Source organism: Mus musculus, chromosome 13, assembly GCF_000001635.26.
Source record: "Mus musculus strain C57BL/6J chromosome 13, GRCm38.p6 C57BL/6J".
NCBI classification, from domain to species: Eukaryota; Metazoa; Chordata; class Mammalia; order Rodentia; family Muridae; genus Mus; species Mus musculus.
In genome coordinates, this window is record NC_000079.6 from 37,473,668 (window position 1) to 37,615,851 (window position 142,184).

General features: G+C 46.2%; 5 long non-coding RNA genes across 5 annotated transcripts; 3 read left to right on the forward strand and 2 right to left on the reverse strand.

The window, feature by feature from the left end:
* Positions 1–3,417: 3,417 nt before the first annotated feature.
* Gm40914 lies at positions 3,418–13,634 on the reverse strand. Its single transcript, XR_001780899.2, has 2 exons — positions 13,456–13,634; positions 3,418–3,721 (listed from the first exon to the last, which is right to left on the reverse strand). It is a non-coding gene; the product is annotated as a predicted gene, 40914 (long non-coding RNA).
* A 2,746-nt stretch (positions 13,635–16,380) lies between these two features.
* Positions 16,381–59,291, reverse strand: Gm30863. Its single transcript, XR_382204.3, has 3 exons — positions 59,194–59,291; positions 58,613–58,673; positions 16,381–17,074 (listed from the first exon to the last, which is right to left on the reverse strand). It is a non-coding gene; the product is annotated as a predicted gene, 30863 (long non-coding RNA).
* Positions 34,975–38,754, forward strand: Gm29590. Its single transcript, XR_003950565.1, has 2 exons — positions 34,975–35,681; positions 36,050–38,754. It is a non-coding gene; the product is annotated as a predicted gene 29590 (long non-coding RNA).
* Positions 59,292–66,468: 7,177 nt separating the features above from the next.
* On the forward strand, positions 66,469–75,796 carry Lncbate6. Its single transcript, XR_382205.2, has 3 exons — positions 66,469–67,741; positions 69,329–69,525; positions 74,114–75,796. It is a non-coding gene; the product is annotated as a brown adipose tissue enriched long noncoding RNA 6 (long non-coding RNA).
* A 31,601-nt stretch (positions 75,797–107,397) lies between these two features.
* Positions 107,398–115,646, forward strand: Gm47754 (predicted gene, 47754). Its single transcript, NR_168924.1, has 2 exons — positions 107,398–107,638; positions 115,487–115,646. It is a non-coding gene; the product is annotated as a predicted gene, 47754 (long non-coding RNA).
* The last annotated feature ends 26,538 nt before the right edge of the window (positions 115,647–142,184 follow it).

Consider the following 142,184-nt stretch of genomic DNA (forward strand, 5'->3'; position numbering starts at 1 on the left):
ATTCTCCTGGAAACAGTGCACCCAACCCAGCAGGACTGCATGGAGTCTTAAGGCTTGCTAAATGCTACTCATGTTCCTCACTCACCTTCCCTACCACACCCGCAGGAGCCCTGCACCAGGCAATCTTCTTCTTCTTCTTCTTCTTCTTCTTCTTCTTCTTCTTCTTCTTCTTCTTCTTCTTCTTCTTCTTCTTCTTCTTCTTCTTCTTCTTTCTTCTTCTTCTTTCTTCTTCTCCTTCTCCTTCCTCCTCCTCTTCCTCCTCTTCCTCCTCTTCCTCCTCTTCCTCCTCTTCCTCCTCCTCCTCCTCTTCCTCCTCTTCCTCCTCTTCCTCTTCCTCCTCTTCCTCCTCCTCCTCCTCCTCCTCCTCCTCCTCCTCCTCCTCCTCCTCCTCCTCTTCTTCTTCTTCTTCTTCTTCTTCTTCTTCTTCTTCTTCTTCTAATAAAGAGACACGTGGAAATTTGCAGCCCCCTTCCCTGCCCCTGGAAGTTAGGTCTATAGAAGCTATCTCCATTCAAATACTACAAGAGCAGTTAGAAACTCAACTTCAGGAGCCACGTATGGTGGCACAGCACTCAAGAGCTACATAGAGACAGAAAGACAGGAGTTTAAGGCCCACCTTGGTTGCATAACAAGTTTGAGGCTGGCCTGGGTTACATGAGTCATTTCTGGATTGTTTTTTTGTTTTGGGGGTTGTTTTGTTTTGTTTTGTTTTGTTGTTTTAGACAGGGTTTCTCTGTGTAGCCCTGTCTGTCCTGGAACTCACTCTGTAGACCAGGCTGGCCTTGAACTCAAAAATCCACCTGCCTCTGCCTCCCAAGTGCTGGGACTAAAGGCGTGTGTCACCACTGCCCGGCAACATGAGTCGTTTCAAAACAAAACAAGCCAAACCATGATACATGTCTGTAATCCTGCACTCGAGCACAGAGATAGATGGATGGATCTCTGTGAGTTCAAGGCCAGCCTGGTCTTCATAACAAATTCCAGGCCAGCCAGGGCTACATGTATAGACCCTGCCTGAGAAAGAGAGAAAGAGAAAGAGAGAAAGAAAGAGAGAGAGACGGAGACAGAGAGACAGAGAGAGACAGAGAGACAGAGAGACAGGACAGAGAGAGATAGAGAACCAAAACAAATCAAATACAGTCTTATCCAGACATGGTGGCTCAAGCTGGGAAACCCAGTATTCAGGAGGCTGAGGCTGGAGGATTACTGCTAGTTCAAGTCCAGCCTAGACTATAGTTGACAGCAATGACAAGAAAAGGTATTCCTTCTCTGCCTGCTTTGCTACTGTCTTGATTCTCCCCAGATCCAAAGTTGATCGGAAGGTCCCAATAGCACAAAGCAAAGGAAGCACTTATCCAAGGGCTTATCCAAGGGCTTATCATCTGATGTGTCATGGTCTTGGACTGCAGCTGTATGGGAGAAGTCTGTATTTCTCACACGAAGCTCTCAGCAGACACTACCTTCCATGTCCTGACTACTTGGAAGTTACAGCATGGGACTCAGATCCACACACAGACACACACACAGACACACAGACACACAGACACACACACACACACCCCACTCCCCCTCTGGATGTCCCATCTGCTATAATGTGAGTAGGTATCTCCCAGAACCATGCACTGAAGGCTGATTTGTCAACTTGTAGACATACTGGGAGGTGGTAGGCTGTTAGGAGGTGGGGTCAGGTGAATGGATTATGGTCATGGGCACACACTCCTGGGGAAGATACTGGTACCCTGTCTCACTTCCTTCGTTTCCTTCATCTTCCCTTCTCAACCTCTCTCTGCCATGGACTCCATCAGCTGAGTCAATTACTCCACCTTGCTCCCTGCCAGGAAATACTACCTCATTATAGACCCAAAGCAATGGGGCAGCATCTGAACTGAAACCTCTGGAAGCGGTTTAGAGCCCCAAAGAACTCTCCTCTACTTAGAAGGATTTATCTCAGGTATTTGTCCCAGTGATTCGAAGCTGGGTTAACACCAACCTACTCTCACCCAGCCACAGGCAAGCACTTCTACTGGCCTCTGTTGGGCAGTTTGTTCCCTCCACTAAAACAGAAGCACTAACACCAATTGCCTCTCTTTAAACACTCACATACACGCACACATACATGCACACATGCACAAACACACACACACACACACACACACACATAGGGGCATGTACCATCCTTGAGCCAAAGCTCATCATCTTCTAAATGACTTAAAGTGTTCAGAACAAAACCCACAGAGTTTGGATTTGTGCAGAAAAGACCCAGAGAGTAGAACAACTTAAAACTCTGCAGCCCAGGCAGACACTCATTCAGCCCACCTCAGCCTCCGGAGCAGCTGTGGTTTCAAGCCTTCGCCATAGACCTGACTGCTGTTTAAGATAACACATTTCCACATCTCTTGCACTCGATTCTCTAATGAATACAACATCCACAACCATCTGCTAAAAAAAGAACTTTGAAGCAATCAGAATCTCCAACCCCCTTGGAAACTACATTGACCATTTTTAAACTGTTTTTCTGTAGATTCCAAGTAAGTTATTTCCACCAGTGGAGAAACCAAGGCTCTGAGGTACCAGACTGAGAATAAAAATTCAAACCGAGAACTCGGGTTCCTCGGGCACACACTATGTGCCGGTCATTCTCCCGTTGCACACGTTTAATCCCAACATTCCAGAGAGCAGGAAGGACAGTTGCCCTGCCTGATCGGCATGGGCTAGTGGCCCTAGGGAGGGCCAGGGAGACCACCAGCTGCTCCTCTGTTCATAATCTCTTTCCTCTGAGGAAGTGCTGGCTGGCTGGCCATCCTGCAGTCGGTTTCCGCCCCAGACCACATTAGGACAGGCTGTCCGAGCAGTAGCTGGAACTCACTGGAACATTTCAAAAAGATCTGTTGAGAATGAAAGCTAGGACTGAACTAAACAAGATCACCTGGTTTGTATGTTATTTTTCTTTCTCCGGAATCTGAAATTATAATTTTTTTTTTTAAAAAAGGATTCAATGTAACCCACAGGGGACTCAGGGGTTGTGGTAAGGGGGATTCCGATTGTATTTTTACGGTCTTGGTGGATTGTTGTGAATGGAGGGTTCCCAGAAGTGAGTTCAGAGGTGTGGAAATGCATTATCTTATCAGTCCAGGTGCTTATCAGCTGGATAACTGAACAGATCAAAGTACTCTATTATTAAGGTACTGAGCTGATTTTCAAACTGAGAAGGGTGCTTGCTGTCTGACTAGGCCCCACCACAAGGAGTACTTGCCCAGCTTGTACAAGGCCCTGGGAATTATCTCTAGCATTATCACACACACACACACACACACACACACACACACACACACACACACACACACAGAGAGAGAGAGAGAGAGAGAGAGAGAGGAGGATGCTACACCCATACACCAAGAAAAACCGAATTTCACAAACTCAGTTTGAAGTGGAAGTTGTTGCTGAAGTCAGAAAGGCAAACACTAGGGTATGAACTGAACGGTCCCACAACTCTGAAGAACAAGGAAAGACAGATGCTGGGAAGCCGAAGGTGGGGTCTCCAAAGGTGAAAATGATTCAGGGGACAGAGATGCTTGTCACCAAGCCTGGTGGCCTGAGTTCCATCCTCTGACTGCAGTAAAGTGGGGCCCCTGGAGTAGGCACACTCATGGAGACAGGAAATAGAATGGTGGCTGCCTGGAGCTGAGATCGGGAGATGGAGTTTGTGGGTACAGAGCCTCTTCTGGAAGTAAGAAGACAAAAAAGGTTAGGTAGCTGGATTGAATCCCCACCCCCACCCCCACCCCCACCCCCAAGCTGGTGGTGTTAACTTAGTGGTAGGGCATTTGCCTAATATGTGTTAGCTGGATCTCAGGCCAGAGGCACTGGGCTGTGGTGAGGGCGTAAGGATAGGTGTGAGGTAGGCTCCTGATGAGAATAACCTCGCGCTGTTTGCAGTGAGCTTTTGCAAACCTTTAGCAAACTCTGTGGATAGGATTCCTGCATTTTTTCTGAACGCATATCACACTTTAAAAGCCTGAGAAAGTGTTATCAACCTAAGGGGAACAAAGGTAGACAAGGCAGTCCACGAGGCTGGAGGATAGACTCATCTATAAGTACAGACAACAGTCAGTTCACTTCTGCCTATACTCGGTGCCCAAAGTTTGAGAGCAGCTCTGATTCTTGTCTCCATGGGCACTTCTGCTCCTGAGCAAGAGCAGCACCCCCTCCCTTCCTCCCTCCCGCAAGCCCTACCCACCGAGAGCAGCGCCCCTCCCTCGCTCCCTCCCGCTAGCCCCACCCACCGAGAGCAGCTCTCCTCCCTCCCTCCTGCAAGCCCCACCCCACCTCCGAGCCAGATTTTCTTTTTTAAGCCTACCCCTTCCAGAGTCCCTTCCCCTCAAGGCTATTCAGCACAATCCAGGCTTTCTTCCTGCAGTTTTGAGTGTGAGGGGTCTCGGGGTGCAGCTTTGTAGGGATTAGGTAAATCACAGGTGCGCCCTCACCTGAACCAGCCCCCAGCTTATTCATTAATCGGGAGTTTACCCGCTGTTATTCCAAGTTCTCTCTCTCCTTGGCAGACTGATGGCCTTGGACTGGTTCCCAGTTTGGGGCCCCTGCAGCCCCCCCCCCTTTCCACTCACTGCCAAAATGCCTCTCTGCAGGTTTCCCCACCTTGTGCCTGGGTTCTGTGGGCGTGGATTCTCAGCCAGATGCCCCACACAGAGTTGGCATCCCTGCTCCTTACCCACTGCCACTGCGACCCACCCTTTCACACACTCTTGGGCTGTGTGTGATCTGAGCTGCTTTCTCTACAAAGAGACCGAGATCTCCTTTCTCACTCCTGACTCTCTTACAAAGCTTCTCCTGCTTTGATCCCAAATTCTTTCTCTCTTGCCTGAGCACAGACTTCAGTGTAGCCAAGAGCTCTCGCTGAAGCCAGTTTACATCTCGGCCCATTCGATCCTTTGAATCCAGCCTTTATTTACAACAATAATAATAATAATTGGGTGTGGGGGGTGTGGCTCTGAGACGGGCACCTGCTGAGCACACATGAGAACTCCGGTTCCATCTCCGCAGGTACTAACAGATAGAAGGGAGAAGAGAAGAAAGGAAAACAAAGTGTACTGACTTCTTTGAGACTGACATACTGAGATCTGCATTGTCTGCACTGTCAGAGACCGTTCCCAACTTCACCCAGGAAAAGAGGCTTAGATCTATAGGATTATTAACTTCCCAACAAGCCTACAGAAACAGAAAGACAGGTACCCACCCAGCCAAAAACAAAAAAACAAAAAAACAAAAAACAACAAACATTTAAAAATGGGGCTTTCAGAATGACTCAACATTCAAGAGCATCCAAGTTCAGTCCCCGAGGACCCAAGTCCAGCTTCCAGCACCCACACCAAGTGGTCATAGTCCGTAACTCCAGCTCCAGGGTATCTGATGCCTCTGCCCTTCAAGGGCTCTCCTACATGCAGGTGCACGTATTGATGGGAAGGCTTACATCTTTTTTATCTTTGCATGTAATTACAAACAATAAATCTTTATAAAATAATTTTTAAAATAAAGTGATGTGTCAGGTTGTGGGTGTGGCTCAGATGGAGAGTATTTCTGAAGCACAAATAAGACCATGGAGTCCACCCCCAGCTCTGCCAAAAGGAAAAAAGGAGGAGGTAGGAAGGGCTGAGACGTGGAGAGTTAGCTTTAGCATGAGTGAATAAGGAAGGCACCGCGTTCTGCTCTTTATAGGCATATTTGCACACTCCCCACAGAACACACAGTTCAAGTGCAAGCTCAATAGAAGAGTGCTCGTCTAGAGTGAGAGACCCTAGATGGCATTCCCGGATACAAAAAAAAACAAGCACCCATCAGTGACTTAGGGGTATGGCTCAGGAACAGAGGGATTGTCAAAGGTGTTGCTCTTGATGCTGTGAACAAAACCTGAGGGAATTATCTTAAGGGAGGAAAAATCTACTGGGTCTCGCAGTTTGAAAGAAACAGTCGCCCTCTGAAAGAAACAGTCTATTGTGGTCAGGAAGCCAACTAAGTGCTTCTTGGTGAAGGGGACGCATAGAGGATGCTCACAACTGGGCATCTTGAAGAGGACTGAGGACAGAGGAGGAACGGACCACAACTTTCTCACCCAACTTTATCAAGCACTACCTCCTAAAGGTTTCAGAGTCTCCCAAAGCCCTGCCACCACCCAGGCACCAAATGTTCTGACACATGAGAACCATTTTGCACCCAGTGAGTGATATCCTGAGGGGTTGTTGTTGTTGTTTTGACTTTTGGATACAGGGTTTCTCTGTGTAGCCCTGACTGTCCTGGAACTTGCTCTGTAGACCAGGCTGGCCTCCAACTGCCTGGCTCTGCCTCTGAGTGCTGGGGCTAAAGGTGTGTGCCACCACTGCCCAGCCAGAGACCCCGAGTTTTATCATCAACATGCAACAATATTATCAATTTCATGCCCACCCTGTAGTGTGGAAATACAAAGAAATGGGGTTTAGAACTGGACACAAGGAAGTCAGCCCGGGCTTCGCAGTAAGACTGTGCTCAACACAAACAAATGGCGGCACGTGAGGTTTGTCATGCTCTCCATTGTGCCCGGCATCCCTGGAGGCACATGCACTCTGCCAAAGCAGAGTGCTCCCATGAGGTGCCATTGTCCCCAGGACACGTAGTGTTTTCATTGTGTTGGCTTCTTCTAGCCATGGTTAGAACAACGAAACAAGAATCATACTATTTCAGAGGTTCAAAGATACCTCCAGGGCTGGAGGGGAGAGAGAACTAGCCTAGGTCCTCCCTGGATTCCATCCCAGTGCTGCAGGCAAAAAAATTATAATTAAATAAAAGAGCGTCTTGGTGTCTTCTGCTTTTACTCATTTGCCTTAAAAGTAGTATACAAGCCCAGGGCCTGCCAGCAACTTTTGATTTTACCCGAAACAAAATGAAAAAAACAGATGCTGTCTCACCCCGCAAAGAAAAAAACCCAGAGAGCAAATGAGTATCACTGGGCGCACACACAGTTTTTGGAGACATACTTGCATCTTCAGGGTTGAAATTCACATTGTGTAAAATACTATGGGAGACAAAGGGGATCCTGGCTGAATAAGATGGAAAACCACTTCCTAGAACAACAATATTCCAGCCATGTTCCAACTGGGGCTTGGGAGCAGGGGGTGATCCTAAACAATCCAAGTCTCCACGTGGAAATAATATTTATTATTTCTCTCCCCTCCACACCCTGGAGTAAGACAACACTAAGAGCTGGCTTTCCTCTTGACTTACCAACCCCTGAAGCTGAGAAACAAGACTCTGTGGGCCTGTTAGGTTTATGCAATTGCACACCGGGCTCTTAGGTGCTTCCAACGCTACTAACAATCTAGAGACAAATGAGCGCCTTTAGGCCACCAGAAACCAGAATTCCAGGTGAGTTCTATAAAGAAAAAGAGGTAGGGAAAAGAGCAGAAGAAAGAAAGAAGGAAAAAAAGGAGAAAGGAAGGAAGAGAGATGGGGGAACAACAAAGGAGGAGGAGGAAGAGGAGGAGGACAAGGAGGAGGACTTTTTGTTTTTAAGTTTAGCTTTTTTTGAGTGTTTTTCGTTTGTTTGTTAGGGTTTTTGTTTTGTTTTGAGAGAGGAGCTTATTGTTTACTCATTATGTAGCTAAGGCAACCTTTGAACTCACAGACATCCACCTGCCTCTGCCTTCCTCCTAGTGCTAGGATTAAAGGCCTGCATCACCATACTGGACCCTTAATGGACTTCTCTCAGACTTGTTCAGCATTATGAGAAAAAGGAGGAGGGGGAGATGATTCTGGGAGATTGAGCAGCCAAAGGATAAAACTGTACTCATTTCTCAACAGCAAGCCTTTGCAACCTAAGCTCCCGAGTAAAAATTTTTTAAAAAGGCAGGCTTCTTTTCCCTTCCCACAAGGGAAAACCAGAAGGGGTGGACCACTAGCCCTCTTGTGAAAAAGATGCTCCATCAGTTCATTCAAATTCCAGCCCAGCAGGTCCACTTCCTGCCTCTCCCATCCTTTGTCCATCCTGCAGAGGAGCGCTGTAGTTTGCTAGCCCCACACAGAACTCCCTAGGGCCATTCCCTCGCTCCTTGGTGACCCTCATCCCTCCGTGGCCACCAACCCTCAACCCCCCCCCCAAAAAAACTAAGAAAGTCCACCCTGCACTCCATCTCAAAATGGCGTTCCCTCCCCCAGCTCCCCCCCCCCCCCAAGAAGCCTCATTCCTCACAACATTCTAAGCTCCAGGGCTGTAAGTTTTGCATCCTCTTTTCTTCCCAGCCAGTCGTAGTGTATATTCACACCATTCTCTCTGGGCCAGATCTCAGCTGATGGGAGCAAAACCCTGTCTGTCTGTCTGCTTTCAGCTTGTTTCCATTCCATCCAGGGCCAAGCTTCCCAACTACCAAAATAGGCAAGTGTCCCAGGTTTTCCTGCCGTACCTCTAACCTTGGTTCCTTGATTAAGTACTTGGTTCCTCTCTACACAGAACTGGACTCTGTCCAACTTGTGTCTCTAGGTCTTCAAGTGTTCACTCAGGAGATGTTTTTTTATCCACAGGTCCCTGTTTACCATTGGAGTTGGTTCTTAAGGATCCTCAGAAAGCATCAGGGGAGGGAACCCTGGTCCACAGCTCTTGCCCCACCCCACCCCGATCCAGGCAGGAAAAGGAAGCCCCTTTGTATGCACAACTTGCTGACAATTGCTGGCTCTTGCCAGAGTGGCTTTCCTCTCTCAACATAGGAAGCTGCTAAGAACTGCAACAGGGCAGAGACAGAGAGAGACAGAGAGAGAGAGAGAGAGAGAGAGAGAGAGAGAGAGAGAGAGAGAGAGACAGAGAGAGAGACAGAGAGAGAGACAGAGAGAGAGACAGAGAGAGAGAGAGACAGAGAGAGAGAGAGAGAGAGAGAGAGAGAGAAAGGAGGAGCTGTCCCTTCCGAAGACAGCAGGGTTGCAGAGGCCGCACAAATGCTACTGTGAGTTATTTCGGGACCAGCAATGAAACACCGAGCCAGTCTTTGCTCTCTGAGCCAGCCACACCAGCGCGGTTCGACTTTTGACATCTTTTCCCTGTGACGAGAAACGGCTGGCTCTTTCAGCAGTTATAGGGGAAAGGGCCTGCTAACCAAAGGGAAGGAAACCCACACCACAGACCCTACAGGAAGGAAGGCCTGCGCCTGGAAACTCACAGGCAGGAGCCATTAGAGGGCAGCAAGTGTCTGGGAACCCAGGCAGCAAGAATCTCTCTCTCTCTCTCTCTCTCTCTCTCTCTCTCTCTCTCTCTCTCTCTCTCTCTCTCTCTCTCTCTCTCTCTCTCCCTCCTCCTTTCAATTACAGGGTGTCTCTAAAGGCAAAGCACCAGGCTCCAGCGTCAGCAGAAATACGAGTTGGAAAGACCCAGACCCAGGCTGTTGGAAGGGAAGGCACCCTCCAATCCCCAAAGCAGGCCCCTCTTGGCAAGGTCGAGCAGTGGCTGTGCAGGTCTCACCCTTACTGCCCCGGAACCCCCCTGGGTCGAGGACCCTGGCAGAACCAGCGCTGCTGTGCAGAGAGAGAGAGGGTGGGGAACTTGGGCACCCAGCCTTTTGTGTCACTTTGCTCCTTGGCCTCCTGCAACTCTAGGACAAAGGAGCGCCTGGGAGCTGCCAGCAGCCTGGGGGCACCACTGGGTTTGACAAGGAAGGACGAAACCTGATCCCTGCCAACGGGACAAGTCCTTGTGCTGTTCTGTGAGGTGACCCAGTTCTGAGACCAGACCGCTAGGCTCTGATCACACTGCATCTCTCACACACCCTGCTCGCACCCCTCGGCCTCCGAGGTAAGACCGTCGCATCCTTCCTTCCACCCGGACAAGTGAGAGCTGCCACTGGGGCGTCCCCTGCGGCAGCAGCTGCACACTCTAAGGTGTTGTGTTTTATTAAAAAATAAATAAATAAATAAATAAGAGCCAAAGATATGTTTGATAGAGCCAGGTATGGTGAGATGGGAGGGGTGCCTCAGCTAGCCCATGCTGAGGCATCCCCTAACCCCTGAGGTACCAGCCATAGGATAGTATGGAATAGAGTTTATTTAGGGCAGGGAAGGGGATTTGGGAAAGGAGTAGAGGGGGCGGGGGAAGAGGGAAGAGAGTTGAGGAAAGGCTGGCCAGGAACATGTGGAAAGAGGGGGAAGGGGGAAGGGGTCAGGAAGAGAAGGCGCAGAGCAAGCAGCCCCTTTTATATAAGTAAGCCAAGCCTACCTGGCTGTTGCCAGGTAACTGTGGGGCAGAGCCTAGAAGGAATACTAACATTCCTCCGTTTTGATTTAATTTTTTACAAAGGAAAAACTAGAAAGAGGTGATGGTAAAGCAGGAATCGGGTCGCCGTAATTTTTAGGGGCTTCCTGCGGACTTTGGGGCAACATGTCTCTGGGAAACCTAAGAAAATGGGTGTATGGATGTTGGTCTTAGGAAAGCTGGCTGTTTCCTTGCTGTCCAGGGTCTGTGGACCCATCTGTGAGTAGGAAGGAGTAGGCCCAGCAGCAGCGGCAGTGTCTGTGAGAGTAGATTAGCACATCTGTAGGTTACTTCACTGGAACGGTCCTGGATGTAGATTTTGAGTAAACACCTGGACTTGAAACACCCAGCTCTCCTAAGACTACACTCAGGGGAAAGGGATGGCTCAGCATAGGCCTGCAGAGACATCCTTGGCGCTCTCTCTCTCTCTCTCTCTCTCTCTCTCTCTCTCTCTCTCTTTCTCTCTCTCTTTGGTTTTTCAAGACAGGGTTTCTCTGTGTAGCCCTGGCTGTCCTGGAACTCACTCTGTAGACCAGGCTGGCCTCGAACTCAGAAATCCACCTGCCTCTGCCTCTGCCTCCCAAGTGCTGGGATTAAAGGCGTGTGCCACCACGCCCGGCTTCTTTCTCTCTCTTTTTTTTTTTTTAAATAGAACACAATGTAAGGGACCCAGGGGCAGCTAGGAGTGGTTTCCTGCCTATCCTGCCAAGGAGCCTCTTTATATTTTACTAAGGCTTCTACCAGGAGAAGGCTTCTGGACTCTAATTAGAGCCCAGTCGGGGTAGGTCACTGGGAGACAGCAATTGAGGGTCTGGTGCAATCTGGTTACTCATTTCTTTCCCCAAGCCCCCAGAGGACAGCCCTGACTCACAGTCACCGGATTGGAAGACCTTCAGATGACATGTTCTAGTTCAAAGGGCCTGGGCAGATTCAAGTGTCAAGTTGAAGGTGACAGGTTACCAAATCCTAGCACTGAGCTTTCGCCTAGCCAACACGCACAGGCTGAAGCAAGATGCCCTGTTCACCTCCTTCCCAACACTCAGTCTCATGTCCACCCTGTTGAGAAGAGCTCCCTTGCCCTGGCCCTGACCTACAGCAGGTGACCTAAGTAAGGCTAGTCTCCCCATCCCGTCCACCATACCCGATGTTTCTTGGTCAGATAATTCTTAGTTATTTTGGAGTCAATGCTACTACCCCCATGGAACCTTAGGCTCTGAGGCCCTGATTCTCTGCCTTTGCTTTTCCATGGTCTGCCCTTGGGACTCTCTCCTCCTTTAGCTTCATGACGTAAATAAGAAGAGGCTATGGGAACCTCTAAACTAGATTCATAGATAGACCCATCACTCACAGTGAGAACACAGTGGCTAGGAACCTATCGGAGTGTGTGGAGGACTTTGCCAGCATTGGGAGGCGTTCTGATTTCCTGTAACAGTAGACCAGGAATTCAGACTAAATTTCCCACTGACAACCATTCAAGACCCTACAAAATATAAAAGAAACCCAGTTCTTCCAACCCGAGAAATACTGAGCCATAACGTTGGCTGCTGACCTTAGAAACAGTCACCAGATTGGAAGATATTCACGGGACAGGCTCTGGTCCAAAGTGACCAAGTGGACTGATCACCACCCTCATTGCCTAGCACACTGCTGCTGTCATTAAAAACTCAATCTGATGCTTGTAGCTTTGGATAAAAACTCCATGGAATGAATACTTACAGGATTTGTTTTATTTGTTTGTTCTGTAAACTAACTCCACCTGGCTAAAAGAAGACACTTCTTCTACATTGCCTGAAACCTCTCTCTGGCCTGTCTCCCACTGTACTACTGCTGTAAAGGCAGACACATCCTGATAGAGGCTATCACTTCAGTTGCAGCCTCCACAGTCCCTATGAACCAACCACAAAAGGGTCTCTGCACTGTTAGGTGTTTGGTCTCACTCACCATGAAGGCTTAATCTTTTTTTTTAAGATATTAATTAATTAATTAATTAATTTATTTATTTATTTATATGAGTACACTGTAGCTGTCATCAGACACACCAGAAGAGGGCATCAGATTCCATTATAGATGGTTTTGAGTCACCATGTGACTGCTGGGAATTGAACCTGTGTCCTGTGTAAGAGCAGTCAGTGCTCTTAACCACTGAGCCATCTCTCCAGCCCGAGGCTTAATCTTTATCATAGTGTTTTGGATTTATTCTTCACTTCCCTGAACTGCCTTCTTCATGTCTAAGATAGTAGTGCTGATAGCAACAAGCTCAGTGCTATTGTAAGGGTTAAGTAAGATGGTGTAGCTAAAACACAAAGTACTGTATCCTTAGCTTGCAGTAAGTGATGAGTGAATATTAGGTATGGTGGCATGCACCTATAATCTCAATGCTGTAAAAGGGGAGACAGGCAGATCCCCCGAGCTTTCTGGTCAACATTCTAAATGAATCAGTGTGCTTCCGGTTCAGTGAGAACCTGTCTCAGAAAATAAGGAAGGCTAGAGAGACGGCTCAGCTGTTAAAGGCAGGAGTTCTCTTGCAGAGGATGGGAGCCCAGCTCTCAGCACCCACGTCAAGAGGGTCACAACTGATGTAACTCCAGCTCCAAGGAGCAAAAGCTCTCTTCTGGCCTCCTCCAACCCTGCACTCAGCATGTATAAAGCCATACTCAGATATACACATAGATGCTTAATTTAAAATATGCATTTAAGAAAAAAAAAGAAGAAGAAAACAAGTAAAGGGAGAACGTGTGTAAACTTAGGGCTACCCTAGACAACATATTGAAATCATATCTCAAACAAATAAACACATGAATATAATAGGGTTTAACAAGAACTAGGGTTCAGAACATGCTATATACAAAAGAAGAAGGAAGACAGTGGCTGAAGAAGACAAAAGACCTTGATCTCTGCCTACACACACCAGCAGACACATGTACACACACATGCACATAAACACATGAAGTACTACCAACATCATCTTCAACTACAGACCAATACCTGAATTTCTTTTGAAAAATTGTACCAATTCATCTTTTTTTTTCCTAACAAGATGTACATCCTGCTCCATCTTTAGATAATTTTGCCTGTTGCCAAGTACACCTTTTCAGTAAAAGTTTAATTTCTCCTCTACAATGCTTGAGAGATTGGCACATCCTCCTGCCTTCCGCACTCACCACACCCATCGCACTTACCACGTCCAGTTCTTCCCACCTGGTTGCTCTGGACAGATGGACGCTCTTGGCTCTGCCTGGGTTGGTATGGGGCATGGCCAGCTCAACTCACTCCAAACCTTGTACTTCTTTAGCATCATTCCATCTCAAATATGTTTTGAGAAAGAGCCAGGACTCTAAATGTGGATGGTTCCTTTCATCCAACCCTTAGTTAACACAAATAAAAAAGATGTTTTTTTTTTTCACACTGCTTGGCTCTCCCCATCCTGTTCTGGACTTGGGGAACGGTCATCCCATTTCCTTGCCTTTCTGGACTTAGGGAACGGACAGCCCATTTCCTTGCCTTTCAGGATGCATTTGGAATCTGCTTCAGGCACCCTAACCATATGGTTGCTTTTCGGCATTCAGTAACTGGACTTGGGAAAGTGTGACCTTTATGACTTCAAGTTGGGGGCATATGATAAAAGTGTTAAAACGGGGCCAAGAAGTAACCTCCTCAGGTTGCTTCCATCCACTGCCCAGGGACTCTGAAGTCTCTTCTACCTCATCTTGGTCTTGGCAGTGAGTGTCCAAGAAGAAGGTAAAGCCTTTGCACAAAAGGAGACAGAGAGATCTGCACTGGACAGGGATTGGGGGTGGGCTGTGATAAGTTGAAGGTAGACCAGAAAGAAAATAATGGGCAAAACAGAGGGAGAGAATCAAGACATAATTGGGTAAGTCCAAAAGTGGGAGGAAGCTGGAGAGATGGCTCAGCAGTTAAGAGCACTGCCAGCTCTTCTAGAGGACCCAGGTTCAATTCCTAGCACATACATGAAGGCTCACAGTCATTTAAAACCAGAGTCCCAGAGGATTGGAGGGCACCAGCTACAGACAGACAAGTGGGCAAAATATTCATAAACATAATATACAATAAATACATTATATATACATATAATATTTTACACATACATATAATATTATATATATGTAGAGAGAGACAGAGACAAAGAGAGAGGAGAAAAATGTTAGAGGAAGCAGATAGGGATTTACAGAGAGTTTTACAGTCTAAGGTAGATGACAAGAAAGAAAAAGTGGTTGGGTATCTGAACAGCCACAGTTCCCCTATGGTTAAGAGGCTTTTAGGATTCATGCATGTCCACCAGAGCAGCTGAGAATGACCTCAGGCAGACAGGATTGACCTTCTCAATCAAGCCATTTTGATTCTCAGCATGTTAATTTACAGAAGGATGTCTTCACATCCTGAAAACCTCCAGGCACAAGGAAGATGCACACCAGACTTTGCTGAGCACACCCACCTTTCAAGGGCAAGATGGATTGAAAATAAGCCTTGCTGTCAAGCCAATACCTTACTGTTCTTTGGAGCTCCAGCTTTGCTGTTTGAAACCTAACAGAAGCCCATAGGCTTCACATCTTAGGATCTTAACACACGAGAAAGGCAGTCCCATGGTAGTGCGTATGGATCCTCCTGAACGCAAAGCTTCACACATTCTGTGAACCAGCTCCTCCGATTTGAATGTATCCCTATGAAGCTCGTGTCTTTGGAGGTCTCTTGGTGGTGAGTCCTTTGGAAGGTAGTTATGGTTTGATGACATCATGAGTGTGAAGTTCCACAGGGGAACTCATAGTTTTATAAGACAGAGAGCAGTGGACATAGTGGAATATACATTTTAATCCATGCACTTGGGGAACAGAGAAGGGAGGATCAGGAATCAAGGGCTAGCCTCAGCTACATAGAAAGTTTCAGGCCAGCCTAGGATCCGTCTCAAGTGAAAGGTGGTTGGGGTGGGGATGGGATAGGGTGCGGCCAGAGCTAGCACATTTGCTGTGTAGCCCCTGTGATGCTTTCTACAGTGTTAGGAGTTATCAAGAAGGCTCCCACGGGGCTGAAGAGATGGCTCAGTGGTTAAGAGCATGGACTGCTCTTCTAGAGGTCCAGAGTTCAATTCTCAGCAACCACATGATGGCTCACAACCATCTGTAATGAGATCTGATGCCCTCTTCTGGTATGTCTGAAGACAGCTACATTGTACTCATATATAAATAAATAAATAAATAAATAAATAAATAAATAAATAAATAAATGGATATTGCAAGTCAGCTTTCAGTATGATGTGCTAAACACACCTCTCCTTCATGTGAATTGCCTGGCCTTTGGCCTTCAGTTGCGGCAACAAGGCACCAAGATACTAGCACTGACATCAGAAGCAGGTCTTAGCCAAGTTCCAAGTTCATTGTCAAGAATGGTAAGAATGGAGCAAGAAGAGGCAGCAGCAGCTTATTTGGTGATGGTATAAAGGCTGGAGGGAGTCGCCTGTGCAACTTTGGGTGTCATTCTAGGTCACTGTCTCTTCCTTTGGAAAACAGAAATGAATTCGACGCTGTCTCAGTTTGTCATACCTCATTACTGAGGGAAGAAGTCAGGGCAGGAAGTCAAACAGAAACTTGAAGTGGAGACAGGAACGAAAGCGGAGGCCATGGTGGAGTGATGCTCACCCGCTTGTCTGCCACACACATGTGTAGCTACTTTTCTTATACCTACCAGTGAGTTATAATCACTGCAGCAGACAGATAGAGTACTTATCATTACTTTTATTACTTTTACTCTCTGTCTCTGTCTCTGTCTCTGTCTCTGTCTCTCTCTCTGTCTCTGTCTCTCTCTCTCTCTCTCTCTGTGTGTGTGTGTGTGTGTATGTGTGTTTGTACCAGACCAGAGTATACCTATTGAGCCACCTTTCTGACATTTATTATTATTATTATTATCATGTGTGTTGTACTGTGTGATTATGCACGTATGTGTCCATGTGTACGTGTGGATGCATGTGCAATGTGCACGCATGTGCATGGAAGCCCGAGGTCGACAGACATCAAGTGCCCTCCTTAATTGTTCTTTTTATTTTTTATATTGTTTACATATCTTTATATTATTTTTTAAGACAGTGTCACTCACTGAGCCCAGAGCACACCAATTGGCTAGAACGGCTAGGTAGAAAGCCCTGGGGATTCCACCTCTGCCATTAGTGCTAATGTAAGGATGAAGTACATTTCTTTTCCACTGGTGCTGGACCTCATGTGTGTCTAGTAAGCATTCTATCAACTCAATTATCTCCCCCGCCTTACACAGTTAAAATGTATTTGTAGTACAAGCCCCAGTCTTACTTCAATTCCCTGCATTCCATTGCAGAGGCATATTACAAGGAAAGAGCAACCTTGTCCCCAATGCCAGTAAATAAATCTTGATTAGTCTAAGGCAATTCTGTTCATTTTATTCTCCTCTCCTAGTAAATTATTTTATGAAAGGATGGATGCATCTACTCTGGGACAAGAGATTATGAGGAAAAGTTGATCGAGGTTGGGATGGGAAACAGTCCACAGCTTCGCAGTTAGAGTTATGGCTACACCTCACCTCCACGTGTGTTTCAGAAGAAGCAGCAGTCCTTGAGTCCAAGGCCTGCTTGGTCTCCAGAGTGCATTCAAGGTCAGCATGGGTAACTTAGTAAGATGTTGCCTCAAAGTTAACGATGGAAGGAGACCAGGATCCTTATGTCACTTATGTTTAAGAGGTCTCCTGGTCACCTGTAAGAAAGCTCCCAAAGTGGAGAGGAAATCCGAAGATCCAGTCTTGGGGGTGATCCAGATAAGCCTGCAAAGGCCAAAAAAAAAAAAAACATCAAGAGAGACCACAGATGTTCCCACCCCCACTGGGGCCCTCCCCCACCCATTCCCTTGCTGTGGGTCTTATGAGGGATTTGTGGATTCAGAGGGGATGGAGGCTCACAGGTGGAACCAAAAAGACTGTCATCCTGGGATCCAACAGAGTAAGCCAGGTAGGGCTCCACACTAAACCAGTCACACACACACACACACACACACACACACACACACACACACACACACTTCACAGCCAGGGTGACATCCAGTTGTCACAGAGCATCTGTGTTGGCTTCAGTCACACAAGCACACTGTGTTACTCTACAATATAACCTTGCATCTGTTTTCAGCTTCACTTTAGTTTGTAAAGTCAACAGCCAGACCTAGTCATTAGAACTAGAAACTCATGTGGCGCCTCAAGAAATATGGAAGAGAGGGAAAAGCCAACCATGCGTGCTAAATGAATAATAATCAAATAATAAGGTTGTCACCACTGTTAAAAACAAACAAACAGACAGACAAACAAAAAACTCAAGAGAGCAGAAAATCTGAGCCAGAATAAATAAATAAATAAATAAATAAATAAATAAATAAATAAATAAATAAATAAGAGAATTCTGCTTGTTAGAGTCAAGGCACTTTTTGGCCCCATAGTAGTAGTAAGTACTACTTCATCTCTCAACTCTAAAAACTAAGGACTGATGTAGGACACAGGTAGAGAATGGGAATAGATTATACATGTTTACCAATGCCCTGGGAACATGGCATGGAGTGGCAGAAGGTGACACCAACCATAGAGGAGAACTGTACAGCCCATCCGAATGTTCTGCCTCTAGCTCGTTAGTCAATAACCTAATCCCATCTTCACTTTCTGTAATGTGACTCACACATTTGTACTACAGCCCTGACCTCCCTCCGTTGTTTAAAATGTCCTCGCGGATGTCTGTAAAGACTGCTATCCCAACATATCCAGGCCCAAGCCTTTTCTCTTCCCCAAAAAATTCTATCCTTCTCCAGGATTTCCTGCCTTAGTTTCTCTACTGCTTACATCAGAACCTCCAGAGGTAGACTAACATCTGACCAACCATGTTCCATGTCCCAGAATGCACCTCGTCCATGCCCCTGTCATCAGAAGCCTGGGCTATGTCGTAGCCCCTGAATGGTCTCCTCGCTTCTATTCTCACCAGCATCCCTGGCATCTCTTCTTTCCACAGCCAACATAATAACCTCTCTAAGCTTAAGAATGATGTCTCCGTGGTCCCTGAGGTGCATCCGAGCCTTCCTGGCTTCTGAGGGCTGGCCCTGCCTTCTCCTTTCTCCTTCCAGCACTTCAACCAAAATGCTGTGCGTGTGAGTTCTGTTCCCAGGGAGCTCTCATCTGCCTCTCCCCACCCCCTACAAAAATGTAAAAGAGTTTGGCTTATCTCTTCAAAAGGCCAGTGTCCCAGCCAACCTTGTAAACTCTTTTGCCCACTTGAAAAATTCTTGAAAAGCAACCTCCATTCCCAGCCAGACTCCCCACTCACATGCTTCCTACCCACCTCCCGCCAGCCCCATCTTTCAGCCTCCTTGGGTCAGCACCACAGCTGGGCCTGCCCCTTCGGAAGCTGACACTCCCTCAAGGTTGGTGGATTTATGGCCCAGGGTTACTGGGTGCGTAAATCTGGGCCTTGGGATTCGAGAACTGTGACATTTTTACAGCCTCCTCCCCCAAGTCTCTGAACATATTTGAAGCAACTGGAGGGAGGAACATCTGTTTTCACTTTTTAAAATTCACTCCACGGCTCCCATCTGACAAAAACTTCAATCTTGCCAGAGTTCTGGTCCCTGGCTGAATGAATGAGCAGCAAGGCTACTGCTCTGCCAGAGGTCCTGACTGTCCTGCCTCATCAGGCTATAAAGAAACCACCAGAATCCAAAGTCTCCACCAACAACCAAACAGAGAATGCTTCTGAGATCAGGTTGGGTGGTCACCGCCCAGTTTGCAGGAAGTTAAGGAGGCACTTTTCTAGAGGAGGCAGGGAGAACCTCCGGGGGTTTCTTTTTCATTAGAAGCTACACCCAGAGGACCGTGTGCAACGAATGCTGGGACTTGTAGTCTCTGGGCATCGCTGAGCCTCATCAGGTAGACTGCACTCATTGCCCATCTGATGATCTTGGATAGAACCTACCATGGCAAGGAGTATCATAACTGAAAGTTGTATCAGGAAAATTATACATGCCATGTCGCTTGACCTTTTACTCAAAGGTATGAATTCACCTAACAAGATCCATTTTGTTAGGCATGACTTAGCTTGTTGTCAACCTGTTTCACATAGATCCCCGCCTCATGATGAGAGACCATCATGAGATAGCCAGGGTTGAGCCAACTGAGAAAACTGTGTCCCTCCTAGAAGGTCCCACTAGTAGCTGGCAGGGAGGACCAGAACAATCAGGAACAGGCCCCTTTGAGAATGTTCCCCTGCAGGGAGCAGACCATTGACCCTCTTACACACCATCATGCACTGTATTTGGCTTTGGCCAGATCCACTGAGAATACCAGTGGCCATTTCTCCCGGAAGCACACTGACTTCAAGATGCCCTTAGAAATAAAGCCAAGCAAAGTCCATACTGAACATGATACCATGGCCCTATGAAGACAGCCAGAGCCCTCAGGTTTCCACACACCTACAATGCACTTGCTCATTAGGATTCTCAAATAGGCTCTAAGCCTCTCCAGCTCAAAAATCCTTCAAGTCCTCACAGCCTGTTCAGTGAGCTCTTGTCTTCCCACTTTCCTCCCACACCCTAAACTCTAGCCAAGGGGTAATTTGCTAAAGTCAATAACCACCTCTCATTGAGCACTTATTAAATCCCATGATATGTGTGAAGTATGTAGAGCCACTATGTCCTTTAGTCCGGTATCTATCTGAGATGGGTAGGTTTATGCCTGGTTTTCAGAAGGTGGAAGGCATGGAAGTCAAGCCATTAACCTGCAGCCAACCAGTCATTCTGCTGGAGGTTATCACATGGACAATAACCACAAAACCTCACAATAACAACAGACATGATCAGCTACCCCACTAACCCTGGACCTTGCCTGACAGCCTTAGTAAAGTGCCCTCACCACCGCTGAATTTTAGGAGCACCCTCTACTATCCCTTTACCAAGGCAAAGCTTCTACAAACATAGCTTGTATGCTTGTAGCCCCCTGATCCACATGGAGACCCACTGTGCTCACAATGCACATGTAGTAATGGCATGACCCCATTCTTCTTCCTGTAGATGGATTCTTTTTAATATTGCCCATCAGATACATTGTAGGTTGTCAAATCCTGTGCAGTCTAGCCCTTGGGTTAAATGACAACCTCAATCTCAATCTCTCTGCCCATCTATCTGTCTCTATCTATTTGTTTGTCTGTTTATCTCTGTTTCTATCTCTCTATCTCTTTTTGTGTCTCTTTCTGTCTCTCTGTGTCTGTCTTTCTGTCTCTGTGTCTGTCTGCCTCTCCATATGTGTCTGCCTCTCTGTGTCTGCCTGCCTGCCTGCCTCTCTGTGTCTGTCTGTCTGTCTGTCTCTCTCTGTCTCTATGTCTCTGTCTCTCTCTGTCTCTCTGTCTCTCTCTCTCTCTCACACACACACACCATCTCTTATTTAAATCCTCGAAGAGTTGCACCGACCCTTTGACCCATTTTCTTTGGGAAGTGTCATCTAATCCCTTTACTTCTTGCATGTGAGCTAAATTTAATGTCCTCCCCTAGTACACACAATGTGGCTGAAAGGAGGTCAGCTGTAAACCATACGGCCACTTTCACTTTGTTCTCACAGATCATCCAACTTTGGTACAGCTAGTCGTGGGAATACTCAAGGAGTTGAGATTGAATGTAACAGGGACTTCTGTTGGTGAATACAAAGAGAGGAAACAGAATCAAGAGACCAGAGTGTAAGAGGTGTACTAGAGATAGTTAGTTAGTTAGTTAGTTAGTTAGTTAAGTTTAGTTGCTTTTTTTTTGAGACAGGGTCTCTACCCAGCCCTGAAACTCACTATGCCCACCAAGCTAGACTTGAACCCTCAAAGGTCTGCCTACCTCTGTTTCTCTAGCACTGGGATTGAAGGCATGTGTCACCATGACTGGCCTTAGAGATTACTCTCAAAAGCAATGCCTCCTCAAACAAAGAGCAAGGGACTTTCACTGGGGATATTTATGTGTATTAACACAGGAAAGACAGACTGGTCTTCACAAAAGAAGTGGGCACATTCCTGAGCATGCTCTATTCAGGTCATGCTTCTTTATAGATTGCTTTAAAACAAGCAAACAAATGAACACACACACACACTTCCAAAAAAATAAGGTCTTGCTTTGTAGCATTAGCTGGCCTAGAACTTTCTATGTAGAACAGGAAGGTCTTGAAATCACAGAGATCCACCTGACTCTGCCTCCCAAGTTCTGGGATCAAAGGTACATACCATCACAGCCTGTCATTTTTTTTCCAAAGATGATGCAAGGCTGTGCATGGAGAATTTAGTTCGATAATCAATACAGATTACTCTAGGTCACCTAAGAAGAATAAATCAGGGTGACTCTGATTCCTTACCTGAAACAAATCCCAACTTTGAAAGTATGCTAACAGCCATTTAAAGGGCACAGCCATTTAAAAGGTACCAGCTTTGCCCTGCCCCTGAAAGTATGTGCCTGGTTGTTGAGAGTATGCCTGGGCCCCTGCACAGAGGAACAGAACATCAGTAATAGTCCCTTACTTGGACTCTGGGAGAGTAAGCCACTTAGAAACAGACTCAGCCCTTGCCAGGCCTTGCAGTGCTGCCGCCTCTGCCAGGATCTTCACGGAAGTCTCCTGGGAGACCCTGCTCCAGCTCCTCTCAGATGAGCAGGCCTGGGAATCCTCCCTCCGAAACACTCTGTTATGTGCTTACGTGTTCCACACCCGTGAGACTACGCTGCCACACCCCTCTCCCCACTCACTCGAGTGGAGACCTTTCAGAGCGTTAAGAGTGACTGTGTTGTTCTCTAGTTCAGAATTCCTCTAAGGCTCTTTACCACCACCTGACCAGCCATGGCACTCATTGAAATGGCACCCAAGGCTCTTCAGAGGATGACCTTTGGCCTCCACTCTCAAGAGATCACTTAGCTCTCTTTCCTCTGGCAAACCAGAACATTTTTTAAGTTCCCCTCCCTCCTCTCTCTCTCTCTCTCTCTCTCTCTCTCTCTCTCTCTCTCTCTCTCTCTCTCTCTCTCTCTCCCTCTCCCTCTCCCTCTCCCTCTCCCTCTCCCTCCCCCCCCCCCTCTGAGATTCAAGTGTCAGATCACATGTCCAGGGCCATTCCAAGAGCAACTCAGATGCAAGTGAGGATTAGAATAAAACTGGAAGGGGAATGAAACAGTCCCTAAATTGCAATCCATCAAACCAACAGAGATGAAGGCTCTATTTAGGTTGAAGGCTGGATGGTCCATGCACACACTCTAGGTATTATGTGTTTTCTAGGAAAACAGACCAGCCAATGAGAGATGCTTACTCTCTCAGTTTCCAACATATTAGGATCCAAGACATCTCATCAGATAGATGATGCCCAGGTGCCATTTGAAAATGATGCAGACTTATAACCATGGGATTCTGGTTCAAAGTCTGTGTGGTGGGGTGTCCCTGTGACAGGTATGGATGTGTGGGTTGGGAAGGAGGCAGTATCATCCATCCATCCACTCATCTATCAATCAATTATCTATCATCTATCTATCTATCTATCTATCTATCTATCTATCTATCTATCTATCTATCATCTACTATCTATCATCTATCATCTATCTATCTATCTATCTATCTATCTATCTATCCATCCATCCATCAATCATCTATCATCTATCTATCTATCTATCTATCTATCTATCTATCTATCTATCATCTATCTATCCATCCATCTATCAATCATCTATCATCTATCTATCTATCTATCTATCATCTATCTATCATCTACTATCTATCATCTATCATCTATCTATCTATCTATCCATCCATCCATCCATCCATCAATCAATCATCTATCATCTATCTATCTATCTATCTATCTATCTATCATCTATCTATCATCTATCTATCCATCCATCCATCAATCATCTATTATCTATCTATCTATCTATCTATCTTAGAACACATTGGGTTTTTATGTGTCAGTTTTCTTTTTAAGCCTGACACACAGCCCTTGCCATTGTTGTGGGATCTAGTGTGATAATCTGACGCACAGCTCAGATTGTAACAACAGCAAGTACACATCTCTCTCCATGAACAGCTCTCATTCCTTGTGATAGGAAGATTTGAAGTCCCCTCTTCTCATTGTTGTCACTGTTGTTGCTTTGACAGACAAACCCAGGCTGGCCTGGAACTTGATGTATATATCAGCCAGAGTCTAACTGACTCATTTTACAGCATCTGCCTCCAAGAGCTGGATTGCAGAGATGGACCATCACACTCAACTCTTTTCTAGTTCCTTAAAAACAAGTAACAAATTGCACATGGAAGTCCGAGTGCCTTGGGACTCACTCCTCCTGTCTGTGTTTTGGGACCTGCTGTCCCTTCTCCCTCCATCCTCCTCCCTTGTAGATGTTAAATACTCTTCTACTTTTTTTTTTAATGGGACACAAGTTTCTGTGTGTGTGTGTGTGTGTGCGTGTGCATGTGTGTGTGTGCGCGCGTGTGATCACTTAAGCGGAAATTAGAGGATAGCTTGTGGGAATCAGCTCTTTCTTCCCACCCTGTGGGTCCCCCAGGGAAGGAACTAAGTTCTTTTGGTTTGGTGGCAAATGTGAATGTGTTAAGCTGTGCTTCACTGTTAATGTGTTAATGGTGTTTCATTATGAATGTAGTTTCTTTATCCATTTATTGATGAAAACTCACATTTTTTGTTTGTTTGTTTGGTTGGTTGGTTGCTTGGTGCCTTCTTGAGACAAGGTCTCACTCTGCATAGTCCAGACAAGCCTGAAACTTACTATGTAGCCCAGATTGGCCTCAAATTCAGGATTCTCTTACCTTAGCCTTCTGAGAACTCAGATCACAGGTGTCCCTACCCTTGCTTATAAAATAAAAATGTCTGTTAATAGCAGTGTCTGAGGAATCCCCTGGAAGGCCATTTTGATTGTTGGTTGCTGCACCAAAGTGAAGGACCTGAGATGTCTATGTTATTACAAAACTACATGCCTGCCCCAACTGACAAGGGCACCAGAGCTGCGTGGCTCCTCTCTTTGGCATCTTCTCTGTGACTTGTTCCCTCTCCTGCCCTTTCTTTCATGTCAAGCAGACAGGTAGAGTACAACTTTATATCTCCTCTTCCTCCAACTTTTTGTAAAGCTGGCCCATCCCAGCAGTTTAGACCTCAGACGTCACCTCAGGGGCTTCCTCTCATTGGTCTCAAAAGGAACCAGTCCCTCCTTCTCCATAAAAGGAACTACAGCAAGGAACGTGAACTGGTGAACTGATCATGACATCTGAGAAGAGTGTAGATGTCTCATTTCTTCATAGGACCATATAATGAAGATGGGAGGGGCTTTCCACTTAAGCTCCTTCTGTGCAATGACTGCTTACAACTTTAGGCCACTAAAGGGAAAAGAATCTCAAATGTCCTCCTTTTACGACAGGCATTTGTTTTGTTCCCAAGTATTAGCCTAAGCACCTTTAAGCAGCACAACATGAGAGATGCAGAGGGCTTAACCACCAGCCGGATTCAAATTCTTCCACAGGTATTTTTCTCCATGAAGCAAGGCAGTGGCTTTTGTGCCCTAGGATGGGAAGATGAATATAATGGTAACAACTCCGGGACAGGGAAGCCTCCTTCTGATATGGCAGAATATGAAAAAAAAAAAAAAAAGTCAGAGGAGACAGTGCTTAGGTGAGCATCCACTTAACAGGTGTGAACCACCAGGCAGAGATTTTCTCACAAAATTCTTCACTTTAGGAAGAACGACTTCAATTTTAATATAGGTTTCTCTTCTTGTTCCATTATGAAGCAGTCACTGACAAAATGCAAGAGTTAAAAACAAGCAAACAAACAAAAAGTTCAGGGAAATAACCAGCTGCCTTCTCTCCTAGGCTGCTCCAGTCTGAGCCAAGAGTAGTGGTACACTGGTAAGCTGGATTTTGAAGGGAGGGAGAGGTGGGGGCAGGGGGAGGGGGAACACCTGCATCCTGCACAGCTTGGTCCTGGAAAGTTTACTGGGACAAGAAGGGAATGAAGAGAGGATAGATACACAGACACATGAATGGAAAGCTGGGATCCTGGCCCCAGAGATGCAGCAGCTTGCAACCTGGAAGCTGAGTGTGGTCATTATGTACATCAAGATGAGGAGGAGTTCGCTAGTCTCCACAGGAGGTCTCTGCAGGAGAGTCCCAGCCTGTGAACCTCTAGGAGAGGGGAGACGCCCTTGAGGCTTTCTGTATACTCTGTCACCATAGGGACCACAGGAAGGCTTTCCCAGTTCCTGCGGGTCGGTCGAGGCTCTGGGGTCCTTGATATGGGTGAGCCAACAATACTCAACTCAGGACCTAGGGTTTCTTCTGCTACTGACAGTAGTGTTTGCCAATTTCGCTGGTGTGAAATTTCACCCTTACTATGGCAGATCAGTAGCAAGATGCAACTTTAGTGGTGGAGCACTTACATAGCATGTGCCAGGCCTCAGGTTCTGTTAGAAATCAGGTGTTTGGAGCTGGAGAGATGGCTCAGTGGTTAAGAACTCTTCCAGAGGTCCTCAGTTCAATTCCCAGTAACCACATGGTGGCTCACAACCATCTGTAATGGGAATCTGATGCCCTCTTCTGGTGTGTCTGAAGACAGTGACAGTATATTTACATACATGAAATAAATACATCTTTTAAAAAAAATCTCTCATAGGTGTTCCCCTCCATTGAAAGAAAGAACGAAAGAAAGAAAGAAAGAAAGAAAGAAAGAAAGAGAGAGAGAGAGAGAGAGAGGGAGGGAGGGAGGGGAGGGAGGGACAGAGGGGGGGAGAGAGAGAGAGAGGAAGAAAGAAAGAAAGAAAGAAAGAAAGAAAGAAAGAAAGAAAGAAGAGAGAGGGGGGGAGGGAGGGACAGAGGGAGGGAAGAGAGAGAGAGGAAGAAAGAAAGAAAGAAAGAAAGAAAGAAAGAAAGAAAGAAAGAAAGGAAGGAAGAAAGAGAGAGAGAGAGAGAGGGAGGGAGGGGAGGGAGGGACAGAGGGGGAGAGAGAGAGAGAGAGAGGAAGAAAGAAAGAAAGAAAGAAAGAAAGAAAGAAAGAAAGAAAGAAAGAAGAGAGGGGGGGGAGGGAGGGACAGAGGGAGGGAAGAGAGAGAGGAAGAAAGAAAGAAAGAAAGAAAGAAAGAAAGAAAGAAAGAAAGAAAGAAAGAAAGAAAGAAAGAAAGAAAGAAAGAAAGGAAGGAAGGAAGGAAGGAAGAAAGAAAGAAAGAAAGAAAGAAAGAAAGAAAGAAAGAAAGAAAGAGAAACTAGGTGTTCCCAAAGTCTGCCCTCAGGGACTCAGAACTAGAAACTATGTCATCACTAAATGCCAATTCTTTAAAAGGTCCCCTCCAGATGGCTCTCTTGCTCTTTTTCTGTCTCCTAGTCTGTCTGTCTGTCTGTCTCTATATCTCATGTCCCCATTTTGAGATGGTCTTTCATACCCCCTACCTCCAAGTCTCATGTGTGAGATCTGTTGTGTGATATGATCCTTTTGGCATGCTTTGGCCGGGGCCGACTAAGGTACTTTTCCTCTAAGACCTAATATGTTCAAACCATAACACCTTAAAAAAAACTCACAAGGAACCCACACAAATCAACTACACACATCACAGCAAAACATGTTGCCACCATGCACATTTAGTGTTAAAATAAGAGCTCCTACCATAGTCTTTCAACTACAGAAAAAAGGAAGATAAATACCAGCAGACTTAAAAAAGAAAGAAAGAAAGAAAGAAATTTGAACTAGTACACCAAGATTGGGGTAACAGTGAGAATTCAGTAATTAATCACCGTGAACAAGCTGGTGTATTATGTAAGGTTGTTAATCTAATCTGCATGGATTGGCTTGCCTTTCAACTTGGTACACTGTGTGGGGGCAGAGTTTGCTGATAGCTGGAGCCTGGTTCCTTAAAGCCAGGTTACCTGTGATCCAGTAATAAAGTGTTTAGTTCCCAAGGGAACTCAGTTACCCTAATGAACACATAACACCTTACCGCCATGCCCCACCCCCCTTCCCCAACTGAGGGTGTTAAGCAAGCTAAGACCCAAGATCTATACCAAAGATATAGATCAAATCCTGGGTTTAGACAAAGCAACAGGGCCATTTCCATTCATCGGACTGATGCAAACAGGTTTCATCTGGAAGGATCTGGAAGGCAAAGGCTTAGAGAGTCTGACCTGGGTCTAGCTTAAAGCTCTGTCACTCACCTGGACCTGTCCCAGGTAAACTGGAAATTTCAAGGCTCAGCCAGGTATGAGACTAGGCAAAAAGAGAAAGATAAGATGTGTGAGCTGGGCCTAACCCCTCACACTTCCACGGGTGATACTGACACCTCCCCCCCCCCCAGCCCTGCCAAATGGACAGAAAATAAGGTGAAAGCTAACAAGAGTCAAAAAAAAAAAAAGACTCAGCAACTGACTCTCAGGACCAGCTGCTCTGTCCTGGTGAGCGTGACACTACTGCACTTTCTGGTCACAAGGGAAAACTGTATGACAGTTAAAATTCTGAGCCTCTAGGCATTGTGTTGGTCAAAACAATGAATCTCTGTTTTCTGGACTGATTGTATAAAGTTTAGGGAGCTTTCACAAGGAGTCGAGGGCACAGAGTCAAAAAGCTGATCTGTGTGTCCCTTTAGAGCACCTCTCCTCAGCACGGAGGCAGCTGGGTCCATGTGACAGGGTCTGGGAGACTCCCTGAGTGCCCATGGGTACATGCAACCTACAGATTACAGAGCAAGGGAGCCAAGAGACAGTAGGGGCCATCGGCCAGAGGCGAAACAGGGATTCGGGTAACAGAAAACCCTGCTGGAGTCAAGCAGAAATCAAGGCAGGCAATCCAAGGATGGGAAAGCCTGGGCGGTAGCCACTCAGAGAGAGGGGCAGGTGAGTTTGGAGCTGGTGATGACCGAGCCCTGGAACATGCTTTAAGTGATAGGAAAAGAGCCTGCGTCCTCTCCCGGTTGAGGAGGGAGTCACTAAAACCACTGTCCTGTTTGTTTCACCAATCCTAAGGATCCCGAAGTCAACTGACAGCAAATCTAAAAAGGGTTTCTCCCTGAATCTCATCTTCTCAAAGGAAAGAATTCAGCCAAGAGCTGGAGACATTTCTCAAAGAAGCGTATCTAGCCAAGGGAGGTACAGAGCAAGGTATACTATACTGGGGAGGAGCACTCCAGAGTGGGGGATAGCAGCTTACTAGATTTTGTGTTCTGCATTTTAAAGACTTTTTGTGAATATTTATAAGGTAAATCCCATAACATATACCTCCCCCCCCCAAAAAAAAATCATGGTGGATCAGATTTCCCCTGAAAGGTATATCTGACCCACGATCCTCTTGAAAAGCTCACAAGGAATTGTGAGTCAAACCAACCACGCAAATGATGTTATAATGAAGCTGGGAGTCTTTTGAGGATGTAGACTCTTAATTAGTGTTAGTATCTGGCAGCATGGAGTGTTCTCTAGGGCCTGAACTTCCGACATGGCAGAAAGAACCTAGCCTTAGCTTCAAGGATGCTTAACCACAAAGGGGCATTCTGACCACCGGAAGACTTGGCTACTGAGATTTATCTGTGCTTTTTCTTGGTGTCGTGTGTCACTCCTTGCTGACAAGGTCTCATAATCCCCAGTACCACTATCTAGTGAGACACAAATATAGGAAAACCACCTCACAAATTACACAGCCACCATTGGGTTTCCCAACCCAGAAATGCTCATTAGAATGGCGGAAACAGAATGGTGAGGGGTAGAGATTTGAGGAGACATTTGAAAAGAACATGGACACCAGAAGGGTGAAGCATAAAGAGAGAGACACTACGGTTGGCCATGGCTTGTTATCTGTAAGACAGACGTAGAGCCTATCAGAGAAACCAGTTTGATTCCATTCCTCTGGTCAGTTTTCTCTTCCCACCATGTGGGTCCCTGGCATCAAACACCCATTCTGTCTCCTTAAGCCATTTCTTTTCCTCTTAAACCGCATTCATCTAATGGGAAAGAGTATAGTATGGCCTTATACATGACTGAGCAGACAATATGCTACATGAAAGCTTGAAACCTAAGTGATCCTTTCTATATATTTGTGTCAGTATTATTCCTACTGCTAAACAGGTTGCCAAGGACTGGACACACACACACACACACACACACACACACACACACACACACACACACAAGTCTGCTCTCTACGTATATTGGTATTATATCTGCGAATTCAGCTGACCTTACGTTGAAAAATATTTTTAAAAAAAATTGTGCATGCACTGAACACGTAGTGACGTTTTATTTGTCATGACTCCTTAAACAATATGACAACTATTCATATTGTGACCGATATTATATGTAACATAGAGATTGTTTAAGTGGAGGAAGAGGAGTGGCGTCTGTGCGAGTACACCATGTTTTAGACATGGTACTTGAGTGCTTATAGATTTTAGTATCCCTGGGACTCATGGAGCCAATCCCCTGTGAATATAGACCGATAACTGTGTTAGCAATAGAGCAAAAAATGAGAGGTGACATTGCTCAATACCCATAAGCTAGGTTAGGGGATGAGTGAACACGTGGGAAGCAGGTAGAAGGGCACTCACTGCTAATGGAGGTAACAGGATTGAGCTGCCACAAAGTGGCAACGTTGGCCAGCTGAGAGCCAAAGACTAGGAGCCATCGGTGGCGTTGCTGGTGAGTCTTGAAGCCAATGACGGAAGGGCGGTGTTGCCACAGTTTGACTGTGTTCCCAGATTCAGGTATTGGAAACCATCCCAGTATGGCCCTGGAAGATGGAGCCTACCTAGTCAGAGGTCTGTAGCTTACTGTTGTCACCATGTGGGAGGGGTAGCTGTCAGGGGAATGAACTTGTTATAGGACAATTCTCTTTTTTTCTAACTTATAGTACTATATAGTACTAGATCTATTATATATCCACACATGGTTTTCTTTTTTTCTTGAGAATTTCATACATGTTTCCAATGTAATATGACCACACCCCCATATCTCTTCTACAAGTCCTCCCAACATTGTTTGTTTTTTTATTTTTGTTTTTGTCTTTTGACAACCCAGTAAGTCCAGTAGTGCACAGGCATGAAGCCATCCACAGGAGCATAGAAAGCCTATGTAGCTAATGGCTACATCCTCAAAAAAAAAAATTCTTCCTCCTTTAGCAGATACTAACTTCTCCTTCGTAAGGGTGGGGCCGGCAGAGTACCTCTTCCCTCCCATCTAACGGCAGAAGTTTGGTTGGTTTGATCTTTGCAGGTAACCCCAGAACAAATGCTACCAGGCTCTGGATAACAGTCTTCTTCAGAATTAAAGGAGTTGGGGCCATGTCCCCCATGTCTCTGACTCCTTCAGGAAGGTCTGCACACCTGGGAGTTATGTCAGTCAGTCGGCCTGTTGAGGGAGAATAGCAATGAAGGACCCAGGTTACAAAATCAGCCCTGCCCTGAACATGCGGAACAGCGGGTCTATTAACATCTGCTGGAGTGGATGAGTGCCAACAAAATAAAAAGGTCTATAGTAGAAAATATGTTCTTCTTAATACACCCAGAGGAAAATGTTGTCTCTGAGGAGGCTGCATTTGTCGCCAGGAACACTGGGGCCACATTGTGTCTAAGCAGCTTCCCACCAGCTGATAAAGACCATGTGTCTGTATGTTTCTCCTTAACAGCTCTCTTCGAGGTCACTGGGCACCAGAAATGGAAACAGAAATGGCAGTTGCTATAACGAAAGCAGGTGGCAGGCTCTGTCCCTGGGGGAGGGGAAGATTTAGGTGGCCTAAGAAGAACAATGCTATGAGCTGCGGGTGCTACTTGGACACATGTGCACGCGCGCGCACACACACACACACACACACACACACGCACACGCACACGCACACGCACATGGATACAGCATTTGAAGCATTCATACTGCTGTCCCGATAACAAATGAGAACTTGTATGATGCTGAATGAAGGTGGTGGCCCTGGGACTGGGGGATGGCTCAGTCTGTAAAGTGATCACTGTACAAGCACCGCGACCTGAGTAAAAGACTTAGCGTGGGAGCACATGCCTCTAACCGCAGTGACAGTGGGAAGACAGGCTTTTATCCCTGAAGCCTGATGGCCAGCCAGCCCAGCTAAATCAGTAAGCTCTGGGTTTAATGAGAGACCATATCTTGTTTGTTTGTTTGTTTGTTTGTTTGTTGAGACAGGGTTTTTCTGTGTATCCCTGGCTGTCCTGGAACTAATTCTGTAGACCAGGCTGGACTCAGAGATCCGCCTGCCTCTGCCTCCCCAGTGCTGGGATAAAGGTGTGTGCTATCACCACCCAGCAAGAAACCCTATCTTTAAAAAATATTCTATATCATATAATATATACCAGATTACATATCTATATCTATATCTATCTATCTATATACACATACATACATATACATGAGGTCTTTTTTTCAATTGTGGAACTTGAACTCAGGACCTTTTATATGCTAATCAAGTATTCTGTACTGTGCTATCTCTCCAGTCCTATATACAGTTTATGTGCACAATATATAAATGTATGTGTATCTCACCCTCCAAGTGAATAAACAATAATTAGTGTATAGTTAGAATATACACAGCACAAGCTGTATGCCAAGTGGAATCTATTATATATAAATGTATATGATATACATATATGTATATAATGTGTCAGTTCATACACTGGTTATTTTCAGGCAAAATGGTCTGATTTAAAGATGATACTATAGGTCAATATCCTGATTTACAACCACTTTGAGCTCCGGCTGACTTTCCCAGGTCTGTGATAAAGCAGCCCTGAAAATCCCCCTCTCTGGCAGCCCCCTCATGCCAGCTTAACCCTAATTGCCTGCAGTAAGTCCAATTAGAGGCAAATCAGATTTCCCCTTCATTTCATCTGATGAGGTACGCTGGCAAGTCTCTGCCACCCTGTCCAGGGTGAGGGGAGATGAAGGCTGCAGAGAGAGAGGAACCAGCCATGTGACCTGGCTGTGTGGGTCACTCTCCGCCTGCTCCTCCTTCTTCCTGCTCTCTCTCTCCTCTAGGATTGAAAAGTCAACTGACTCTTTGTGCTTTTTCTTACTCTGTCTCTCGTTTCAGGGCCTTTCTCTAGTCACACACACACACACACACACACACACACACACACACACACACCGGATGCAGGTCAGTGCCAGCACAGAAGGATGTAGGCTGTTGGCACAGCTAGTATATGACACCAGGACACAGACACCAGGCCTTGGGCTCCACGTGAAAGGCGCCCTGGCCAAAGCCTTCTCTCCCTGCCCCTCAAGGTCACAGTGAGAGATTACGAAAGGATGGAAAAGCACTGCTCAGAAAATGGGCCACAGGGACTTTCCTCCAGCGAGGAAGGAGCTAACAATGTTTGGCCTGGCGCAGGTCAGCTGAACTCTGTAGAGGAAGGAAGCGTGGAGCGAGGGATACCCCCCAAACAAGCTGCCTCAGCTCTGCCCAGCAGAGGTTCTGGGAAAACGGGATAGGGAGGCAGCCGGAAAGCTCTGCTGCTCGGGAGATTCTGGCATTCGAGCATTTGATTTAGAGCGTCTCTCACAAACATTAACTTGTTTCCCCAGAACCAAAAGCTGCTCTGGAACAGTCACGCTTTCTTTCTTTCTTTCTTTCTTTTTTTTCTTGTTATGTAGCCTAGGCTGTCCTCGAACTCTCTCTCCTCCAGTCTCAGTCTCCCAAGTGCTAGGATTACAGGCGTGAGCCACCACGCCCATCTTATTTAGGATCTTGCAAGTGAGACAAACGTTCTAAAACAGGTATTTCCTCAGATGCAAAATCCATAAATAGAACAGGCTGGGGAATCCTCATCTCTCTTCGAAAAATTATTTTAGATCAACAAATAAGAGTCAATCCTCAAGTGTGCTGGCGAAGGCAGGGCTGTTAGGCGCTATGGCAACGCTGAAGGACAGAGTTGGCTTCCAGGAATGCAACAGACACAGCATCTGGGGACAGTGACATGATGACCGTACCTCAGCAACGGAAAGATTATTCCTTCATAAACAACCACCACCACCACGTGGGCACAGCCTCTGAACCATACTCCTGGCTTGAAAACATTTTGGGTCTGAACCTTTTTGCAGATGGTATCAAGTGTTTATAGGAGAACTGGGCCTTGGGAGAATCCCAGAGGTTCAGCTTTTATTCGGGGTTAGCTGATTCCCAATCAGCAAAGAGATTGCCAGTCACAGCATACCCACGGGAGGTGACCAATGTAGAGCTGGGGACTCCAGGTACAGACACTGCCTTCTGCCCACTCTGAACGTTTCTCCTAACCATGGCCTCCTGGTCTCTCTTGGCAGCTGCCAGCCTACAAACCCGTCTTACCAGTTCCTAGGCAGCCAGCCATCTTTTCTGAATGCCTGAATCTCCAGCCCCTTACCTGGGAGTGGCCTTGAGGGAACTGCCTAGTTGGGTGTTGGAGTTCCACCCTACAGTCCTGGCCTGGGAGACCACGTTGCACAAAGAAGCCATAACCTGGCCAGGGCTGCAGAGAAACACCCTCAGGTAACGCAGGCCCTCTGCAAGAAAGCCAGGCCCCTTCCTCCCCAACCTTTCACCTCTCCAGCCTAGGAGCCTCAGGCCTGAAAGCCCAGCTGGAATTTTTTTCTCCAGGTTAGATATCAACCCTCTGTTGCTACAGCCGGCTACCCTGTTGCTTGTCCTTCCCCAGACAGAAAGGGGGAGTGAATGTCACTGACCCTGTGATTCCAGCTTGCTGTTGATAAGCAGGCACCAGCAGAGGTTTTGTTGTTTTGTTTTTTGGGTTTTTTGTTTTGTTTTGTTTTGTTTTTTTCCTGATTCCCTTCACTGTCAGCATGGAATTAGCCAGTGAGAAGGAAGGATGCCACAAGGCCTGTACCCTAATGTCACACTGACCCAAAGCTGGAGTAAGCTGTGGCTCTATAGCCCTACAAGGGGAGAGAGGACTAGGAGGCAGACTCACCAGGCTCATTGCTCATGAATTGAAATTATATACACATTTATTATTATTATTATTATATAAAAATAAATTTATATTTACTTACGTTTATTTTATGTGTGTGAATGTTTTGCCTGCATATCTGTATCCTATGGGTATGCCTGATGCCCAGGGAAACCAGAATAGGGAGTCAAGATTTCCTAGAGCTATACTTACAGACAGTTGTTAGCCACCATGTGGGTGCTGGGAATAAAACCCAGGTCTTCTGGAAGGACTATACGTGCCCTTAACCACTGAGTCATCTCTCCAGCTCCTCAAAGTGTATTTTTAAAACTTACATAAAGATGTAAAACTACAGTTTGCTATATATACTTCAGAATGTTTTCTTTGGGGGAAAAAGTACTTCATCTAAGCACCCAGCAACCCTGTAGCACATGAGTGGGGCTTGTGGCTCAGGGGTGACGGCGGTTCTGGATGCCGAGAGCAGCAGGTTCCGGTCTGGACCTCAGTTTGGAGTAGTGATGCTTCTCCTTACTGTAGCAGGAGAACGGGCTGAGCTGAGGCATCCGGGTTGATGTTTGACAGGCACCAGTTGAAGAGGAGGACTTTCAGTCCTGAGGACTTTCTGACCTGGGCTTCCGAGAAGCCCAGGGGACAAGCGTATAAGTTTGCCACATGAGCCAGCACTCTGGGGACTCTTTCCTCAGCTTACCAGCCCACTCTCATGCTTGGAAATGCCTTTCTTTTCTTCATAAGCCGTCTCGATTCTTGGTTCTAACCGTGCACCCCTGCGCGATTGTAAGACCTTGGATCTGGGAGCCTGAAACCTGCTTCCCTTTGAGCTCAGATCCGTGGCTCCTCCCTCCAGGGCTCACCACTGCCCTGTGCAGCAGCCTTGGAATCCTCCAATAAAGCAGCCTTCTCTCGCCCTGGAGCCAGCTTCCTGCCCAGATCCCTTGTTCTAGGCTGTCCCCCAGCCCCACGTGGCTCCAGTTCCACACCCTAAGCATTTCTATGAATCTGGGCCTTGTTGGATGTTTATTTGTGGGGTGTGAATCCCCAGGGGAAACAAAGCTGGGCGTGCATGCCAATGTCCTTGTCAGTCTTGGATCCTGGGCCTCCAAGGGCTCCGTTGTAGCCTTCAGTGTCCACAAAGCACTGGTGTGAGGTTGAGACAGGTGAAGAGCAGGCAGAGGGACTCAGCCTCGCCTCAGATCCACAGCCTGCCCAGGAGGAAGCCTGAAGCACACTGTGGGTGAGGTCAGATCTTGGCAGAGTATCCGGATGCCTCGCAAAGCCAGCTTCCCCAGCTGGGTCTGGAATGGGGTCCACAGTGCCCCTCCAAATATGGTAGTTTTACTGGTTTTACCCAATCTTGGCAACCTCCAGAGCCCGTGCAGCCAAATCTGTGGCTTTGAATATGAGAATCACCTCAACCAGCATTCTTTCTAAGGCAACGTGTGAAGAGGGTAAGGTACCAGAGAGCCCCGACTAGGGTGTGTTTCACAGTTCCAGGGAGCGCCCCTGTGGCGGGGCGGGGGGGTGGGGGTGGGGTTGGGGGGGGCAGGAGAAGAGGAAGACAGAGTCTTAGGAGAAGCAGCTGGTTAGGCAGTAGACACGCCCCTTCTTCCCTCCCTTAAGAAACAAGCCTGGCATCTGTCTACAAAGCCTGCTGTCCTCAGAGATAACAGGGCTGTGACTGCTGGTGACAGCTGCTCACTCGCCTTTCCAGAGAGGAAACTGACCCTGGGTCTGTAAAACGATGATAGAAACTAACAGGAGACCTTTCCTCCCTGGACCCCTTTCCTGTTTATACACCAATGTTCACACACTCTAGCGCACACACAGCAGCTGCAGAGAGAGGATGAACGAGGCTGAGTCCCGTTAAGAGATAAGCGTTCTGCATACACCGTAGCTGGCTGGTGGACAGGGTGGTGATCCAGAAAACCCACATTTAAACCATCCAGTGATCCCCTTCCTCAGAGCTGACCGTCCCACAAAATGGAAGTCTTTCCAGCTGGAGCGGAAAGTCACTTCATCTTTTCTTCCCTGAGGTGGATACAACGTGTTTCGGGCAGGTGAGAGTGGTTTTGGAGGCGAAGGGACTCCTAGCAGTGAATTTAACTGCAGCACTGACACTCTGACCCCCTCCCTCCCCAGAGGAGCAGCAGCAAGGTCTAGGAAGACGCTAAAGATCCCAAGCAAGATCCTTTCAGAAATTCACCAGTGAGCTTCCCATTGTAGCTGGTTCAGTGAAGGGTTACGTTTCCTCAATGCAGTGTCAGGAAAGACTGTCCACCAAGTTACTACCAACCTTACACAAGAAACAGACTTTCTAGACAACAGGAAAGGAGGAAGGAGGGTAGGAGGAAGGAAGGAAGGAGATAGGAAAGAGTCATTTATTAATAATTGGCTATACAAGGATCAAAAGCAATTTCCCCAGTGATAAGAATGCCAGCTTGCCTTGGAACTTAGCCCCGAAGCCCTCGTTCATCCTTAAGTCATTTGCCTTCCATATTTACCAGTTCTCAAGGACATTGCTTTTTTCTGCTCAACGACCAGTGAGCCTCGTGAGGTATGTTCTCAGCCCTACTGTGGTACCATGCCATGGCCGAGGATGGGCATCCTGGAGCCGTCCGTGTCACCCACCCAGCAATGGCTCCGGAACTTCTGCCTCTTGGCCTGCAGAGGAGGGGTGCTTGAACTTCAGTTAGGCAGCCCCCTCCCCTTGGAGCAGACACAGCACAGAGCACACGAGGAGGCCATGCTGTAACTAATAACAAGTAGCTACGGGTGTCATTGTCCTCGATTCCTGGCATGGAATCCCCAAGCTCATAACTCCAGAACAATAGAGAAGCCTCTTCTGCCCAAACATGTCACCTTTGACCCAGTCCCTGGTACAGAACTTCTGAATCCCTTGGGATGCCCTGGGCTACAGAGCATCTTTTGTCCTAGGGACCTTTTTTTATTGTTTTGTTTTGTTTTTTGTTTTGTTTTGTTTTGTTTTTTGCTTTGTTTGTTTGTTTGTTTGTTTGTTTTTGCTGGTCACCACGTGAGAACATTCAGCTTTACCCCACATCTTCCAGCAAGTGAAGGGGACTGGAGACTGACATCATAGTTGATTGCATCTTCATGGTAGAGCCTCCATAAAACAATTTCCCCTCAATAGTGGGGCTTGGGGTGCTTCCGTGCATGCTGGGAGGGTGTTACGCTTAACGGGGCATGGGACCTTCCCACCCCTTCCCTCGTACCTTGCCTTGTATACTCAGGCTCTTCCTGAGTTGTATCCTTTCGTAATAGGTTGGGTGAGTCAGGAAAGCGTCTCTGTGACCTCTGTGAAGTAAAGGATGGATCCCAAAAGGATTGTGAGAGCCTTGGATTTGCAGCCAAATCAGACAGAGGGGAAATGCAGCCTGGAAATGCACAGTTTCTTCCCAAATCTAAGGAAGTCTGGCAAGACTGAGAGCCCTCTTGTTTCTTTGCATCATTTTATTTTATTTTATTTTATTTTATTTTATTTTTGCTACTGTTGTTTTGGAGATAAGGTCCCAAGTGGTCTAGGCTGACTTTGAACTGGTTATGTGGCCAAGGTTGACTCTGAACTCATGATAGAGGTATAGATATCTTTGACTCCGTTTCCCAAGTGCTTAGAACACAGGTATGCCCCATTCCACTTGGCAAAGCCAAGATTTACACTTGTGGGATCTGATGCTATCACCAGGTAGATGTTGTCAGACCTGAATTGCATTGTGGGACACCCAGCTGGTCACAGAAGATTGATGAATGTGAAGAATCTACATCTGGCCACAAAAGAATCCCGTGTTGGGAAGCCCAGGGAACAGAAACAGGCATGGGGTCTCTTGCCTCTCAAGACACTAGGCTGGTGCTCTCTAGAGACCTGTGCGGGAGCAACATCTGTCCGGAGACCTTGAAGCCGCATTCCATCAAAGATTCTCTAAAACAGTAAGTCCAATACAGGAGCCACCAGCTGGCAATCACTTGACACATGGCCACTGGATGTGCTAAATGTAAAAAGTGCACATGCTTTGAAGGACATGTGGAATGAAACATTCAAAGCAGCTCCGTAATAATTGTTTTTAACATCGATTATGCTAAACTGGTAATATTCTTCTTTTACTAGTTAAATATATTGTTTACATTATTCTTATTGTAAAATACATATGGTGTAAGCTTATCATCTTTTTAAAGGTGTTTTATTTCTAATTATGGGGGTGGCTAGGAAGCATATATTAATTAGTGCAAGTGCCTGTGGAGCCCAGAAAAGGGCCTCGGATCCCCTGGAGTTACAGGTGGCTGTAGAACACCTGACACAGGAACTGGGAACTGAACTCAAAGCCTCTGCAAGAGCACTACCTGCTCTGCCACTGAGCCATCCATCTCTCCAGTCTCCAAGCCTGCCACCTTCAAGAGTACAGAGCCGTATTGTTCCAGACATCCCTACTGGTATGTTACCACCACTACCATCCCGCCACAGAACTTCTCAAACCAAATCTCTGAACCCAAATAAACAACAAGTCTGTCTGCCTGTCTGTCTGTCTGTCTTTCATGCACACAAACGCAGAGAGACTCAGACAGACACACACACATGCACACACACACACACCCCTTTTTTGTCATTATTTTAAATACTGAGACAGGGTCTTTCTCAGCCTAGGCTGACCTCAAACTCACTATGGAGCTGAGAATTACCTTGAACTCCCGGCTCCTCTACACCAAACACACTAGAACGCACCATTCACACGGTACTGGGGATTGAATCCACGGCCTCATTCATACTAAGTGAGCATCTACCAACTGAGCTCTATACCTCCAGCCCAACCTTTCACCCTCCCTTCTTACCCTTGCCAACTGCCTTTCGGCTGTCTGTCTCTGAATCTGAGTACTCTAATATCTAACACAAATGGAATAATAAAATATTTGCCCTCTCCCCTCCCCCTCTGCACCCTGCTTCCCTTCTTGATGATAAACCTTCTTTATATTAGGTCGGTCTCATGACTTGATTTCTCAGAGGGAACGCTTTGGTGTGGGCCTGCCCTGGCACTTCCTTCAGCCACAAAACAAACAGTTGTTACACTGTTAATCATTATTTTGGAATAATGACCCTCAGAGTGTCTTCATATGTTTTTTGTTGTTGTTTAATAGCTAAGTAAATTTAAAAATGAGTGCCCTGACTGTAAATGCAGTTCATTAGGCTAGATTCCCTATCAGAGTGAATGAGGCAACCTTGGCTTTCTGAAATGATCCGAGAATCTGTCTTGGCCAGTCAAGGACAAAAGAAACACAAGGTTTCTGCAGAATCTCTAGCTGACTTTCACTTTTAGGAGCCTCACAAACACTTAAAGAAAAAAAAGCTAAATGAGGGTGGAATGAGTTAACTAGGGAAGGAGGGGAGGGGAGGGGAGGGGAGGGGAGGGAAGAGGGAGAGGAGAGGAAGAGGAGAGGGACAGGAGAGGGAGGGGAGGGAGAGGGAGGAAGAGGAAGGGAGAGGGAGGGGAGGGGGAGGGGAGAGGGAGAGGGAGAGAGGGAGGGGAAAGGGGAGAGGAGGGAGGAGAGGGAGGAGAGGGTGAGAGGAGAGGGAGAGGGGAGGGAGAAAGGAGAGGAGAGGGAGAGAGGAGAGGGGAGGGAAGAGGGGAGGGGAGGGGAGAGGGGAGGGGAGGGGAGAGGGGAGGGGAGGGGAGAGGGGAAAGAGGAGAGGGGAGGAAGGGAGGGGAGGAGAGGAGAGGGGAGGGGAGGGGAGGGGAAGGGAGGGGAGGGGGAGGGGAGAGGGGAGAGGAAGGGAGGGGAGGAGAGGGGAGAGACAATGTATCACTGATCTTTGGGTCTCTGTGATTGTATTCAGAAAGTTTCCTGCAACCAGGAGCCAAGTTCCTGGAGATAACTCTGTGTGTGTGTGTGTGTGTGTGTGTGTGTGTGTGTGTTACAAATTCCCGGGACCTCATATCTTAGGGTGGGCTTTTTCTACCCATTCTTCCTTCCAAAAAACGCAGCAGTCATATTTCAAGTAGCACGGATCTCAGAAATCTCCAGCCTTTGTCTCAGTTTAGCATAATTTATGAAATCAAGCATAGCTGAGGGCTGAGCAGAGCGGCCTAGCTTTCCGACATCAGGCAGGGTGTCTCGGCCTGCAGCAGGTGTGGCAGCCGCTCGGATTATTTGTTTTTCCAGGTCAGGTTGGCATATTTCTAGCCTTGAGCTCCGAGCAAATGTTTAAATTTCATTTTCAGTCATCTGGCGTTCCTTTCCCCAGCATCAAAGGCAGGCCCCTGCATGCTACCCTCCTAGATCCTCTGTCTTCGCCCGGGGCTGATGGGATACAAGAGATGGGAGGAGAAGAGAAAGTAAGGGCTGGGCGGGTGCTTTACAGATCTTCCTAGGAGCCGCTTCTCCGCCACATCATATTCATCCTCCGCACTCACTCTTCTCTGAGGGCTTGCTTTGCCCCAGCACTGAGTATTGGACTTGTTTATGCAGCTCAGCAGTCGCTCTTTGTGGTTGCTATAGCAACCACCAGGGGTCAGTTTATAAAGGGGGAGGAAGTCCGCTTTGGGGGAGGCAGATTTCCAGCTTCTGTGCAAAGCACAGCAGAAAACAAAAGCCCAAATACCCCGGAGGAAACACGCGGGAAAAGCGTTCTACCAGTCCAAGCATCGTGCTGGGCCTGAAGAGTCACGATCCACTGCCGCATTTCTTCCCTGCAGAAAGACCATTCCAGCTAGTGGGAGCAAGAAAGCCTCACCCTTGCATTCCCCAGATTACTCTCTCTTTCCTTCTCCTTCTGCCCTTTGGCTTAATGGCCTAAAAGCATCTGTGAGTGAACTCTCTGGCAACTACGCGTTAACTGAAAACCAGAGGCTACAAATGCTGTTCCGTTCATCTTTTTCGTAGAGACAGAGGCACCAAGTCACTGGAACCACAAATGGTGTCAAGGTCCAACCTTGACCTTAACCAAGTCTCTGTTTAGAACACCCTGGGGAGAAGGTCTCAGGATGCCCACACAGCGGAGAAGTTTTAGCACTAACTTGCTTAGCTGACCAGACTTAGCAGATTAAGAGGACCAACTAAATATGATTTTCAGAGACAAGTGATAAGAGAAAATCTGAGTTGAGTTCATTTCAACAGTTAATTTGGCCAGAAAGAAGGTTCTAGATCCAGGCAGCTCTCTAGTGGGAAGCCAATTCAGAATGTCTTCAACAGTTTGCACAGACTGCGTTCATAGCCAGAGAAAAGGAAGTGACCTACAGAAACAGCTTGCTTAGTTAGAGTCAGCATGGACCCACGCGGTTGAGTTTGGCAGTGCGTAGCCTCTGATTGGCTCCACTGCATTACTTGGTTATCAGAAAACGCTCTTAGGTTACGGCTTGCTTTCATATCAACCTAGATTTCAGTTCACCATATATGGAGACCGTCTTGGGCCAAATTTTAACATTTAAGAATGGAATCAGATTTAGGCCAAACTTATGAATTTAACACCACGAGTTACATATAACACATAAGGAAAATGAATATATCTTTGTATGCATTCTTTATAATATTAGGGAGATACGTATGCCAAGGCTAGTCAACTTTGGACTCTAGTCTTTCTTCTTTATAACCGTAAAATGTCAGGAACACAAGAGATCTTTGTTCCAAGCAAGGAAAACACAGATCACCTTTTGGAGTATTCCAAACTCTTGCATCATCGCATTGGCTGGGAACAAAATGGACGGGCATGATTTGCATATATGCAAATCAGAAACCTGTCGAAGATAGACCGCATCACTAATCTTTCCTCAGATCTTTGCAAACACCACACAAAAGTTGATTAAAAGTGTTTGGCGCTGCATTTTTCTGAGGGACTGCTCCTACTTTTTCATTAATAGTATAAAAAATCATCTTTTCTAAACGACAATGGATTTTACTTTTCTTGACAGGAAAAGCATTTTATGGGCATGTGCTAAGCAATAAAAGGCTTGCTGAGCATCCGACTGGGAAAGTCTGAGTGAAGAACAGGGCCCTGGAGAGCTGGCAGTGTCTGTAGCCGCTCAGTTCCTTTGTGACATCCAAGCATATATGTCCATACAATATAGAAAACGACATTAGCACCTTCTAAACTCAAACTCTTCCCTCTCTCCCTCCTCCCCTCCCTCCCTCCTGACCTCTCTCCCTCCTCCCCTCCCTCCTTCCTTCCCTCTCTCTCTCCTTCCCTCCCTCCCTCTCTTCCTCTCTCCCTCTCTCCCTCTCTCCTTCCTTCCTTCTCTCCCTCCTTCCCTTCCTCCCTTACTTCTTTCCCCTTTTAAAGATTTTTTTTTTATTTTATTGTTGTGTATGTCTATGTGCGTATATGTGCATGTGGGTATGGTCACCTATAGAAGGCCAGAGAGAGCATCTGACTCCCAGAGCTGGACTTGTAAGGAGGCTGTCATCTGTCTGACCCGGGTGCTGGGAACTGAACTCTGGTCCTGTGAAAGAGCAGTAAGAGCTCTCAATCTCAGAGCGTCTCTCCAACTTGCCTTTCCCTATTCTTCGAGTTTACTTTTGGTTTGGTTTGTTTGTTTCTGAGAGAGACGGGATTTCACTATGTAGCACAGGCTGGCCTTGAAACTGACTATGTAGCCCAGGCTAGCCTTAAACTCATGATTTGCTTCTGCCTCGTCAGGCTTGCCTTCTCTCTGTATGCTAAGAAACGCTGCCTGCTTCTTCACCAAGACTGGCTTAGTGAAGATTTAAAAAAATGTTGTAGTAACTCTAAATCATCAGCTGCAGTGCAGTGACCTGCTGTAGCATTATGCGTCACTTTTGACCCTGTATCCACACAATTAAGGCAAATAAATTCAAAAGTGGGTTGGGAGCACATCTCAGGGCAAGAGTGTAAGCTTAGCACATGCACGGCTTGGGCTCAGACCTTGGCACCTAGATAAAACAACAACAAAACAAAACAAAACAAAACAACCCCAATCCCCTCCCCAAAACCAGAAATCAAGAAAGGTACAGGAGAAGCCGCAATAATCTATCCTATAAGCACCCTCACCCCCACCCCCACCCCCAGTTCCGCCCACCCCACCCACAGCGAACTCTTACTGTATAGGTTCTCACAGCCCTAATGCAAGGCCGGTAATTAAAGAAAAACTGTCAAGATAAACATCATGTACAATCCAAACATTCCCACCCGAAACTAGCTCTAAAAGTGTCAATAGATTTCGTTTTTCACCAAGAAAATAAGGAGTGTTGTTTTAGAAGCTGGGGCTGTGGGTTCGAATTTCATCTGCCTGATCCTGTCAAAGCCTGCCGGCCCTGCAGTTTCGCTGTGAACAGAGTTGTGCCTGCTGGGTGCACACTGTGAACTGTTCAGCATTCCTTGCCCCAGCTGAGGGGTGTCGTAAGCGCATCTGTAAACCACACAGAGCTGCTCAGACAAAGGGCAGGGAAGTATGAAATGAGATTATTTGTGCTATTCACTTCTCCAACAAGCAGCTTGATTCAGGGGTTGGAATCAGTTTAGTTTGGTCAAAAGCAGTTTGAAAGGACTTATTTTTTTTTTAAACCCTGCTTTCATTTTTTTTTTAAACGAGCAATTCTTTCCTTCTTCTTTTTTTAATCATTTGTTAATAAACCCTACATCTGAAGCTCAAGCTGTCAGACAGTGTCTATTTAACACCATCCAACAGCTGTTAAATGGGATAATCACCTGTTTATCCCCATGTCGCTAATTCAAATGCTAATTGCACTCCAGACTCTGGGCTTAGTCTCAAGCCAGACCAGGTGTGCAGCTCTGGGAGTGGCAACTACTGGGCCATGGGTCTCCATGGATTCATTTCCAGTGACCAGATAAAACAGGGTAGTGCACGGGCACGCACACGTGCGCAAGCACACGCATGCATGAGCACACCTGCACACGTTGGTCATCCCTGTAAAAAATGTGATATGACCCAAATATCAACTTCCAAGGTAAACAGCCATTGAACGTTGTATTATGCAACTATTATAAGGATGTTAATGAATATGATTAAATAAGTGAAAATACTTGCTTTTGTTGAGTGGGAAAAGCAGTGTGCAAAACTATTACTATTACAAATATGAACAGAAAAAGAAAATGGGCTGAGCCATAGATCCCTGGAGGATGTATTGTTTAGCAAGTGAGAGAAATCCTGGATTTCATCTCCAACAGAGACAGGTGGGGCATGGGGGAGTGCAGATGCGCAGAGTAGTTTTGAAACTAAAAATCAATATTTAAGTTATCAATTTAAAGTCTTGACTAAGGGGAATGGCTTAAGGGTGGGAGCATTTGCTACAAAAAAGCGAGGATCCGAGTTCAAATTCTCAGCACCCGTGTAAAGGTGCCTGTGACTGTGTGGTATGACCTCAGAGTTATGGCAGGCACAGACAGGAGGATTGCTGGAACTTACTGGCTACCAGTCCAGCTCCAGGTTCAGTGAGAGACCCTGCCTGGGAGATAAGAGGGAGGGTGATAGAAAGCTCAGGATGCCAGATAGATTCCTCTGACCTCCACCCACACGTGGGCCCCGAGACCCATGTGCATACACACATATCTCCAAAATATAATAATAATAATTAAAATATGAATAAAAATTTAAAATAATATATTGACTAAAAGCAAGGACAATTCTAAGCTCCAGAGATGTGTTACTAGTTTCTGTTCTCATGAAGCTTGTGTTTCGGAGGAAAGAGAGAAAATCTAGTAACTTATTAAGAAAGGTGTAGTGTTAGGGATGGTCCTAAGAAAAGATGATCTTACAAAGGATTTGCAGGTAGGAGGAACCAGGGACTCTGCTTAAACTCAGATGGAAATTAAGCAATGAGAAGCACCAGAGAAAGCTATAGATGGAAGTGGGCTTGGTATGGCTAAAAAACAGGCAGGAGGGAGCAGGAAGAGAAAGGAGATTAGGAGCTGAGGTTGGAGATAGGGTGGAAGAGCATCAAGGGAGATAGCAGTTAGTGAGGACTCAGTGACATAAGAGGGTTAGGATACAGGAGGAAGGCATATAGGTGGATGGAGGAGCTGGCACAAATGAATCTCACTGGGGATGGGGAGACTGAAACACACACACGCGCACACACACACACACTTACGTAAGTCTTGGGTTTGGGACTGTAATAAACGAATCCATTTGAAGTTCCACTTATTGAGTTGGGAATGCCTGGTGAAGGGAGTTCATGGTGGGAAACTGTCCATTTGATATATCTACCTTCTATCACCGTGGGGACATCAGGTTTGTAGCTCTGGAGTCAGGATGTCAGGGAGGAATCGGGGCTCTAGAATCAGGAGTGATTAGCATATTGAAGATTGTCATAGTTCATTTCACTCCACTGTAACAAAATACCTGAGACTGGGTAATTTAATTATTGCTATGTCTCCAGAGGCTAGGAAGTCCAACAGAAAAAGGACCGGACCTACTAAGAGTCACCTGCTGCACCACCCTAACATAGAGGGCAAAGGGCAAGACTGTAAGAAAGACTGAAGGAGCCAAGCCATCGCTAATGAACCTCCCTTAATATCAATAGTCATCCATTCGTAAGGGCAAAGCCATTGTAAGCTAATGGCCTCTTAAAAGTCCCACATCACAGGCAGGCAAGATGGCTCAGTAGGTAAGGGCCCACATGATGGATAAAGAGAATCCACTCTTGCCAGTTGTCCTCTGATCTCCACACATCTATTTTCATGCATTTTACGTGACTACATGCACGAAAATAAACAGATTTTTTTTAAAGATTTATTTATTTATGTATTTATGTATGTATTTATTTATTTATTTATTATATGTAAGTACACTGTAGCTGTCTTCAGACGCACCAGAAGAGGGCATCAGATCTCATTACGAGTGGTTGTGAGCCACCATGTGGTTGCTGGGATTTGAACTTTGGACCTTCGGAAGAGCAGTCGGGTGCTCTTACCCACTGAGCCATCTCACCAGCCCATAAACAGATTTTTAAAAGTGTTTAAAAAAAAAGTCTACATCTCAATGCATGTGCTGGAGATTAGCTCCCAACACTAAAGTTCTGCAGGATACACTTAAAGTACAGCAATGGCATTCAACCCGTAAGGAAATAATCTAGAGAAACCACACAGAGAGAGGAAAGACATCTCAGGACAGCATTACAGGGCATGCTCAGGAAGAGACATCGGAACAGAAGGAAGGATAAGAGAATACAATGCACGACACCAGGTTTAAGACAGAAGGAACTAAATGCTTTACTAAACCTTACTAAGAGCAACCAGAGGCCACTGTTTAGTAAAAGGAAATCACTACCAATTTTGGCCACCAGGTGGCCAGTACTTACCATGTAAGAGTAGGTCAATGGTGAGGATGTGATGGAGGTAATGAGGGGCTGTGACCACAGAACCCTTGATGAATGTCCCTGGGAAGACAGCAAAGATGTGGGCTGGACTGATTGGTCCAAGTGAAGATTCTTCGGGGAAATGGCTTTTAAAGGTCTTCATTGTTGCAACCCGGATCTTATCCTCTTAAAGGTAGGTATCCAGCCTGTGGTGCTGTCAGGAAGGGGTGGAGCCTAAAGAGAACTCTTTAGGTTATCTGTAGGGCATCCTCAAAGGGGTTGGTGGGACTCCAGTTAATCTGATTTCCTTTCTGTTTCAAAGTAGATGTAGTCAGAGGTCTTCTTCTATCATGCTCTCCCACAATGGTGTGCTGCCTCAACACAGACCCAAATCAACAGCATCAAGCAGTTATGGGCTAAGGCCACAGCAGCTGTGAGCTGAAATTAACCTTTCTTCTCCTTCTTCTTCTTCTTCTTCTTCTTCTTCTTCTTCTTCTTCTTCTTCTTCTTCTTCTTCTTCTTCTTCTTCTTCTTCTTCTTCTTCTTCAATTAGGTATTTTCTTCATTTACACTTCCAGTGCCATCCCAAAAGTCCCCCATAACCCCCCCCACTCCCCTACTCACCCACTCCCACTTCTTAGCCCTGGCGTTCCCCTGTACTGAGGCATATAAAGTTTGCAAAACTAAAAGGCCTCTCTTTCCACTGATGGCCGACTAGGCCATCATCTGATACATATGCAGCTAGAAACACGAGCTCTGGTGGGGGTGGGGGGTACTGGTTAGTTCATATTGTTATTCCACCTATAGGGTTGCAGACCCCTTTAGCTCCTTGGGTACTTTCTCTAGCTCCTCCATTGGGGGCCCTGTGATCCATCCAATAGCTGACTGTGTGCATCCACTTCTGTGTTTGCTAGGCCCCGGCATAGCCTCACAAGAGACAGCTATATCTGGGTCCTTTCAGCAAAATCTTGTTAGTGTATGCAATGGTGTCAGCGTTTGTAGGCTGATTATGGGATGGATCCCCGGGTATGGCAGTGTCTACATGGTCCATCCTTTCGTCTCAGCTCCAAACTTTGTCTCTGTAACTCCTTCCATGGGTGTTTTGTTCCCAGTTCTAAGAAGGGACAAAGTGTCCACTCTTTGGTCTTCGTTCTTCTTGAGTTTCATGTGTTTTCCAGATTGTATCTTGTATCTTGGGTATTCTAAGTTTCTGGGCTAATATCCACTTATCAGTGAGTACATATCATATGAGTTCTTTTGTGATTGGGTTACCTGACTCAGGATGATGCCCTCCAGGCCCATCCATTTGCCTAGGAATTTCATAAATTCATTCTTTTTAATAGCTGAGTAGTACTCCATTGTGTAAATGTACCACATTTTCTGTATCCATTCCTCTGTTGAGGGGCATCTGGGTTCTTTCCAGCTTCTGGCTATTATAAATAAGGATGCTATGAACATAGTGGAGCATGTGTCCTTCTTACCAGTTGGAACATCTTCTGGATATATGCCCAGGAGAGGTATTGCTGGATCCTCCGGTAGTACTATGTCCAATTTCCTGAGGAACCGCCAGACTGATTTCCAGAGTGGTTGTACAAGCTTGCAATCCCACCAACAATGGAGGAGTTCTTTCTCCACATCCTCGCCAGCATCTGTTGTCACCTGAATTTTTGATCTTAGCCATTCTGACTGGTATGAGGTGGAATCTCAGGGTTGTTTTGATTTGCATTTGCCTGATGATTAAGGATGCTGAACATTTTTTTTCAGGTGCTTCTCAGCCATTTGGTATTCATCAGGTGAGAATTCTTTGTTTAGCTCTGAGCCCCACTTTTTAATGGGGTTATTTGATTTTCTGGAGTCCACCGTCTTGAGTTCTTTATATATATTGGATATTAGTCACCCATCTGATTTAGGATAGGTAAAGATCCTTTCCCAATCTGTTGGTGGCCTTTTTGTCTTATTGACAGTGTCTTTTGCCTTACAGAAGCTTTGCATCTCCCATGCTCATGGATTGGCAGGATCAACATTGTAAAAATATCTATCTTGCCAAAAGCAATCTACAGATTCAATGTAATCCCCATCAAAATTCCAACTCAATTCTTCAACAAATTAGAAAGGGCAATCTGCAAATTCATCTGGAATAACAAAAAACCTAGGATAGCAAACACTCTTCTCAAGGATAAAAGAACCTCTGGTGGAATCACCATGCCTGACCTAAAGCTTTACTACAGAGCAATTGTGATAAAAACTGCATGGTACTGGTATAGCGACAGACAAGTAGACCAATGGAATAGAATTGAAGACCCAGAAATGAATTCACACACCTATGGTCACTTGATCTTTGACAAGGGAGCTAAAACCATCCATCCAGTAGAAAAAAGACAGCATTTTCAACAAATGGTGCTGGCACAACTGGTGGTTATCATGTAGAACAATGCGAATTGATCCATTCCTATCTCCTTGTACTAAGGTCAAATCTAAGTGGATCAAGGAACTCCACATAAAACCAGAGACAGTGAAACTTATAGAGGAGAAAGTGGGGAAAAGCCTGGAAGATATGGGCACAGGGGAAAACTTCCTGAATAGAACAGCAATGGCTTGTGCTGTAAGATCGAGAATAGACAAATGGGACCTTTCTTCTTTATAACTTGTTTTGCCTCAGGTATTTATTATCTGCCAAGTACTTTTTAAAATTTTGTTTTAAGATTTTATATATATGTATATATATATACATATATATATACATATATATATACATATATATATATATATGTATACACACACACACACACACACACACACACTGCCTGCATATATGCCTGCATGCCAGAAGAGGGCACCAGATCTCATTATAGATAGTTCTGAGCCATCATGTGGTTACTGGGAATCAAACTCAGGACTTTTGGTAGAACGGCTAATACCCTTAAGCTCTGCAAACACTAGCATCTCACTAGCCCTGCAAACACATTCTAAAACTGTGTCATATTGATTAAGCAGAAAAGAATTTTTACAATCTGGTTAAGGAGAGAGAAAAGAAAGAGATGGCAAAAGGGTGATCTGTAGAAAGTGGGGTCCAGCCTTCCATGAGGGGAAAAATTGTCACCCATAGTAAAAGAAGAGAAGGCCAGAAGCCCCAAGACAGGCATTGGTGGCATGAGACATTTGAAAGGGCATCTTCCAGGATCGCTTTGATTTTCCTGGTATGTCATGTGACAAGCCCACCAGCCGGGAGTTCTCAACCTGGCCACAGCCCCGTGAGAGCAGCCACACAGAACTGTGCATCAATCAGCTTTATCTACAGACAATAACATTTGGATTCCATCTCCTCTTTTGTGTTTGTAAACGTTCTCTTTTAATGTTTTGTTTCAGGCATTTAAAAGTGGAAAATCTGCTCACAGCTCACAGGCCATGTAAAGGCAGGTGCATACCAGCTCACCCCAGAGATCATAGTCTGCCAGGCCCATATTAGAGCAAAATGTGCCAGACATTTCTGTGGCAAACTAAGAAGTGAGAGAGGACCTTGGCCAGAGCCTGCTCCCCCAGACAGCACAAGGTGAGTGGCTGTAGCACAGAGGACCTTCTAAAGCAGGAACCACAATGGTGCTGGACCTTCCCCTTATCGCCTGCCTGCTGGTGTTTGTTTCTCTTCCATACTAGCATTCTCTAACACTTCTATAAACATGATGGGTTAACTCTGACGTTACACAGACAGAGGGGAAACAATTAGTACTGTTGTCTCCAGTTGACCTAGTACTTCATGCTGACCCAGGTGCTGCATACAAGGGCAGCTTTGTGGAGGAACAGAGGACCATCTTCCCCATGAACATCAAGTCCATCGCAGCCAGGACATTGAAATTCCCAGACACTTGTGTACCACTATTTGGGATTAAGCAACATTATGAGCATGTCTTTGTCTTATATATATGATGAGTATGCTGTAGCTGCCTTCAGACACACCAGAAAAGGGAATCGGACCTATTACAGATGGTTGTGAGCCACCATGTGGTTTCAGAAATTGAACTCAAGACCTCTGGAAGAGCAGTCGGTACTCTTAACTACTGAGCCATCCCTCCAGCCCATGAGTGTGTCTTAATGATAGATATGAATTGCCGAAGCAGTAATGTTCTTTGAGGATTCAAATTTACCTTTAGATTTAAAAGTTAAACAAACAAAAAGAACCCGCCATAAAAATAATGATAATAATAATAATAATAATAATAAATCTTTTGGGTCTTTAAATGAAAAAGAGTAAGTTAAAGTGCATAAGGATGGATGGAAACTAAAATCACAGGGAAACTCAGAGACAAAACTAGAGAAATCATGACTTCCTTGAAGAATAAAGAAGTGATACCAAAGATGAATTCAATTATAAAACCAAATGAAATTAACACTGTATCCATCCATGACCAATCTAGAGAATTCTCAAACATTTAAGTCAGATTGATTTTGCTTAAAAAGCACTGTAATTTCTCTAAATATTTTAAAAGATAGATACTATTTTATTATTTTTTTCAGGGCACATTTGCATGTTTTAGCTTTTTTTCTAGTCAATAATTGAAATTGATTCTATTTACCCAAGCGAATAAAACAGATGAAACATTTGAGAGACTAATCATCAGAACGCTACCGTACAGAGTTCTCATTGGCTCGTTGTCAGATGGGCACATCTGGGTTACACTGCTTTCCGGGTTAGATCTGTCTACACTGAGTGTCTGGTTTCTTCCAGTGCCGCCTCTGTGCCTGCCTCTCTCTATGCACAGCTTTGAAAAGGGCTGTGTAGCAAGGAACACTGGGAAGAGTTAATGCCCCTGTTTAAGGCAGCTTAGGGTACACAGGATCCATGATTTAGTAATGACAACCAGGGACAGCATCCTTCCTGGCCATTCTGCTGACTAGATAGGCAAGCTATCTACCCTTCAGAGCCTTCCATCTAAACCCTACAGTCGGGAAAACAGTTCCTAGCACTCAGGACTGCTTAGGTAGTAACAGGTAGCATTGAAGAGTTACCTGGGAGGGTGGGTAAATTTTCCTCACTTAGGAACTCTCTCTAAGTTCCCAACTTAAGTAGGCACATGTCTACAAGGCTCAACAGCCTCCGTACATCACGGTGAAGGGACAAAGCAGGGCGCTTGGCACACAGTCAGCGCTCAGTAAACATAAGGAGGTTGATGAGTTAATTAGCTGGCTAATTAATCAATATAACCAAGGCCCTTCCATAAAAGAACAACATGCTCACAAAGCCGTCCTTCTGTGGAGGTTTTACAGTCTTCCCATTGAGTGAGTCATGTCTCGAGGGCCACGGATTGCACAAGGAAGAGCAAAAACGGAGGAGCAGAACCCGGGAGGTGAGCTGTTGGAGGAGGTTGCTCTCTTCCCAGCTCAGCCCGGTTGCCCTTTCCTCCAGTCGGTGTCCCAGCCTTGCTTTATCGGCTGCCCACTGAAGTCTGTATAAAAGGGAACCTAGCTTTCCACGGGATTCCCACCACCATCCTCCCACCTTTCCCGCTACTCTCCTACCCACACCCCTGCAGCAAGGTGACTCAGATTGGGCAATACATTCACAAGCTTTCCAGAAGCCAGGCGCACTGAAACGGGGCTGCATTCACGACAGTTGTGAGAACAAGGAAAGAGCATCACAAGTTCAAGGCCAGCTTGAGCTAGCTACACCTGGAGCGTCTGTCTAAAGCAAACAAATAAAACTTGTCAATCAATACATCTTCCAAAAGAGTGAACGGAGAGGTACCTACCGATACAACCGGCCAACGTCAATGAACTCGGTAGCCTTTGGTAAGATTTGTGGCACTACTGAGTCAGAGTCAAAATAAATAGGGAAGTGAGTTGAATGAAAAACAGCGCAGATATTTGAGGGAAAGGAACATGGGAGGCTACACAGAGTCAGAAGGGAAGGACAGTTGCTTCAATGTCAAGTTGATCCAGGCCCTGGTATTGGGTCCCAGGCCACAGAGATGCTAGGTATCTACAGGTGCTGAGCATCTACTCGGCTAGTAGAGACATAAGTGTGTATAATACTGGTTGGGCCATCGTGCAGACTGTACTGTGAAGACAACCGTTCCCAGCCACACCATGGGACCTACGTGACTCTTCACATTCCTGTCTGAGCTGCGTCACTATACAAGGGGGAGAGGAAGCGGAAGTCAGGCTGATTCTCCTGACACTCATTGCCGCTCCTTCACACTGTTTCCCTATCAGTCCAGAACCCAAGCCCTGAGACACTCAGACCAATGAGGCTGGAGTTACAGGCTTCCTCCACTTTTACACAGCCACGTGGGTGTGTTCTGCCTGCTCACTACTGAGTTACAGCTTCTCCCTTCTTGACTTCCTGGGGCCAGTCTGGGAGGCTGGCTGTTGGCGGCCATGCCTTCCTCTTGTCATGGTTCTCACCCTGGTTATGAATTCGATTCTCATAAAATGTCTGAGTTATTCATTCTGAGACTGCATAGTACACTAAAACCAAAAAATATGGCAATCTAAAAGTCCAACTTCAAGCGAAAAAAAAAAAAAACTTAAAAATACCTGCTCTTATGAAGCAGTTAGATCTTCACACACTCTACAGAGTCCTTTGTTTGCTGGTGAAAGTATTAAGTAAGGCCGTTACCGGTGTGTGAACCTACCTTTCCAGCAGCTCTGTTCATACTGGCCCAAAGAAGAAGCAACCCAAGGGCCCACAGGGAGACTAAAGAATAAACACTGGCCCATGCTCTTCTGGGCGATCAGTCCTTCTAAAAGAAGAAAGCCTGACTTTCTCATCACAGTGAGAAGTATCTTGAAAACACTACAAAACAAAAACAAAAACAAAAAATAAAACAAAAATAAACCCTAAGCATTTGCTAAAGATTGCTTTATGATTCTGCTTATAAGAAAGAGACCCGATGAGTCACATTCACAGAGACTGAAACAAAATGACTGGGTTGCTGGGAATGGGAGAGTGGAATTGGGGGTTTGAAGTTAATAGGTGCACACTTAGAGTTTTGTGAGATGGAAATTCTGAAGGTAGAGGGACGATGATGGGGCCTTAAGGTGTTGAATGTGGAGAGCACCATCCAGCTGTGTATTTAATAACGGTGGGATTGGTCAATCTTACGTTGTATTTGTTCAAACACAAAAACAGACTCGCTAGGCAGCGGAAGCATCAGGGAGGGCGCTACAAAACCCTGTGCCTACCCACATTTGTCGTTATGACAAGAGGGCTTATTGCTTTAAGTTTATTTTTATAGAATGAGACTCCGATCCTTAGGTCATCTGAGAAGGGCTCGGGACCTCCTGCTCACTTCTCTGAACCCCAGACAAACTAGCTAAGGAAAACCACAGTCAGGCTAGAATAAGAACAGGGTCAGTTCAACATTCCTCTTCCTCCACCTCCTCTTCTCTGCTCAGGACTGACCTGGGAACAAGACCTCTGCCCCAGGGCCTGGGCTGATATCCTTGCCAGGCCTCTGAAAGGAGCTTCCTCCTCCCTGGAGGACTGCTTTGCATGAGGGGCAGTTGGAATGAAAGGAGTTTTTTGTCTGAGCTATGTGCTGCAAAACCCAACTCCTGTGTGTGAAGATTATCATGAATAGAGAGCTTCTACTTAAATACGCTTGCTTCTTGAGATGAAAGGAGGAGTGTTCTCATCCAATAAAAGTGTGCTTAACAGTTTTAACCATTGCCCTTGCTAAGGTTTTTATCACTTCAACTAGGAACCATTCCTACATATACCTGCTTCCTTTGTTACCTAAATGCTCTAGGTTATGGTCTTCTTTTGCTGTCCCTCATCCTGAATAATTAAATAAGTATTCTCAAGTCTCAGGGAACAGAGGATCAGTGTTCCGATAGTAAGGATGAGGGCCTCTTGGGTCTGCAGGTCTCTGGTGATTTAGCTATGCTGTGGTGCTTGGGAGCCTCGGGCTTCTGTAGATACAGTGCCCCTCTCCACCAGACTCCCTAGATGGCTCAGCATTGGGTATGGTGATCAAGTCATGCAAGTGTGAAAAGAAGCCCCAAATGGCACAGCAGGTATCTGGTTGTGGAAATTGCTGCTGTGTATTGGCGCTAAGTTCATTTCCCCTGGGAAGTTGTCTAAGGCATGGGTTCTCTCAGCCAGCTTCTTAAACCTTCCTCCCCCCCATCCCCCCCACTCCCCCCTCCCTACCCCTTCCTTCCCCCCCATCCCCCCCCCCACTCCCCCCTCCCTACCCCTTATCTCTAGGGAAGAACGGGAACCTTGGGCTGTGATTATGATGCAGGGCAGTTTACCTTGGGCCGCTACAATGTTTCCACTAAGCAAACTCAGTGTGGTAACTAGATTTACAGTCAACTTGACACAAGCTGGGGTTATCTGGAAGGCGGAAGCCTCATTTGAGAAAATGCTCTCTATAAGATCCAGCTGTAAGGCATTTTCTTAATTAGTGATGAGGGCCCCACCCATTGTGAGTCGGCTGCGGAGGCTGGTGGTCCTAGGTTCTAAATGAAAGCAGACTGTGGAAGCCGTGATGAGCAAATCAGTAAGCGGCACCCCTCCAGGGCCTCTGCATCAGCTCCTGCCTCCAGGATCCAGTGCTGCTCGAGTTCCTGTCCCGACTTCCTTCAATGAAGGCCAATGATGTAGACGTGTAAGCCAAATAAACGCTTTCCTCCCCAGCTTGCCTCTTGCCATGGTGTTTCATCTCAGCAATAGAAACACTTTCAAGGACACTCAGTAAAAACACTTGTATTATGTGTCCACTCATAGACAGCTGTTCTGACTTCAAGTCTTATCCAAATTGTGTCTTCCTGGTGATGCTGGTATTGGCCACGGCATCCGAGGTGAAGATCCCATTGTCCCCTTGCTCCCGGATCACACTGAGCTACTTGCTCCACTCAGAGATTGCATTCCTTAGACCAAGACTACGAGACTCAGAGAGGCCTTCAGGGAGATTTAGGAGTCAGTTCAAGGTTGCAGACACAGAGGGGGAAAAATGTTGCTGACTGCCGCTGAGGCCTCAGGCACTTATGGGGAGTCCTGGGACTGAGATGCTATCAGAAAGCCCCAAATTGAGGAAAGTGGCAAAACAGTATCCGCAGGTTATTCAGACATTATTAGTCATGAGCCTCGCCCTAGAACTTGACAGCCACTCTGAGTGTGAGATGCAGTGGTGAGCCAGCAATAGCAAATAATCCCAGTAGCCAGAGATGGGAGTGCCCTCTCCCTGAAGAAGGATCTGGGACAAGCACTCTGCTGCCCACGATGCCTGGGCTTTTTCTTTTGCTGTTAGCATCTGCTACCTCCCATTTCACTAAAATATTGAGATATTACTTGCATCTCTTGCTATTGTTTATTGACTGTCCCATCACCCTTATTAGACAGTCAGTTCTATCAGGTCAGGGCTTTTGCTGTTTTGCTGGGGAAACAGCACAAACACCAAGAACCATGCCTGGCACTTAAAATGCATCCTATAAGTCTTTGCTCATGAATAAAAGAATTCACTGTGTCACCAATAAGACACAACAAACAAACTCCATGTCTGAAGAAAGGAGGAGGAGGAGGAAGAAGAAGAGGACGGAGAGGAGGAAGAGGAGGAAGAGGAGGGAGAGGAGAGGGTGACATCATTGTCATAATCTTATGTCCAGTCTATATTCCAATTGTCCTAGTTCCTTCAAATGTCCCAGCATTTCCCTCTCACCCCACCTCTCCACCTCCCATCACCTTCTTTGCTATTGTAGCTTCGAACCAGGGTCTAACGAAGCCAAACAGACTAGATCTGATTGCTGAGCCTCTTTAGATTCCAGTCTTTTAACATAGAACCATCTCTCTACACAGCCCACATTTCTACTCCCGATGTTAGATATTTTTCAAGAGCCCAAGGCAGTTTGGGACACAGGGACACATTTCCCATGTTCTGCTTTTGTCTGGTGGTTTCTTCCCACCACTGTTTAACTTGTCTCTAGTTTAACCCTTGAGGCTTTATCAGACTCAGGTTAAACATTTTACCAAGGACACTTTGCAGGTGACACTGGGCTCTTGGTGTTGTACCGCATTGGTATGGAGTTATGACTTCCCAGAGTGTCATTAGCCATATGGTGGTGGCCAGAGCTTTTCATTTTAAAGGCACTTGTTCTCCGTGTCAGTAATCAGTAACTTTGGAGACATGTTTTGCACATAAGCATCCTGCTCCTCAAAACCCTTCCATCCCACGATCTGTGCTAAACGAGTGATAAATTCCGGTAACGATTATGACTTGGACAGCTCACCAACTCTAAAATGCTCAGAGCTAACTGGGAGAAAGAAAGACAGAGGGAAGAAACAGAGATGGAGGAAAATAATGAAGAAAGAGCCAGAGCTGTGGCTGGCCCTGGAATGGTTGTCAAGGCCCTACCCTTTCCACATCCCATTGCTTCCAGAATCACGAGCCCTTTCAGGAACAATAGCCTGAAACAGTGAGCACGGGCGGTCTCCTGCTCAGGGCCAGCGCCTTCGTAAAAAGTGAATGCATTGCATTACGGTGACCCTAGGAATCTGAACTTGGAGTTCATCTTCACCCTTGACCCGAGGCCAGGAAGACCTAACAGTAACAAATCAGGTGGCGTGCAGCCACGTTCAAAGCCAGTCATTCGGACAGCGAATTTCCATGAGACAAGGTGAAGTCAGTGTTGGTTAAGGGCAGCCTGGCTCGCTCCATGAGGGAAGTTTACAGAATACATCCACCAGCAGGCATTCAACCAGACCACCCGGGTCCAACAGAGACATCATTCAAACAACTGCTTGCCCCACTGTGCAAAAAAATGGTTTGCTTTGAAAGACACACAACCATTCACCTGACCAGTTCAACCTGGGCCCTCTCTGAGCAAGACTTCTTTTTCAGATTTTTAAGAAAGTAGGTTGTTCTTTGTGAAATATTTTGGTGAAATCCATATCAGTACTTATCACCAGATCAAATGTTTAAGTCCCTTGAGGTGATCTCAAAAACACAAGTCTTTTTTTTTTTTTTTTGTATTTAGCTTTACTTTCTGTGGATATGTCTTTGCCAACATGTATGTATAAGTACCAAGTGCGTGCCTGGTGCCCAAGAAAGTCGGACAAGGATATTGGCTCCTTCAGAACTAGAGTTAGAGAAGATTGTGACTTGCCATGTGAGTTCTAGAAACCGAATCTAGGTTCTATGCAAGAGCGGTGAGTACTTTCTGAACCACTGGGCCATCTTTCCAGCTCACCCTCTTTTAAGAAAAAAAATGACACGTCTCTGTAAAGGCACCTGGTCCTGAACACTGTTCGGATTCTGTGCATTCCAATTCAACTCACAAGAAGCAAGAACCCTGGCTCCTACTGCAGTCTAGATCAAGAGCTAGCAAAGGCCCTCTAGCAAAAGGTTGAAAAGTTGATGAGTGTGTGGGTGATTATCTTCTATAATTTCAGAGAGAGCAGGCTTGGAGATTACAGTAGGAGTGAGGTGTGTGTGTGTGTGTGTGTGTGTGTGTGTGTGAAGGTGTCTCCCGGGGACTCCCCAGAAATGGAAGATGATTCCCCCCAGTGGGAACAGACTCCTGGGATGGTGGCCAGCGCTGAGTCACCAGGTCATGATGAAGCTCTGAAGGCAAGCTGCCTGCCCTCTTTTAAGCCATGTTGTCCCTAGAGAGAACTGTGGTTATTTAAGGATGGATCAACTTCGAGTTTATAAAGCAAAGTATTTTAAAGTTATGCACATTTGAATTCCCTCGAGTATCATTTTAATGCATGTGTTAGTTCTAAAGAGGGGGAGGACGAGGACTCACACCATTAAAAAAACAACCCCTCAACTCCTAATTAGCTGGAAGTTTGGAATCTCTGCCCCACACGGCAGATGCTGAGTCGACAAATTCTTCGGATTTTTTTTTTTTTTTTTTAAATAATTGAAGGACCATCCTGTCTTCTTTTCAACAACTCTCCTCCCTACTGCTGCTTGGGCTCTGACTCCTAATACTCCTTCCTTCTCTCTTTTGTGTGGTACCCATTACCAGCAAACAGCTCTGTTTCCCTCCTGCAGAAGTGTGTATGAATTTGTGAGAGACTACCTCCACCACCACCCAACTCAACACAATAAACTGTTCCAAGGGGGAGCAAGCGAGAGCGAGAGCGCTTCATGGAGACATTTACCTCGCTTTGATCTTCTCTATCAGCAGCAGCCGTGGGACACTCCCAGTGCTCGAAGCCTGTGCTGGTTTTAGAAATAAGATCCAGAGGTTAAGAAGGCAGCCAGGAACTTCAGGTGCTCATTGAAGCTGCACTAACCTCTTCTAACAGCACAACCAGAAGTTTTGTCTCTGATAACAAACGGAAACAGACCCTTAGAAAGGCTAGATCTGGAATATTCTCCTTAGGGAAGGAGTAAGAACTGTTTGGGGGTCTCACTCTTGCCCTCTATGAGTCCCGTTTTATCAATGAGTAGGGAAGCCAACGCGTGTCACCCCTTGACTGAGTGTGACCCCTGCCTAACAAAGGTGTGTGCTGTCCTGTCCAGGATGCTGAAACACATCTGCTTAAGTCAAACACCCCCCACCCCCTTCATTCTAGTGAGCTTAAAAGTCTAAGATGCCAAGCACAGCTCTACAAGTGGACAGTCAGCTCCCTATGAAGAGTCTCACAACAGGAAGATCATTTCCTTTCTTTGCCTCTGAACACCACAGGGGCTGCCCCGTGAGCAGTCACAGTGCTTAACCCACCCAACACTGACATACCTGAATGAATGCATCGCCCGCCGAAGACATTGTTAAAAAAAAATAATTAAAAAAAAATCTAGGAAAAGAACAATGGCTAGTGATGCTGTCAGCCCTGATATGATGGTTAGCATTTTGTCTAAGCTCCGCCCCACAGTTGCCTAGCAACAGCCAGGCGTGCCTGGTTTACCTCAGAAGGGTTTGCTTGCCCCCTCTGCTCTCTCTTGCTCTTGCCTTCTTGCTCCCACTCTGTCTTCTCCACCCTTCCCCTTCTCTCCCCATTCCCCAGTCCCTCTCTCTCTCCACATGCTCATGGCCCGCCTCTACTCCTCTACTCTCTCTGCCTTTCTCTGTCTCTACTTCCCTCTTAACTCCCCTCCCCATGCCCTGAATCAACTCTATTATATACTATACCGTCCTGTGGCTGGTCCCTCAGGGTTAAGGGATGTCTCAGCATGGGCTCGCAGAGGTACCCTCTTCCTCGATACCTGACTACACATCCACCCAAAAATATTCCTCCTTTTTTTTTATCTTTTTATAAACACAACAATGGTTTTCTGTTGGTTCTGTCCCTTCGCCATCCTTGTCTCTTGAAATAGTGTGGGCATGTGTGAAGTTACACAGTCCAATTCAGTGAAATATTCCAAGAGAAGAATAGTGTTCCCTGTGTAACCAGTCCAGGAATCAGAAATATCATAGTGGATGATATTGTTCAATAGGAATTATAGGAGGTCAATATTCTGCACTGAAGTCCTATACCAGGCTCCAAAAGACCAGTCTAAGAGCAATGAGGCCTTCTGAGCTGAGGTTTCACTCACCAAACTAAAACCAAGTTGTTATCTGGTCTTTGGGAATCCACAGAGATCGTTATAGGTGGATACTAGAGTCTGCAAGGTACTTGCCGGGACTTCCAGGTTCTTGTGTCAAGAAACTAGGAACTAGACCAGAGACATGTAGTGGAAGTAGACAGATACATTTTATTTAAAAAGAGGACACTTCTAGGACGGGATGTGGGCCAGAGATCGGGGAAAGGTGGTACCATTGCTGGTCTGACTGGGACGTTTGCAGAGGGCACACACTTTTGGTGGATGTTGTGTTACACATCAGCCTTGGTGGAGCAGCATTTCCAGCCCATTGCTGTGTTTGGCTTCTAACAGATGCTAATCGTGATGGCTCTGCCTCAGCTCCACTCTCCAGCCACAAGACCTAGAAGAAACCCTGCAAGCAGCTGGCTTCCATCAGCTCAATGAGCCTTCTCCCTGTCTTTATCCTTACCAAGAAGTAGCAAGCAGTAATCTGACATTAACCAATTAGTTACTGGTCTCTGGTTTCCATCTAACTAGAACTGCTTAGCTGTCTGGTTGACTTTGGGATTCGTTTCTGCTTTGTCAGTCTCCCATAATAGCAATTTTCTCTGATCAACTTGTGACATTTCTTTTATTCTCTATCATTCCATTTGACGCTCTTCTATTCTGTATTACTATTCTGTTTTGTATTACTCTGTTTACTTTACTCTGTGGCATGAAGTGTTACCAGAGTCAATGATCAGAAACAAAGCCAGTTTAGATCTTTACAAGAAAAGATTGTGGTTTTTAATCTTTTGACAATGCAAATAATCCAACTCTATTATAATCATAACCAGCCATCCAAAGGAAATGTAAAAAAGTAGAAAACACATGTATAATCTGGTGGCTTCATAAACACGAGCTACCAAATACTTAGTGTTTTACTAAAATGTTTTGCATTTCCCTGTCTGTTTCTGATTCTAACTTTTCTATTAACCTTCAAGAAATATATTCATACACATATATACTGATATATATACTGTCTTCTTTTGATTATACCCTTGGTACCAAGAAATTCCTAGAGTCTGCAAGATGGCTGAATGAGTGAAGGCTTTTTCCACACAGGCTTGCCAACATTTTATTCCCAGAACTTCCATAAAGGTAGCAGGAGAGAACCAACTCTACATGATTTTCCTCTGACTCTCTCTCTCTCTCTCTCTCTCTCTCTCTCTCTCTCTCTCTCTCTCACACACACACACACACACACACACACACACACACACATACACACCAGCAGCAGCAGCAACAACAACAACGATAAATATATTAATGAAAGAAAGAAATTCCTGAGGGATGGGGCTCAAAGGCATGGTTCTTGCCTATTGTGTGTGACTCCCTCCATTCAGTCCCCAGCACCAGAAAACAAGCAAAGGCAAAAACAAAGGCACCTTCCTGAAGAGGAGTTTACAACTGGCAAGTTTCCAGGAGCATTCAACATAATGATGGATGGAAGTGGAGGTCAGTTTCAAGCTATGGGGTTATGCTACTTGGAATTCACTCCTAGCCCTCACCTAAACACGTGTCTCAACATCTCCATCAGCAAAGTAGAGACTTTGGAAGACACCTAGCTCCCTTTGTATAGTGTCTTATCTAGGGTTTCTATTGCTGTGAAGAGACACTATGACTGTGGCAACTCTTATAAAGGAAAGCATTTAATTGGGGCAACTTATATCCCAGAGGTTTGGTCCATTATCATCATGGTGGGAAACATGACAGCCTGCAGGCAGACATGGTGCAGGAGAGGTAGCTGAGAGTTCTACATCCACATTCCCTGTCACTCCTGAGCCAGCCCAGTCCATCACTAAGGGACTGAAGTGCTTCTCTGCTTCCCTGGAAGGCCTCTGGAGCAGTTTAGACCCAAGTTTTTCTCCCTCCAAAACATTTAGCTATATATATAAAAAAAAAAACATGTTGAAAAATAAACAATTAAATAACAAGTTCGCAAGAGAACATCACCATTCCTGCAAAGATAGTATGAGACTGTCTTCTGCTGGGTATCAGTTTGCCAGGAATGTTGGCACTTTATCCAGACAGAAGAGTTCAAAATGAAGTTACTTCACGGTTTTCTTAGAGTTCAAACTTATATCCGTTGAAGAAAAGGAAGAAGCGGAAGATTGGAGGTGCCTGACTAGGTGAGAAACAGGAGACATTCTTACATCCAGCAGAAACCCACTAGTACAATTGACACTTAAATTCTCGTTCCACAGAGTAACTGTTATTTGTTCAGTTTATTGATATTGTCAAGTAAAATGTTTTAGCTTGTATTTGTAATCTTTACTTTTTTTTCTTGACTGACTGGTTGGTTGGTTGATTGGTTGATTGGTTGGTTGGTTGATTGGTTGATTGGTTGATTGGTTGATTGATTGATTGATTTGGCTTCATGTAGCTGAGGTTGGCCATGAGCTTCTGATCCACTTGCTTCTGTCCTCCGAGTGATGGGAATTCAGGTATAGGGCACTGTGTCCTGCTAACGTGTGGTTCTTTATTTGAATACCTTCACCAAATGACTAGTTGACGTTAAACCAAAGTTGCACTAAGCTGAAGAAAATCCCAACAAAACTGAACCCTCTTGACTCAGTGGCAGAGCCAGCTATGCCTCGTCACCGGCAGGAAGCTGAGCTGACTGTGACTTTACTTGTTCAAACCATGAAGTCCCATCTATCCCCAGGTTTGCTACCTTCCCAGGTGGGGCTCTGTGAGGGACCTGTTTCTTGTTCACATCTTCCTCCAAAGTACAGGTACTCTGTGAGTTTTTCTTTCTCTATAAAACATAGCCACAAAGAGCCTGGAGTGTGGACAGTTTACTTCAAAAGGCAGAGAAGAAACAGTTGATGTAGAAGCCTTTCAAACATCTATTGTATTCTTACCATTCTCCTGTAGGGGCCACCTATAGAAACAGTTTCATTTATATTGTGATCCTAAGCACTAAGTTCTGCCACTAGCCCTTTACTGTGCCTTTCCGACCACCCACAGTGCTTTCCAAGAGCCAATGATTTAAGAATACAAATCATTCACAAAGTCTCAGCTCTTTTCCCAGCAGAAACATTCTGTCCCTTTGGTTCTTCCTTTTGATCCACTTGCTAGTGATAGTAGTGCATACACCCCTCGCTTGAAAAGGGAAATTTTAACCTTGCAGGCCCCCTTGCTTTCTTGGGCAAGGAAAAAAAGAAAGAAAATGCTTTCCCCTAAGGTTATGGTAAAAGAGACTTGATGCTTGGATATATGGGGACTCAGTAGATAGGAACTGACTTCTGGGGGCTGGAGAGATGGCTTAGCGGTTAAGAGCACTGACTGCTCTTCCTAAGGTCCTGAGTTCAAATCCCAGCAACCACATCACCGGTGGGTCACAACCATTTGTAATGAGATCTGACACCCTCTCCTGGTGTATCTGAAGACAGCTACAGTGTACTTAGATATAATAATAAATAAATCTTAAAAGAAAAAAAAAAAGAAATTGATTTTTGCCACATCTCTTTCTCTGATGCAACGATGCCCAGCATGAATAGAGCTGTTCAAATCTATCTCCAAGCCACCCCACTGGAAATACACAATGATAGTTTCTAACTCAACTCCATTTCAGTGTTCAGGCGCTGGAGTAATTTAGTGTGTTACTTTTCCATCACTATGACAAAATGCCTAAGACAAGCAATTTAAAAAGAGGAAAGGTTAATTCTCGATCACAGTTTTGGGAGTTACAATCCTTGGTTCCTTGACCCTGCTGTCTGGAGAGGGGCGGCACATCATGCTAGCAGCACGTGGTAGAAGAAGTCTCTATCTCGTGATGACCAGGAGGCAAGCACTTCCTGGACAGTTGCCTGATTAGGTCAAGTTAAAGGTCAGCTCCCTGCTCATGGCAGCCACTGATCACATTGCATGTGGCGGTTGTACAAATGATTGTGTACTTCCTCAAAGGTCAGTGTTAAAAACCACTCCAACACTGGCTGAAATCGGAAGGGGGACTTTTCTGCAAGACTGGCAACAGGGATGTTGTAGCAGGAACAACAAAGTGGACTCAGTTCCAACCACAGTGAAAACAGCTGGAACCAAGAAGCAGGTGAAGGAAGAGTAGCAGGAAAATTACTAGGTAAATGCAGCAAGGCTGAAGGATTCTTGCCAGAGCAGATGATGCAGATGTGGCTGCAGTGGAGACCAACATCAAGACCTTACAACAACACTGAGAGGAAGCTGGCTGTAGTGTGAGAAGGGAAAAGGGTGTTTACTGCTAGCTGTAGTGAACAGGAAGACGGAGTTGATGTTATCACTGCGGGGGTAAAAAAAAAAAAATCTCTTCTAGCAGATACCAAGGTTGTCTCACAGAAAGCAGGATTGCCCAACGGTTCACAGCGTGGCCTTTGAGTAAACACTGCACATGGACTATCGGAGTCAGAGAGCAAGGGAAATGCTCTGGGGAACATTAACCCAGGTTCCCTAGACAGACACACACAGCTCACAGTAAAGATAAATAAAAACGAGTGAACAGAGACAGGTATACAAAGCACAGATAGTTATGGAGGCGTCTCTGTTTCACTCCCTCAACCTGCTGCAAGTATTTTACCAACCAGTGAGACTACAGAGGAGCACTCCCTCCCTTGCCTCCCTCCTCATACTAACTGTAGAGAGACAGAAAGTTAGGAAGATCTTGGCCTGCACAGTGTCCGTCCCTGGACATTCCCTCCCAGGCACATAACTTCGAGGTACTTAAAAGATGTTGCAAGAGAGTCCTGTGGTCCTACGAGAAGATGCCAAGCAAGATGAGTCTCTCTCAGCACTGCTTCCAGCGGATGGCAACTTCTCTTGTGTGGCCTTCAAAGCAGAGGGGACTGCAGCCTAGCTCAGGAGCATTGAGAGCCTTACTCATCTGTGAAGAGGTGAGCATGACAGACCTGGACTTGGAGTCCAAAGCAAAGAGAAAGGGGCAGTGGGATAGGGACCTATGGCCCGTCATGGCAGCTGCTGTCCCCTCTACCCAGGCCCTCTATTGTGTCCTCTCATAGACATTCAACCATCCAAAAGGGCAAGTGCATGCTGTTATGGAGTGTGAAGTGTCCCTTCACTGACTAGGCGGATGAGGACAAGTGACTGGATCCTAAGGGCTCTGAGCTAATCAGTGGATTAACCAACCCCTTGATGGATTTATAATTTGGAAGCATGGCTTGGAGATGCTACAAAAAGTAAGAGGCTGCTACCAGCCGGAGTATTAGGTCGCCGTGGGTGACTCTGTGGTGTTGTATCTTGACCTGGTCCTTCCTGTACCCATCTCTCAGCTTCTGCCATGAAGAAGCTTTTTCATCCCGCCCTCCCACCTTCACGATGCTCTGTCAAGAGAATGGAGCCAAGCAGCCACAGACTGACGCCTCCGAAGCTGTGAGCATCAGCAAATCTTCCCTCAAGTTCTTTACATGGGGCACTTTGTCACCACCATAAGACTAGCCAATCTACAGGCCAGATGCCAGCTCCTCCGGAATAGTTTCCCATAAGCCCTTTCAGCCCGCGTTAACTGACTGACAGGTGTCCCCATCACCCTCTTTCTCTGGCAGGCCTATTTTACACTATAATATTGTTCTGTTAGCATTGCAGGTTCCTCATTAGGCAGAAATAATATCATAATCCTATGTTCCTTGCACATGATCCAGATGAATTCTCCCTCTATTCCTGCTTCTCACACGAGCTGGTGCACACACACACACACACACACATACACATACACACACACACACACACACACACACACACAAGCACACGCACACGCACACACACACACCACTGCTACTACACCAGTAGAGACTCTTTGCCCCCCTTCCCAATAAAGGATATGCACTTTCCAGGGGGGCTCAAAGGGTCTAATTCTGAAACATAAATAGTGTGTATATGCTGGATCAGTTCAGAATCTATTATATCCAAAGGAAAAATTGTGGATCTATTTCTAAAAGTTTCCTAGTCACTTCTGAAGATAAATTTTGCATTTAAGAAAAAACTCAGAGTAGAGAGCTAGAAAGATGGCTCAGCAGTTAGTTGTGCTTACTGTTCTTGCAGAGGACCTGGGTTCAAGTCCTAGCACCCACATGGCTACTCACAACCATCTGTAACTCCAGTTCCAGGGGATCTGACGCCCTCTTCTGACTTCCACAGGTACCACGTATGCCCATGATACACATGCATACATGCTGGCAAACCATTTTTTGTGCATAAACAAACAAAGCCAAATAAAGTAAATAAAATTAAAAAAGAAAAAACAAGTAGGAATAGGAGATGTAGCCCAGGAAAGTACATGCCTACCACCTTCGGGACCCTAGGCTGAACCCTTAACACTGTAAAAATAATAATAATAATAATAAATTTTAAATATTAAAATGAATCAGAAGCCAGGCATGGTGGTACATGCCTTTAAACTTAGCACTTGGGAGGCAGAGACGGTAAATCTCTCTGAGTTTGAGGCCAGCCTGGTTTACATAGTGAGCTCTAGGCTCCTCAAGGCTACAGAGCAAGATCACATCTCAAAAGACACAAAAAATAAACCACAGTAATCCTTTGCGTTTGCTGTCTTGCTTTATAACTGCATTGTCTGATATGAGCGTATTTGTAACTGCAGGTAACAGAACACTGAAAATTAGAGTCCTTGGAGAAATAGCAGCCACCTAACTCAGTTAGCCAATGAGAGCATGTAACAAGGGTACCAAGTCAACTGGGGCAGGACTGGCCTTCACCTTCAACACCACTCAGTGTTCGTATCTCTCACTGCGCAACGAGTTTTGTTTGGTTTTTCATTTAAGAAAAGCAGACTTGAGGGACCTGGGGAAACAGCTCAGTATGTAAAGTGCTTGCACGATCCCCTGCACCCCCATAAGAGCTAAGTGCAGTGCTGCGCCTGTGATCCCAGGACTGGGGATGAAGAGGCAGCGGGATCATTGGGGCTTGTTCCCAAGGTCTGTCAAAAATGGAGCTCCAGATTCACTGAGAGGCCCTCTCTCTAAAAAGTAAGGAGGATGGAGCTGAAGGTTTTGAGCATCAGCTGCTCATCCAGAGGACCTGGGTCCAAGTCCCAGCATCCAACATGGATGCTCACAACCATCTGTAATTCTAGTTCTTGGAGATCCAATGTCCTCTCCTGGCCTTCAGGGTCATCAGGAATGTATGTGATGCAAAGACACTCGAGCATGCAAAACACCCATATATATAACAATAAGTGTGTGTGTGTGTATGTGTGTGTGTGTGTGTGTGTGTGTGTTTTAATGAGGAAAGTAGTTGAAGAAGATGCTCAGTGTCACTCTCAGCTCCCCAGGCACTAACACATATGCAGAGGGACACACACCTGTGCTTGCACACAGAGAAGTAGATCTGAATATATGAGTGCCCACCGGTGGCCAGCCAGGGATGCTCTCTGCAGCCACACCTCAGTACAATGATCACAGCATGGGACATGGATGCCACTGGGGTCCATTCTGAAGGACAGCTCTGTTTCCTGCCTCTGGCCAGCATCTGTGGTCAGGCAAAGCTACGAGGAAATACAATGAAGGTCAGTTTAACAAAGACCCCAGTGTGGGTGAAATTTAACACCACAGGAGACAGACTGTGGGAGGAGGAAGAGGAGCCCAGAGCCCCAGGCTCTGTGGAAGAAATGGGGAAGGGTCAGAGAGGGAACTGGAAAGAAGCCTGATCCCACTGCAACCTCTACAGCCAGACTGCTGGAGACTTCCGAAAATGAGGCACACCAGGCACAGACAGTGGTAAGTGCTTGCCATTCTAGCTCCTTGGTATCCCGAGACTAGAAGAGGAGGAGGAGGAGGAGGAGGAGGAGGAGGAGGAGGAGGAGGAGGAGGAGGAGGAGGTGTCCAGCGTTCAGAGTTTAGGACCAGCCTACTTTTTTTACACAGTAAAAAAGTCTCTCTAAAAATATGTGTGAACATACACCACACACACACATGAGAGAGAGAGAGAGAGAGAGAGAGAGAGAGAGAGAGAGAGAGAGAAATACAGATACACAGAGACAGACAGACAGACAGAAAGCCAGAGAGAAAGAGAATGACACCCACTGCCCCGGGGGGAGGGACATCTGGCCACAGTAGGTCCTTTTCCAATGAGTGACATTTCCTTGACGTGTCTGAGCTGACAAATGCTCTGCCACAGAACCTGACAATGGAGCAGACTCCTCCTCCGAGGAGCGGATGCCCTCCCTGGCAACTGGTGGTTTTGGCTCTCACAGGTCTGGGGGAAACCACAAGGCTAGTTTCTGTTTAGTTCAGGCTACCGCTAGGTGGAGAGGGTGGCTCTCTTCCTGGCTTTTTCAGCCCCTGGTACATGCTGTCACAGGAGAAGCTTAGAGCCAGGATAGGGGCTATCTATCCCTTGGTCACGAATGTCTTGAAGACTGGAAAGGTTTTAATTTATATTTCCTCTACCCTTACTCCCCCTCCCCGCCCCCCAAGAAGCTTTTCTGGAGCAAATAAGGCCACATCGCATCAGTGTCCTGAGGAAGAGTCATGCAGATTGGGTGTACTCAGACCATAGACCCTCCAGGCATGTGGGAGTCGGGGGTGGGCAGAAGATGGGCAAGCCAGGAGTGTTTGCAGGCTGGGTGGGAGGGCATGTTAAGGGTGATCGGAGCATGAGGTCAGCTGCAGCTGATAGAGGCTGCTGGCAAGAATTGCTCTCCCACTCACCCTCATCGGTTGCCCATGGAGGCTGGGTGGTTTTGATGCACCCAATCAGCTGGTGGATCCATGTTATGGCCCCCTTCTTCTGGCATCACACTCATCTCTCTTTCATACTTCCTTGTACCCTGGCTTCCTCTTATCCCTCCCATACCTATGTGCACCCCCTCCTCCAATCTCCTTCCTTAGCCCCCGTGTCCTTGCGAAATAGGAACACACTGATGGTTGAGTGCACCCTGCAGCTGGCTCAAGGCTCCCCACCCTAATGGAGGACAAGCTACCTGTTGACCCCTATATCCTGATCTAACTTTCTGATACTTTGTTAGCTCGGCGTGAGGGCACCCAGAATAAAGTGAAACGTCACATAGGTCATATGCAGTTTTTCAGAAGCAAGTGGAGAACTGCCTTTCCTTTCTACCAAGTTTGGTTGTCAACCCTGATGCTGCTGTTAGCAGGATTGTGGACGTAATGGCTGCAGCTTGGGCAATCATTTTGACCTACGCAGTATGTGTCCAAGGGTATTTGCATGGCCCCGCCCCCATCACTTCAAGTCACTAATGAGTCTTTGAGAGACTCATTTGACCACAACCATAGTCTTTGGTCAGGAAGAACTTCGATCTAGTTGAAATGAGTCTCACCAAGTTTCACACCGTCTTGTTGCAGAGATTACAGTGCCCTGACATTTTACCCGCTTGGCTAGGCCGGGCCCATTGTGCCGATGTTCCTGCTTCTAGTCGCTTTCAGGCACAGCCCACAGCAGCACATTGCTCTGTGCCTTGCATCATGGGCCTCTCACCGTCTGCCCCGGGGCTTCCCTGTTGTGGAAGATCAAGGCGCCGTGGGACCCACTACCTAAGCAGGTACACTGAGTTCAGGTCAGACTTGTGGGGCCATGGGCAAGTGGACAGAGAAGGAGGCTGGCTGCTTCATGGGTGGCCGAGCACAGCACAGATGCCCCTGCAACTATTTCCTGGTCTGGCCTCCTCTCTCAGGAGAGAGCAGACTAAGTGTGCACGCAGACTCTGCCTATCATAACGTCAATCTGAGGAAGACTTGACCAGGCAGACAAATTTTCCTTCTCCGTGCTACTGTGGCAAGCCCCAGGGCTTTTTCTGGTGGTCTCACATGAAGCAAAGCAATTAGTTTTACTCATGAGAAGCTGAGGCTAGCCCGGTAATCATCCCCTTTTTTTATCCAGCATCCTGGACACTCCTACTAGCTTTCAGAGCTCTGCCGATTCCATAAACTTAAGACAGGGAGACGTATGGAGAACTGAAGGAACCCCATGCTGAAGAAGCCCCCTCCCTCCAAGAGAGCAATATTCGCTGTTAAGTGGAAGCTGCTGCTCTTTAGGGCTCTCTTACCTGAAGTCTTATCCTGCTGCAGATACACATCTCTTGGCTGCGAGTCCCAGAGCCCTCTCTACCCTGTTATTAAAATACTTCTCTTCCCTTTCATTCCAATTTCACTTTTCCTGGCTTGGCTGTATGAGGATCCATACAACATTCCTCCCAGGAAAGTCTAAGGGGCATAATTATCCCTCGACTTGCCACCCCTGCCTCCTGCACTTGCAGCCATGAAGAAAGGAAGAGGATCTGGGGTAGGTTAGATGATGCGCCTGTGGGCAAGCACTAACAAGAGAAAACCTCCAGCCTTGTGGCTTCCACCAAATTGCACCATCATCTCACTCCCTACCCGCCCAGACTGTGCAATTTGGGAGTCATCAGATCTCTTCCTAGGCACTCCATCATGGGATGGGCAGAGCTGAGGATGGTGCCTGCTCATCTTGGTCCCCAAATGAGGATTAAAGTAGAGAAGGGCACTCTCCATACAGGTGTGCAGTTAAAAACAGGTAGTACGCTAGGCTCCGTTTACTCACTGGTACCCTTTTAGAACTTGTAGTTAATTGTGGTCAACTGCAGTCCAAAACATTAAGTGGAAAAGTCCAGGAAAAAAACAAACAACTTGTAAATCCTAAATTGCTTGTCATCCCGAGTAACGTACCATCTTGCTTTACTCATTCCACCTGGAACATAAATCATCCTTTCACCTGCTGCATCCATGAAGTATTTGCTACCCTCCCGGTAGTTACTTAGTACCTATCTTGATCATCTCCTTCACCTGGTACATCCAGGCTCTATTTGCTACCCTCCCGTTAGTCACTTAGTAGCCATCTTGATTATCAGGCTGATGGTTATGATCTCACAGTGCTTGAGTTGTTAACATTATTTTTCTTAGTAACAGCCCGAAAGCACAGGAGTAGTGGCGCAAAGCAGACACAAGGGCATTAAATAGTTTTAACTCTGGTACTGTGTGGCAAAACACTAGGGTAGATAGGGAAACACATAGTGTACCTAGGGTTCAGTCCTATACTAGTCACCTTCTCATTGCTGTGACCAAATACCTGACAAGGATCAATTTAAAGGAAGATACACTTATTCTGGCTCATGGCTGGAGGATATAGCCCATAATTGCAGATGTGACACAGTGGCAAGAGAGCTGGCAGGAGTAGGTGGCTACTTAGTCTCATCTGAGTAGAGCAGGAAGCAGCGATGAGACAGGAAGTGGGGCCAGACAATAACCTCAATGCCTGCCTTGCAAAGGTCCACTCCTTTTATCTGGGTCCTACCACCCAGAGGTTCCATAACCTTTCAAACCAAAACCATGGAGTCATATATTCAAACATGTGAACCTGTAGGGGACACTTCCGCTATAACAAATGCTGTCTAGGGTTTCAAACAACTGCTGGGGGTTTTAGAATGTATATCCTGCAGATGTGAGGTCTACTATAAATCACTGAGTCCTAGGCTGCTTATGGGGATGCTTGTCTATCACAGCATCACCCAGCCCCAACTGACTAATACACACTTGGAGTGAGTAGATCTTGCTCAAAGATTCTAACTCATTTTGATTCGTTTTTAAAGGGGACAAGATATCAAAGCTAACTTTATTAAACCATCAAAAACGTTCACAAATTCCAACATCTCTGAGAGCTTTGGGGGGGGGGTGTACCTGTGCTACTTGAAGCACTCACATCAAGGGTTCTGAAATCCTAGGAGATGAGAGGCAGGGAGTGTACTTTGTTTGGGGGTTCCCAGGTCTGTGTCACATCTTGGTGTTTCCAGGACCCCTGCTATCAAACTTTTCCATATACTCAACTGAGAGGTTAAGCCTCAAAAATTGTTTTGTTTTGTTTTATTTAAAAAGAAGCTTTTTCAACATGGAAGCAATACATAGTTTCATTCTAAAAATGAATGACCCACAAGTACCCACCTATTCTCTCCTTAACTGTCCAAGGGATGCTACCACATGCAATCCCATCAGCCCCTGGGCTAGTCTATCTCTTGGGTGCTGATTTCCAATAAGCATTTTGTTGGAAAAAAAGAGGAGTTAAATAAAGCCATCCCTCCACCTATCTAGATGTAGTGAGTTCCTGGGGAAAGGACACCGGATATGTCCTGGTATGACTTCTTCTCTTTCTTTCTTTCTTTCTTTCTTTCTTTCTTTCTTTCTTTCTTTCTTTCTTTTTAAGATTTATTTATTTAGTATATGTAAATACACTGTAGCTGTCTTTAGACACTTTTTCTTCTCTCTCTAGCCCCACTTGCTTGCTGTAGCTGACTTCAGACACCCCAGAAGAGGTCATCAGATCTCATTACAGATGGTTGTGAGCCACCATGTGGTTGCTAGGAGCAGTCAGCCAATCAGATGGAGCTTATTCCTCAGTTGAGGGTCCCTCTTCCAAATTAACTCCAATTTGTGTCAAACTGACAAAAACTGACCGGCACAGGATTTACCTTAAGGGATGTTAGTCAGCCTTCTGTTGCTAGAACAAATACCGGAGGCAATCAGCTTAGAAAGAGAAAAGGGTCTTTGGCTCACAGTTGTAAGGGGTTTCTGCCTAGAATCTGCCTCCTTGCTCTGAAGAGGCCATTCATCATGGAGGGAGTGTCAGCAGAGTGAAGCCACAAACTCAGGGCCGGAAGTAGGAAGAGGGAAGAAGCCAAGGGATGAAGGCGAGAGGCCCCGAGCCCTCAGGAGGAAGCAGGGAGCTTACAGGGGAAACAACAGGCTCTCTAGCACACTGCCAGGGTCTGTCTTTCATGATGTGAACTGAACCCAACCTGGGAAAGCAAGGTGTTCACACTGGAGCTGGGTGGAAATACATTCCTGGGCTCCACTTGAGTCAGATGCAGGTAACAACGCTGGATGCCTGGCATAGTTATAGCCCAGAGGGAATGAATGAGTCTAGAGAAGCTCTGAGGGAGGCTGACGGGTTTGGTTTATAGCAGAAAGAAGATGCTAACCCAGGTGCCGAACATGGATGGCTGTGTCTATGTGTCTGTTCCCTGCCAATCAAAGAGACCTGACCTGGCCATTGTAAACTCAAGCATGCTTTGTTTCCACCCGGAAGCTCCAATGATGACTCAGTGGGGAACAAAAAAAAAAAAAAAAAAAAAAAATCACACCATTGTGATTCAGTCTTTCTTGCCACAGGAAGGTAGAATGTTAAGGAAGAGATACTTTGCTTTGGAAACAAACCCCACAATCAAACACCCCTAGGAAAAGGATCTGGGCCAGGAGGAAGACAAGGAGGGAGCCATGTGGTTTGGAGGCTGGGTGCGGTTTAGAATGTTCCAGTTAAACGGTCCTTTGCGGCCAGAGGGACAGGTGAGGTCAGAGTGAGCTTTTTTCCCTTAGTCTGCTCCACCCTGGAAATGATTCTGTCCTTCTGGGCTCCGTCTTGAGGCTTTGTTCCAGCCAGGGTTGCTTTTGAAATGGCATCTCCCAAAGTGGAGAGAGGATTGGTTTCTATGTAGGACTCATGGGCCTGCAGGTTTAAGGACTACAGAGGGGGGAGAGGAAACAGGGAAGGGGGGTTGAAAAAGGAGGGGAAGAGGAGGCAAAGAAAGAGAAAGAAGGACGAGGCGGAGTAAGAGGAAGGAGAGAGCAAGGGATCAGAGAGGAGGGGCCTGAGGGAGGGAGGAGAGGGGCATTTCTAGCTGGAAACAGACTGTGCAGCTTTATCACACTGACTGCTAAGCATGGGGATCCAATAACAGGGAAAAGTGGGTGTCCTGAGGGGACAGGACAATGGCTCAGTTGTTGATGCATAGCACACCCTCTTTACCGTAGTCATTTCTTCCTTTGAGCCAGAATCCACCCTCAAAAGTACCATGCTGTTATTAACAGGAGCCCTGGACATCCTGAAAACCCAAGGTAGCCCTAGGCTTCCAAGGACCAGTTCCCATTCCCAACACTCAGCAAAGATGGCTGTGTGGGTGTGTCTCTGTTTAAAGTGCCTAGACGTTATCAGCCTTGCTGGCCATCTTTCTCACCACTTCTGGGGAGTTTCTAAGAAGATGGTTTACAAAGTCTGAGTTCTTGCATGTTGCTCTGTCTCTCTGTCTCCGGCACACTCAATCCTGTGCTTTATATTGGTGGCAGATGATGAGCCAGGCACCTGGACCCGCAGCAGAACAAGACCATCATGCCACCTGACTGCTCAAGTCCTTCCAGAGAGCAGGGCTGAAAATCACTTGAGCCAGGCTCGTATTGCTCCTGCATCCCACAGGCTGAGTTCCAAGGGAAGTGGTCCTCTCCTGTCCTGAGTGGTCATCTCTTGTCCTGAGTGGTCATCTCCTGTCCTGAGTGGTCATCTCCTGTCCTGCTCACCTGCTCTGTGACTAACTAAGATGAAGGAGACTTCATTGGTCAGTTCCCTGCTGAGTCTCAAAGCCAAGACAAGCAATTACGGTGCATATTTAACATATCAAAGTGGACCTGGCTGCCATGTTGTCCCAGCATCCCTCAGTCCCTATCTGTTAACAGGGTGTAGCTGGCATACACTGCCCTCTACCCTGAACTCTTCAGCCCAGGCTCTGGGCTGCCCTTCCCCCGAGAGGCTCTTCCCTACATAATCCAGCTATTTTGGTACCTGCCCCTTTTGTATCTGTGGCCTCTTAGATGCTGTTCCTGTTCCTCTCTCACCTCCCCCACCCCAGCCTCTTCCTTTCTCCTTACAAGGTTCAGGGCCATGATCCCTCCCAGATGTGTCTGCCTCTGGCAATGCTCTCTCTTTATCTACAATAAACTTTCTCCTCTGCCATATCTGGGAACAGTCAGTCATGTCCTTTCCCTTTTTCTTTCTCTCTCTCTTTCTCTTTTCTTTCCTTTTCCTTTTTTCTTTTTTCATGTGTTACCTTCTTGGGTTTGATGTCAGGTTTGAATTGACCCAGAGGGGGGCTGTGAGTCTCAGCTTCTTTTGCATCTCTTAGGTACAACGAACCTGAAAGAGCTCACTGTTGTAGAGGAATGTGTCACCCATTTCCTTGATGTACTGAGGGGTAAACTGAAGTGCAAACCTCAGCTTGCTGTCAACTCTCAAACCCTGGCTCTTGGCTAATAGTATAGCAAGTTATTGTGGGGTTTGTGAAACATGATGTGAGCACCGACTGGCTCACGCCATCCGCCAAATCATCACTGGTCTTCCCAGGTTGGGAACCTCTAGAGGAGAGCTGTATGGTCATGGTTTAGAGGCAGCGCTGAGCTCTCTGTCCTGAGCTTCACATGGTATCCTGCCAGGAAGGAAGTGTTAATGGCCCTGGGGTTCACTAAGACTGCAAAGCCAGGCCATTTGCATGTGATGAGTGTGTACCTCCGCTGGGGCCTTATCACCTGGTTCCAAGCTCAGTGCTCTTTACTCTGGACTATGATCCCCCTTTCCTGGATGTCACAGCCCTTGTGGGAAGAAAAAGTGGGAAGCAGAAGGGTAAAGGCAGAAGCAGAAGGAACGAGAAGAGAGACTTGGGTTTCAGTGGACTGTCTTGAATTATCAGGAGATTTCAATATCAGGAGACCTAGCCAGGTACATCCAGGCCCAATTAAGGGACTATCCTACTCCTAATAAACATGGGCTCACAGGTTATGAAGAATCAAAGGGGGAAACAAGAAGGATGGCTCAGCAGCTAAGCGCACTTGTTGCTCTTGCAGAGGGCCAGCACCCATATCAGATGGCTCATGGTAGCCTGTAACTATAGCTCCTGGAGATCTGACGCCATCTTTTGACCTGTACAGGCACCCGTATGCATGTGCACATACACTCACAGACACATAAGCATAAATAAAAATATATCTTTAAAAAATCAAAAAGAGAATAGTTGTTCTTTGGGGGGGGGTGTTGGTGGTAATGAACCATGTTTGTCACACACAAATATGTTAGCTTTGTTGCTGTAACAAACACCCGAGATATTCAGTTTGAAAAGAGTTAGAAGGTTGGTCTGCCTAGCAAGTTTAGAGTGTTCAGCCCCTGGCAAGGTGTCCCTGCTGCTTTGTGGCCTGTGTGAAAGTCACTCATGGTGTAGGGGAGGGTTTGGTGAAGCTACCACTGCAGAGGATCAGAGAGAGGAGGAAAAGACCCACAGCTCACAGTCCTGTTCAAGGGCACATCGCCAAGGACGCAAGTCATCACACCTGGACCTTCCTCCTAACATTCCCACCACCTCCCAGTGGTGCCATTGGCTGGTAACCGAGCCTTCAACACATGGGCTTCTGGGGGAACAGTCTGCATCCAAACTACATCACCAGACAAGTTCCTAAAGTCCTGACCAATCATATGATTCATTCACACAGATGAGAGAGAGAGAGAGAGACCAGCCAAGGTAATCCTAAGAGCTGTCCCTACCTATCTGTGAATATCTGCGTCCAGAGCCCCATGCATACCCAGAATCTACAGATACTCAAGACTTTGTATACAACTGCAGAGTATTTACACAGAACTTGCTCACATCCTTTTACCTTTCAGATCATCTCTAGAGTTCTCAAAATACCCACCACAAAGGGCATTTAAATCATTGGACACCACACTGTGTAGGAAACAATGACAAGAACCAGTCTGAGTCTGTTGAGTTCCAATGCAATTCTCCTTTTCAAATGTTTCTGATCTGTCCTTAGATATGGAACCCATGGGTGCACAGGACCTGCTGTACTTTGGGAGGAATGGGTTCAATGGTGAGGAAAGAACAGAGATGACGCTCTGTTCTGCCAACTCAAAGTCTTCTCCATCCTCCCTCCATCCCTCCCTTGTTCCTTCCTTCCTTTCCATGTCTATGAGTCAATCATGCATGCATTCCACAAGTGCTATGACCTACTGGTCAGGTTCCCAGGTGTCGGGAGCATAGTAGAACAAAGGGGTTTCCACCCTGTCTGAAATGGTTGTCTGCTTGACAATATATTACACACACACACACACACACACACACACACACACACACACACGCACACACATTTATTGTAGTGGCAGCTGGGGGGGGGGTTATTTCATAATCACTGCCATTTCCATGACAGGAATATTCCCATTCTGACTGACATTTCTCCATTAATCACTACAAAGTCTCTGTCATCCTCTGGGGAGACCAAGGCACAGCAAAGTCAAAGATACAGAATAGAGCCAAGTCACTGACAGAAATAGGAAGGATTGTTGCCAGGGCTTCCAGATAACAAATGTGGCAGGAAGAAGCCAAGGTCACATTAGCATCACATGTAAGAAAGAAAGCACAGAGGATCCTATCTTCCTAGAACCTGCCTTCGCATCGTTGTATCTCTAGCACAAAGCTGCCCTGTGGAGAGTTTCAAGGGCTGTCTCCGCATGGGAAAATTGATGCTGTAACACTGGACAACAGTGATTTAAAACATGACAAGCATGCTTACTGATTTTTCTAGAAGTAACTTTAGTGCAATGTGAGATCAGTCAGGCATGGGATCTGTATATTATTGGTTCATGAGAATTTGTGGCTTTCAAAATGCTAGCAGGTCAGAGGGTAGTGATGGTCTCTGCTTCGTGCAGTCTGACACAAGCAGGCAGCCTACCTAGGAACTTGAAAGGTTCAGTAAAGATTGTTCCTAAGGGCTGTTACATTTCAAGACTAGGAGACGCCCCCCTCCTCGCCCCCCAGACCACACTCCCTTTGCTATTGAGTCATGTGACATCAATCATCCATGCCCCATTGTAATCAGAGAAAGCAGAAAGAGTCTGCTGCATACACAAGACCAGGCCTGATGGAGAATTTCCCTGTGGCTGTGCAGCATCTTTCAGCTTGATGCTTCTTCCATCATTCTGTCCTCAACTGTTACAGCTTCACAGAAAAGCCATCTGAGCCGGGAAGGAAGCAAAACGCACATTCGGGGCCTCGTGCTAATGGTCCTCTGGACGCTTACTCTGCCTGACTCTGTGTGAATGAAGCCTGTTCGACTCTACTGAATTCTTCATAATTTTTCACTTTCTAGGCTGGCTTGATCACAGACATCTTCCTCTCAAATCCATTCACATCATTTGGCTTCTTTGACACACTGTCTAGAAGAAGACTGAGTTGAAGCCTCCTGCCGTCTCTCTCTTTATTTCTAAAGGTGCACAATAGTGATAACTGGGTGGATGAAGGCACTCAGGAGTGAGCACGAACTTAGGCTCCGGATTTCCCATAAAGCCCTCACATGCTCCTATAGAAACCTCGTCCACAATGAGTCCACCACTTGTCACTCGTGCTTCCTCTCCTGTGTGGCCAGAAATGCATGGACTATGTAGGATAAGGGCATCAGGAAGCTCACCTCTGGGTCTGGGCTCTCTAACACAAAGTCTATGTTGCTGATGACTCTATGACTATGACATAGACTATCTATGACTCTGACATAGAACAGGCAGGAGAAACATGGAACTCTGGGATTCAATGTGGCCTCACTACTCTGGGTTCTGTGGCTGACTGCTTTGGCAGGCTTTCATTATGTAGCCCAGGCTGGCCCTATGCCACAGCATCCTCTGGGCTGGGTCTATAGGTACACACACTACATTGTACCTTAGACTTTATCAGTTATAAAGGACTGAGATCACCTGACAAGCTGAGCCATCTGCTTGCAAGCCATCTTCCAAACCCACCCCTTACCCCACTTCTCCCCACCCAAGAAGTGTGATGTTTATGTAGCAGGGATATAAATATGTGTTGTATGTTTCAGGTCCACAATGCCCTTCTGCAAATTCTTGGGACAAGCGAATCATCAAATTTTCCCTTTAAAGAAAGACAATGAAGTGTGTATACCACGACTGTGTTGCCCCCCCCCCCCCAGCTCATGGGTAAATAAATATTCCTGTAGGGAGACACGAATGTCCACGGTAAGTGAGAGAAATCTATAGATAGCTTGCAGGCAGTTCAGGTTGAACTTTGCTGGCACTGTGGGCTCTAGAACTCAATTCACTTTAGGGCCTCATAGCTGTGTGGGCTATGAAGTGATCATGCAAGCCTTTGCTTAGCGTCTAGCGAGGATGTTTACTGCATGAGCAAAGGCTGAGTTGAATCTCTTCGATAGATCCAAGAGCTTCCCGTCAAGATGAGGAAAAGTCACATCTCCAGCATTCACGGTAGGCGTTCTTACCTCAAACAATGTTAGTTCCCCATGTGGGTTAGGACCAAGGTTCCTAGGATGTAGCAATAAGGACATAGGACAAGCTCATCTTTCACCCCACTGGCCTAAAAGAGGGAGTTTCCAAAGTAGACCATAGAAGAACAAAAGCTCACTGCGTTGCTCACTACCAAATTCCCCAAATCACTGTGAATTGCTGTGCTGTGTGAATTGAAGTTCAGTCACATGGCTCTAGTCCAGCCACATTGGCACAGTGGCAGGTTTCTCTGCTCTATCTGTGAACTTAAACAGCATTATGTTTGAGTTCAGGCTTAAAGACTTCAAGATCTAACCTTAAAAAGGTCAAATGCAGACTCCATCTTTCCAATTTTCAAGGGGCCAGCACAATTTTAGGGCAATTCTCATAACACAATCATAGTTTGCCTTAACGAGCAAGGTATATACATGACAATATAGAATACTTGACCATAGTATTAATCACAAAGTGACCAGGGTTCCCCACTCCCACAGTGGGACTTGTAACTATCCAGTCTACTATATATAATTGTATATTGTAATATAATACTGGAGGGTTTTGCTTATAAAATAGCTGTGGTTTATTCATTAGTGTTGAGGCCAAGTTGAAACATCAGGATTGTAACTTCTCCCCATGAGGCCATAGACACACTGACACACGCCGACACAATATCCTCCTACAGGTAACAATGTGCCTCACTCATCAAACTGATCATATTCCTGAGTGTTTTCTGAGATCTGCAGAGTTAACAGCTCATTGGTGCCTGAATCATCTCAGCCTGTGTTTAAGCCCTTCAGAGCCAGGTCATGGCAATTCGGCCCAGACTTCTCAGATAATAGGCCAATTATATTATGTCACCCGAGACCTAAGCTCACCAGATCACTGGGCCTATTAATCTCAAAGGGGGAATTTCCTGAACCTCATACCCAGCTGGGGATCGAGGACAATGAGTTCCTCTCCATTCATCTGTAATTCCTGAAAATACTAAGGGGCTGATTATGGCTTGTGTCTACTTCCTTTCCAAGTCTTCTATGGTGAACACCTGACACAGCTCTGGTTGCCAGACAAGGAGATGCCAACGGTAAAGGCAACTCACATTCAGCAACACAAGGCAGGAATTGCTCCTGGTAAAAGATGGGCATCAAGGGAAATGGAAGGAGCATCTTCAGGATGTACCAGTCTGCTTCTAGTTACTGTAACTGGTGCAATGTGCAGAGAATATAGTGTATGCTGCTGGCAGTGGAGAGGAAACTCCAAGGAAGAAGGAATTTCTAAAATAGCATATGTAGAACACAGAATTGTATAGGTATAGGTATAGGTATAGGTATAGGTATAGGTATAGGTATAGGTATAGGTATAGGTATAGGTATAGGTACAGGTATAGGTATAGGTAACACATATCTAGAACACAGCAAGGGCCTCATAAAAAAACACTCTGGCTTTCTGGCTCACCCACCAGCTTCTCCAGTTTGCCATCTACCCTCTGGGCACCCTGTAACCCAAGTACTGTATTTTGGAATGCTTGTTTAGAAATCTTAAAAATTAGAACCTAATATTAAAATAACTAATAAAAATGATTAACAGATGTCTCAGGTCCTTACTTTGGAAATAAAGACGGAACAGTGATCAGGCAAAAGGGTTGTAGCTGCAGGCGGCCTACCAGCTGCATGAGCTGCAGTGGATGCTTGCCTAAGCACAAGGCCGTCAAGAAGTTCATCCCAACCTTCCACAAGGGATGTTCTAGAATCAGATGGCTTGATGCTTCTCTCTGCTTCCCAAGGCTGTCAAGTTCTTCACTATAGACTTTCTGCCACTTATAGGAAGGTGGCCAAGAATGACCTTATAAGAACAGAGGACAGAACCTCTAACCCCAGTTTAGATCTGTGGATGCTGAACACCTAGTAAGGAGGTGAGCCAGAAGGACTGAACAAGGAAAGTCTATCGTCTTCTTAAATAGAAAGAACAACAGGGGCTATACTTTAAATGACTGGTCGTTCAGAAAAGGATAAATTTCCATCTATACAACACTTTTTAAAAATGATGAAATTACAGACCTTGAGGACAGATTATGGGGGCTCATCGAGGGAAAGGGTAGGGAGTAGGTGATGGACAACCCTGTGGGGATGGGAAGTATTGTATCTGAGCTACAAAAAACGTATTACCAGTTCTTGTGATAAAACTTCTCAGGCCTAGAAATGCTCCCATAACTTCTCAGATGTATGCTGGTGGAAGAACTGTGTTGAGAACAGGAATTGGAATTTTCACAGGTTGTCAATCTCTATCTCTGTGTCCCTGTTTCTGTCTATATCTCTCTGTCTGTCTGTCTCCCTCCCACCCTCACACACACACACACACACACACACACACACACACACACAGAGTTCTCATGTAGAATGTCCCCCAAACAATCACATGTTGAAAGCTTGTCCCTGCCATGAGATGTTATTTGGAGGTGATGAAACTCTAAGGAGTGAGGCCTCATGGGAGGAAGTGAGGCCATTGGGACTTGCACCTCTTCTTGCCTCTTTTGTTTTCTGGGGACCGTGCAGTGAACAAGTTTGCCCCACCACACATGCCCCGCCATGAGTGCTCCCTCGCTACAGGTTCCAAAGCAGTGAGGCCAAGGTTTCAGTGAGACCACTATGTGAAGCAATGTGAGCCTGGGTCGCACTCCTACCCCATCCGCTGGGCAGTGGCGGTAGGATGCAGCTCCAGGAAGAATGCAAGCAATGAGAAGAAACACGCAAAGGTGTGCTGTGGGGTTAGGTGGCTGAAGGCATTTTCAGCACAAAATTCTGATGGCTCATCTGCGTATCAATCCATCCCACTTTAAGGAATGCCTTGTATGCATAAGGATGAGTTGGTGTGATGCTGTGAGGTGTGACTGGCCTCTGAAAGGCACCGGTGCCAGCTTCCAGGTTTGGACATCATTCCAATTCTGCAACGCATTACCTGGGGAAACTGGGTAAAAGGCTAGAAGATCTTGCCTACCACTCTGCAACTTCCTGTGAATCTTTAATGATCTCATAACAAACATTTTAAAATTGGCTGAATCCATGAGGGAGGTTGTACAAATGGTTTGTTCAGCAGCCGTAGGAGGCACAGATGTATGGACAAACGACAAGCACTATTAATATTAACCATTTTGTTCTGTGGGTTAGGCTCTATCTCGCATATTCCACTGTGCATTAGGCAGACTCCTAAACACACTATTCCTTTGTGAAACTCCAGAGTTACCCTGCGGGTTGTTCCTACAAAGAACACTTCTGAAGCGACGCAGTGTTCAGCCTGTGCAATAGCACATATCAGCCCGCCCTTTTGCCAGCTACTGCAAACGAATAAATATCTCAGTTATTGTTTTGCGGCTGATTTTCTTATCATCCTAGCTTCAGGATTTATTCTGCTTCTCAAACTGCTCCACCTTCAAGCCTTCAAGCCTGGTTTGGCAAATACTGACATTGATTACAGAGAACTCCTGGGTTCTCAGTCAGCAACTGCTTGGTGTTCAGACATAAAACATAATTTTTTTTTATTAAGTGACCCTCTATTGCACACTGGCTGTAAGGACTAACCTCAGCAATTGCCTGTAATGCCAGCACTAGGAAGCCCGTGACAGGAAGATTTAAGGGTGGTACAAAGGCTATATGTCTTAAGGCAGCAGGGGCTACAAAGGGATGTCTAGTCTCAAGTAAATAAGATTACTTTCTGCCTTAGAATTTCTCAAAGTGCATCAACCCTAAGTCACATATGCATTTGTTCTTTGGTAACTTTAGGGCAGTGGTTCTAAACCTGTGGGTCATGACCTTTTGGTGGGGGGTTCAAATGACCCTTTTATAGGGGGTCCCATATCAGACATCTGCTTATCAGATAATTACATTATGATCCATAACAGTAGTAAAATTACAGTTATGAAGTAGCAATGACAATAGTTTTATGCTTGGGGGTCACCACAACATGAGGAAATGTCAAGAGTCACAGCCTTGGGAAGGTTGAGAATCTCTGCTTTAGGGGTTGGTTTGTGCACTCCCACAGTCTCCAAGATCTGAGGTGGTCCATGTCTTCTGGAAGCAGTGTGTTATTTGTGTATAAGTGTTGTATGTTCTCTAAAGTACTTTAATCCACCTCTAGGTGGCTCATAATAAATAACACGGGAAGATGTTATGTAATTCTTGCTCTGGTATATCTTTTGGGAAATAACAGAGAGAAGAAGTCTGTACATGATCAGTACAAACGCAGCTTTTGTTTGGAATGTTTTCCGTGTGCTGTCAGTAGACTCTAAGAGCCAGTGCACAGCACCCAGTCATCGCCCTCGGCTCCCGGGGACAGATATTGTCCAATCTGTTTGTGTGTAGGCCACTTGTGACTGAACAAGTCACAGGAGAAGGCCAATATGGTCCGGCAAGGAAGTCCAGAATCATTCTGAGTCCGGTGATGAATGGACAGGATGAGGAAGAGGTGTCGTCAGGGGCAGATAGAAAGAGCTGGACAGGTGAGGCGGGCTTGAGGCCATGACTCACTCGGGGCTCCCTTTTGTCAGGAGGGAGGGAGGGGCGGGTAGAGCATGCCCAGGGCGGAGAAACCCACACCCTGCTCCAGCTCCGCTCTGCTCTGCTCCTCCCACCCCTGGTTCCCATCAGACACAGGTGTAAGGGATGCACAAAGCTGCTTCTTCAGCAGCGAGTTGGCACAGTGCCTCAGGTGAGGTCAGGCTTGGCTTTCTCAGTGCCATAACAGAAGCCTTGCCATGAAGGGTTTGAGAATGAATAAGAGAGGGTGGGGCAGGGTGACCTTTGAGGGACAGGATCTAAAGGCTTTCCTGGAGCAACTTTCATCTCAACACATTCACATGCCACACAAGATCCACAGCACTCACATACATGCACACTGTTCATATGCACACACATACACATGAACACATCACTCACACACCACATACCGTACACACTGCACATACCAGTCTGCACATATAGCACATAATGCAACACAGGTCACACACACACACACACACACACACTCATACACACTCACACACACACCACTACCACCATCACCATCATACAAAGATGCTCACACACGCCTATGATTTTTCTGTTGACTCCATCCCCCTAGACTTCCCTGATTTGGCCTTGAAGATAAAGGAAAGGCACACTCTTTAAGAGACAAAACAGGAAGGGGAACTGGAGAAGTGGGAGGAGAGTCCTCTTTAACCTCCTGAAACTCCAGGATGAGTTTGCATGCCAGGTGCACACTCCCCAGCTGTGTGACCTTGTCATTGCTTCTCTGGGCCTTACTAGCCTCCTTTGTAAAAATAGAGCTCATGAGAGCAAGGCTGAGGAGGAGGAGGACGACGACGAGGACGAGGAGGAGATGATGATCTCATTGGAGGAACCTTGTAGGTGTGGGTGTGCATGAGAACACACAGGAGGGCAGAGAACACTGGTTCAATACTCCAGAGATTCTTATAAGCTCCGGCTGGAAACCCCTGTACCCTCCCTAGAAACTTGACTTCCCCCTTGGTTTCCTTTTTCCTCCCACCCGGCACCTCTGCATTTGTCTTCCTGTGCCCTTTCCAGTCAGGAGGCATCCTGGCTCAGGATTGAACACAGGGCTCCAGGGTTTGGCTGCTATGGGTTATGCATTCTCTATAAAGGCCCATGTGTTAAGAACTGGTCCCCAGAATGCTACTGGGAGATGGTGGAATCTTTGGGAGGTGGAACCTGATAGGTGGAAGTTGGGTCTTTGGAGGAACGGTCTTGAAGGGACGACTGAGACTCCAGCCCTTGCCCCTTCTCCTCTCCCTTCTCCTCTTCCTTCACCTTCCCCCAACCCCACCCCATACCTGTTTTTGGCTGCTATGAAGTGGGCAGTCTCCTATGTTACATACTCCCTTCATGATGTATTGGCTCACTAATGGTCATTTGGGCCATTGCTTTGGGACCTCCAAAGCAGTGACCAAAACAAACCTTTCTCTCTTATAAGCCAACTCTTCTCAGGTGTCTGTTACAGTGAGGGAAAGCTGATCAACACACCACGATGAGATCAAATCTTAGCTGCACCCCAGCCTTGCTTGGCCAAGCACTTATTCTCCTGGGCCCGTGTCTTCAATCCTCCCTCCCAGTCCCAGCCACAAAGACATAGGAGCTGGTGGGAATGCTGGCTCTAAAACCAGCGTCTAGGAGCAGCACACTGGGTACCAGATTCCAACACACTGGCTTGCCTGACTCTGGAATCATTCAGGGTTCTCCCCGCTTCCTCCTTCCTCCATCCTCCTTGCTGATAGGCGTCAAGACCTGTCAGGAAATGAGCGTTCCTGGTCTCCCAGCCCTGTGCTCAGAGCTTTCTCCTGCCAACCTCCTGACCACCCCGTGACTTGTCATCTCTCCCCCGTGACTTGTCATCTCTCCTTGACCCCCAGATCTCCATCTGCCTTTCCCAGGAGCACGGCTCATGTTAACAGTGTGGTTGCTGTGAAGATCAAAGGCAGTAGATACACAATGATGAAGGAAGAGGAAGAGAGGGAGGAGCGTTTGGTGGGGTGGTCCCCCTTCCTGTCTAGCCAAAGCTGAGGGGCAATTCTGACAGCTGGTGACTCTAACAATTCCAGATCTATAATGCCCAGGGTCCCCAGAATATAATCTTCTGCTGATGATCATGTAAGGGAGAGTTAAGTTTACTGGGTCTCCATTTCTTCTATGGTAAAGCAGGCTTCTCACAAGGCTATGGTAGGGAAACCTAGAAAGGGTCTGGCATCTTCTAGGGCACCTGCCTTTCAAGGTGAGCTCTCTGTGGGAATCAGCCCTGAGGGCTGGAAATGCCAGGTCAGGTTGACCTATAGCCACTGACCAGGTCTGCTTCCTGGACCATTCAGGTGCAGAGCAGAGGTAAAACGAGTCACGGGAAACTTGTCTTTCACCCCTAACTATCAGAACATCGGGAGATCCCAGTCAAGAGGAAAAATGACTGCAGATGCCCTTTGCTGAGGTCCTCGGTGCAGGCCTGTGGCTAAAGACAAGCCTGTGTCACTTTTTTTCTTTGCTTCTCACACCACCTCCCCCACTCCACCATCCCCACAAGAAGGAAGAGAAAAAAGGCCACAGCGCAGACAGGCAGGAAAGCCCCAGTCCCTCCACACTAACCACCAGTCTGGGAAGTCTCAGCTGAACAATCGTAGAACTCATCCTGCAAAGAAGAGAGGATGACAGAACCCTACCCACTGCCCCCAACCATGTGCCCTAAAGCCTCTACCCTCTCCCCCCAGAGGACAGACCTATCTACGGCCTAGACCGAGAGAGCCTTCCCTGCTCACAAGATAAGAAAATGGGGCATCCAGAACCATTCTCCTGTTTTGAAAAAGGGCAAGTACCCTAGACACGTGTGTCCAAACACCCCAGCCTTATCCCTTTCACTATGACCTCAGCATCTGGGGGCGGGGGGGGGCAGAGAGTACAGGGCTAACCCACACCTGGCTTGGTCTCTCTCTAAAGTCTCTGGCTCAGCCAATCAGGCCTCACCAATAAGAAACCTTTGTGACAGTAGCATCAGAGTCACAGGCTCCGATGTTACTATTTTTTAACATCTATTAAATGCCATGGCATGCTGAGGCCATGGGGGGGGGGCAAGGGTGGGTAGCTTTGGTGGGCTGGCAAGGCAGGAGATAAACAGATGCATGCCATTCCGGAGCTCTGAGGGAAGACGCCCCTCAGAGCCAGGGCTCTGCTTTCGTGCCTGTTGTCCTTTCTACCAGCACTGTTCTCAGAACTTTCCATCCAGCACTTGGCAATGGGATAAATCAGAGCCTGACGACTTCTTGGCTACGGCCTCACTCTGCCAGGAGCGTCAGCACCGCCAGGCACTCCCTGGTGACATGGTTGGCTCCTTCTATCCAAGCACACAGTAATAAAACAACAGCTGGATGCAGGGGCATGGCTGTGGCGTTCTTTCCAGTCACTAACTGAAACTAGCATCTCTCCTTCCCCCTCTCCCACCCCAGCCTCCCCCTCCCCCGCACCCCCTCTCCTGCCCTGGTAAAAGTCAGTGAAGGTTTTACACTGGCCCCGAAGGAAAAGCCAATAGTGTTGGAAGGGACCAGGGAGATGTATGAGTGCATGGTAGATAGGGCAAGAGGGTGGGGGGAACCAAGACTGAGCTGGAGAGGCAAAGTTCCTGGACTTTAAGGCTCCTCATCACCCTCATGCCCTGTCCCAGCACATGCTCGCCCTGCCCATCCCCCACTCCAGGGACAGTGTGGAGCTGCAGGGGTGTGAAGCTGCACACCCTGAGAATATGGAAGAAGACAGTCTCAAGCTCCACTTCTGCTTCTCCTCTGGCTTTAGGTTCCTCGTCTGGAAAAATAGAAAGTTTGGGCTTAGTAGGTAACTCAAGAGGTTCCACAAAATCTCTGTAATAACTGTGTAAGCAGTCTAGCCATGTGTCTGCCTAAACACAGTATGCAATGCCTCCTGCACCTACTGCATGCAATGAGACACCCGGCAGGCAACACAACACACACTGCCTGCCATGAAACGAGACACCCCGATCTCAACACGGTGCCCTCTGAACCAGTACAGTGCCCCTTTATGCAAAGCAGTATCTTCCAAATGCATTTCAATGGCCTCTGATTTTAGGGTGATGCCCACTGGAGACAAGGCCAGCTTCCTTCTGAGGTAATGATCTGTAGAGACAACAGGGCTGTCTGTGATTCTCCTCTGAACAGGGCTCATATCCACCCCATCCTTGCCCACAGGGCCCTGCTCTGTTCCCTGGGTTTGGCACCGAAGATACCCCCTCCCCTATGCTCACCCAGGGCACATTCTTGCTCACCTTTCAAATGACTCATAGTAGCTAGGGACAGGGTGCCCCAGAGCAAGCTGGCAAGCCAGTGCCCATCCACCCCTTCCTTCTCCAGGTACCGCCACTAGGAGCTGTCTGGCTGTCAGCTGTTCCCAAGCTCAGGGGCTCCTTGGGTTACAGAAGCCAGAGGACATGGAAATTGAAACAGGAGAAGCCACTGGTGGGGGGCCAGAGACTCCCCAGGGCAGCTATGGAAAGACAGCCCTGCCAGAATGGCCACATTATTTATTGGTTCTCTAGAGGGAAGGCATATATAGTTATAAAAAGAGACTCTTCAAATCAAACGACAACTAGATTATTCAAGGCTCTCCAAAGTATACCCCAAACATCACCATCACCCCTGTTTAATCAAAGGCCACAGCCAGGGTGGGAAGTACCTAACAACAGCCTGTCAGCATCACAGCCTTTGTTTCCTACTGGGTTCACAAGACAGGGAGCTTAGCAGGGAGGGAGGGACATTTCTGGGCCCACCCAGCTAGCCCAGGCCCCACAAGCTGCTGCTTTGCTGTCCTTAACCAATGTAGGGTTAGAGGGATATTCAAAGGCTCAAGGCATTTCTACCATTCACAAACCACAGCCCGGCTGCCGGGGAGAAGGAGGGCTAGCCAACTGAAAACGCTGTCATGTGGCTCTGCTGTTGAGTGCTGGGATGTGAAGGACAGAGCAGTGGCTGGGCTGCGAATGGGTTTCACCAGGCTGGATCAGGTGGCCGCTTTCCTGGAAACTGGCCTTCTCGTTGCTAGGCTGATAAGGCAGGGACATTGCTACCCTTGGCGCACATGGGAAACCTTGTTGACACTGAAGAAGAGCTGGGATCTGTTAACTGTTGAGACAAAGCAGAGGGCCCCTGAAGTTACTCCATATCCCAGAATAACTCAGATCACCGAGGCAGGTGTGCGTTGAGAAAGCCAATGAATCCAACCTTCAGTAAGTGTTCCAGAGACAGAGAGAAAGATGGCAACAGGATGCAACTTTGGGGCATCCTATCTTCCCCATGTCCCCCCAGATTTTAGCTTCCACCCTGAATAACTGTGGACTCCTGTAACACACATGTGCTAACCGCTCCTGACGCTAGACCCCCAAAGCAGCTGCTGGGCAGTACAAGGTACAGGAAGCTGCCTCCTGGGGACACAGATCTGTATACTAGCAGGTGTGGCTGGGAAGGCCCTGGCCCTGGAGCCTCGCTGTTTATAACTGTGATGGGGGGCGGGGCATTCGGACTTCAAAGGGTTTAGAGGTCAGGAAATGAAGCCTTTTGGCAGAACTCCAGGGACAAGTAGCTTACACTGATTTCTGCCTCCACCACCATGGTGTAACAAGGCCCCTTTATGTTGTAACTCACAGCACTTGCACCTTGCCTGCAAAGTACCCTCTCCTGGACTGTTCAAACACCCCCCTCACTCACACACACACACACACACACACACACACACACACACACACAGAGTCTTTCGTCCATCAGGTAGTCACCAGCCCTTGCATAACCTGTCACTTGAATTTTTCCCAACATTCCCTGCAAGTAGCCGTCAGCCCTCGGGGAGAGGTGAATGAAGAATTGCAATGAGAAGTCCCTAAGTCCCCCTAAAATGAGCCCTGCCTCATAGCTGTTGGGGTGTGTTCGCGTGCAGGGGTGGGGTCAGGATGCAGGTGTGGCTGGCTTTACCCACTTGGAGCATCCTATTTCTGTCCCCAAAGTGAAGGACAAGGCACTGGGTTCCAAACTCTGCTTCCCACAGATCCTTCATGGAGAACAGATTGGATTCCAGAAGGCAAAGGGAATAATGAAGAGAGAAGAGGAAAAGAGAAAGGCCACTGAGACATTAATACAGAAGTAGAGATGAAGCCCACAAATGAGGTCCTCCACTATTGCCTTACAGATGATCCTGCTAGGCTCTGCCCAACAGCTGCCTAGCAACAGCTTGCCTAGGTGCTGGGCTACCCCAAAGCTATCTATCTAAGTAGCTATTTATCTATGTATCTATCTACTTATGTATCTATATATCTTTGTATCTATCTATCTATCTATCTATTTATCTATCTATCTATCTATCTATCTATCTATCTATCTACCTACCTACCTACCTACCTACCTACCTACCTTTCTATGCTCTCTCCCATCAAATTAAAAAACAAAAAACAAAAAACAAAAACCCACAACACTCACCAAGAGGGATAATATGGAAATGAGCACAAACTGCATTGTGGGTAATTCTGAAATGTGGGTAAGTTTGCACTGTTGTGCAATGTGAGTGAGTCTACCCTGGAAAAAGAGACAGAAAGGAAAGGCTGGGAAACCAAGAAAGGAAAAGCAAGCCAACCAGAGATGGGTGTGGTGGCACACACTTGCAGTGGATCACTGGGAAGGCTGAGGCAGGAGGATTTCAAGTTCAAGTCCAGATTGCATTATATACCAAGATCCTGTCTCAAGTACTACTACCACCACCACCGATAATATAATCATAACAACAACAACGACACAGTAACAAAAACAGGAAAGATAAAAATAATGCTATACATGATGATGAGTCTGAAATGGGGGGAGGGGTTAGAAAGAGAAAAAAATCAAATGCATATTAAACATACACTATTAAACACACATATCTAATATATATACATTGAGTTATAGAAATCCTATTTATGCCTGAAAGCTAGAAAAAAAATAAAACAGCTGGAAAATTTAAAGTATTTTAATGAAAGAAAAGTACCATACAAACATTGCATTTATAGTACTGAGTAGTGGACTCCAAACGTTTCAAGCAAAAAAAAAAAAAAAATGGCTAGGGGTTAGGGAGATGATACAGTGGTTTAGGGCATTTGCTGCTCTTGCGGGCTTTGTTCCTAGTACCCACATGGCAGCCCACAGCCATCTGTAACTCCAACTCCAGGAGATCTGATGCCTATCTCTGGTCTCCACAGGTACTCACAGGGTGTACACACATACATACATGCAAACAAAACACTCATAAGCATATGGTAAAATAATCCATAAAAAACAGAGGACAATATTAATCCATCCATTTTATAGCAACCAAGCTCAAATTATTCCACAGTTTTAGTTTGAAAAAGCTGGAGGGGCTGGGGTTGTGGCTCAGTGGCAGAGCGCATGCTTAGCATCCATGAGACCTTTGGTTGCCTTCCCAGAACCAAAGAGAAAGTTCACTGAAATCAAAATTATAAACCTTTCCATTTGTAAAACTGGACAGCTGTTGTGGTAACCACATGCATGGAGCGGTCACCATGAACAGATGCATGCTTTGGGGAGCCTTGGTTCAAATCTCACCTGAGCATTTATTGCTGTATGGGCTCTAGCCATCTGTACTCTGTGCTCTGCTTCCCCCTCCTGCAAAAGGAGAAGATAAAAGTGTCTATTCGGAGGTAGGTGCGACGACTCATCAGCAAACCACGGAAAGTTACTAGAACATCTCCCAGTTTACTATTAAAGACTCGACAATGTTAACTGTTTGATGATCGCAGGAGATAATTTTATGGCTTTTTATTACCCAGAAGTATGTGGAAGCTGACAAACCAGTTAGAGGGTGGCTTCTGTCACACACATGAGGGATGATGGGGCCAAAACTAAGGCTGAGGCAGTGAGTCTGGAGAGAGAGGACCGAAAAGGGGAGAAAATAATGGGTGAGAAACCAAATCAACAGACTCTGGAACAGATAAGATAAAGAGAATAAAATGTACTCGAGTGTGCTGTAGAACTTTCCAGCACATACAATCAAGAACTGACAAAAGAAACTAGGAAAATGATGATAGTCAATGAAAACTGGCAGTCGCTGAGTACTTCCTGTGAGCCAGGCATTAGCACCATGTGGTAACTTATTTAATCCTTATGATCCTGGAAGGTAAGCCCTCCCCATTTTACAGATGATAAGACTAAGTCACAGAAAGACTGTAATGTATAAAGACTACACAGTTAGTAGACAGATGCACTGGACCTTGTGAAACAAGAGAGGGAGTGAGAAGCAAGGTCTTATTGTGCTGCCCAGGCTAGTTGACATTCACCATGTTGTCCTGGTTGGCTTGGACTGCAACAGTTCTTCCTCCTTAATCTTCCACGTACTGTCATCAGTGGGTTGTACCATCATTCCTGGCTCTTCCTGATCTTGTAGCCCAGGCTACCCAGCTCAGATGCCCACATGTTTAATCTTCTAAAAGACAATGGCTTTTGGATTCAGGAAAGTAACATTGACCTCTGGCCACTGCATGGAGACGCCAGCATGTAACTGCATGTGCATATGCTCGTGCACACACACACACACACACAGATCACACATAATGATGATTCAGTAGTGTCATCTAATAGATCAAACATGACAGTCTGAAACTTAGAAGACAGGGAAAGATGACAAAAGAGCTAAAGATTCCAGATCTGTGGGCACGGTGGGATTAGTATCAAGAAAAGGAGAGAAACTTTGAGATACCCTGGACATGGATGCTCTCAAGAGAGTCACAAGGATATCAGGGTGGGCCACTTCTCATTGCAGATGATGCAGATCTAGATGACTTCCTGAAGAAGGCTTTTGATGGCTCAGATTCTGAAATCCTTTGCCATATGTGAGGGATCTGCTATTTTCTGTGGGTCTTATCTATTTCCCCTAGAGTACCCAGGTGACTACTGCCTCATAGTCCAGACTTGAGCAAAGATGTCTGGGCCAATATGATGGACATTAGGTCATAGTACATGACACAGAAGCAAAGCACAGCAGCTGATTGGCTCTACCTGTATTCGTTTGATTCTTATTGTTGTGATAAAACCCCGGGCAAGACCAACTTGAAGAGGAAAGAGTTGATGTTAGCTTACAGATCATAATAGTTCATCTCTGAGAGAGGCCATGGCGAAAACCTGGAGGCAAGAACTGACCACAGAGGACTCTGCTTACTGGATTGCTTCACCTAGCTTGCTCAGCTATGTTTCTTATACAGCCCAGGTTCACTTGCATAGGGATGGCCCTGCCCACAGTGGGCTGGACTCCCCTACATCAACTAGCAATCAAGAAATGCCTCAGGGACTTGCCACAGGTCAGACTGATCAGTTCATTTCTTCAGCTGAGGTTCCCTTTTCCTTTGTGACTCTAGGTTTGTATCAAGTGACAGGTAGACCTAATGATGACACCATTTGTAGCACTGTGATGGTATCCAGTGGGGTTGGAGTAGCCAGTGGATTCTGTGTCCCCCTAAACTGAGATTGACCTTAGATAGACTCTTCATTTCCAGCCTTCTTCTCTAGTCTTTCTTTCTGTTCGGTGAATGTCCTAAATTCCCTTTGCCGGGGTTATTTCTTTTGTTTAATCTGCACTCCTGTCCAGCCCAATACCAACACAGTTTTTCTCAATTCTATTTTTCTTGCTTTCTTTTCTTTCCTGTATAAAAGAGGAGGGAAATACATATTTTCAGCATACAGCATCCTCAACGGTGATTACCTCTGGGTACAATGCCTCCATAGGGATGCTTCCCCTTGAGCCTGATGTTTTTCTAAATATACATAAGATGGGATGTTTATATACATCCAAAAATATATAGGCTGGGAGGATGTTTGCATAGAATTGACTCATATCCTCCTGTACCCTTTGATATCACCTCTAGATGATACAAATTCTTATTCCCTGATGCCTGAGGTCTAACAAGCATCTTACTCAACTTTCTATCATAATTCTAGCCCCAACTTGGTAAGGTTAATTAAAACAACCAATGTTAGACAGTCTTTACAACCCATTATCCCAGAGCCCAGAGATGTTCCCAGGGTTCCTTACTACAGATATCCCTTGGAAGAGAAATCAGCAGATGCTCATGGCCCTTATATCAGATGGGATGCTATCTGCAGTGAACTGACACGCATCCTCCTGTATCCTTTAATACACTTCTTGATGACTTATAGTATCCAATATAAGGTAGATGTTGTATAACAAATTAAGCTGCAATGCCCTGGGAACAAGGAGAAAAGTCTGTACACACTTGGTCCTGATGTGATCTTTAAGAATACTTTCATCTGGTGCTTGACTGAACTTGGGAGGGCAAATCCTTAGATGTGGATGTTAGGTCTCAAACCCAAGACAAAAGACTAAAGTGCCTATTTAGCATATCAAAGTGGACTGGGCCACTAGGTTCTCCCAGCATCCTTCAGTCCCTACCTTTTACAGGGTATGACTGGCATACTTTGCCCCCTACCCTACTTCTCCAGCCCAGGGGTTGGGCTGCCCTTTCCCCAATGGTATAGTCTAACCATTTTGGTTATTTGGCTTTTCATCTACCCCTTATCCTCCTGGCCTCTTGGTCTGACTGTACCCTCACCCGTCTTCCTCTCCCCTCACCCGTCTTGTTGGCATCAAGAACTGGCTTTACAGTCAGGTCTCAAATCATCTCCAAATCCAGCAATGACGATGAGGTCACCCATAGTTGACAGGGACCCCGTGCATCTGTTGCCATGGCAATCACCATGGATTCCCCAGAGTCCACCTGGTCCACCTCCCACCTCTACCTTCAAGTGGCTACATCACAGCCTAAATAAAAGGCAGGCTTTTCTGACCTTTGTTCTCTCTTCTCCTTCCCCCTTTGTCTCCGCCGCCCCCTTTTGCCCCTTTCCTCCCATAGTAAACCTCTCTCAGGTAGAACTGTACTGGCCTGGTGTGGTCTGTCTGGACATGAGCCGTGTTTCTAACATAACACACATGGCTTAGGGTCATGTCACTCTGGACTCTCTCAGATGTCCCTGCCTCTGGCTATGCTTTCCCTCATATAAACCTTCTCCTCCACCATATCCAGGAGCAGTCATGGCCTCTTTTTGTATTACTTTTTTTACTCCGTGGAATGAACATGGATGGCCGCCCATATTTCTTCTTGGTTGCTCAGTGCCTCTGCCAAGATAGTCTCAGTGTCATTTATGGACCTGGGACAGGCTGCAGAGGGGTTCCCCACAGCTATCCTCCCACAGATCATGGAGCCAGTCATGACCCTTTCCCAAGACTATAAGCTCAAGCTCACTGTCTGACCCACACCAGGCCTCAAGATCCTGGCCAAGGGCACCTAATGAAGGTAAACTGCGGATCCTCTCCTGTGAGGTCTGAGGCTCTCTTCTTCCAAAGCCCAAAAAGCACAGAACATAAGGACTTCTCCAAAGAGGGCCCTTGTTTTTCTGACAGAGGGCAGAAGAAATTACTCTGTTCCTATGCTGATGTGCCCCGCACAAAAGAGATGAACGGATAAAAAATACAATGTCATGGTCCCAGACTTGGCCCGGCAAAGGCCCCTAAGGCTATCATTTCTTTTTCATGGGACTGCATGGGAGTGAAAAGCAGCATTGACTGTGCCACTGGCTGCTCACACTAGATGAAGTTGAAATTAGACAATTTTTAAAGACATGTGTCTTGTCTACGTGGGACGAGAGCCAGCCCCTCTGGGAAGAGCCAAGCTGGAAGGCAGGCGGCTCCAGCAGGTCCCAGCAGTGAGTTTCACATTCACTGTGCACGCTGCCTAAGCTTTTTCTCTGCACAACATCTGAGCCACTGTAGCTCCCCAGGACAGAGGGCGAGATAGCCCCTCCCCCATCCCCCCACATCCCCTCCCCATCAAGCCTCCACTGGAACAGGTGATGGAGTGGTTAGCCATTTTTAAAAGGTGATGGCATGGAAAAACCAAGTCATCGTAGCAAGGCTCAAGGCTGGAAGCCCTTCTTGTTTTCCTGGAATAGTTGCACCAGGGCTAGAGATGGGACTGTAACTGAGCAGTTAGAAAACCACTGCTAAGAGCTACCCTGCCCTGCCCAGCCATTGTATGGGGAGGTCTTTTTTGTTCTTAGTTTTATTTTAGCTTTTGCAGTTCTGTGGGTAGAAAGCATTCTTTACCACTAAACTACTCATCCCTTGGCCCCTTTATTTTGGGTTTTAAATGTTGAGACAAGTTCCCACTGTGCTGCCTCAGCTGGCTCTGATTTCACTCTGTAGCCCAGGCTGGCCTGGAACTTTCACTCCTCCCTCAACTTCTCAAATAGCTGGGTCTACAGGCCTAAGCCACCAGGAGGCCCAACTCATTGTCTTCCTGGTCTTCTTGCTATCTAACCAAGGTGAAGGGGTGGTCATGTGACCCTGGCTCAGCAAATAAGAATCTCTCTCTTGAAATAAGGACTAATGCTGTAAGTATGAAAAAAATCACGGAGGTTGAAGCCAGATTATGTGCCCTCTGCCTTCCATCCCTTAATCAGCCTAAAAGTGCTATGAAACAGGTAGGAACTCTGAGGAATCAGTGGGGAAACTCGAAGGACGACTGCATATGGAGGCAACACCAAAGGCAGGAATGGGCTGGAAATGAGGATGATAAACAGTAATTTATAGTATGGTGCAAAGTAGCTGGCAGGAAAGATCTCGAAAGCCTCTCTGAAGAGAAATGATACAAGCTTGAGGTGACGAATCTGCCCCTCACCTTGACTTGATGACTGTGAAATGCATACACTGATCCAAGCATCACACACCACAACACAAAATCTGTACAGTTAGAGGAAGAGCAGCAGAGTGGGAGGAGGGAGTCCAGAGGGAGGGCTCAGGAAGGAGAATGTCTTCTTCATGCACTCTGCTCTCCACCAGACTTTTAGAGCTCTCATGTGCACAGACTACCTCTGTCTGGGAAATGAAGCCCAAAGAAAGAGCCTGACTGCCCAACCCCTCTCAGGACCCCAAAAGTGCAGAAGATAGATAAACTCCCCTGTCTCTGTGTATCAGTCTTTCAAGACCCTTGAACCCCATTTCAAGTATCAGGCTGCCCTAACTCAGGAAGATAAAAAATGGATCTACCAGGCAAGACATCTGAGGCTCTCCCTGTCCTGGTGGGTCCCCCAACTTCATCTAGTCACTTCTACTCTCCCCCAAATCCCACGCCTACTTTGTCTCTCAGTTCTGAGAATGGCACAGTCTGAGGACTGAGAGAGTGGACCTTTGCTGAGATTCATGACATAGTCTAGGTACGTGATAGCCTACGGCAGTGGTTTCCAATTTTCTTAATGCTGTGACCCTTTATATAGTTCATGTTGTAGCTGGACCCCAACTTATTTCTGTTGCTACTTCATAAATTTTTGAATTGTTGCTACTTTAAATTTTGCTACTGTTATGAATCATAATATAAATATCTGATATTCAGGATATCAGATATGTAATCCTTGTAAAAGGATCTGCCGACCTCCCCCAAAAGAGGACATGTCCCACAGGCTGAGAACCACTGTCCTGAGAGATCATGAACACAGAGTGGGGAATAAAAACAGAGGAAAACAAACAGAATGAGTGATGGTAGATGGAGTCCCTGTAATAAAATGGAAACAAGAACTTAAAAATTAACTGTCAGCCTTTACCTAAGAAAGAAGGAAGGAGAACTCAGCTCTAAAGAGCCGATAGCCATCAGTGAAAACCAATTTGACATTGGACTTAAAAAACAAAGAGTGGATAGAGAGAATGGGGAGCCAAGGACGGACTTGGTGATGCAGCACTTGCCTAGAAGGTGAGATGCCCTCAGGCTCTAACCAAAGGACCACAAGGCAGAGAGAGAGAGAGAGAGAGAGAGAGAGAGAGAGAGAGAGAGAGAGAGAGAGAGAGAGAGAGAGAGAGAAGAGATAAGTGAACCACCCTTTCAGAAAGTAAACTTTGGTGTTTAATGTCACCAAGGCCATCTATCTGTACCCTTAACCTGGCTTCTGATTCTGGTGTGGACACTGAAAGGTAATTCTCCCCCCACATACACTTGGTCATAAGAAGCATCACATTAAACCTACCCAACCCCAGGACTCACTTCTGTCTAATGCATTAGAATCTACAGAGGGCGGTGGGGTAAGCATGCCTGATAAGTAGCCCTCATTCCTCGTCCCTCCCCATCCTCAGAGTGATGGTGAAAGACTCCTATTATAGGAAAGTTCCCACCCAGAACAATAGGAATGCACATAAGGTTTGTTATTATAGTGACCTGTGTGGCTAGAACTGAAGACACAGCAAGGTGGCCATCTCTAGGGAAATGGGTCTAAAGACTACTGTTGATAACCGCATGCAAGGGTTTAAACACTGTGGTAACTCATAGCCACTGAACTAAGTGTCCGCACACCACCACAGAGAGAACTTTAGACACATTTGATAGTCTGAAAAGAAGCGTATAAACGTGAAATGCAAACACATGCTTTCTATCCATGGGTATGGACTTAAATCAAAGGCATAAATCAAATTCCTGTAAAGTGGTTGTCTTTGAGGAGGAAAGAAAAGGAATGTGAGGATCAAATAAAAGAAGCAAAGCAAGATGTGCTTTGCCCAGACCTACGAGGACAGGGCCCACAAACTGGGAAGTAGACCTGATCCAATTCCTTACACATATCTGAGTTGGGGGTGGGAGGAAGCCCAAGTGAAATCAAGTCTAGAGTGAACTTCTAGAGACTTGGCTTCCTTCTGCCTGGGTTGTCGAAGCTTGCCTGAGGTCTGTCTCCTTCAGTTCTGTGACTCCCTGTATCCTCCCAGTAAATAACCATTCTACACTCCACCCTCTCCCCATGATGTGAGAGAATCAGCTTCTCCTTTTGGCCACTAACAACCCAGTGAGCCCCCCATGAACCTACTTTCAGGCCACACAGGACTCTATGTGGTGAGCTGCCTTTTGTGCAAAGAGATAAAATGACCATTGATCTCCCCAACCCAGGCTCCAGGGCCATGACTACTGTTTGACTTTGAAGTCCTGAGTTTCATAAGAAAGCAAGCTTTGGTTTCTGTCTTAGATTTTCTTTATGTAAGCTAAAAGAAACCCTTTCTTCCCCAAGTTGTTTTTGTTGATTGCTTTATCACAGCAACAGAAAAACAAAACAGGGTGCCATGCCCCAGGGGCCCTACTTGCCATAAGTTCCACAGATTCTCAAAAGAGGGCCACCACCTGGAGACTAACTTTTCAAACTCAGGAGCCTGTGGGGGACATTTCACCATTGTACCATCAGGAGGTCTTTAGGTCATAGAGGACATGACGACAACTGGCACCCCTTCTCACACTCCTCTGCTTCTGGGCTGGGAGGTGTCTGTACTCCAACTCTTGCTTCCACCTTGATGTGCTGTGTTGTCAGTGACAACCACCACTGTTCCAGGTTAGCTGCCAAATGACCCTTTATTTAACTCCCATTTCAAGAGATAGCTCTTTCAGGGCAACCTGATTTGGTGCCACTCTAATACGCAGCAGGTCTTGAACCCACTCTCAAGCAACCCCGAAAGCCTCTTAGCACAGGGATACTCTGAGATCAAATCTCCCTTCCCTGATACATTCTCTAATCCCACTTCTAATTTAAGAAGTTTCCTGATTTCCTTAATTCCTCTTGGTGCTTGCTGAGTTCTTTTTCCTAATCGCTCCTAATCAGTACACATGGTTTCTTCCCCACTGGCTACCCCCACAGACCTCCTACAATCCCCAATCCCCCAGTCCCCATCCCCTTCCTTAATAAGTTATCAGCTCTCCTGGGTGTCCAGCAGACTCATTTTCATTTCCTGGCCTCCCTGACGCCTAGGGACAAACACTAGCATAGAATATTTGGATAAGCAGAGCTAACATGCTGGTAGACTCTACAGTCACCTGAGTTGGAGGGGGCAGGGCAGAGAGAAGACTGGCTTTCTATAGGATCAACATACCTCCGTTTTGAGTTCCTAGTTGGCCTTGACATAAGGCCTACCACACAGCCACACTCCCTTTGCTGCGGACAGAAATCTCAGTCTCCACACACCTCCCAGGGGTTCAGGGAACAATCAACAAATTGTTATTAGTGAATGGTGTTCTTTTTATTATGTATTAGCCATTCCGGGAAAAACCAGTTATTCTATCACAGACAGCCTCTTACAAGAAAAAAGAAAAGGAAAAAGAAATAGGAGGGAGAACAGGGAAGGGCAGATAATGAGGAATTTCAATATCAGGGGGGAAAAAAGATTAAATTTGTACCCAGTTTACAATTTCATTTATCTTTCATGAAAATGAAATTCACGACATTCCAACTGATATGAAAAGCCTTGGAACAGCTCAGTCCATGAAAAAAAAAGAGATACTGGATACTGGCGACACTTCAGGAGGTAAACTCTCAAAGCATGCTTTCTGCATGGTCCAGATCTGACCCTGGAACGCTAGCTACCTCTGAGCATTCAGATGATGGTACTGGGAAAGCCCAGAGCAACTTGCTGGCTGAAGGGCAAAACAGATCTGTCTGGGAGTGGACCCTGTTGTTGTGAGTCAATTGTTCAGTGTTCCCTCTAAAAGAAATTCCACGATGTTCAGCTTCGTGTTTTCTGCAGCTAGATGCAGGCAGCTGTCTTGTTGACTAAGCATATCTTTAAAGAACCAGGCGAGTTAGGCTGGGTCTAAAAGAAAGGAAACACCCAAACGGGCTTGCTGCTTGCTTGTTCCTTCTGTTTTCTGTTCCCGTCGATTTTATTTTGTGGTATCTATCCAAGTATCTAGATAGACAGAGAGATAAGGGGTGCAAAATGCAAGGTGGTTCCAGGCAGATGTAGGTAGGAACAGTATCATATCACCCCACCATGGCCCACAAGACCACCACAGCTCTCCTTCGTTCCATAGGAACAGTTCTCCATGCTGTTTGTCTAGCAAAACTGCCTGTTCCCGTCATGTGCCTGGTGCCCCCTGAGAAACCCATCTAAGGACAGGAAAGGGAAGCAAGTCTTACTAAGCCCTATTTGTGGAATTCTCTGTGCTGCCTGATTTTTCTGGAGAGGCAGGAACAGATGTCTCCTCATCTCAGATAGGGCATCCAGGGCAGGTCCAAGAAACAACTCCACCCCAGTCTAACTTGGTGAGGGAAGGAACGTATTGTGATTACCTGGCAATGGCTTGTGATGGAAGGACAGATGACTCAAGGGAACTGCCTCACTACACAGCCCACCCAGCATGGATGAGGGCTGAGAACACCTCACTGCTGGACCCTGCACAACCTGCAGGGAGCGCCACTGAAGAAAATCTCCCCCACCCCCACCCCAGAAACTGTTTACTGCTTGTCTGACCTCGGGGAGAGGACAGGCCATGTGCATCTTCTAACACTGGGTTTGAGGAGGCTTGTAAGTTTTGTGGGCCTTTTAGCTTTAAGAGACTCTTTCCTCCCTTAGAAGGGAATGTTGAGATTTTGAGGAAACAACTACACAGGCATCCTACCTTCCCATCCACTTTCCCCATTAAATTAAATTTGTCCGTAAAGCAAGCTATCAGAAACTCAGTGTTATTTCTGTCAAGAAGTCTTAACTTGCCCTTCAATGTAGTTTTTTGCTCTGTAATGAACATCCTCCATACCCTGGCTTTGTCTCCTGTCTGTTTTCCTCGATGCCCACAGGAACCTGAAACTCTGAGTAGAGAGCCCAGTCTGTTTCTTTTATCTTTGAGAACTCCCTCACCACCAGCAGCCCTGTGAGGATGGGCATATCTTGAGTGTATGAGATAGGTCTAGACGAGTGCCACTGGACCTGGGTAACAGTAGAAAATGTGGCTTCCGAAAAGCAAATGAGCTAATAATCCACTGTCTAAGTCAGGGTTTCTATTCCTCCACAAAACATCATGACCAAGTTGGGGAGGAAAGGGTTTATTCAGCTTACAGTTCCACATTGCTGTTCATCACCAAAGGAAGTCAGGACTGGGACTCACACAGGGCAGGAATCTAGAGGCAGGAGCTGATGCAGAGGCCACGAAGGGCTGTTGTTTACTGGGTTGCTTTCCCTGCCTTATTCAGCTTGCTTTCTTATAGAACCCAAGACTACCAGCCTAGGGATGGCACCACCCACAATGGGCTGGACCCTGATCCCTTGAGCGATCACTAATTGAGAAAATGCCTTATAGCTGGATCTCATGGAGCATTCCCTCAAGGGAGGCTCCTTTCTCTGTGATAACTCCAGCTTGTGTCAAGTTAACACACAAAACCAGCCAGTACAGTTGACCCCTTGTCAACTTAACACACAAACACATCACTATTAAGCCTTAGCCCTTGCTTTCTTATTCATCCCCAAGATCTAAATAACTTTAAAAGTCCAACAGTCTTTACAAATTGTTACATATTAAAATTTTAACCCTTTTAAAATATCCAATCTCTTTTGAAATTCTAAGTCTCTTAACTGTAGACTCCGCTAAAATACTTCTACTTCAAGAGGGAAAAATATCAGGGCCCAATCACAATCAAAAGCAAGGTCAAACTCTTACCTTCCAATGTCTGGGACACACTCATGACCTTCTGGGCTCCTCCAAGAGCTTGGGTCACTTCTCCAGCTCTGCCCTGTGTAGCACACACCTTGTCTTCTAGGCTCCAGCTGCTGCTGCTGTTCTTGATGATCATCTCAGGGCACTGGCATCTCCAAAACACTGCTGTGTTCTGTTGCAACTAGACAGCACTTTCACAAATAACCTCCCATAGGCTCTTTTCATGGTGCTAAGCCTCAACTTCTCTGTGTGACCCCTTCAGTCCTGGGCCTTCAAATGCCATTGAGGCTACACCTTTACCCATGGCCTCTTCTGGCCTCTCACAGGGTCAAGCATCAGCTGCTAACCCTTCATTGTTTCAAAACTCTTCTACATTACCAAGTCTGGCTGCCAACATGAGGTACAACTGTGGCTGACTCTGGAACACAGCTTCTCTGTGTTCCACTTCCCAGAAGATTTCACCTTAGTGATGCTGGTCTCTTCTTAGTCACCACTAATTTCCTAGCTCCAGCTAACCAGCATCAATCATCCCAGTAATACAAAGGTTTTGTTTTAGCAGTTCTGGTATCTTGTTAATCACAGCTGATTCTTCAGCTCCAGCTAACCAAAACTATAGAATCTTCACAATCAAAACAGCTACAGCCCTGATAAGAGTCTTTAATCTTCCCTCTGAAATTTCACAAGCCAGCCCTTCACCATTTTCACTTTTCTCAACATTATCTTCCAAGCTCCTACACAACATCCCACAGAGCTCTTAACAGCAAATGGGTCTTCTAGCCCAAAGTTCCAAAGTCTTCCCACAGTCCTCCCCAAAACATGGTCAGGCTGTCACATGAATACTCCATTTCTGGTACCAGTTTGTCTTAGTCAAGGTTTGTATTCCTGCACAAAACATCATGATCAAGAAGCAAGTTGGGAGCCGGGCGTGGTGGCGCACGCCTTTAATCCCAGCACTTGGGAGGCAGAGGCAGGCCAATTTCTAAGTTTGAGGCCAGCCTGGTCTACAAAGTGAGTTCCAGGACAGCCAGGGCTACACAGAGAAACCCTGTCTCAAAAAAATGAAATAAAAATAAAAAAGAAGAAGAAGGAGGAGGAGGAGGAGGGGGAGGAGGAGGGGAAGAAGAAAAAGAAGAAGAAGAAGAAGAAGAAGAAGAAGAAGAAGAAGAAGAAGAAGAAGAAGAAGAAGAAGAAGAAGAAGAAGAAGAAGAAGAAGCAGCAAGTTGGGGAGGAAAGGGTTTATTCAGCTTACACTTCCACATTGCTGTTCATCACCAAAGGAGGTCAGGACTGGGACTCACACAGGGCAGGAACCTAGAGGCAGGAGCTGATGCAGAGGCCATGAAGGGCTGTTGTTTGCTGGATTGCTTTCCCTGGCTTACTCAGCTTGCTTTCTTATAGAACCCAGGACTACCAGCATAGGGATGGCTCCACCCACAATGGGCTGGGCCCTGACCCCTTGAGGGATCACTAATTAAGAAAATGCCTTATAGCTGGATCTCATGGAGGCATTCCCTCAAGGGAGGCTCCTTTCTCTGTGATAAGTCCAGCTTGTGTCAAGTTGACACACAGGACACCAGCCAGGACACCCACAATGCTCGTTCTTTCCTCTACAACTCACAAAACCAACAAATTATTCAATTTCCTTGATTTTTCTTTGCATTCTAGGTCTTTTAAGCATTTCTGACATCCATAAGTCATGATCCAGAATCTGTCTGTCTCTGTCTCTGTCTCTGTCCCTGTCTCTGTCTCTCTCTCTCTCTCACACACACACACACATACACATACACACACTCAAACATAAACACCAAAACAAGCTTTACACAGTGACACTTGCTTTATGCAAAGCACTGCTACTTCTGATTCCCCCCCCCCCCCCCATTTATTTGATTGGGGTTTAAAGTATCCATAGTCCTCTAAATGCTTTCTGGCTGCCCGTGGAACTACAGCTCCCAGCATCTATCATGCTTTGCTCCGCACTGAAGATTGATCAGTGGCTGGTTTTTGCATCCACCTCTTCCCAGGGTCTGTGCTCCTCCGGGAGATCTCAGGGCAAGAGAAGCTAAGAACTTCATTTCCTCAGCCACCTCTCTAACAGTTCCATTTGGTCCCGCCTACCTGAGAAAGTCTTAGTGCAGGCTCAAGGCAGCTAAAAATCCACGCCCTCGCTCTTCTAGTACAGTGGTTCTCAATCTTCCTAATGCTGCGACCCTTTAATACAGTTCTCACATTCGAGTAATAACATTCAGCGGTCCTTCACTAGAATACCAACAAGATGCAGTCAGCCAGGAAATGGAAAAGGGGCCCACATGGTTCTGCAAAGAGGGCAAGCTATCCTGACTGAAATCCTTTGACTTAGGTCAAAGCCCATCTTTATGCTCCCTTCGTTGGAGTCCTTTCACACCACAACTCTTTGCCTTGGTAGACAGTGTATTTTACAGGCAAATGCAAATCCTTTTGTGAAATGAGCCAGCATTTAGCTACCTAAGCGTGTCCATGTACACCTGCCCTGCACATGCGTCAAGGTATAGATGTTTAACTGTCACTTGGGATAGAGTTCAGACTAGCTTCAGGGTCAATGTCAGGCCATTCTCATCAGCCTCACCTGGGAACCTGCCAGGCATATCCTCTCAGGCCCCACCCAAACTGCACTGGAAACCGTGGTGGAGCTGGGCAGGTACCTGGGTGCATGTCAAAGCTGGAAGAACCTTAGTTTTAGATGCTTGAATCAAACCAGAAATACATTTCCACCCTAAACCCACAGCTACTTTATCCACCACCCTAAAACATATAAGAGCAAGGAACACATCAGAACTAGACAGAAACGGGTTGGGCTCACCACCATAATGTCTGAATTGTCCTCAGTCAGTGGCAGTGCCCATGGCTCTCTGAGTCCTGCCCTGCCTGCCCACACACATGTGAAGGTGTGTGTTGATCTGCAACTGTGATACTTGCTTTCTCCCTCCATGAGAGAGAGCTACAGTCCGGTTAATCTGACAGGCAAGTGAAGAAGAATGCAGGCAGCACAAAGTGACCACACAGAAAGGAAAAGTGAATGCAGGAGCGGGGAGAGAGGGATGAGCAGAGGGGGGGGGGGGTTGTCAGGGGGAAAGGAACACACTGCTCCGGAGACAAGTGGAGACTGAGTGTTCAGATAGCAGATGAAGGAATGAGAGCAGGGCCTGGGGACTTAGCTCAGTCAAGAAGTGCTTACGATGCAGACACAAGGACATGAGTTCCGATCTACACCTCCCAACTCCAGGTTCAATGGGAGACCTCGTCTCAAAAATTAAGGCGAAAGTCAAGCATGGTGGCCTGACCTCGAATCCCAGCACTCAGGAAGCAGAGGCAGGTGGGTCTCTGAGTTTGCAGCCAGCCTGCTCTATATTGTGAGTGAGCCTATATAGCTATGGCTATATAGCAAGACCACCTCTCAATACATAAATAAAATAAGGTGGAAAGCTGGAGAGATGGCTCCATGGTACGAGGAACATGGTTCACATTGCAAGAAACCCATAAACATTTGGGTTGGTGTGGCCTCCCACCTGTAATTCTAGTCCCTGAAGGAGGAGCTGGGGATCCTCAGGGTAAGCTGCTAGCCATATCGATGAGCTCTGTGTTTGATTGAGAGGGCCTGCCTCAACGAATAAGGTGCTGTAAGTGTCCATAGAGGATGATTCCCAACTTCAGTCTCTGGCTTCCACCTGGATGCACACACACGTGTGCACATGCAGTCACGTACATGTGCATCCACGCACATGTAAAAACATACCTACACACGCATGCACGCCGCACACAGACATGGAAAAGGAACCAATAGTAAGTTAGAAAAGCGATTGAGGAAAATCCCTCAGTGTCTCTCCTTCACATGTGCGAGCACATACAAGAATATGCACACACATACACTGCAAAGAAAAAAAAAAAACCAGAAAACAATAAAATAAAAGGCAAAGGAGGGAAATTGACAAACTGGAGCAGAAGAGAGGCTGCAGGGAGGGAGGGATTAGAGTCTTCAACTAGGAAACAGCTTTCCTCCCAGCGTGGGACTTCATCTAATTGCCCTGTTCTTGAGCTGGACCGGTCCCGGACTTGGAAAAGGCCATAAGCATCTTATAGGCTAGGCGTATGCTCCATCTAATCCCCAACAGTATGGCTTGTGTGCCGGCTGCAGACAGCAGGCTCATGCCAGCTGCCAGGTGCCGGGGCCCAACACAATGGATTCCAGACGGCCAGGAGCCAGACAGAGGCGGGGAGAGGCCAGCGATTCCCCCCCAGACCCCAGACCCTGGCCAGGAGCAGGGAAAGCCTTCTTTCTCCCTCATCCCATTTAAAGGCTGGATGGAAGCGTGTCCAGATTCCAGGCATCTCACATTGCTTTGTTCCGAGCTTTTGCTCAGAAGTCAGTTTGCCAGAACGAACAAATGTTCAGTTCTGTCAGCTGGAAAATGAGAGGAACAGAGGGGAGGAAGGAAGGAGAGTGTAAAAGAATGAAGAAGGGATGGTAATGGGAAGGCTTGGCCCTTGCTCATTCTCTAACTCTCCCTGTCTGTAGAAAGGCTCTCATGGCCACAGGGACTTGCTCTCTATGTTCAGATTTATTTATTTATTATTATTATTATTATTATTATTATTATTATTATTATTATTTTGGTTTTTTCTAGACAGGGTTTCTCTGTATAGCCCTGGCTGTCCTGGAACTCATTTTGTAGACCAGGCTGGCCTCGAACTCAGAAATCCGCCTGCCTCTGCCTCCCGAGTGCTGGGATTAAAGGCGTGTGCCACCACACCTGGCTCCACGTTCAGTTTTTAGTTGGTTGGTTGGTTTTGGTTTTGGTTTGTTTTGTTTTTACACTTTCTGTTTTCCTTACTTTTTAGTATCCTTGGTTTTGGTTTTGGTTTGTTTTGTTTTTACACTTTCTGTTTTCCTTACTTTTTAGTATCCCCTTTCAAAGTAGGAATTAGTTTAATCTAAGAGCATCCTAAGGGAAGGTAAGTTAGCCATCCAGGAGGAGGGCTATAATGTCTGAAAATTACTGGAGAGAATTGAAAAAAAACAAAAAACCATGACTTCACCTAACTCACACTGTGACAGGAGACATGTTAGCACTTGGGGAAAGACAGGTGTGGAGAGAGGAGGGCCTTTGAAAGGGACTCATGGGTTTCTGGTTGCCAGCCCAGATCTGACAACCCTGGAGGGCACTCTCTCTGTTTTCTCCTGGAGCCCCACCCCAACCCCTGACTCCACCCATTGTGTCAGACTGGGCCACAGAATGACAGTTCCCGAAACCACCCACCCCTTGAACTTAGAGAGAAAATGTCTTAAAGAATCAGGAAGAGGAAAGAGGGAAGAAAGTCAACAGCGTAACTGACAAATAGGCCATAGATCCAAAACATTATATAAGGGTAGCCTTAGGGGAGGGTGAGAAAGAAAAGTAGGATGAATGATCCGCTGGCAGAGTCTGGAGTCCTGATTCATTCACTCACATCTCAGCTGGACAGCTAAGAAGGCCCCAAAGGTGAGAGTTTTTAAAATGACGCAAATATTATGGGATGTGATGGGTGGAATGTCATGACCTGGGTTGGCATGGGATGTGATGGGTAAGGTGGGCTGATGGGAAATATTGAGCTCTGGGAAGGAAGGATCTGTACAAAGGAGGTGGTCCTCTAAAGCAGAGGTTTTATTTATACTGAAGAGCTGCAGGGCACTCTTCAGCATTTCCTATCCACCTGACCCTTCCCGGCCCAGATGATGATCTTTTAAGCCTACTGCTCCAGCCACACCGGAAGACTGCTTGCTGTTGCGCTACACAGTTTAACCACTAGCTTGTGTTGGAGGGACAGGCTCTTAAGATTCCCCAGGGAAGATATTTACAAACACACCCAGGATCAAAGGAGCCACATGACAAAGGAGAGACGGAACTCACCCCACGTCCAGGGAGCTCTTTGCACCACGTACACTGCCCACTCCTATTTGCAGAAGACAGCACCTGAGCCTGCTCAGTAAATCTGGGTTCAGTATTGCCAGGCAAGGGTGTCCATAAGCACAGCGGTCAGAAGACTGAGGCAGGAGAATAGTAATTTGAAGCCAGTCTAGGTCACATAGAGAGAGACTTTGTCTCAAAGAAGAAAAAAAAGCAGTTTGTTATGGAAGGCTAGAGTGCTAAGGAGCTGTTTCCCGGCATTTTGAGATACCTAAACTTCTAAAAGATGGGACCTGTCCCTCAGCTCCCCACCATTTCACACTCTCAGGATCCAGGGACCAAGTACTAAAATCGTTATGGCATGCCTGTTGGTTAAAATCTCATCACGGACATTTCACTGGAAAAAAAAAAGTCAAAGTCAAATTCTTCAATCTAATAACTGTTGAAGTTGCTCTGTCTGGTTATAGATGAAGCTGTAGCTCTTAGCTGTCTCTCCAGCACCACACTGCTGGTCACGTACACCTTCCATGATGCTGATGGGTAAGCTTCTGAAAACCCTTGGGCAGGCTCTTAGAAAGTTTCTCCTGCTCTTTGACAGAGAATTGGTTGAAAGGGATGTAGCCAAAACTGTAACCAAAGGTGGCCTTACGCTTCCAGAAAAGTCTCAAGGAAAGGCGTTTCAAGAAGCAGTCGAAGCTGTGGGATTGGGTGAGAAATGAAGGGATTCAGCCAGTTAGTATGAAGTATATGGAGAAAAAGTTCTCCCAGAATATGGAGGCACCAAAGTTGTTCTAGACGATGAGGATTATCTCTAATGTACAGATGGCGATATTTTTGGAAAATAGGTGGACTGAAATCACCACTGATAGGGTGTCACATGAACTGCCCATTCCATTGACATTGTGAACTATTTCATCATGTAAATAATTCCCATGGCTTCTTTTATATTAAACTGATGATACTCCAACTAAAAATAAAGTGTACAAGTTGATAGATTTTTTAACAAAGATTGTGTATATGTTAGTGGGAGGCCGGAGCCCCACTTCTTACTAACTACATTATCGACAGTTAACTATGCTCCCAGGACTACATTAATCCCTTCTATCAACTTGTACAACTGTGCACAGCAATACTGGGATGTGCTGGCCAGTATGATCTTTGAGAGATGGCAATTAGTACAAAATAATTAGAACATTATAAATCTCGTCCCGGGAAGGGATTACTGTAGTTCTGGGAGCATAGTTAACTGTCCAGAATGTAAGTTGTTAGTAAGAAGGCGGGCTCCGGTCTCTCACTTTGTCTTGCCATCTGACCTCTTGCCTCCTGCACGGTGCCTGTCATGGTGTGAGACAGCAAGGAAGTTCACTCTCCAGAGGCAGATGCATTGTAATCTCTAGTCCCGGGTTTTGGATCTCCCAAACAGCAAGCTAAGAGAAAACTTTTCAGTATAAAATTCCCAGGCTGGGGGATTTCATTATTGTAACATAGACTAGAGGGATGCACACTTTATTCGTAGGATGTTCCTCAGAAGTTCTGTATTAATAGGAAAACTGAGGATAGTACGTAGCTCCTACTCCTTTTATGAATGTCTTAGACTAGGGTGTTTTGTTAGTTGTGATTCATGAGCCAGTGTTGATGTTTTTATTCAATGAATGCTTTATTTAGCTCCGAGTTTCAGCCTTAGTTTTTTTGTTACTTGTTTTTTCCCCTTGTTTATTTCTTTGGGTTGTTTGTTTGTTTGTCTCATTCTTCTTTCTGGGTACCACATTACGATGACTGATTACACATCGGTAGCCTCCTCCCTGGTGACGATGCTCCTTGTTTTTGATGACCTTCGCGGCTTTAAGGAGCATTAGGGATTTTGTAGACTGTTCTGAATCCAGGCTTGGTTGATGGTCTTCTCATGTCAAGGGATCTGGGCGATGGTGCTTAGTTCGGAGACCACTGAGGTCAAGTGCCACTCTAGTCCTGACTTGACTTGCCCTACTGATGCTGCTGTTGTCTAGAAAAGGCATCTTCATGATGAAACTCCTCCTCTATCCCTTTCTCCATGTACTTCCTAGAAGTTATCCCTTGCAGCCCACACTTGAAAGTGGGGAGTTCAACAGGAAAAATGTATGTGTGTATGTAGTATGTATGTATGTATGTATGTATGTATGCATTTATTTGAAACACACTCTCAATACACAGCCCAGGCTGCCACCTTGAACTCAATAACCCTCCTGCCTTGGCCTTTTAGGCATGTGCTACCTTGCCTGTCTGCTGTTTTGCTTAATGGCTTAAAAAAAATACCAGTCATTTTAGAGTGAAACAGAAGTACAGACAGCTCCCATGGGCTTTCTTCTGCCCTGTGTGCACAGGTGTACTTCCTACCTGCAGTCTTCCCCAGAGCGGAACATCTGCTACAACTGTTAGCCTGTTCTAGACACATCACAGTCACCAAGAGTCCACAGTAAACACCAGGGCTTACTCTTGGTTTGTACACACTTGTCCAATGGTAGACACAGGGGTGCATCTTTGTAGGGTAGCACAGAGAGTGTGCCTGAGACCGGCTGTATGTCACTCCATACTGCTCATCCCTTGTGGCACCGATCGCCCTTCTTTCTAGAATGGCATCTACTTAGGATCACTAGGTGTGGATATTTTTTTGTTTGTTTGTTTTTCAGACTAATCCCTGTACTTAAGAATGTCCTTGACATTCTTGTGAGTCTGATCGGTTCTTCAGTTGATTGGCAATGGGGCAGGTGATCTATCCCGCCTAAGGTTCTTCCTCAATCCAAGCCGGGTCCCATCATTTCCCCAGACTGGAAGCCAGACACCATCCCTTTCAGGACCTTCCTGGCCACCCCAGATACCACTGCAGACCCAGGCCTTTCCTCCTTCTTGGCTTCGTGCTTAGCACTTTCAGTCACAGCCACGTTTTATTTTGTTTTGTTTAATGCCCATCTCCGCAAGAACAAAGACCACTGCTGCATTAGGTGGTTTTCAGCATCTGGTATACTGCTGGCTCATAGGAGTAAATATAGAGTGTTTAAAACCAACCAAACTTAACCCCTACCACTATACCACAGAGAGAGAGAGAGAGAGAGACAGACAGACACACACACACACAGAGACAGACAAACAGACTTTATGCAAATATGTACATCTGACCACTCACCTGGCTTGCCCTTTGCCTCAAGAGGACAGCCGTAGTTCAGGGTGGGAAGAATGAGACTTGAGGGCACAGTAACCATGACCAGCTCTTTTCTCCTCTCCTACAGTGTGCTTGCTATAGTGTCTATAGTTCCCATTTGAGATGAATTTATCTGGGGATGTTTTTCCTACTAAATTTTTAGTTTTCGGTTTAAATCTTTAATTAAAAAAATCTGACTGCTTTTGAGCGAGTCAGATAATTTCAAGAACCATGAGGCAACTGTTAGACAGACCCCTTAGGTTCTTCAAGGCCAAGAAGGCACTGGGCTCTGTTACTCTCCTTCTAGCCCATATTCTAAGTACCAGGCTGACAAATTCTATCTCCCAGTAGCTTCAAGCTCTCTTCTAAGGTCAAAGTGGACATCTGTCTGAACCTGTCCTCCTAAGGGCAGACCTCTTCAGAAAGAGTGCTCTTCAAAACCCTAGAACAGTGGTTCTCAAACTCTGGGTGGTGACCCCCTTTGGGGAGTCAAAAGACCCTTTCACAGGAGTCGCCTAAGACAATCAGAAAACAGATATGTATATTATGATTCATAACAGTAGCAAAATTACAGTTATGAAGTAGCAATGGAAGTAATTGTATGGTTGGGGGGTCACCACATCATGAGGAACTGTATTAAAGGGTCGCAGCTTTAGGGAGGTTGAGAACCACTGCTCTAGAGGCTCAAGGACAGGGCGAGCAGGAGTGCAGGGGGCAGCAGAGTGTGAGCATGACCTGTGCTAGGCACCTAAGCAACTGGGGCCACCTCATTTGTCCTCTGAGCCTGGATGTCAACAGCAGGCCACCTCCCTCGCTGTAATCCTGTTCCCCTGGCTAATGAGAAATTGACTTACCTCCACATCTGTCTCTGTGTCCATAAATGACAGAATAGTCCACGTGTGTGAGGCAGGCAGGTCCTCTTTCTTTTCCCCTGTCATTTTAGCATGCAGTGTAATGTTGGCCAAAGCCCTTCTCTTTCCAAAGCTCCGGTCTTCTCTTTCTGAGCCCACGATATCAGTGCAGATTCCCCTAAGATTTCATAGGGCTTCCATCTTGTCCCCAACCTCAAACAAACCTACAGCCGTATACCCACACTGGGTTTATTTTCTAAACTATGGCCTAGATTTCTAGGAATGGGGTTAGTATTTTGAGGAAAGAGTAGTATGTCATTTTGTAGCTGTTTCCAAACGTTTCTGGCCAAGATGCCCATCTCACCAGCCTCCTGTACCTGGAAGCAATGGATAGTTTTAAATTTTGAAAGCTGAGCTGCTAAAATCTGAATGTCTGATTCATTTTACTTTTGCTCATCTGACTCCCTGGGAAGGAGGTGGTTGGGGGACCAGCATCATTCCAAACCTCTAGCTATTAGCACTTCCTTCGCCCTAATTCACCTAGTTTTATCCCCCCCACACACACACTTCATTGAGATAGGTGTTAGTTTTCTCATATCAAGGTCTGACCATTTACCTACATAGTTACACATTACCCACTTTCCCTTGTTATCTATCAAAGTATATTCCTCATGTAGCTATTGGATAATCAAATACTTTGTTTTTCTGGTAACATTTTCTATTTTCTGTCTGATTTAAAAAGGACTCTCCACCCATCCTAAGTCCTACTCTACTCTTTTTTATTGCAGTTTGCTTCTCTCCTCCCTCTGTGGAGGAGCCAAGTCAGGAAACAAAGGCTCTCTCAGAAACAGAGAGGCCTTGAAGTCTGTTCTCTGGGCCGTTTCTTCGGTTCCTGATCCCTATTAGGACTTTAAAACATCGTGTCTTCCAACAGCCTCTCTTAAAATGTCAGCCTGGCTGCAATAGTAACACTTCAAGGTTGTGTCAGGAAACAGGGCTGGGCTTCAGGAGAACTTTACAAGGACGGACAGCTTGGAAAGAGGACAGAGGAAAAGGGCAAACAGAAGATGAGGAAGGGGGAGGGGAGAAAGAGGAAGAGGGGAGGAAGAGGAGGAGGAAGAGGGAGACAAGGAGAGAGAAGAGGGGGAGGAAGAGGAGGAGGAGGAAGAAGAAGAAGAGGAAGAGAAGGAGGAAGAAAAGAAGAAGGAAGAGGGGGAGGGAAAGAAGAGAAAGGAGGAGGAAGAAGAGAAGGAAGAGGAAGAAGGGAGACAAGAAGGAAGAGGGGGAGGGGAAGAAAAGGAGGAAGAAGACAAGGAGAAAGAAAAGGGGAGGGGAAGAAGAGGAGAAAGGATAAAGAAGAAGAGGAGGAAGACAAGAAGAAGGAAAAGGGGGAGGGGAGGAGGAGGAAAAGTGGAGGAAAATGAGAAGGAAGAGGAAGAGGAGGGGGAGGAAGAGGAGGACAAGGAGAGGGAATCAGGTAGGAATAATCCACACACCTAGCAAGTGAACTAAGCCACACATCTGTGTACGTCAGGGTAGCAGATGGAGGCTGAGGAGAAGCAAGATGCAAGGGCAGACAGCACAGTCCTGACACCTAAGGTGTGGGTACTTTTAAGAGGGAACGCTGGGCACAAAGAGAAGCCCCTTCATGTAAGGTTGAAAAGCAGAGAAGAAAAGATGGTGAAGGCTTCAAAGAGGCCAGGAGTGGTGTAAGGATGAGGCTTCCGTCCTGGCTAAGTGGTAACAAACAGGGGAAGAGGCCCTTCTGAAGAGCCAGGACAGAAGTGGGAGGAGCATTTTAGGAAAAACGGCTTTCCAGACAGAACAACGGAAAGTGTGTGCAGAAAAGAGAGTGGTGGCAAAGCTAGAAAGAGGACTGCAGATGACAGATGGAGTAGTGGTCTGGCCGTGGTCTTGTAGGCAATGGAGTCCAAGCTGCAGAATCAGTCAGGTGGCCTTGTCCCTATGCCACAGTAGGAATCCATCAGAATTCTCAGGTCCATTTGATCTTCCAATTCATGGTGGGTAGATCTTAAAAATAGATCACCTCACTCAGTGGGTCCTCTCTCCTGAACTTACTGAATCAGATGATCAGACCTCTTGGCTTTGGTGCTTTCTATCTGTTTCCTCGAAGGCAGAGTGGGGAGTGTCTGTAAGGTTCCTTCGCTTAAATGTCCACCATTTCTTCTCACCCGGCTCCTTTATGAGATTGGAGATGGGCAGCAGATAGCTCTGCATTGACCAGGGTCTTTCTCTTGGCTAACTGGTCACAGAATGGACACAGAGTACCCAAGTCCCCAGAGTAGCTGATCTGCTTTGAGGAAAGTGACCTGACACCTAATCAAAGAGCATGTGACCCAGACGTAAGCCAATCGGCATCTCATAAGCCTCTGGCCAAGGGCAGGCTCTTGATCCACTCAAAGGTGGTGAAATGCAGTAAGCCCTTGCCTGGAAATGTTCAGCAAAATAGCTTCCTCCCCACCCTGTCCTCCTCCTCTTCTTCTTCCTCCTCCTCTTCCTGTTTCTCTCCAACTCCTCCTCTTACTCCTCATCCTCCTCCAAGTCCAACTCCTCTCCCTCCTCCCCCTCCTCCTCCAACCCTCCCTCCTACTTCTCCAACACCTCCTCCTCCAAGTCCAACTCCTCCCCTTCCTCCTCCTCCTCCCACACCTCCTCCTTCTCCAACACCACCTCCTTCTCCAAGTCTCACTCCTCCCTTTCCTCCTCCTTCTCCTCCAACTCAAACTCCTCTTTCCCTCCCCCTTGGTTGAACTTAGAAACCCCTCACCTTGAGATAATTCCAATTATCCTGCAAACGGAAAGCTTGCTTTATAGTAGGGCCTGAGTTACATAATTTTAGACCCGACTAAAGTCACATGTGAATCACACCAGGCAACCCTCTGCTGCTCGCTCACCAGCCGGCAAATCCCCTCTTTTGATTTGCTTGTTAGAGTTGGATTTCTTGTCCACTTGCAACTGAAGGAATTATCACTGTGCTGGGTACAAAGTCCTTCTAAGAAGTCTGCTCCCTGCAGCACCAAGAAAGCAAGAACCTTTAGTCTCAATGACATCGGTTTAGGTGACATCCAGACAAAATGATTCAGGAGTGTTGGAGCAGCTCTTCCCCTAGCTTCCAGTATTCTGCACCTGACCCCATCCCAACTCACCAAAGGCAATAGGCATAGCATTGTGAGGCCTTGTGCCACTAGATAGGGTGACATTTGCTGCCAGCTGCTCAGTAACCAAGCCAAAGGCTCTTGTTTGTAAGGACCACTTCTGCTCCCAGCTGTCTTACATAGGTCTAAATGCTGGCTGCGCCTGCCTTGTGACTCACTACAAACTTAGTGGCTTCGGTTTAGGAGACAGTTGTGTAGGATCGCTGCCTTTTAAAATCTTGTTATGTATTTCCTTCTTCAGAGTACACAGCTGGCAGAGAGTTCTTCAATTCCACCTAAGCTCGTCTCTTAGACCTAAGAAAACCCAAGTCTGAAGAATAACAACCAAGGTGCCCCATTACCCTGTGGAACCAGACCCCCCCCCCAATCTGGCTTTATAAATAAAGTTTTATTGGCATAGAGCCATGCCTGTGGATTTCTGTAGCATCTGTGGCCACCTTCACGCAACAAGGGCTGACACTTGGTAGTTTCTTGACTGCATAGTCTACAAAGCTGAAAATACATGCTGTGGTCCTTTACAGAAAATGTTGTCCCCTCCTTCTCTTGAATCTAGTCGCCTGAGTCCCCGAGTATTAAGTTTATTTAAGACAGTATTTCAAGCACTTGCTGTGAACAGAGCTTTGGACAATTAAAAATCTTCAAAGACATTAAACCCACTGCCCAAACTGTTCGAACTCAACTGGCACCTTTTCTAGCCTGTCATCTACTCTTCCACTAGAAATGGGAGTTTAAAACTAGAAGTCCACTTATTTAAAGCACCTTCTATATCCCAGGCACTGCCCTGGGCCTTGGGATTCTATCACTAAGTCAAAAGACTAAGAGCCCAAGTGTCTGTGAAATATACACTCCCCCTGGGCAGACGTGGATGAAGAAAGCATTCTTCACTTCTGACCCCAAGACAAATTGTAGCCCAAGCTGACAGAGCTTCTGACGGCAGAGTTGAGTCTCAAATGCAACTCACTAAATGCAAGTGTTTCTGGGTGTGCTTTCGTGTCGTCACAGAGGAGCACATGGTTTCAATGGCTCTCCATCTCCTTCAGTTCCATATCTCTATTTCTTACAAAAACCAGTCAGGTTCATCAGAGAGCTAGCAGGCCCCCATCAGAGTGGAAATGCTCACCTCTGCCACTTTCACCCAAGTGTCCTCTTAAGAGCAGACACCAAGGCCAGAAACGAGACGTCAGGTCCCAGCCCCATGGGCCCAAGGGATATCTGGCTATTTTGGTTGTTGTTGTTTTTCGAGACAGGGTTTCTCTGTGTAGCCCTGGCTGTCCTGGAACTCACTCTGTAGACCAGGCTAGCCTCGAACTCAGAAATCCGCCTGCCTCTGCCTCCTGAGTGCTGGGATTAAAGGTGTGCGCCACCACGCCCCTGTCTGGTTATTTAAGCGAATTTCTGTCAGGCTTAAAATGTGCAAATCACACACAGATCAGTACTTTCCTACAAGACCACAGAGCAGCAGCAATTGAGTTTTGTTTGTTTGTTTGTTTGTTTGTTTGTTTTTTTAACTTCTATGGCCTGGGTAAAGAAGAATAATAGGAAGGAAGAGGAAGACCTGAAAAAGGCAAGACCAATCCAAGTCGTAAGTTCTGCTCCGCTTTCAGGCTGAGGCCCCTCTTCTCTCTGCAGATCTCCCTCTTCTTCTCTCTGCAGACCCCCTCAAGGAGAGTTAGACAAGGGGCAGGTGCCTATGAACCCAGAACTCTTTGAGAAGTCTCCCGTTAAGCCAATGTCTGTAATCCCAACATGTGGAGACTGAGGCAGATCAATGCCAGCCCAGGACACAGTGAAACTCTGTCTCAACACTCTAGAGAAATGAGGGGTGGGGTGGGAAATTTTGTATTTGAACTACAATTTTAGGATTATGAAGGTTGTTCTAAAAAGCTTCCCTACCCAAACTCTTGCTTTCTTCCGACGTTCTGCTCTATGGAAACCACTTTCTGAAGACCTAAAATGACTCTGTTCTGTGCACTCTGAGGGTTTTAACGGATCCTGTAAATTCCCTTAAAATAGTATCTGAACTGAAGGAAAATTACCTGTGAATATTTACTATTCTCAGGCTAAACTCAATAGCAAATTGCCTTAGAGAAATTTATAACTGAACTCTTCCCTGATACACTGAAGGACTTCCCTGACACCTGGCGAGCATCACTAGAACTCAGCCACTGAGATCTTAAGGGATCATTGGGGCTGAGATTCACATCTGTGGAGTATCAGACATTTCAGAAGCTTCCATCCTTATTTAGGAGCAAGAGAAGAAAGATTTGATCACAGAACCAGACTCTCACGAGAGTCTATTGTGTGTCCAGTCATCATTCAACAAATCCTTGAGTTTCACATGGGAGTCCTAGTCTAGATGATCAGGAGTGAAGGAGCCAATCAGGTCCCTGTCCTAAAGCTTAGAAACAAGTCCACAAAAGCATTTGCAACTCAAATATACATATAATAAATATGTTACTTATTATATTTATTATATATACTATATGTTAATATATAATTTTAGAAAACGATAAATGCTACTAAGACTAAACACAACTAAAGTGAACGGAATGTGGGAAGAGAGTTAGATGGGTCTGGGTGTTCTTGGGGAGCTAGGCCGAGCACCACAAGGAAGACTCCAGTGGGAATGGATTTGTGGGATAAAGAGAAGAATAGGTCAGAGCAACAGGGACCCTTGGAATGCACACAGTGTGGGGCAAGGGGCTTGCATGTCATGAAAGGGATGCTGATTCTATTCTAAACAAGCCACACAGCAGGGAAATCTGAGCAGAGAGTAGCTATGACTCTAACTGCTCTCTGGGGGAAATCTCTAAGAAACAGATCAGGAGAAGGGAGAACAAAAGTAAGGAAGTCACTGGTAAGTCCATCATCAGAGTGACATGGACCTGGAGCAGAAGCTGCTGGCTGCTGTCCTGTCTGCCTGTGAGCCTCTGTCCCCAGCCCCTAAGCAAAGTGGCGACCTACAGTGGGTACTTGGTAAACAGTGAATGGACAGAGGAATATAGTCCTGACCCAGGGTGCTCATGGCTCCCACGCAAGGCAAAGACATAGCTCCTTTAGCTGTGACTAAAATGGATGGTGATCAGGAGGATTGATGTGGAAGGTGTCTTTTCCCGGCAGAGCCCTGGAGGAAGCCAGGTACTACAGCTGGGACTTGCAGAGAGCTGTTAAGGGACAGAAAGGGGCAATCTGGTGGAGCACTCTGGCCACTGAACTGACATCCCGAGAGATGAGACGTCCCGTCTTTATTCGGGACTCAGGCTTGCCCCCTTGTCTCTAACCAGATGCCTGCAGAACATTCTCTTTGGCTCCCTTTAAGCATACTCAGAGATTCCGTTCAGTTCCTTTTTCTGTTGGCTGTGCTGTAGACAGGGATGGGCCCCGCTACCCTCCACACCCTGGGACTATCCATCCGGAAGTACTGAGTCAACAGCCCTTGCTCAGAATCTACCTCAGTCTTTTCCCACACCTCAGAGAAACTGGTCCCAGGAATGAGGTGGGGCAGCAGGAAGAGAGGGCTAGGTGTGTGCCTGCAGATCTTGGAGATGGGAGGGAACTGGGATCAGGAGCCTGGGCTGTTTCCTTGCACAGGGATGCCTAGAGAGCCTGGAGCACACCTTTGTGGATTTCAGCCCAAGAGTCTAGCTGTGTAAGTCTGAGATCTGGAGAATCCATGTTTCTCATCAGCTCCCAGGGAAGCAGAGCCCTCCAGGATCACCCTTCAGGAATACTATTCCATAGAAAAAACCACAAGAGGTTTTCAGGAGAAAAAAAAAAAAAGATAAATTTAGCCATGATTTATAGAATGCCCAGCCCCAGGCTAAGGGAGTTGTGTGGAATAATCTCTCTTTAATCCTCACGCAGCTCTGGATTGTGAGTGTGTGTCTGTTTAGAACAAGACTTAGGAAGACTGAAAAACTCGCTTAAAGAATATAACTTAAGAGTGATCCTTGGCCTAACAACCTGACTCTACTGCCTGAACTATAAAGAGAATTTTCAAGGGGATGAATTGGCAAGGTCTGATTCTGGTCCGTTATCAGTGACAGCTAGTGGAAGAATCAAGGACTTCCTAGCACAGCTGAGCACCCAAATATTCAGCAGCAAAGGAGGCGCCTGCAGCCATAACTAGATCCAGTAGGATCACAGGGCCCTTGAACGTCTGCGGACCAATAATAATCTTAGAAAAAAAATTAAAGGGCCAGGTAACACACATGTCCAGCTTGAGGGTAACCCTGGATTCAGCCTCTGAGAATGCCAAAACGTATGTGCATGTGTGTGTGTGCACACATACATAATTTCATTTTTAAGTTTTAAATAGGAGTCTGAAAGACATGGTAGCAAATACCTATGACCCCAGCACATAGGAAATGAAGGCAACAAGATCAAGTGTTAGATGGCAGCTGGGCTACATTCTGTCTCAAAGGATGGGGACACACACACACACACACACACACCACAGGATATAATGATGTAAACATGTAATCCCAGCACTAGGAGATAGAGGCTGAAGGACCAGAAGTTAAAGATTGTCTTTGGCCATCGGGTAAGGTTGAAGTCAGCCTGGACTACAAGAGGCTCTGTTTGTGTTTATTTTCTCTTTTAAAGCCCCTCAAAATTCATAAACAATAAATAAATAGAATTGAGGAGCCTGTCTGTCTCTCCCCGATTAAGAACACATAGAAACAGCCATCTATGAGGAATAAGCCATCACCATGATCGAATCTTCTGATACTTTGCCCTTGGATGTCTTTGTCTTCGTTGCCTTAAATTCTGTTGTTTACCAACTTATTATTTAAAAAAACAACAACAACAAAAACCTATCACAACATAAAGGAGTGTAACCGTTGGTATCAGGACCTCCAAAACCAGTGATGTCACGTAATCAGGGCCTGCAGGCCTGATGCCAAGACAACAGCCACCATATTCCCAGAATCCACTTGGCTCACCTCCCACCTTTACCTGTGTTACATCATCACTCATATATAAAGAAAGGCCCCCGATTGCTCGCTCTCTCTCTTTTTCTCTCTCTCTCTCTCTTTCTCCCCCCCCCCCTCTCCCCCCTTCTCTTTCCGCCACCACCTTGCCCCTCTTTCTCCCAATAAACCTCATGTAGAACTGTTTGGCCTGGTGTCATCCTTCTGAAGCCGCGAGGCATTCAAGATCATAACAGCAACAGTCTTACTACCTTCATTTATCTAAAGTCTCTGCGCTTTAGTATAAAATCTTTCCCGAAACAAATGAACAAAAAAACCTCTATCATGTCTCCTCTTCTCCCACACAATAACCCAACACTCTCCGTGCTGCTCTGCCCAAGATAAGTGGCAACTGCATTAACGATTGGCCCAGCGAGACATGACTGCTGGCGGAGTTGTGGCACACACACCACTGGAGTAAACAACTACTTCCTGGTTGGATTTGAGTCCCACTCCACAAGATGAAGCCCTTACCTGACACCATTATTAGGCCAAGAATGGTGCTTAGACGGGTCATAGGCCCTAAGGGAGAACTACTGCAATCATGCTGCTAAGTGGGCACAGTACTAAATTGAATCCCATTGACTTATCCCATAGATCAACCCTCATCTGAGAAACTTCTATTTGCAATAGATGATAATTAATACAATGACTCACACCTAACTAGAGTGCACAGAATATGAAAGTGCAGAATGTTTAGTTGTAAAGGAAATATATGAGTGTGTGTGTGTGTGTGTGTGTGTGTGTGTGTGTGTACGTGTGTGTTAAGAACCTTCTGGACACAGCAGACAGCTGCACAAATGCACTCACAGTGCTGGTTGTGACTGTACACACAAAACCCATGCAAGCCCAAGCCAGACCAAATCCTAGTACAGAGATGGGAACTGGGCATCCAACCCACCCCAAGCCACGAAGCCACTGGTAATTGTTATCCACTGGGAGGAGGAGAGATGGTTGTCTCTAAGAGCATAGATCTTGGTAAGTCAGCCACACCCCAGTGGAAGATCATATTTCAAGAATATCTCGGGCAGCACAAATTGGTCCTTATGGCTTGTCCTTTTTTTTTAAGGACACAAAACTGAGTAGATAGCAAAGGACGGTGGGACAGGGGAATGACTATGATCAAAACACATTGTTATGAAACTCAAAAATCTCAAAGCACTAATAAAAATTTAATTAAAAAGTAGTGGCTAATTTGCCTAAATTTTCATCATCATTATTATTGAAGTATAATAAACAAGATCCACAATAAAGCAGGGCTTGGGGGTTGCACTGTGGTGTCAGAACTGAGAGAAACGGGGCTGAGAACTCTCCCTGTGAAATGTTATAAACAACAAAAGAAGTAGGGTGAGTTACCTTTGGATGACCACAGTTACAGCAGAGGCAGAGCAGCAGTTTGACTTAACACCCTTACCAGAGGGAAGCCCCGGGGAGGATCCTAACTCAAGCTCTTCTGGGAAGAAAGTCCCTGAAAGAATGTCACACAGAGTTAAAGCTTGACCCGCAGTTTCCGTCCCAACTGCTGACTTCCTCAGTTTTAGAGTCTCCTTGTGGCAGATGTCACAGCGGATCACAAAGACTGTTGAATGTGCTTAAATAATTTGCTGTCTAGCAAAACGAACCACGGGGGACGGAGCTGTTTCCCTGTAGGAGGTACCCTCTCTCAGAGCTTAGGGATCCTTCCAACCTGTGCACCGTATCCTGGTCACTAAGTGCCTTACCCTTGCATAGGGAGCAAAGACTCTCTCACTTTGGGCTCCTGGAAAGGTTAGGCTGTCCTTTGAGTTCCAGTTCAGCCTGTGCAGAGACATAGCGGCCTTTGGGGCCCATGGACAGCTTTTCTAAGCATCCTTTCTAAACTTCCATGAGCTCCTGACCCTTAGGATCTTAGGGGCCATAGTTTTCAGAAAATGAAATCTGGATTAAAATACATTCATTTGCACTTGGTTTCTCAGACCTTAGAGACCAGTCTCAGGACATTGCACTTTACAGAAGGTTTTTCTCTTTTTCTCTGCTCGTCCTTTAAGTGGCAGAAGGGAGTTAAGACAGGATCTTTCTTCTCTAGAGATATCTGACCTACAACCCTACAGCCTCCCTCTTCAGTTCCCATGCAGATGGGTCCCAGTTAAACTTCTGCTTTTAGAGGCTGGCATGGTGGGGACAATTTGCAGCCAGGACCTGGAGGGCTGAGGTGGGAAGATTATGAGGTTTTGGCCAACTCGGGCTACATAGCGAGATCTTGGCCATAAAATAAAATAAAATAAAATAAAATAAAATAAAATAGGCACCTGCTGAGACAAAAGAAATTCTAGCATTTCCAAAAAAACAACCAAACTACAAGAAAAACAATCAAACAATAACATCAACCACAAAAACCCAAAAATCTATAAACTGAGAAACCATTTAAAATGTCCTCAGCTAGAGTAGCCGTGTTCACATTGAATATGTAAAAAGTTGGTGTATTTTAATTTTCCACAAGAAGCTGATGGGACTGTATGCCCATATTCAGTTTAGCCCAATGGAAAGCCAACACAGCCAGCCTTCACACCTGAAAGGAATTGTTTCTATGAACTAACTCTTATGGCCACGTTTTACAGTATAAAACGAAGTGGTATTTGCATATAAGATATATACAGCCTCCTCTAAACTTCAAATCATCCCAATATGCCTTTTGATAGTGAACGTGATGTAAAGACAATTGCTGCCCTGTTGTGTTGAGGGAATAAAGACACACACAAAAAGTCTGGGTGTGTTCCGAACAGACAACTTTGTTTCCCTGCATCTTTTTTATCAGTAGGTGGTGGAATCTCTCGATGCCCACAGGTTAGAAGGCTAACTGTACGAGTCACATATGCTTGTGATTTTAAATTTGCTGGTAGCCACATTAAAAGTAAAAAGTAACAGATGAAATCAATTTTAGAAACATATTTTATTTACCCAACATAACATAAACATCGTCATTTGAACATACAGTGAATGTTTAAAAGTTATTAGTGAGCAGTTTCCAGTTTCTTTTTTTAAAATAGATTTATTATTAGATTCTCTCTCTCTCTCTCTCTCTCTCTCTCTGTGTGTGTGTGTGTGTGTGTGTGTATGCATGTTTTGTTTGCATCTGTGTCTGTGTCTATGTGTGGAGCTGTGAGCATGAGTACCAGTGATTGTAAAGTCCAGAAGAAGGCATCAGCTCCCCTGGAGCTTGAGATATACGCGGTTGTGAGCTGCCTGTCGTAGTTTTGAGAACTAAACCTTGGTCTATCCAAGAACAGTACAGTGCTATTAACTGCTGAGCCATTTCTCCAGATCGCCACATCATTTTTGTGCTAAGTCTCTGGACTCTTGCAAGCTTGTTAGAATAACAGTGCATCTCAGTTTGGGTAAAGCATTCCTCATGTGCATAGAAGTGGGTCATGATGGAAGGCAACAATCTAGCTATCACAGGACAGCTGGAAGATTCCCTTAAAGAACACCGTTCTTGCCTGCTCCTTCAACGTTCGCTTTCCTGAAGACCTGTCGTCGCTGGCTTCGTCCTAGAAAGCTGTATAGACATTCCTATGAATCATGAATTTGTGATGCCCTTTCCTTCTCTTTAAATCATTCCATAAAAATATACCATTTCTCACATGAAAGCCCGTCAGCATTAACATACACTTTCTTTGAAATCTAAGAAAGGGGTTTTGAAAAAGAGAAATTGAAGAAAGCCTGAGGGTTGAATTGGTGAGCGATGTTCCTGTAACCTTGGTCCCTGCAGGACCCACTGAAAGCTAGTCCCATAAACTCGTAACACTTTGACTTCTCAAAGTAAATGTGTCACTAAACATCCTGTGCAGACTCAGCCCAGTTGTTCAGTAACGTTTGAAAGCCAAACGCTACACCACACTAAACCAGCCCACTCCGTTGAGAAAGCCAGAGAAGCAGGAAACCCATGGCCCTTAAGGTGTAAGGCAGGGACTGCTTGCCTGGCACAGTTCCGGGTAAACCTCTTCTTCTTGCTCCATCCTCTGCAGAGAGCAAGGGGGTCCAGCTTGGTTGAAACTTGGCCCCTACCCAGTAAACTCGCCAGCCTCGAGGATGGACCCATACTTGCTGGAGCCTCTCTGCTAGGGGTCATGGAGGCCACACGTCCGAGCCCTGTTCCTTGAGAGGCCTGTCAGTCCTCTTCCCTAGCTTTGTCTTAGCAGCCAGCTTCTGGGTCCCAGGACTTTCAGCACAAAGACTGCTCTCAAATCAACTCCAGCTCCTAGGTGCTGCTCCTTTCAGTAGTTCTCATCCATTTTCTCTCTCTCCTTCCTGTCTGTGCGTTTCTTCTTTCCCTCTAAGTATCATGTCTCCTGACCCCATCCCAGGGCTTGCGCTAGATAATCACCCACAGAACACGTGGCTCCCACCTTGCTTCTGGCTTACACTCATTTACACGAACCTTTGCTCCCAGCCTTGCTTGTTTTCCATCTCCTCCTCTAAAACCAAGCTAAGTCCCTTCCAAGTTAGGCAGCTCCTCCCCTCCTCTAAAATCAGCCATGGTGGGAGCAGAGGGCAAAGTTTTCAGTCCCAAGTCATCCAGGGGCAACCTGGGGTTCCAGAACCTAGCGGTCCCCTTCACTCATTGTTTCTCAATTCACTTCTTCAGCCGTGCACTCTAAGCTGGCTTCAGAGGCTCTTACTGTGGAAAAGGTTGTGAAGATGTGAAGAATGAATGATGCAACAAGACAAATCACGTGGGGAGAGCTGGTCACTTGCTTCGGCTCTCTAACTTTGGGAGTTGTGAGAAAAGTAACTTTGGAGTCATTCATTCAGTGCCGACAGCAAGTATGATAACAAAGTAAAATAAACCAGGGATGAGGGCACATACCTCTCGGCTGGGCACTTGGGAGGCTGAGAGGGATGAGCTCAAGGTCAGCTAGCCTGGTTACACACACACACACACACACACACACACACACACCACACCACATACAAACACATGCCACACACCACATACAAACACATACCACACACCACACACAAACACACACCACACACCACACCACACACAAACACATACCACACCACACACACAAACACACACACACACATACACACACACCACACCACACACAAACACATACCACACACCACACACACACACACCATATCACACCACACACAAACACATACCACACACCACACACAAACACATACCACATACCACACACACATACACACACACACCACACCACACCACACACAAACACATACCACACACCACACACAAACATACACCACACAAACACACACCACACAACATATACACACCACACATACACACACATGCACACACAAACACATACCACACACATATAAACACATGCACACACAAACACACACTACACACACACACCACATACACACATATCACACACACATATACACACCATACACACACACATACCACATATACACACAAACACATACCACACACACACCACACAAACACACACCATACATATACAACATACACACACCACACACACATACATACCATGTATACACACATCACACATACACATCACACATCACACACACACAAACACATTCAAGCACACACACAGGCCCTAAAAGCAAAATAGCTCTGTCAAAAAGAGGATAAATCAAGCTGGAGAAATGGCTCAGCAGTTAAGGGCACTTGCTACGCACCTATTTGACCCAGTTCAGTTCCCAGCATTTACATGGCAGCTCACAACCTCTATAGCTCCAGTCTTAGGGAATAAAATGGTCTCAATTGGCCTCCAAAGGTCCCAAACAGATATTCATGCAGGCAAAAACACCCATACACATAAAATTAACAATTCATACTTTCAAAAGATTAAATCAGAGAGAATAAATGTATTACTTTGAAATAAATTCCCACAACAACACACTTTTCACAATAATAAGTACAGTTTGAACAGACTGCCGGCCTGCAGAAGTGTTTGTTCACAGAAGCAGACAGAATCCTGCAAGGCTACCCCAATGCCCTCAAGTCCAAACTGCCAGTCTTTAGGAAACAGGCCCATCTCAGCATCCCCTGACATGCAGCTGGTTAAGGGTAGTCTGGCATCTCTCTCCCCAAGCTCCATGATAGATCTCAGAGCTTAGTAGCCAGGGCAGATCAGCTCTAATTCCTATACTTGGAGATATGACAGATAGATCTTCTTGCACAGCACTGTGACCCCTGGTGTCATGTATGAGTGTACAGAATTGCTGTGGCAAAGGCTGAGAGGCTGACACACCAGGGCTTTCTGTTCTCAAAGCAGAAAGAGGTCTGAGATCATGACGGTAAGCTTACTATGCGTGTAGTCATTCTCTAGGGTCTGTCTATCTTCTCTCTGTCTCCTCTGTATCTCGTTCTGCTCATTTTTACAAGAATGCATGTCATATTCATTCACGCTCTGTGATGGCTGTGGGCAGTTGTCATCTTGACACTCGGGGAAGAGGAACTCTCGATTGAGGAACTGCCTCCATCAGACTGGCCTGTGGGTTAAGTCTCTAGGGTTATTTTCTTGATCAATGATTGATGTGTGAGGGCTCAGCTCACTGTAGACAGTGACATCCCTGGGTTACATATGAAATGTAGTTAAGCAAGCCATGGAGAGTAAGCTAGTAAGCAACACCCCTCCATGGACGTTGCTTCGATTCCCCGCCTCCAGGTTCCTGCCTTGAGTTCCTTCTCTGACTTTTCCCCCTAGTGAGAGTAAGAAAAAACAAAGACAAAACCAAAACAAAACAAAACAAAACCTTCTTTCCTCCCCTGACTTGTTTTTTGTCAGTGTTTCATCAAAACTCTGGAGAAGGGAACTAGGGTGTGAACCTAAGGATGATATTTTTAACTTAATCTCTTTAAAAGGCCTATCTCAGGGCAGAAAAGATGGATCAGTGCTTAAGAGCACTGGTTGCTCTTCCAGGGGATCCTGGTTTGATTACTAGCACCCACACAGCATCTGTAACTTTATAGGAAGAGGTGACACCCATGTATACTTGCACTCTCTGTCTCTTGCCTCAGTAGCACGTGCTACCTCAGAACTCTGTCAACAGGAAGGCCACCACCAAATGTGACGTCTTGGCCTTCAACTTCCCGTCAACTTCCAGAAGAGACACCAAAATAAGCCTCCTTTGCTAAAAGTTACCCTGTTTGTAATCGCTAGCTATTAGCTAAAGAAAAAAGATTAATGCATGCCTGTTAGAGAACCCTGCTATTAAGGTAAAACCCACATTGGGACAGCTCTCCGAGCTTGGTACAAAAATGGAGGATTCTTGCTCAGCGGGGCTTCCCTTTCTCTTCCTGGCCTCGGTTGGAGAGTGTCCCTCGGTTGGAGAGTGTCTCTGAGCACAGATGCCTGACCTCGCTTGGAGGATGACCTTCTGCAGAGCTCTCTGCAAGGGTTGCATGACTCAGCACACAAAGTCCCAATCTGGCTTCTTGCCTGTATGGTGGTTAGGTACGATTAGGTACTGTGTTACGGCCAATCAGCCCTCTCCACCCATACCCCCTACAGCCCTTATATACCCTACCCCTGGAACAATAGAGGTTTCTCATTGAAGCTGTCTCCTGGAAGTCACACTCACTACCAACCAAACCCTGCTACCCGCTTCTGCTCCCTCCACCTTTGAGGGCCAGTGGCCAACGACCCCCAAATTAAACCTCCTAATTAAAAATAAAATAAAATAAAATACAGAAAAGATTAAATAGTGTCACTCATTTGAAGGGTTCACACTGTCTTTAATCAATACATAACATGTGGACTCACTGTTTTATAATAGCAATTTCTAAATGCACGTATGCCTGCTGCCCCACCAACTGCTTCCACCTTTCAAAAAGAAGAAAAGCTGACTACTAGGTTAGTGACTGCGTGTGTGAGCCCCAGAGTCAGAATGCTTATCTTCCTATCTTTCCCAGTTATTATCCCTACAGCAAAAGGGATTCAAGACCAGGGTTCAATCCTCAGTGGCAAAAACAAATTCAGAGCTAGATAATAAGGAAGCCAGGGCTGCGGTATATCCACTTCTTGGCGTTTTAACAAACAGAGAACAGACGAAAAGGTCAGACAACTTGCTACATTATCAGCCTTCTGAAGCCCTCCAATCTCATCAGAGACGAGCAGGAGGATGGAAAATGGCCAGTGATTGGTTATCTTAGTGATTGGATACCCGCTGTTCATGCAGCATCTTCTGACTTCTATAGTATAAGAACACACACCTGCTAATAGAATTCATGAGAACTCAGTCAGCGTTGGCCTCATGGAGACCCCTTCCCCCTTGCCAATGACTCACGCACCTATCTGCACACCAAGGTACCATTAGCCTTGCGTTCAGCTTAAAGTGACAGAAAGTCACAGAGGGTGGTAGCCTGACACCATGGTTCATTTCTCTCTGTGTAAAAGGGAGCCACAGACAAGTTGAGGATACTTGTGATAGTCCTGTAGTTTCTAAAACACTGCCATCCTCCTGCCATCCCTGGGAGATAGCGGCCCTCCTCTTCTGGCTCTGAAGTGGCAGTAGACAGACTGGGTAATTTATAAAGTACAGAGATTTCTTTGGCTTCTTTCCCTGGCGTCTGGGCAGTGCAAGAGCGTGGTGCTGACATATGACAAAGACCTCGTGCAGCCTTTCCCAAGTCTGAAGGACAGGCAAGCACATTCAGGACAGAAGAAAATCTTGTTATCAGGAGTCCACTCCTGTGACAATGGAAAGAGCCCTCTTGACACTGTCAGAATGGCATAAAAAACAAATGTCAAATGAGTGTTAGGAAACAGAGTCAAACCAAAGCTGAGCATTTGTCCTATAACAAATATAGGTCAAAAAACAATTATCAGACTGGAAAGATGGCTCAGTGGTTAAGAGCACTGACTGATCTTCCAAAGGACTCAAGTTCCATTCCTTGCACCTACTGTGACTAGCAACTGTTTCTAACCCCAGTTCCGGGAGGTCAGTGTTCTTTTCTGGCCTTCATGATCACCGCACAAACATAGTTGCATAGATATACATGCAGGTGAAACACCAATACACATAAAAATTAAAAATAAACATAATTATCTGGTTCTCCCCAGTTTCAAGGCATGCTGGGAGATCCCTTTGTTGTTGTTCAGGAAGCTCACAGCTGCTGGCTACTCCAGATCCAAGCAATCTAACCCCTCCCCCCTTTTTGTCGTCACGCGCACACAAACACGCATGCGGGCACACTCTCATGCACCACATGCGCACACACAAACATAATAAAAATAAAAGATTTCTAAGATATTTAAGACGACTATGGCAATTCGTGATGTGTAAGCAAAAATCACATCAAACATGTGCTTTATAAGAGAGTTTGCTCAGGATTACAAGAAGGCAGAAAACACTACTTCTGTTGGAAAGTAAGGAAAATAATATAGAGGAGAAAAGGATGTGGCAAATATTAAAATGGTAATTCCAGATGCCTGAGGTGAGGAGCGCTGCCATTTGGCTTAATGACCCTCTTCCTAGAGAAAATCCAGGCTCGTGGAGGAGACCCAACTTGTCCACATCCCCATATAATTGCATCATTAGCTTGATAACATCATTTTTAAACCCCAGTGAATCACCCTAACACCACACTGGAGAGTAACTGCTTTGTACATTCCCATACCTTAGATGAAAACCCTTTCTATAAAAAATACGACTTTTTGATACGATCTTTTTCTGTAAATATAAGCATAGTCTTTGACATAAATACAATTCAAGGCATAATGTAGTAACTAGTGGTGTCTCAGAGGGCTCTGTGATAGGTCCACAGGGATCCTGATGTCGACAGACAACACCTAACACACTAGCTGCCAGTTCACAAGAAGCCTTTTTTCTTTTTGATGTCCTTCAGGGCTGAGTTTCACAACCGTGGTGACTTTTGTCAGCATTTCTGGGAAACGGAGGACAAGCTTATGAAACAGTACAGCAGTAACAGAAGCCAATGACATGCATCCAAGAGGAGCAGTACAAATGGCAGTACATATGAGGGGTCTCATACTGCCTCATTTGGAAGTAGAATCTTCCGAGCATAAATGCAAATATGTGTCAGGTAGATGCAAATTTATGGGGGAGATATGCAAATTTGCCTCATAAGCCTCAAAGGAGGAAAATACACCCATATGTTTTTTTTTTTCTTGTTTGGGTGGGGCTTCGTGCCAGGGATCAAATTCAAGGTTTCTTAGGCAAGTACTCCACCACTAAACTATAGCCTTGCCCTGGAGTTTTTCTCTTAGAACCAGACTGCAACATCCTTTTAGGACCTTTTGTTGCAGTATGCAACCTCACCAACATGCTCTCCAGAGAGATACAACGTAATTCAGACTTCAGAAGGTCTCAGCATTCAGTCAGCTACATATTTAAGTGACCCGGAAGAGGCATGGGCTGTTGAAGACCTCTGACACACTGGATAAGTTTCTAGCCAGTGAAGCCTCTGAACTCAGAACTGAGTGGCGACATGATGCAGACTCTGCGGCTGTGCTACCTCTGTCTGTCCAGGGTTGGCTTTGGAGGAGGCAGGAGTGATAAGTGCTCAAGGTCTCTTGGCCTCCAGAGTGGCTGAAACTTTGAAATAACGATGTTTTTATCCACACAGATTTGTGGATGAGCCGTTTGTGGTGATTCGCCACCAGCGCATCCTCCCTCCACGGGAGCAGGACGGGGAGTGTTGGTGGGTGAGGGTAAGAAAAGACTAGGTCAGAGACAGGGTCCTGCCTTGTGTCTAGCAGTATATCATGATAGAAAGGAAAAACAGCTACAAACTTAAAACAGCCTAGACTAATAATACACAAGGACTAGGAACGCTGATCTGATGTCACTTGGCCTCTGCACACTGCCCTGCTGTACTTTCTGCAAGTGACTTGTTGTAAATAACACCCAGATACAGAACTGGAGGGGTGGGAGAAGGGAGAAGTCATTGCCATCTCTCCAGCCCACCACGCATGCGAGCAAACAGATGAGCAAAGGCAGGTATGGCCTTAGACTCACCCCTGACAGCTATTCTTGGCTGTCAACTTGAATGCAACCAGAATTAGCCCAAACCAAAGCAGCTGAGTTCACCTGTAAGGTTTTTTTTTCCCCTGAAATCATTTGAAGTGGGAAAGACCCACTTTTAATTCAAATCTTGTGACGTTGGATGATACACCTTTAACCCAGATCTTTTGACGTAGGAAGAGCCACCTTCAATCTGGGCCACACCTTCTGCTGGCAGCCTATATAAAGGACATGGAAGAAGGAAGCTTGCTCTTTACCTGATTGCCCTCACTCTCACTGGCAAATCCATTCCTTCACTGGCATTAGAGCTGACTTCTTTAGGATTCTGGGATACACTGAAACCTTTCATTGGTAGACAACCATTGTTGCACTAGCTGGACAATGGCCTATAAGCCATTCTAATAAATTCCACATATAGATATGTACATGTTTATATATGTGCATATGTATTCATTCTATAAGTTCTACTTCTCTAGTGAACCCCCCCCATATATCAATCTTTTCTGTCACAGAAATCTAGAAATGATTTCCAGATGGTTCCATGGGGCATAACTTATCATTACATCAGGGAGCAGCAGGCTGCTTCTGACCACATCCAAACGAACAGCTCATCCACAAATCTGTGTGAGTGAATTTGGCCTTTGCAGCATGCCCGGGCCATCTCCAGCCCCACCATTGTGGTCTCTGCACTCTGTCCTGCTTTAGCTGCAGAAACCACAATAACTGATATGGACCAGGCACGGCTTCAGGCCCAGAATAATTGGTGCCTTTCCCTAGTCTCTGGATAGCACCCTTATGCCCATCTTGTTCCTCTTGGCCGAAAAGGACAGGAAAACACACACACACACACACACACACACACACACACACACACACACACACATATGCACGCATTGAGATGCTTTATTCCAAGAGTCAGATACCTGTCTACCCCCCTGTTGTGTTAAATGTCCCTTATCAATACAAGAATCACCTGAGAAGAAAGTCTCAGTGGAAGATTATTTAGGTCAGGTTGGCCTGCAAGTATGTCTGTTGGAATTATCTTGATTGCTCCAGTTGAAGTGGGAAACCCTGCCCACTCTGAATGGTGCCATTCCCTATGCAGGTGATTTTGAGTTACATAGAGTGGCGAGATCTGAGCATAAGCATTGCGCTCTGTTCCGGATTACGGATGAGATATAGCCAAATTAAATCACCTATAAGCTCCCGCCTCTGTGAGTTCCCCACTCAGATAGACTCTAACCTGGAATTGTGAGCTAAAATAAATAAGTTCTCCCCTAAGTTGTTTTTTTTTCCCCATGATGTTACAGCAACAGAAGATAAAACCAAGACACCCTCTAAGCCTGAAAGAATGGAAAACTTGGGGAGGTAGGAAGTGTACGAACCTATGTGCTAGGAAAGGGAGCTGTAACTCAAGAGAGGCTGAAAGCTAGAAAGTTGGTCAGTTAAGATTGGTGGAGTTTCATGTGACAGTAAATTTAATAGGACAGTAGTTTGAAGAGAACAGGAGTTTGTTGTCCTCAGACATAAGACCACACCGGAGGTAGACAGTCTCCAGATAATGAGGAAGCTGGACAAAGTTGTCAGGGACTGACTGAAAGTCTTCCGTGTTGTGGCTCCTACACTCTGCACACAAGGCTTCCGTGGCTACATGACTCCTAGATGTCTCGCCTAGCTACAAGCATGGTACTCTGGCTTTGACAGCAGCGTTCTCTCTCTCTCCCTCTCCCTCTCCCTCTCTCTCTCTCTCTCTCTCTGTCTCTCTGTCTCTGTCTCTGTCTCTGTCTCTCTCTCTCTCCCTCTCTCTCCCTCTCTCTCTCTCTCTCCACCCATGCACTATTCCTCCTATAGCTAAACACTTTTGAAGTGTCAAGAACACTGTCCAGATTGGGACTTTAGCTCAGTTAGTAGAGTGCTTGCCTACCATGCATGGAGTCCTGGGTTCAATCCTCAGCACTGCAGAACAAAGTGTGATGGTGTGCAGCTATAATGTGAGTACTTGGGAAGCAGAGACGAGAGAATCATAAGTTCAAGGTCATCCTTGGCTGTGCAGTAACTTGGAGCCTCGCCTGAGTGCTTGAGACAGTGCTATTCAAAAATAGGAAAGAAAAAAAAGAAAAGAAGAGAAGAGAAGAGGAGAGGAGAGGGGAGAGGGGGGAGGAGAGGAGAGGAGAGGAGAGGAGAGGAGAGGAGAGGAGAGGAGAGGAGAGGAGAGGAGAGGAGAGGAGAGGAGAGGAGAAGAGAAGAGAAGAGAAGAGAAGAGAAGAGAAGAGAAGAGAAGAGAAGAGAAGAGAAGAGAAGAGAAGAGAAGAGAAAACTCTCTCTCTCTGACCATCAAGACTTGGGGTCTAACTCCTCTGTCCTTAAGTCCAAGTTGACCAGTAGAATTTGGTAGGCATGAACGTGTATGAATGACAGAACTTAGGCTTATCAAAGTCCAAGACCATCATGCTGTAAGAAAGCCCTTCAAGGAGAACCAAAGACCCCATGAAGCCATCAGTGAGCAGTAGAAAGCAACAGTGAGGGATCACATAGAAGGAAACAGCTCTGGTTTGCTGGTTGAGTCAGTGGCTGGATGATTTTTGAGACAGTCTCACTATGGACCCCAGGCTAGCCTGAAACTTGCAGGATCTTTCTGCCTCCGCTCCATTTACAGTGGGTGTGTTGGGCTGTGACTATGTATCAGTTAGGAACTATCTCTACCTATGAAGCCAAGTCAATGTCCCTTCAGGACACAGCCCCAAAGCAAGTTCCTGGACTTGCCAGCCAGTTGTCACCAATGCCATGCAGAAAGCGAACTTTGTGTAATGGTAAAACATTCTTCTTTACAAAAAAAAAAAAAAAAAGATACTGTGGACAGTCTTCCTGGGACACATCTGGCCTCATCAGGAGCACTGGCTTCCAGGGTCACATCCCCAGTCACCCTTTCCTAGTGAAGCTGGATAACAAGCTTGGAGTTCACCAAAGCCTCCCCTGGCTCTGCAAAAGACAAAGACCCCCTCCTGGCTCTCCCATGCTCCTGGGTTCTTCTTTGCCCTGTGCTGAGGAAAAATAAAGCTGGAACAACCCATGAAGGGGCAGCATCCTTGGAGGAAGCACGGAGGCTCTGTCAATTCACCTGGCTTGGGGAAGTTCCTTCTTTGTGCACTTGCTGATTTAGCACATGGGGACGTCTGGCTGGAACTGTTTATCTACCCAATTATGTAGCCAAGTAGGCAAACAGTTCCTTAGGAACAGAGTTGGGGCAAGAGGAAGGAGGCTGCCACTTCTACTAAGCATTAATGCTAAGCATAAATGAAGGGGACTATTTATAATAAATATTTTGTGCTACAAAACTTATTTATTAATCTCGTATCTATTACATCTTCATTTAATTACAGTTTCCTCCCCTCCTCTCCTCCCCTCCCCCCATTTTCTTTCTTCCCTGCATCCACCTCCTACTTCAAATACCCTCAGAAAAGAGTGGACCTCCCAGAGACATCAGTCAGACACGGCATAGCAAGTACAATAAGACCAGGCATGCTGGCAGTGGTTGTGGCGCACACCTTTAATCCCAGCACCAAGGAGGCAGAAGCCAGCCTGGTCTACAGAGTGAATTCCCAGACTGTCAGGATGACACAGAGACACCCTGTCTTGAAAAACAAAACAAACAGGCAAAAACAACAACTTAATCTAAAAGACCAGGCACATATCATCACATCAAGGCTGGACGAGGCAACCCTGTAGGAGTTAAAAAGGGTTCCAAAAACAGGCAAAAGATTCAGACACAACCCAACTCCCACTCTTAGGAGTCCCCCAAGAACACCATGCTACTTAGCCATAACATATAGAAAAAGGACCTTGGTCAGACCCTGACCGACTCCCGGATCTCTGAGAGCCTCCATTCATCCCCACCAGTTGATTCTGTAGACCATGTTCTTATAGTGTCTTTGGCACCTCTGTTTCCTCCTATCCACATTAAAAAAAAATACTGAATAACTTGCAACGGCAAATAAAGATGAATAGAAGATTCATGAGGCTGTCAAGAATGAACATACATATTCCATCAGGATGAAAACCAATGGGGAGATGGAAGGGAAATGGGAATCCAAGAAGAAAAAGGGAGACATGAGAGACTTCCAAATGTCAACGGGATTTGTCCCTGCCACTTAAAGTGTAATGGCTTTCAAGCCAGTACATCCTTTGGCCCAAATTTTAAAGCAACATAACATTTTCACTTTAAAGTGTCAGCATTTTATCATGTGACAAGATGTCCATTCTTACAATTGTTTATGATATTAAAAGATTACAGATGTCCAGTTATACATGATGAGGAGGGTTGTAATTTTTTTAATGTCTTTAGGGAACACGCACGCTAACAACATTCTTGAACAGTGCTGTTCTAGAGCGAGCAGTCACGTGGCTCTGGCATAGAAGGCAGGAGGAAAGATTTTCTTTGTGTGCTCACAGAGCCTGTTGTGTGGGTGGGTAAGTACAAGCTTGTGCTTGGTCCTGTGTGCATGTGAACACAGATTTCTACCGATGATTCATAATTTTATCCTGTGCTACATATTTTTACTTTAATATGTATCTTTTGCACCAAGCCAGACTATTTATTTATTTACTTCTTATATTTACTTTAGCAACACTGAAGATGGAGCCTAGCAAGGGTGGTATACAGTCTGAAGGTACTCTGCCTCTGACCCACATCCCTAGCCAACAACAGGTTTCTTTCTTTTCTTTTTAAAGATTTATTTATGTTTATTTTATGTACTATGAGTGTTTTGTCTATATATAAGTGTGTGTACCACATGCATACTGGTGTAAACAAAAGCTAGAATGCCTCAGATTCCCCCAAACTGGAGTTACAGACAGTTGTGAGCCACCAGGTGAGTGCTGGGAACTGAGTCTAGAATCAGGCATAAGAACAGGCATGTCCAGAGAAGAGACAAAACTTGCGTGCCAAGAACAGCCAGTGCTCTGAACCGATGAGCCATCTCTCCAGCCCCTGGCTTCATTTTCTTAAAGAGAAATGGAAGGAGCCCTGAGACAGAAAAGTGGAGAAGGGGGGAGTGTGGAATAGCTGCCATGGAACAGGATGAGGTCACAGAAGGCACAAGGGTCCCACCATTTAAAGATGGCTCCATAGATGCTAGTGGAGCAGTCTTAAATGGTCCAGATCATCTGGCATTAGGTCTGCACACAGTTCATGCCAAAGACACAGGTCCCTACTTTCAAGAAATTTAGTTCAGTGCCAGGTCCCTACTTTCAAGAAATTTGTTTTTCAGTAGATACTCAGCAGTGGAAAACACCAAGATAAGCCAGGAGTGGCACGTGTCCGTAATGCCTGCACTCAAGAGTCTGAGGTAGTTCAAAACCAACCTGGGGTTGCATAATGATACCCAGTCTCAAAAAATCCACAACCGGACTGGAGAGATGGCTTAGTGGGTAAAGAGCCTGCCGTGCAAGTGTGACGAGCTGGGTTCAGATCTCTAGCCCTCACGTAGAAAGCAAGGCATGGTGGCACCATCCCAGCAGTAAGGGACAGAGACAGATGGATCCAGGGGCTGAAATGGCAAACCTTAGGTTCAGTGAAAGACCCTGTCTCAAAAACCAAAGGTAGACAAGCAGTTGAGGAAAACATCCTGATGTTGACATAGGCAGATGTCTCCACAGACACTGTGATAAAACACCCGGCCTAGTCAATGTATAAAGAGGAAAGGTTTATTTTGGTTCATGGTTTCAGTTCACAGCCTGTGGGTCTGTGGCATTGTGGTACATCCTGGTGTGACTGTGTGACAAAGAACACTTACTTGCTCAAGTCAGGGTGTCCAGGAAACAGGGGCTGGGTAGGGTCTTAACAAACCACTGAAGGGCATCCCCTCAGTGAGCTAACTTCTTCCCACTGGACCTCACCTCTTAACATCGTCTGGCTCCACCACTTGCCAACAGTGCCATAATCTGGGAACCAAATATTTACCGAGGCCTTTGGAGGACATTTTATACCTAACCTGCCCCAGGAGATAATGGACTCATTGAGCACCGCGTGCCTTCGCTGATCTCCACTTCCTTCCTGCTCTCTAGACTACTTCCTGCACAGGAAGGTTGGTTTTTCCTCCTTCCCTGATCATCTTTCTAGCCTTCCTGCAAGTATAGGTTTTTCCTGTTTACACTGTCCCCTCAGGTTCATGCTCTGGACATTTGGCCCCCAGCTTGCCTTGCTGTTTTAAAGGCTGTGGAGCCCTTAGGTAGTGGGGCCTGGCTGGAGGAATTTGATCACCAAGGATGGGCCTTTGAAAGTTATCCCAGCGTGCTCTCTCTGCTTCCTGGCCTGTGACAGGGACAAATGATGATCTGTCCCTGCGACAACGTGGAGCTGTCCTGCTGTGCCTCCCCTGCTCTGATGGACCCACATCCTTCTGAAACCAGGATACAAGAAAACCTTTCCTTCTTCAAGTTACTTTGTCTGGTATTTTGTTCCAGCAAGAAGAAACGCAACTAGTGCACAGGCAAAGATGGATATGCGTTGTATCTCCCTCGCTTTCCTACACACACACACACACACACACACACACACACACACACACACACTTTTGAGTTTTGACTTAACAGTATACCTTCTGTATAGCGTTCTCCATGGGTGCACAGAAAGTAATCTTGTCCCCTTTCCCTGACGTATAACATTCTACCACAGGATGTCCACAGCTCATCTGGTTTCCTAATATGGACCCTTAGAATGTTTCCACAACCACATCATTTGTCTACCAATGATGCTACCATGAGCAGCTGGGTATGCATCCCTAAATCACTGTTACAGACACCCCCCAGGGATGAGTTACCAGAAGAGCCACCCCACCTTTTCATTCCTTTCAAACTCTTACTCACTCTGTGACACCCACAGCTCAAAGAACCAGGCCTACGAAAAGGCATGTTCAGATTGCTGAGGGAACACACCTGCCCGTGCTCAGTCACCAGCTCCAGCAGCATGGGGCACACCCCCTCCTTTTTGGCTTCTCTCCCCTCCTTTTTGGCTTCTCTCGTCTTATTAACCAAATTAAAGCTCAAGGTTTTATTTTGCTGTGTGGCGTGGTTGGTGGGCTTTGAGATAGACTGTCACTACACATCCCACATTTTGTCCTGAGCTCCTGGCATCTCCACCACACCTGGCTTTAAGTTTATGAAGAGACTCAGACACTACAGGCAGGGATAAGGTGTGCTTTCTCTGAGCTTAGTGATCAGCAGTGTGTCCTCTGTACATCCTAAGGGCTAGTGAGTGGCACTGTCTGTTTCAGGACACATGGTAAATCCCAGTGATGGGCCCTCCTCCACACAGTGCCATGCCATGTCTTAAGGAAAGCCTTGCACATCTGCACACACTGCACACTAACTGTTCATCTGTTTCTGTCTCCTGAGATGTTAACAGCATCCACCAAGGAGCAAGGAAATAAGGGGCTACAACAGAGCACAGCCTTCCAGTAGTGTGTACTGAGGCTATGTGGGTACACTGAGGCGCACACAGTGTCCCCCGAAAGACGCCATGTCTTTGCGCAGCATGAGCTGATCTGCAAGCTTGGCCCTGGGTGTGCCTGTGTTAAGATGAAGTGGGACCTTTAAAAAGTAATTCAGTGATTAGAGTCTGATGCTCTCAGGAAGAACTGATGATATTCCTGAGGGACCCTAGTTAGTTCTCATAAGAATGACTTTATAAGAGAGCATGCCCTGAAGCTCTCTGGCTTCCTGTGAGCTCTCCCATTGAGATGCCACTGTCTCGAGGGCCTCTGCAGAACACAAGCTCCAGTTCTAGACTTCCAGAGTCTACCTGTGAGGAAGTATCTCTCCTGTCATCATTTGGATCTTAAATGTCCCCAAAGGCTCTACGTTGAAGGCTCAGTTCCTAGCCTATGGTGCTGTTAGAAAGTGAGGGGGCCTCTTAGAGGAGGGGCTAAAGAATGGAAGTAGGACCTTAGGTAGTGTGTTCCTGAAGAAGACTATGCTCTAGATCCTTCCTCTCCTTCTATTCCAATTACTTTTTTGTTTTGTTGAGACAGAGTCATGCAATGTAACACAGACCTACCTGGAACTCACAATTCTCCCACCTTTTGATTGCTAGCTTTACTTACCAACTTGGTACAAGCTAGAGTAACTTGGCAAAAGAGTCTCAATGGCGGATGTCTACAACCCAATGTCTACATTAGGGTGGTTTGTGGGTAAGCCTAGGAGGGATTATCTCAATTAAATCAATTGATTTAGGAAGACCCATCCCACCCACTTTGGGTGGCATAATTCCCTAGGCAAAGGATCCTCAACTATGTAAGAGTGGAGAAATCAAGCTGAGCTCAAGCAAGCAAGCAAATGAACACGCATGAGTTCATCTTTCTGTCCTGACTGTAGAAGTGGCTATGACTAGCTGTTTGAAGTTCCTGTCTTGACTTCCCCGCAATGATGGGATTTAACTCAGACTTGAAAACTGAAGTAAACTCCCTTGTCACCTACATTCCTTTTAGTCAAGGTATCCTATAACAGCAATGAAAATGAGCCAGAAGGTATGTCAGCATCCCACATGCTGGGATTGCAAACATATACCACCACACCTGGTGGAATTATCCACAGAGCAAGAATCAAAAGCATTCGCGGGAGGACTGCGGCGTTGAAACTTGAGTATGCTAGGCTCTATCGCATCCCAGACTCATCCCTTCCCTCTTTCTTTGCTCTCCAACAACCATGAAAATGGGTCCACAGACACACGCATGCCCGCCACAGGCACACACATGCCCACCACAGGCACACACATGCCCACCATAGGCACATACATTCCCACCACAAGTGCATGGCAATGGAGCCAAACAACTGTAAGCTGAAAACTGAAACTGTGAACCAAAGTAAGCTTCAGGTCAATCATGTGTCTCTTACCTCTTTCTAAGATGCTCAGTCTCAGGCATTCCATTACAGTAACAGACGACAAATTAAAGTGATGATGACAGCTGGTCTGTATCACATGTTCACTATGTGTGGGCCACAACTCTACATATTTTTGTTTTATTTCTTTATTTCTTTATTGGTAAGCATACAGAGTGGTGAGTTTCACCATGGTATCTTCTTACATACGTGCCAAAGTACTTTGTTCTGACCCTTGCCCCATATTTTGTCTTTAAATAGTGATATTCTTTCATTTAATTTCTGTGTTGTCTTATGTTAACTTGACATAAGCTAAAGTCATCTGACAAGAGGGAGATGCAACTAAGAAACTGCCTCCATAAGATAAAGCCATCAGCAAGCCTGTAGGGCATTTTATTTTCTCCTTCTCCTCCTCTTCCTCTTCCTCCTCCTCTTCCTCCTCCTCCTCCTCCTTCTTCTTCTTCTTCTTTAAATATTTTATTATTTATTACATGTAAGTACACTGTAGCTTTCTTCAGACACTCCAGAAGAGGGCATTACAGATGGTTGTGAACCACCATGTGGTTGCTGGGATTTGAACTCAGGACCTTCAGAAGAGCAGTCAGTGTTCTTAACTGCTGAGCCCTCTCTCCAGCCCAGCATTTTCTTAATTAGTGATTGATTGATGTGGGAGGGACCAGCCCATTGTGGGTGGTACCACCCTGGGCTAGTGGTCCTGGTTTCTATTACAAAGCAGGCTGAGTAAGCCATCCATTCCTGCCTCCAGGTACTTGATTTGTATTTCTGCCGTTGTTCTCCTCAGTGGACTGTGATTCAAGATGTGTAAGCCAAATAAACCTCTCCTCCCCCAAGTTGCTTATGGTCATGGTGTTTCATCACAGAGATAATAACCCTAACTAAGCAATTCTTGGGAGCGGGCACCAAAAAAAGTCAAAAGCACATCACTGCTCCCTCTACCATGCCTGGTGTATCAGTCTCAAAACTGACAGAGAGAGGTTAGGAAAGTTGTCCAAGGATGCACAGCCAGCTAATGGTGGAGCCAAGTCGACGTCAGGTAACCTGACTTAAGTCTAGCTCTTTATTTCAATGCTGTTCTTCTTGGTAATTAGTTTTTAAAAGCTTTTTACATTTAATAATGCGTGTATCTGAGTCAGGATTTGTGCAGTGAGCCCCTGAGCCCAGTTAGGCCAGAAGAGGGCATCAGATCCCCTGGAGACAGTTATGTGCAGTTATGTCCCACCTGGGTGCTGGGCACTGGTCCTTTACAAGATCAGTATATACTCTTAACTGCTAACCCATCGCTCCAGGCAGTAGTGATTATTTTAAACATGTATTTATATTTCTGTGTCTGTGTGTATATGTTATATATGAGGGTACACGTGTATGTAGAAGTCAGAGGGTGATGTGTTTGCATGAATGCAAATGCATGCATACGTGTGTGTGTGTGTGTGTGTGTGTGTGTGTGTGTGTGTTTGCTATCCATTAGATATTACTTAGAAAAAGGCTCATCTATACATTTCAAAAGCCAAAATTAGTATAGTTGGCCAAAAATACAAGTTTTTATCTCACATAAATGAAAAATAATAACACTTCATGATTTTCACAGTGATTGGGATTGGACCCCGTGTCTTAGTCACCGTTCTATTGCTGTGAAGAGACACCATGACCAAGACAACTTTTATAAAAGAAAGCATTTAACCGAGGGCTTGCTTACGGTTTCAGAGGGTTAGTTCATTATCATTAGGTGGGAATCAGAGCGGTACATGTGGCACTGAAGAAAGTAGCCAAGAGCTACATTCTGATCTGCAGGCAGAAAAGAGAGAGAGAGATTGAGAGAGAGAGAGAGAGAGAGAGAGAGAGAGAATGAATGAATGAATGAGCCTGGTGTGGGTTTTCGAAACTTCAAAGCCCATCCGTAATGACACACTTCCTCCAACAAGGCCACACCTCCTAATCCTTTTCAAGTAGGGTCATTCTGGTGACTAAACGTTCAAGTTTATGGGGACCATCCTTATTTAAACCACCACACCCCATTACCACAGAGCTACTGCCTCATGGTGCATCCTGGTTCCCGAGTGCCAGCCATCACACTCATAGTCCAGCCTGCAG